The 144,179-nt window shown below is 43.6% G+C and overlaps 5 protein-coding genes and 1 non-coding gene across 7 annotated transcripts; 2 read left to right on the top strand and 4 right to left on the bottom strand.

Moving 5' to 3' along the window:
* The first annotated feature begins 9,250 nt into the window (after positions 1–9,250).
* RGS16 (regulator of G protein signaling 16) lies at positions 9,251–14,870 on the top strand. Of its 2 annotated transcripts, none has more exons than XM_043924201.1 (5): positions 9,251–9,399; positions 10,294–10,404; positions 11,169–11,230; positions 11,522–11,688; positions 12,992–14,870. In XM_043924201.1, the coding sequence occupies exons 1-5, from the start codon at positions 9,356–9,358 to the stop codon at positions 13,220–13,222; spliced, it is 615 nt and encodes a 204-aa protein (XP_043780136.1). In that variant the 5' UTR covers positions 9,251–9,355; the 3' UTR covers positions 13,223–14,870. The 2 variants fall into 2 exon arrangements, with proteins under 2 accessions (XP_043780136.1, XP_043780135.1); XM_043924200.1 differs by having other exon boundaries at positions 11,166–11,230.
* Positions 14,871–24,802: 9,932 nt separating this feature from the next.
* Positions 24,803–42,105, top strand: RNASEL (ribonuclease L). The gene is made up of 7 exons (XM_043923947.1): positions 24,803–24,922; positions 27,465–29,126; positions 35,979–36,064; positions 37,485–37,690; positions 38,602–38,734; positions 40,848–41,017; positions 41,679–42,105. Exons 2-7 carry the CDS (start codon positions 27,653–27,655, stop codon positions 41,857–41,859), a joined length of 2,250 nt encoding a protein of 749 aa, XP_043779882.1. The 5' UTR covers positions 24,803–24,922; positions 27,465–27,652; the 3' UTR covers positions 41,860–42,105.
* Positions 42,106–56,447: 14,342 nt separating this feature from the next.
* Positions 56,448–106,082, bottom strand: RGSL1 (regulator of G protein signaling like 1). The gene is made up of 21 exons (XM_043923899.1): positions 106,070–106,082; positions 102,604–102,686; positions 98,160–98,234; positions 96,597–96,726; positions 93,485–93,646; positions 91,455–92,422; positions 88,656–88,718; positions 88,008–88,230; positions 84,219–84,326; positions 78,310–78,415; positions 74,626–74,819; positions 72,346–72,463; positions 71,813–71,927; positions 69,258–69,384; positions 67,436–67,607; positions 64,374–64,512; positions 64,008–64,132; positions 61,059–61,168; positions 59,107–59,199; positions 57,989–58,055; positions 56,448–56,874 (listed from the first exon to the last, which is right to left on the bottom strand). Exons 1-21 carry the CDS (start codon positions 106,080–106,082, stop codon positions 56,838–56,840), a joined length of 3,228 nt encoding a protein of 1,075 aa, XP_043779834.1. The 3' UTR covers positions 56,448–56,837.
* A 4,010-nt stretch (positions 106,083–110,092) lies between these two features.
* LOC122708097 (protein SET-like) lies at positions 110,093–111,924 on the bottom strand. The gene has a single exon (XM_043924208.1). It carries the CDS (start codon positions 111,794–111,796, stop codon positions 111,221–111,223), a length of 576 nt encoding a protein of 191 aa, XP_043780143.1. The 5' UTR covers positions 111,797–111,924; the 3' UTR covers positions 110,093–111,220.
* Positions 111,925–116,506: 4,582 nt separating this feature from the next.
* LOC122707535 (transmembrane epididymal protein 1-like) lies at positions 116,507–117,328 on the bottom strand. The gene has a single exon (XM_043923071.1). It carries the CDS (start codon positions 117,326–117,328, stop codon positions 116,555–116,557), a length of 774 nt encoding a protein of 257 aa, XP_043779006.1. The 3' UTR covers positions 116,507–116,554.
* Positions 117,329–134,567: 17,239 nt separating this feature from the next.
* LOC122708339 lies at positions 134,568–134,674 on the bottom strand. The gene has a single exon (XR_006345126.1). It is a non-coding gene; the product is annotated as a U6 spliceosomal RNA (small nuclear RNA).
* Positions 134,675–144,179: the final 9,505 nt, after the last annotated feature.

Here is a 144,179-nt window from a genome sequence, read left to right as displayed (position 1 = left end):
CTTTGTCCAGGAGATTCTCCAGGCAAGAATACTGGAGTGAGCTGCCATGACCTCCTCCAAGGGATCTTCCTGACCCAGGGATCGAATGTGCGTCTGTCTCCTGCATTGACAGGCGGGTTCTTTACCACTAGCAGGACCTGGGAAGCCCTGGGGTCAGATGACCTGGTATCAAATCATGGCTCTGCCCTCTTGTCCTTTCTTCAGTTAGCCTCTCCATGCCTCGGTTGCCCCATCTGTAAAACAACAACAGCAAGCGTACCTTCTGCATAGGTTAGCATGGGGATGGGATGAGAAGAGCCACAAATGTGGGGCACAGAGAACACGCGCTTCACGTTAGTGACTGTCATCACCATTGCTGCAGCCGGGGGCTTCGGGAAGCTTGGGGCTTCGGCTCCAGCAGATTCTCCTGTGGCCCACACTGAAACAACCCAGCCAGCAGGCGAGTGGAAGGGGAGTGGCTCTCCAGGGCTCGGTCACACAGCTCCGCGCGTGTCTCCCCAGCTCAGATGTGGCCGGCCCATTAGGCAGAGCTCATTTCTTTCTCTGCCAAACATCACGCACCCCTCCCGCTGCGCTCTTCCCTCAGTCCACCTGGGCCTGTTTCTAGGACATCTGCTGTGTCAGGGGCTGACGGCCGGGGAGCTTGTGGAAGGACCACCTGTTCCCACGGCTGCCCCCTCCCTCCCCTCCCACCCTGCCGCTGCCGGCCCCAGCCTCCAGCGGCTCACACAGCCCGCCACGTTCCTCCCTTTGTGCATGCGGGCCGCAGGCACAGTGTAAGAGGCACGTTTCCTCCCAGCTTGTTACGGTGCTCACAGCAAGTGTTGATGCTTTGTCAAGCCTCCCACTTGGCTACAAGATTGTTTTTCCTCTGAGCTCCTGTATCAGCCCTCCCCTCCCTGCCCCAGCCCACCCCCACTCTCCCTTTGGAAATGGGGGTTCAGGGACAGTGACTCAAAGGAAGGCAGGTTCCCTGACTCCCAGGAGATGGCAACCCCCCGCTGTAGCTCTGACCTGACATCTCTGCACGTGCGTGAGATGGTCACACGCTGGGGCTTGCTATGTGAGTGGTCCTCGTGTGTGTCTGTGGCCTGCATGCTCTGCTTCGTGGCTCAGTCATTGCGACCCCATGGACTGTAGCCCACCAGGCTCCTCTGTCCACGGGGATTCTCCAGGCAAGAATGGAGTCAGTTGCCATGCCCTTTCTCCAGGGGAGCGTCCCAACCCAGGGATCAAACCCGGTCTCCTGCATGGGCAGGCAGATTCTTTACCACTGAGCCACCAGGAAAGACCCCTGGGTCATGGAGGGCTCTGCAAATGGCACGGCCCTTCCTTCAACACAAGGTCAGGTGTTAGCTGGCTGCAACCCCCTGAAATCTGTTCTTCCTACCAAACCCAGCACCTCCCTAGCACCTGCCTCTCTGGAACACCTAGGAGCAGGGGAAGGGGATGGAGTGTGCGGTGGCTTTCCTCACTGAAGACCTTAAGAGGGATGGCATGACATGGCATGTCTCCATGTGTTTGGAGCCCTGTTTCCCGCTCAAGCTGGGCTCTGGAATCACTGATGTCGGCCAGACATTCCCCGACTTTGGGCTGGTTTCCCCGCACTAGGGGATTCTACAAGCCCCAGAATGGGTCACGTTTGGGAGGCGCATAATAATAAATGTCATTGTGTAAGCCAGCCTGTCTGCAACCCATTTCCAGAAAGTCCTCTGGCTGAAGTTCAGCCAAGAATGCTTGTGATCCCAACAGCCTGGGGAGGCTGGGTTGACAGTGGATCTCTGAGACATCCTCCGAATCCAGTGGGACGCATTCCTCCCTTCCCCATCCAGCATTTCATGACTATACTTATATTAGGCCAGACACTGCGCTAAGCACAAGTTCAAGGTTCCAGGCCACCCTGAGGTAGTGTCTGAGGTGAGCACCCATGTCTCAAAGGCAGCTTTCCGACCGAGGAGGGCACGCACAGTGTCCCTAGAACCAGGGAGGGCCCGGTGTGCTGAACTTTCCTGAGAGATGAGGGTGGGTGGGCTGGCAGTTAAGCTGCTACTTGTAGAGGTTTCTGTCTATGGGAGTCTTTCAGTCCTCTGTCCGTACACACACACACACACACACACACACACACACAGCCCCCTGCTGCAGCTCTGACCTGACATCTCTGCACGTGCATGAGATGGTCACATGCCGGGGCTTGCTATGTGAGCAGTCCTTGTGTATCGTCTGTGGCCTGTGTGCTCTGCTTAGTCGCTCAGTCATGTCTGATTCTGCAACCCCATGGACTGTAGCCCGCCAGGCTCCTCTGTCCATGGGGATTCTCCAGGCAAGAATACCAGAGTCGGTTGCTATGCCCTCCTCCAGGGGATCTTCCCTGGAGGGAAGACACACACAGACACGATTTGAGAGTAAAACAGTGTTTCACGTAGGCTGTTTGCAGAGTCTTCCCAGACAGCAGGGCACCTTCTTCTTGCCCAGAACATTACCTACTAGCAGTGGTGGTCATTCTGGATGGAGGATACAATAGAGGGAGCCAGTCGGTCAGGACCCCCCTCTCCTCCCCAACCAGGCGTCTGTTAGATTCCCTCAGTGCTTGTTTCCTGCCTGGAGTGATGCTCAAGCCAGCGGGCAGTACCTGCCTCACATCCCAGGTCTGGAATCCAAGTCTTCACTCCTCAGCTCAGAAAAGAACAGGGAATTGGAACTATAAACCTCCCTTTTCAGCCATTTGGAAATCCCAGGCCTCACTTTTTTCCACCCTCAAATCTTTTATTATTTAGATAATACTACTCTAATGGCAGAAAGTGAAGAAGAACTAAAGAACCACTTGATGAGAGTGAAAGAAGAGAGTGAAAAGCTGGTTTGAAACTCAACATTCAAAAAACTAAGATCATGGCATCTGCTCCCATCACTTCATGCCAAATAGATGGAGAAAAAATGGAAATAGTGACGGATTTTATTTTCTTGGGCTCCAAAATCAGTGCAGATGGTGACTGCAGCCATGAAATTAAAAGATGCTTGATCCTTGGAGTTAAAGCTATGGCCAACCTAGACAGCATATTAAAAAGCAGAGACATCATTTTGCCCACAAAGGTCTGTGTAGCCAAAGCTATGGTTTTTCCAGTAGTCATGTACAGATGTGAGAGTTGGACTATAAAGAAGGCTGAGCACTGAAGAATTGATGCTTTCAAACTGTGGTTCTGGAGGGGACTCTTGAGAGTCCTTTGGACTGCAAGGAGAGCAAAGCAGTCAATTCTGAGGGATATCAACCCTGAATATTCATTGGAAGGACTGATGCTAAAGCTGAAGCTCCAATCCTTTGGCCACCTGATGTGAATATTGGAAAAGACCCTGTCGGGATTGGGAATACATGTAAATCCATGGCTGATTCATATCAATGTATGACAAAACCCACTGGAAAAAAAATAATAAAAAAAAAAAAGAAAGAAAAGACCCTGATGCTGGGAAAGATTGAGGGCAAAAGTAGACGGAAAAAGATTGAAGGCAAAAGGGAATGGCAGAGAATAGATGGTGAGGTAGCATCACTGACTCAGTGGACATGAAATTGAGCAAATTCCGGGAGATGGTGGAGGACAGAGGAGCCTGCCGTCCACGGGGTTGCAAAGAGTTGCAAAGAGAATTAGAGACTAAACAGCAACAACAACAAATCTTCTATTCTAAGTGGTTTCTTAGGGCCTTGGAAAATTATCAAGTGAGAACAATCCAGATTTTGATAAAACTTTGTTTCTAAGATTCAGTGAGTGGAAGTGAGATGCTCTCAGAAAAAATGACACTTGTGACAAAAGTGCAAAGGGGAAGAGTGAGAAAGAGGAAGACAGAAACCCAGGGTGCTTAAGGAACTCTCCTGTTTTGGAACTGGTAGTAGTAGGGTCAGGTGGGGCTCATTTATGGCCACTGATTTATTTGGTACTTTAGGGAAAGCATCAACATGCAAGCATAGGCACCACAGGGAGGGGTCTAGAACAGCACACTGCAGGGGGACCCTGGGCACTGGGAGAGTTCAGGATTCAGAAACAGTCTGGTAGAAGTGTGGGGTAAAGCAAATCATCACAGCCAGGCAGGCAGGCCCATCTGAGTGCAGCACACCACACAACGGCAAGCGCAGGGCCTGTGAAGGGCCCCGGGCCGCATGCAACCACCCAGAAAGCATCTACCAGGGGCTCCATCTACCAGCAGAAGGGCGAAGAGGAACAAAGGCCTCCCAGGGCCCCACAGAGCCCAAAGGCTTTCAGAACTGGAGATCTGCCTCCCTTGAAAGCCGCTCCTGGGTTCTTTCCAAGGTAGGAGCCAGGGTCCTCATGAGCAAAGAGGGTTGGGGAGGCATCGCTGGGAAGGGAGGCGGGGCAAAGCAGCTGAAATGAGTTTTCCTGAAAAGAAAATAAAAGCCCAGAGGTTAGCTGAGGGACTTTAGCAGAGAAAGGGCCCTCGGCAGTCACACATGAGAATCGCACACACAAGGGACAGAAGAAGCAGACAAGTCCAGGGCCAGTGATGACACACAGTTGAGGGCAAAAAAAAAAAAAAGTGGGAAGTGTGAATGGTGGGAGGGATGGGGAGCAAGGAAGAGGGGTAGGAGGAGGATACAGGAGAGAAAACTACGGAAGACAGATGACGTAGGGTAACGTTCTTCCCAAGCCTCTGCTTCATTCATCTCACAGTGATGAATTCTGAGCTCTAGAAAACATCACACACAGACGGGATGGTGTATGCTAGGAACTCAGGCTCTGGACTTGAGCTGAGATCAAAACCCAGTTTGACCACTTGCTAGCTGTGTGATGGTGGGCAAGTGACTTAACGCACCTCTGCCAGGGTTTACTCAAATGTAAAATGAGGACAAAGATAGGACCTGCCTCAGGGGGGAATTATGAGAACTGAAAGAATCCGGGGGAAAGAAAACACACAGAACAGAGCCTGGCACACAGGTAGTGTTCAACAAGTGTTAGCTCCTATGACCTTTGTTGAAACAGAAGCTAGCCAGCCAACATTCAAAGAATACACACGAAACCGGGCATGCTGCCAGGGGCTGGAGCTAAAAAGAGGACCAAGACCATGATCCCTGCCCTCCAGGAGCTCACAGAGCAAACACACTGGGAATCAATTCTGAGTTCAGGGCAACATAGGGAGGAGCAAGTTCCAGAGATGAGAGAGCACTTGAGCCTGGCCTCAAAAATAACAAACTCTAGTGAACACAAGTCCTGTGGCTGTAGGACTCAGACTAGTGTTTGCCTCTATTGTGGGGTGGGGTGGGAAGTTGGCTGGAAGAGGCGTGAAGGTTTCTAGGATGATGGAAGTATTCCATAGCTTGATTGGCTCTTAGGTAAAATGCCATCCGGCAAGCTGGCAAGGTGTATGATGGCTATGTGGGTGTCTACATTCATCAAAACTCATTGAGCTGAACACTTAAGATCTGTGCATTTACTATATGCTAGCTGTATCTCAACCTATGTAAATTAGTTTACTGAAAATAAATTTTAAAGTGAGAACTGGCCTCAGTCATTAAAAGGAATGACATAGTATCGTTGGCGGCAACATGGATGGACCTAGACAGTGTCATCCTGAGTGAAGTAAGTTAAAGGAGAAATATCGTATGGCATCCCTTATATGTGGAATCTGAAACAAGAAATGATACAAATGAACTTACAAATAAGAAGGAGACTCACGGACTCGGAAGAGGAACTTATGGTTGCCAGGGGGAAGGGATAGTTAGGGAGTTTGGGAAGGTCAGGTACACACTGCTGCATTTAAAATGGATAACCAACAAGGACCTACTGTATAGCACATGGAACTCTGCTGTGTTACATGCCAGCCTGGATGGGTGTGTGTGGGGGTGGTGGTGGTTGGGGTAGAATGGATCCATGTACATGTATGGCTGAGTCCCTTTGCTGTTCACCTGAAATTATCATTAATTAATTATCATTAATGTGATATCATTAATCGGCTATACCCCAATACAAAGTGAAAAGTTTGGGGGAAAAAAAAGAGTAAAATGAGTAGAACTGGGATTGGAGGGTCCTTCAGAAATCAAGAAAGTGTTTTCATTTCCTCTAACCACTTCCAGTAGACAAAGGTCCTGTCTAGACCTCAGTCTCCATGGAAAGAATGGCCAGGGAGAGCTGAAAGAGATGGACTGCCATTTGGCTGGGGCCTTGTGGATGTTGAATCCTGACCCCAGATGACCCAGGTGCAGAGCTGTGTCTGCACAGTCTCCATTAAAGAGAGCGCATCTGCTCTGGGCTCACGGGGCAAAAATGAGGTCAGGTTCTGTCAAAGCCAGTGCGATTCACAGGCAAGCTCAACTTGCTGGATTGACAGCAACTGTTTAGTCATTACTGAAATTGCAGACATGAACCGACCTACCTGCTGGGAAGAGAATTTCGGATAAACCGTGAACTTCAAAAACTTTCTGCCTGGAAACTGAAGGGGTAACCATGGCAACCGAGGCAGGTCGAGCTAGAAGAGGGCTCTTCATCTTGAGCAGGGAGCTTTGTGCTCCTGGATTCGCCCATCTGTGCACCATACATCAATCCCTTTGTCTCTTTCGCTTTCTTTGCTGAATGAAAAAGTACTAGCTCAGGAATCTGGAGACTGGGCCCAGGGTTCAGCTGTTTTCAGCTCCAGTGCCCTTAACTAAGTGCCTCAACCACTGCCGTTTTGCTGTTTGCAGAATGGACACTTAAAAGCTCCTTTGGACTATTCACGGGGATACAGAAAGAACAGGAGGGTTTGAGGAGGTTTTCTGCCTAACCACTATTCTTGTTGTCATGTGACCATATCCAGGCTGATTCCAACGTGGCACCACTGAGGGTAAGACCAAGGGTTCAATCCACCCATAAATTCGCCTTTATTGCTTGGAGAAAAGGTATCCCAGACCCCACCCATGTCCGCATTTGGCAGCTGTGTGATAAAAGTGTGCACTGGGGCAGGGGGTGGCACCAGGTGAAAAAATAGCCATCATCCCAGTTAATGCGTCATCGTGTGGACCAAGGACCGTGCTGAGCAGCAGACGTTCAAAAAGGCCTCCTTCCATGGCCTCCTGTCATGCCTTGCCCATCGCGCTGCCCCACACCAGACCGGCCCCGGACTTGTGAGCAAGGCAGAACAAGAGCCAAGGTGGGCGAGACCGGGTGCAGGTGGATCCGGCACCTAGGATGGCACTGCTGCCTCGAACCCTGTGAACCAACCCTCTAATGGGCTGGGGCGCTGGGGAAGGCTCAGCTCTGGCTTCAGAGTACATCAGCCTTTGACTTCCTGGGTCAGCTCCCGCAGGCGCTGCCTTAAAAAAGGAACCTGCTCTGACAGAAGATCCCCCATGCGGTTCTGATTTGGGCATCATTTCCTGTAGTGATGCCTCAACGACTGTTTCACAGCCTTCCTCCCCTCTTCCCCTCTGTGGTTTTTCCCTTTCCCTCCCTGACCAGCTTTTCTGGGCCTTCTCACTGGGTTTTGTCAGGGGAGATCTCTTCTGTGTCCTCTTTTCCGACCCTTTACTTCCAGACCTCACTGAGAAATAGCAACTCTCAAATGCCCCTCGTGAAATAAACACCTAAACTCCCAGAGTCACAAAAAACGTGCTATTGAGCCTTATCCTTTTTGTCTAGCAACCCTTGTATCCCTAACAAGTAAGTCTGAGAGTGAAGGCTGACTGAGTGCTGACTGAGAGTTGAGCGCCGTCCCAAGCACCTTCTGGGTGTGGTCACGGGTGCTGCATCTCCCAGATTTTCTTCTGGGACCAGACCCCCATCCCCCAGGGTGCTGGCTGTTACAGGCTCACAGCAGTCTCTCTCAGTTGCTGCCTTGACAGAGGGAATTGCCTGGTTTAAAATGAGGTCGTCCAATGAAGCGGTGACATGGGGTGTAAAGGCCCGCCCCTTGCTTCAGTGGGGGAATGCTCAGAAGGGCCATCCCACTCCAGAGCATCCCCTGGGGCCCACTTGGCATTTGCTTCCTCCTTCTGCCCAGCCCTGTTTCCCTCCCACCTTCTTAGTTCCCAGAACTCTCCCCAGCGAGTCTCTGCCTCAGAGGAACCGAGTTTCCTGTTTCTTGGGGAATTCAAACTAAGAATTAAATGTATTTAGTCCTCACAACAACTTTATGAAATAAGTGCATCATTTATTCTAGAGACAAGGAAACAGAGGCATGGAATGGTTAAGAAGCTCGCCTAAGGTCTCCCATCAGTAAATGGAGGAGCCCAGATTTGAAACCGAAAAATCTAGATCTTACACTCAGGTGCAGCCTCTTTTGCATTGCATTGCAGGTGGATTCTTTACCACTGAGCCACCAGGGAAGCCCTCACGTGCAGCCTCTTAATAGCAATCCCAAGGGGAAGCATCAAGACGTGGGAAAACTGGGGAGAGAGGCAGGGCATTTATTACCTGTATCTCAGAGATGAAGATGCTGAACTAGCTAACAACTGCTTAAAGGCAGGATCATTCATTAGTTACCGAAGTGTTGGGATTTGGAGAGGAGCAGTGGAAAAAGTATGGTAAATTCATATCTGAATTCTTGCAGAACACTCACTGTGTGACTTTGATCAAGTTATTCAACCTGAGTCTTAGTAACAAGTACATAGTAGATGCCCACCTCTCCCCCAAACACACACACTCTTTGTCTGCTCTTGCTAACTCTGATCTTGGGCAAGTCTCTTTAACGTTCTGACTCAAGTTTTTTCCATCCATAGAATGAGGTGATGATGACAACGGGCTTACTTGGTTGACCCGAGGCCATCTGGGTAAGAACACAGTAAATGGAAGTTATCAGTATAACCATGATGCTGTGCTGTCGGGCTTGCACCGTGTGCTGGGGTCCTTAGGGCCGAACAGGCTCAGGCTTGAGCTGTGATGGACCCCAGGTGTACCTCCCCTCTCCACCACCCCCACGCAAATTCTCCTGGCATCGCTGAGTTGGTTTCCTGCTTTTACTAGCTGCCGGCGGTTTTTTTTTTTTCTTACTAAACGGTGCGCGCATCTCATCTCCGTGAGACTTCTCTGCCGCTTCACCCTCCCCACGCCGGCGTCCGCTCGGAGGAGGGGGCAGCCCCGTGAGCACCCCCGCGGGGCGAAGGTTGCACCGGGCGAGGGCAAATCCTGGGCCGGGCGCCCCGCCCCGTCGCGCTCCAGGCCCCGCCTCCGCCTTCGCCCGCGCTCAGTACCGCTCTCCGATTGGTCGGCGGCGCGCAGCCTCTCCGCCCCCTACAAGGGAATAAAAGCCGCTGGCTCCGCGCATCCCGTTTAGTAAACCCAGACAGGCGCTGGTCGCCCTTTCTCTGTGTATTCGTGTTCTGCGGTGCCCACTGGAGCCCGCTACCATCGTCCCCAAGACGTGCTGCCCTGCATCCGTAGCCATGTGTCGGACCCTGGCCGCCTTCCCCACCTCCTGCCTGGAGAGGTAAGAGCAGTTTGTCCAGATGCTTGGGGGAGGAAGAAGTCCCACCAACCTTAGGGAGTGAAGCGGCAGGCTTGCAGACCTGGGTGGTCTGGAGAACGGGATGAAAGTGACTTGAGAGGCAGAGGTCAACTTGGTTCCACGTTCTCAGATGCCTCTCTTAGAGTCTCAGGGAAGGATGGGTGATGGGAACCGAGAAGGCAAAGCCAAGGGAAGCAGGGGGACCACTGTTTAAACACTGCTATTCCCCATCATTCCTCTGACAAGTGGCAGTCCTACCCAGGTGACCTGCTGCAGGAAGACCGCTGTGGCATCGCCCGGCAAAACTGAGTCTTCCCCAGTTTCTTAAGCACTTGGTTTTCATTCTAAATTATAGATCTAGGGGCATGGCTTCCTCTGATCCTGGAAGTACAGGGAACTGTTTCTCAGGCCCTCAGCGAGGGACGTCCCCACTTCCCAGGGAGCTACACACCCACTCCAGTCCTTGCTGGAGCCAGTGGCTGGGAAGGAAAAAGTAAAGATGAAGGCAGAAATCAGCTTCCACACAGCTCCGAAAATATTTGTGACAAGCCTAGAGAGTACTGAATTGCCTTGTGCTAAATCAACAGGCACAAAAAGTATGACTTAAGTGGGGAAAAAGCCCATGTGTGCTATCCTGCAAACCCGCAAACTGTAAGACAACCAAGTCACGGCTCAAATGTTGCTTTCATTGTTTCTGGGCTCATGATGCTGATGAGAGAGGTGAAGTGTAGGCCCTGGGAACAGCTATGGGTTCCCAGGAACCCTCAGGCTTGGAATTTGAGTGGCACAAGCCTGTGCTCTTCTGGGACTTCATGAATCTCTCTGCCCTGGCTGAGCAAGGGGAGAATCCTCATGCACTCATGCTTTGCCTTCCAGAGCCAAAGAATTCAGGACACGGCTGGGGATCTTTCTTCACAAGTCAGAACTGGGCTCCGATACCGGGAGTGTTGGCAAGTTCGAGTGGGGCAGTAAACAGAGCAAAGAGGGGTAAGTCCTGCTGACCAGCCCAGAGCCCCTAGAGGGAAGGAGCCAGATTTAGGAAGGGAGTCCTGAGAAGGAAAATACTAGGAGAAATTAGGACAGACCATCATGGGCCTTGGTGACCTCTTCCTAGAGACTGTAATGAAACTTTTTGCTGGTCTGCTATGGCTGTCTGGCTCATGGGTGGCTGGGTGGATGGCTCCAGCCTTCTAAGTCCACCAAAGAATGAAGATACCCAGGGTTGGAATGTCTAGTTACCAGATTCTCCCGTCTGGAGATGCCATTGCATGTGTGACCAGGGCAAGGGCAGGGCCCAAGGCCACTGGACCCTGCTTCTCCTTGCATGCAGTTTCCCGGGAAGCCCGGTTATATTGACTGTGGCAGGTGCTGCGCTGGGCTCTGGGGTGGTGGGTAGGCATAATCTCTATTCAGGAGACCCTTATTTCCTTGAGAAAGTGTACAAAACAAACTGAGAGTTAGGGGAATCGGAGGAATTTTGGACAGCAAAAACACAGTCTTAGATATTTACTGAGGGCCGGAAGGTCCCTGCTTTGGTTTCTGGTTACTAGATTGTCCACTAGAAAACACAACCATTTCCCTAAACCTCAGCAAAAAGTTGGGGAGTTTGAGGAGTCAGCTCTGATAATTTTACTGAGCAATCCTCCGTGTGAATTATACAACTTCAGAGTTCTAGGCTAGGATTTATACTATGTATTAGTTTGTTGTTTTTTAAATTAAAATCTTGCCCCCCGCCCCCCTTTTTTTAGCAGAAACTTCTCAGAAGATGTGCTGGGATGGAAAGAGTCATTTGACTTGCTGCTGAGCAGTAAAAGTGAGTTGTGTCTGTTGTGTCTGTCTGTGGATGGCACACGGGGCACATGGGTACCCATGTGCCGCAGAGCCAGCCTGAGGATGCTGAGAACGTGGGCAAAATAATAGTAGTAGTAATAATAATCCCCTAGTGTGTCAGTCTCTATCCAGAATACAAAGGCAGGTCCTTGTTTGAGAAAATTACATCCCAAAAATAGAGCCATTAACTACAATTGCTGTCTTTTCTTCTTTTATTCCCGGCTGGCTGTCTCCACTGTCTGACCTGCCTCTTCCTCTCTCCCTGCAACCCCAGATGGAGTGGCCGCCTTCCACGCCTTCCTGAAGACAGAGTTCAGCGAGGAGAACCTGGAGTTCTGGCTGGCCTGTGAGGAGTTCAAGAAGCTCCGGTCCGCTACCAAGCTGGCCTCCCGGGCTCACCGGATCTTTGAGGAGTTCATCTGCAGTGAAGCCCCCAAAGAGGTCAGAGCCATGACCCATTCCAGGGATCGTGCAGACTCTGCCTGCTCCTTCCCCGCTGAGAGTTGGGGATGGTCAGGGGCCAGTAAGGGACGGGCTGAGTTTAGAAGTGGAGTGGCCTTATCTGACACAGGAGGCTGGAGATCAAAAAAGACAGGCTCCAGGCCACCCCTGGGTACCGTTACCCTCAGAGTCATCAATGGGACTGGAGGGGTTGGCAAGGGTTTTGGCTTCTGTCCACACCCACTTTTGTAAACTAAGCCCTTTTTAGAGACTCAGAATACTTAACACAACTGTGGAGACAGGTCATCATAGGATAACCTGACTCAGTCCCCCAGCTGACCTGCCTCACTCACTCAGGTCTGTGGTTGGTGACCGTTTCAACCTTCCCTCTGGCCTCCACCGTGTTTGATAAGGAATATGACGCCACCTTGTGGAGAGAGAGTAGTAATGGCTTGCTTTTGTATCTGTATTTTCTGAGCATTTTTATTTCACTCATCAAGATATGTTGGGCACCAGTTACATGCAAGGCACATTTATAGTCATTGAGAATATGACAGTGAACACAAAGCCTCTACCCCAGTGAGAGAAGATGACAATAACCAATTAAATAAATATTGCCAGGGGGGTGATCTGTGCTCTGATAAGAAGAAAGCAGGCTATGAGAGAGTATCAGGGTACAGGGTCGGAGGATGTGACACGGGAAACAGGAAATGCAATGACCAGAGAGTGCCTTTGTGATCACAGGCCAGCACGTGGGCCCACGTGGAGCGGGAAGTGAGGGGGAGAGAGTGGGAGGTGATGTCACACAGGTGGCAGGCGGCCAGGGGCTGGCCCAGGTAGCCTTGCGGGCTCAGCACCCATGTCGGCCTTTTCTCGGAGCGATGGGGAACAACAGAACTGCTGGCAGACTGACTTGTGTTTTATAAGGTTCTCTTTGCCGCTAGGTGGAGAACAGACCCTGGGGTTCAGGGGAGGAGAGAGACCAGATAGCAGGTGCTGGCACTAGCCTAGGAGAGAGGTGGTGATGACTTGAACCTGGGTTGTCACAGAGAAACAGGTGAAAAGAGGGTGGCTCTGTACCCATTCTTAACATCTCCTGGGTGGTTCTGAGAGAGTGGAGGGTAGAAGTGAGGACAGGCCCAGAGCTGAAAAGCCCATGGTCGACTCAGCAGACCCCCAGTTCCTGGTTCCGAATCCAGTGCTCCTTCCATTGCCCCCCCTGCCAGGCCTGCCAGCCCCCTCACCTTGCCATCCCTGGCCCTGACCCCCCAACTCAACCACATGCTTGTCCTCCTTCCCACAGGTGAACATAGACCACGAGACCAGGGAGCTGACTAGGACGAATCTGCAGGCTGCCACTGCTGCGTGTTTCGACGTGGCTCAGGGGAAGACGCGAACCCTGATGGAGAAGGACTCCTACCGGCGCTTCCTGAAGTCCCCCGCTTACCGGGACCTGGCCACCCAAGCCACCCACGGCATGGCCGCCTCTGCCTCCCCGTCCAGCGGCAGCCCAGCTGAGCCCTCGCACACCTGAGCCTCAGGGCCTGGAAGGAGCCAGCCGGGCAGAGAGACTGAGTCACCCACCCCCGAGGTGCTGTCCCGGTGGGGGAGGCAGGTTCTGCAGAGCAAGAGAGGACAGCGAAGGAAAAAGCTGACCTGGTGACACCCTCACCTCCAGATCCTTGGGACTGAATTCCATGCATGAGAGGGTCACCCCCCCTCTAGGACCTGTGGACCAGGGCTGAAGATGAGGGTTGTGTGGGGCTCTCGAGGGGGTAAGAATGATGGTGCAAGAGTCATCATTGGCTCTGGCCATTCTCAGCAGGACAAGGGATATTCCCAGGGGGCTTTGCGAAGTGCATGGATAAAGGGGAACTTGAAAATGAGGGAGAGAAAGACAACCAGGTTAGCCAGTTTTGCCTGTCGAATGGTTGACCTGTTTTCCTAATTCCCAGACTGTCCTGGGCATGAAGGGAGCCATGGATGTGGAGTCTTCCCATCCTGTCCTTCTCATCTGCCTCTGGGCAGAGGGGGAGTCCTCTTGCTTGCACTTCTCAACACTTCTGTGTCCAGCCTGGCAGTCTTGTCGAGGCTAGAGAACCAATGTGATGCTTGCCCTGAATGAGATATTTACCTCAAACACTGGCTTTCAAGCCCCTCTCCAAATCAGTGGAGAGCCCTGAAAACAGGCCATCTTGCTCATGCGAAATGAACCTTGGTGCTCTTGGTGGGCTCTTGCGGAGGCCCCTGACTCCGTCTATGCCGCTGGGTCCACCTGTGAGCAGGACCTGCTGAGAGCCTCTTGCTGGGATGTGCCCCCTCTTAGCTGCCCGGAGGAAGGCGTGGGGCCTCTTGGTGAGCGGCTAGTCCAGCCCTTATGCTGGGCAGGGTGGAACAAGGGAGAAAGGGCTCCTGGGAAACAAACCTCATGGCAGTTCCAGAAAGTCCGGTTTAAATCAAGCTAATATTTTATTTTTGTGAGGATGAGAACAGGGAAAAAGAGATTCCCCAGGATGGAAGGGGAACCTTGTGTTTCTTTGCTGTGGATTGCGGGGGGTGTACTCACTGGGGTGTCAGTGAGAAATGAGGCAGGGACCTTGATGAACTTGGACGGCCCGTAGAAGCTGGGAATGAAACTGGGGTGGAGACAGGCTGATGTCAAGAGCAGGACTAGGGAAAATCAGAACCTGCTTGTCACCCCAGGGCATCACCAAACACCCTGGTGGGACTTCTGCCCCTGCAGGGCTGGGGAGGTGAATTAACCAGGCAGCCCCCTCTTGCCCCCAGGGAAATCCACACTGTTCTCTCTGCACTAGGAGCTCCTCCAGGAGAAAAGTATTTAAGCCTAACATATTGTTGGTTTTGTGACAGTGGTCACGGCACATTATTTTTTATTGCTGTTATTGTGTTGTTGCTATTGTTATTTATTGCCATTTTTGTGTCTGCCTCTTCTGGAGAATCCACAGGAGCTGGTAGCCTGGCTGTCTCCCTCTTTCCAGCGGACGATACCTCTTGAAGTGCTGGGAACCTCTTAGCGCCTGTCAGGAACTCATGGCCATTTAAATATTTATTTATTGTTGACAACGGGAGCTGGTTTCCTAGATGTGAACGATGTACTTATTCAACCCCCGTTTTCCTATTTGAGCATGTTATTTTATTGTGAAATAAAGATAAAACCCAGACAGGAGATTCTGTCTGCATGGGCCGTGTGGTCAGGGGAAGAGGGAAGGGAAGTGCTCGGGGCGGGGGGTGCCTTGTGGGAGAGCTGGTCTCCGGAGATGTCACAGGGCACATGGGGAAGCTTGCGGGTGTATGGGCGGAGGCGCACGTCCAAGGCCTGTTTGCCTGGTGACTGGTTCTAACGGTGGCCACCAGGATGGTAACTTCCCTTCAGCTGGTGACGGCCCAGTTCATGTCAAGCCGTTGTGTCCTATTGGCAGTGAGCCTGGCCTGGGACCTGGGACCCTTTGCTGCAAGGCTGCAATGCTTGCACCTGGATACACGTCTCCTGCAGCAGCAAAATACAAAGGAACTGTGGGACTCAAAAGAACTGCGTGCATGCGCAGCTGGGGCAAATTCTGGACCCAAAGATACAAAGAGACCAAAAAACACAACTGCCACTTTTGAGCAGCCTAGAGCAAAAATAGGGTACTGCGCAAGGGCCCTGCCACACCACCACCTAAGGGGGGGACAGAACACCTAGGCAGCCCCTCCTGCCTAACCCCTGAACAACACTCCCACCCTCACCTCATAAAGGAACCAGCTCCCTGCTCCTCAGGGAGCGAGCAAGCAAGGGAACCTGCTGTTTGCTCTCGCTCCCCGCTGCTGCAGCAGGGGCCCCAGTTGAGCCGTGTCTGAATTTCTTGTCTGGCCTCCAGTCAATTTCTATTGATTGAGGAAGGCCAAGAACCCTGGCTGGTAACAGGTGGACCCGGCTCAGCTGTCATTTCAGAGCCCATCTCCTCTGTCCATCTGACCCAGCATGAGCCATTCCCGGTTCTCGGAACATCAAGGGGTGGTTTCCCCTGGCCAAGTAGCCACACATTGTCAGTTGGGGGCTGGAGACTTCTGTGATATCTTCACCTTTGCCCATTTCCGATTTGCATTAGTTTACTTTTGGGCTTCCCTCATGGCTCAGTTGGTAAAGAATCCACCCGCAATGCGGGAGACCTGGGCTCAATCCCTGGGTTGGGAAGATCCCCCGGAGAAGGGAAAGGCTCTGCACTCCAGTATTCTGGCCTGGAGAATTCCATGGATTATATAGTCCATGGGGTCACAAAGAATTGGACACGACTGAGTGACTTTCACTTCACTATGAATTCAAGGAATTAGCATTCCTTATAATTTCATAGACATCTCTGAGATGAACTTTGGGAAGCCACTTGATGCTTGGGACTGCTCCATTCCCAGGGAAGAGAATGAGCAGTTTGTGCTGGGCTAGAAAGAACTTGGCGTTAGGCTTGCAAGGATCAAATCTGCTCTTCCTTTGCCAGTCACCTCCTTGTTCTCCACAAATTCTTCTCTAAGTTGAATTACCTGTTTATATACAAATCTAGGCCTTATATTGACTTATTTTCCCCTCATTGTTAGTCTGTGGAGAAGGCAATGGCAATCTACTCCAGTAATCTTGCCTGGAAAATCCCATGGATGGAGGAGCCTGATAGGTTCCAGTCCAAGAGGTCGCTAAGAGTCGGACATGACTGAGTGACTTCACTTTCACTTTTCACTTTCATGCATTGGAGAAGGAAATGGCAACCCACTCCAGTATTCTTGCCTGGAGAATCCCAGGGATGGGGGAGCCTGGTGGGCTGCCGTCTATGGGGTGGCACAGAGTCGGACACGACTGACGTGACTTAGCAGCAGCAGCATTGTTAGTCTGAGTAAAGTGACCGGACTTCAGGCACATTAATTAGAAAAGCCCATGGACTCACATTCGAAGCCCAGATCTAAGGGGCAGTTGTGTGTGTGATGCCAGGAGGGATTCTGAGGTTAAAGGCCGGGAAGGAAGATGGGAACAAACACCAGGGCAGGCCCTGATCTCGTTTAGTCCAACGACAGCTCTGTGAGGTAGGTGTGATAACCCTATGATACAGACAGGGAAACTGAAGCTCCCAGGGGTGGGGCCTGGGGGAACATGCCCAGGGAAGCTGGTTTGAGAGTGGGGCAGAGGTGAGATCTGAATACAATTACACCAATAGGGGGTGGGGAGTCCAGTCTGTGAGAGATGGTCAAGGGATATGATGCATGAGAGAAGAAAAAAGATGGTACCCAGAGAGTCAGGAATCTTGTCCTCATTACTTTCCTTCCACCTTTTTGCCTTTTTGCGACCTTTTTGCGACCCCATAGACGGCAGCCCTTCAGGTTCCCCCGTCTCCGGGATTCTCCAGGCAAGAACACTGGAGTGGGTTGCCATTTCCTTCTCCAATGCATGAGAGTGAAAAGTGAAACATGCATTTATTGCATCTAGTGCATCCTGCATGGCTGGCAGAAAACCAAAAATAGCTGTACCATCAACTGCAGGCAGCCTCAGTTAATGGTGGATGGTGATTCTGGGTAAGTTCAGACAAGGGCACAAATGTGTATTTTCTGAAGCAGTATAGGCTTCCCAGGTGGCTCAGTGGTAAAGCATCTGCCTACCAATGCAGGAGACTTGGGTTGAGATCCTGGGTTGGGAAGATCCCATGGAGGAGGAAATGGAAACCCGCTCTAGTATTCTTGCCTGGGAAATCCCATGGACAGTGGAGATTTGTGGGCTCCCATGCATGGGGTTGCAGAGAGTCAGACACGAGTGAAATGACCGAGCATGCATGTATGGGGGCCAGTAGGAAATGATGGGTGTGGTTGGCAAATGGTAGAGAAATGAACGGGGGAGGGGGTGGGTGGGATGGACTTCCAGGGACGGAGGTGGGTACTGGCAGGTTCTTCATCCAGTAAGTCCATCCTCAAGGCTTGTTGCCCTCTCCTAGCCCTTCTTCACATCCTGGGTGGTCTTGAAGCCCATGGTGTAGCCTCAAGGTGGTAGATTCTCATTAGAGATAAAGAAGACTCTTGGCTGACCTTGGAGACCAATGGCTCTTGGTCTTTCAGGTGTCAGGCTCAGAGCAAACACAGGACCCCTATTGTATTGGTTCTCAGAGTGTTTAAGAGATTTCCTGAAAAACTTGCAGCCAGCAAGACGTCTCCAGCATCTTTAAACTCACCAACTCAGTTCCTCCCCACAGCACTTCAGGCTTTGGCTTAGCACCCAGAGCCCTTCTTGAGTGGGCCGCCTATGCTTCTCTGGCCTCTGCTCCCTCACCTGCCCCTTGAAAACAATCGTTCACGGTTCCCACACTCACCCTACTGTTCAAGCCTCCTTGCTTCTGCCTCCTGGCCCACCTCCCTGCTGTGTCGCCTACTCTCATCACAGCAACCCACGGCCTCCTTCATCAGCCTAGGGGAGCAACTTTCAAAAGCTGGCCCAAGGGTCTTTCTGGGGCGCTGTCCCTGAGCCTTTGGGTCTGATCACGGATGCCTGTGCTTCACCTGTCCCCGCTTTGCCAGTCTTTAGCCATAAAGCAGTGATCAGAGCACTCCGTGCCTGCATTCAAGCCCTTCAGTGGCTCTCCTTTGACCCTGAGAGAGTCCAGATCTTAGGACGACATGCAAGGCTCACTCTGACCCGACACAAGTCCCTCTTATGACTTCCCCCCTGCCCAGGCGGCCCTTACCCACCTGCTGTTTTTCTCTGCTTGGAATGTCTTTTTCCTTTTATTTGTTTTTAAAAATTAGGGCTTGGGAGCTGTGGAGGAGAATGCCCTCCTCAAAAAGCCTCTTGAAAATCTAGCAAAACCATCATCTTCTTAAGTGAAGCCTTCCCAGACATCCATTTCCCGGAATCTCTCTGACACTTCCACAATTCTAGGACAGCCTTGCCAACTAAAACAACAACAACAACAACAAAACTCATAACCTGAAAGTTGAGAGTTGTGTTTATTTGGTGGGGATTTTTAGGACTTCAAGCCCAGGAGGCAGCATCTCAGGTAGCCCTTGAGAAACTGCTCTGGGGGTGGGGGTGGGAGTGAGGGTGTGGTGGGGGGAATGGGAAGGAGGGGAGGTGGAGGAGAGGGGGGTGGGGAGGGGAGTCAGGTTATATAGAAGTTTGTAACAAAGGAGGCAGATAGTCTGAACACTGAAGATTATTGTTAATTAAGCAAAATCAGCTATCTCAAATTAAGGAATTTAGGGCTCTTCTATGTATTGGAAGATGCAAGAGTCAGGGCTCACTGAACTCATTCCTTTCATATGCATCTCTGCTATCTGGGGCCTGTATCCTATTTTTTTTTTAAATTTTGTTGCATCCTTAGTCACTGTAGGGAGTGGTGGGAGCTGACAGCTGCTGGATTGCAAGCACTGTTCTCCCTTTTGGGGGCCCTCGGGGCTCAGAAATTCACATTTGGAGGGTAGAATCTCAAACCGATGGCTGTGACATCCTTGTTTATAGATGTGGCAGGAGATATTCCTTTTCACACCCTCTTCTTACCTTGACTACTTCATGTAAGACATGACACTGTCACTTACCTCTTCACAGCTCTTTTCTTTCACTAAACCACTCTCTTCAAGATTGGGAGCCATATTATTTGATACAATGGGACAGAACAGACCATGGCAGAGTGCAACCCAGCCTGTAGAGTTGGAATGTTGGAGGAGAAACTGGTTCATTCATTGTATGACCTGGGGGAGTTATTAAACCTCTCCAAAGGCCTAGGTCTCTCATCTGTAAATGAGGACAACCCTGCACTCTTCATAGAGCATGGAATGAAAAAGTATTTGGCACAACATTGATGTCTCATGAATATAAACTGTAATTATTATCTGATTCCAGGTACTCAGCATGGTCAATAACTATTTATTGACTTTTTGAAAAGAATGTTAGAGTCACAATTCAAAGCCAGGATTCCAAGCCTACTTTTCTAATACTGTATTTTATTTGATGTGAAGGGCATTTCAGAATTCCAGGAGAGGGAATCAAGTGTTGAGCCATTAATCCAGATAGTATTCACTTAAAGCCAGGTTGGCTGATGCTATTTCCAAATCAGTCTGTTGTTTCTTGTGACTGTGGAGGCCTGGCCCATCCCTCAGCAGGCTCACCCTCTGCTGCCTCATTCCTCACCCTCTGCTGCCTCCCTGTGGCTATGTCAAGTCAGACTATACAAACTTTTTCCTTGGAATTGCCTGTTGTTCAGTCGCTAAGTCATGTCTGACTCTTTGCAACCTCATGGACTGTAGCACACTAGGCTCCTCTGTCCTCCACTATCTCCTAGAGTTTTCTCAGTTTCATGACCACTGAGTCAGTGATGCTACCTAACCATTGTATCCTCTACCATCGCTTTCTTCTGTTGTCTTCAATCTTTCCCAGAATCAGGGTCTTTTCCAATGAGTTGGTTCTTCGCATCAGATGGCCAAAATATTGGAGCTTCAGCATTAGCAATAGTCCTTCCAATGAATATTCAGGGTTGATTTCCTTTAGGATTGACTGGTTTGATCTCCTTGCTGTCCAAGGGACTCTCAAGAGTCTTCTCCAGCACCACAATTTGAAAGCATCAGTTCTTTGGCACTCAGCCTTCTTTACGGTCCAACTCCTACATCCATAGATGACTTACTGGAAAAACCATAGTTTCAACTATATGGTCCTTTGTCGCCAAAGTGATGTCTCTACTTTTTAATACCCTGTCTAGGTTTGTCATAGCTTTTCTTCCAAGAAGCAAGCATTTTTAATTTCACGGCGCAGTCCCCATCCTCAGTGATTTTGGAGCCCAAGAAAGTAAAATCTGTCACTGCTTCCACTTTTTCTTCTTCCATTTGCCATGAAGTGATGGGACCAGATGCCAGGATCTTAGTTTTCTGAATGTTGAGTTTCAAGCTAACTTTTTCACTCTCCTCTTTCACCCTCATCAAAAGACTCCCTAGTTCTTCTTCACTTCCTGCCATTAGAGTCGTATCATCTGTGTGTCTGAGGTTGTTGATATTTCTCCCAGCAATCTTGATTCCAGCTTGTGATTCATCCGGCCTGGCATTTTCCATGATGTACTCTGCATATAAGTTAAATAAGCAGGGTGGCAACATATAGCCTTGTTGTACTACTTTTCTAATTTTGAGCCACTCAGTTGTTCCATGACCAGTTCTAACTTTTGCTTCTTGACCTGCATTCAGGTTTCTCAGAAGACAGGTGAGATGGTCTGGTATTCCCATTTCTTTAAGAATTTTCTACAGTTTCTTGTGATCCACACAATCAAAGGCTTTAACATTGTCAAAAGGGCAGAAGTAGATATTTTTCTGGAACTCTCTAGCTTTCTCCTTAATCTAATGAATATTGGCAGTTTGATCTCTGGATCCTCGGCCTTTTCTAAACCCAGTTTGAACATATGGAAGTTCTTAATTCATGTACTGCTGAAGCCTAGCTTGAAAGATTCTGAGCATAACCATGCTAATGTGTGAAATAAGTGCAATTGTGTGGTAGTTTGAACACTCTGTGTTATTGCCCTTCTTTGGGACTGACTTTTTCCAGTCCTGTGGCCACTGCTGAGTTTTCCAAATTTTTGGCATATTGAGTGCAGCACTTTCACAGCATCATGTTTTAGGATTTGAAATAGCTCAGCTGGAATTCTGTCACCTCCACTATCTTTGTTTATAGTAATGCTTCTTAAGGCACACTTAACATTATACTCCAGGATGTCTGGCTCTAGGTGAGTGACCACACCATTGAGGTTATCTGAAGAAATCTCTAGTCTTTCCAACACTACTGTCTTCCTCTATTTCTTTGCACTATTCATTTAAGAAGGCCTTCTTATCTATCCTTGCTATTCTCTGGAACTCTTTATTCAGTTGGGTATATCTTTTCCTTTCTCCCTTGCTTTTTGCTTCTCTTATTTCCTCAGCTATTTGTAAGGCCTCCTCAGACAACCATTTGGCCTTCTTGCATTTCTTTTCCTTTTGGGATAGTTTTGGTCACTGCCTCCTATACAGTGTTACAAACCTCCATGCATAGTTCTTCAGACACTGTCTAGCAGATCTAATCCTGTTTATTACTTCCACTGTATAATCATAAGGGGTTTGATTTGGGTCATACCTGAATGACCTAGCAGTTTCCCCTACTTTTTTTCAATTTAAGCCTGAATTTTGCAATAAGGAGCTGATCATCTAAGCCACAGTCAGCTCCAGGTCTTGTTTTTGCTGACTGTATAGAGCTTCTCCATCTTTGGCTGTAAAGAACATAATCAATCTGATTTTGGTATTGATCATCAGTTGATGAGCATGTGTAGAGTCATCTCTCATGTTGTTGGAAGAGGGTTTTTGCTGTGACCAGTGTGTTCTCTTGGCAAAACTCTGTCAGCCTTTTCCCTGCTTCATTTTGTACTCCAAGGCCAAATTAGCCAGTTATTCTGGATATCTCTTGACTTCCTGCTTTTGCATTTTGATCCTCCATGATGAAAAGGTGGAGAAGGCAATGGCAACCCACTCCAGTACTCTTGCCTGGAAAATCCCATGGACAGAGGAGCCTGGTAGGCTGCAGTACATGGGGTCGCTAAAAGTCGGACACGACTGAGCAACTTCACTTTCACTTTTCACTTTCATGCATTGGAGAAGGAAATGGCAACCCATTCCAGTGTTCTTGCCTGGAGAATCCCAGGGACAGGGGAGCCTGGTGGGCTGCTGTCTATAGGGTCACACAGAGTCGGACACGACCAAAGCGACTTAGCAGCAGCAGCATGATGAAAAGGACATCTTTTTTTTAATGTTAGTTCTAGAAGGTGTCATAGGTCTTCATAAAACTGGCCAACTTCAGCTTCTTCAGCATTAGTGGTTGGGGCAAAAACTTGGACGACTGTGATATTGAATGGTTTGCCTTGGAAATGAATGAAAATCATACTGTCATTTTTGAGACTGTGCCTAAGTACTGCATTTCAGACTCTTTTGTTGATGATGAGGGCTACTTCATTTCTTCTAAGGGACTGCCTAATTTTCCTCTTATTTGACTCTTTCCTTTGGAATTATATCCAAGAGATATAACCTTTAGTTTTGTTTATTAATGCAGTTTAATAATGTTGTGCAACATTAATTGAATTGAAAATTATTACCATAATTGTTAAGATAGCTCAGTAGGTATAGGGGTTACAGTAAGATTTCTTTCATCAACAGGGCTGAACTTAACTTTAAAAAATGAAGCTCTTGGTGTGGATGTGGAGAAAAGGGAACCCTTGGGCTCAGTTCACGAGATTGTAAATTGTAAATTTCTCAAGATAGAAAACAGTATGGAGCCTCTTCAGAAAATAAAAAATGGAACTGTCATATGAGCTACTAATTCCCCTTCTTTTCTTCTTATTGTAGCTATATGGGATAATGGGTGTTAACTAAACCTATTGTGGTAATTACTTCATAGTATATGTGAATCAATACATCATGCTGTATGACTTTAATTTCTAGAATGACTTATGTCAGCTATTTCTCAGTAAAACTAGAGGGAATTCCCTGGCAGGTAGGACTTGGCGCTTTCACTGCCGGGACCTGGGTTTGATTCCTGGGCCACGTGGCATGGACCAAAAAATCAAAATAAAAAAGAAAAATAAAACTAGAAAAAAAATTTTAATGGACGCTCTTGGGTAACAAGAACAAGGTGTTCAGGGCATATTAAGTGCTGATCACAAGGTAATTCACTGTTACTGAACCTTTTAAATTGGCCCAGCTGTTCAAATTACTTTCTGAGGAGAAGAAAGATTTAAAACTTAAATAATTGAGGAATGATCCTAAGGGTAAGGAATGTAATGTAGTTAGGTGCTAGATAATGGAGTTTCAGTTTTCATTATTTAGAAAATATCTCTCTTGACTTATACTCCCTATTCTGGTGTTTTCAACCTTCCTCATTCTACTTATTATTCTCTGTAGGATTTCTCCATAAAGTGTTTTATTTATAATTTACTTATTTTGTTTATTTTCTGGCTTCTCCCACAAGAATGAGGGTAGGCATCTTTCTCTGTGCTGTTCGTTGAGGTAGCTCAAATCTCTAGAACAACTGAATTCACTTAATCACTTTGTGCCTCATTTTCTCCATCTGCTTGACCCCATTGTAGGGGTCAAAATAGCATCTATCTCAGGACTTAAGTGACTGAACAACAACAAAAATGTGTATTTTTTATTGGCTCAGAATAGTTCCTACAGCATACTAAAGGGCTACATAAATGCTTGCTACTACCATCATTATTATTAGCTCAGATAGCAAAAGCAGCGTGTGCAGAGACATGGAGGTGGGAAGCAGTATGATGTGATGGGGGACTGGATGGTGGTAGTGATGATGCACATAAGGAACTGGGATGGTCAGGGTCATGATATCATGACCTGAAATCATGTTACATGTTGCATTTCTCAATGATTAATGGTCTATTTCTCCCTACTAAGATGTAAGCTCCAGGAAGACCCCCACGAGGCATTTGTGTGATGAATCACTGTATCCCAACATCATTCAACCACCTGCCTGAGGTCACCCAGCAGAACAGCCACAGCTCTGGACTGCCAGCCTGATGCCGTTTCCAGAGCGCCCAGGCGAGTGAGGGAGCTTGGGCTTTGGGCTCACCTAGCTTTCCTGAGCCTCGGTTTCATCAGCAGCAGGATTGTTAGGGGTTGACTGGGTGCATATCTTGTGAAGCAGTGAACAAACTGCCGGGCACCCAGTCAGTGCTCAATAAATGTTTATTTACTGTTAATTTCCCTTAAGAAGATAAGGGATTTGGAACAACGTGGTCGGGATGGAACTGGATGCTGTGACCTGAACGGCCGCAGGCCTGGCGGCAGGATGCATGCGGCCTCCCTGCCCCCTCCCGGCCCCGGGCTCCTTGGTCCATGGGATTCTCCAGGCAGGGATACTGGGGTGAGTTGCCATTTCTACCTCCGGGGATCTTCCCGACCCAGCGATCGAACCCAGGGCTCCTGCATTGCAGGCGGATTCTTTACTGTTTGAGCCCCCGGGGAAGCCCAAAGATGCTACTAGCTCAGGCCACCGCTGCCCAGTGTGGGCGTGGTCAGCTCAGGCCTTCGCGGCCGAGTGTGGGCGTGGCCAACGTTCCCGCCTCTTCCTGCCACTCTCCGGGTTCCGCCCCGCGGGCTCAGTCCCCAGGAGGGCCTGCTTTCTTGCTGGCAGCAGTATTTGACGGTTAGATGCCGCCAGAGGAATGACTGAGGAGGAGGCATCTGCGTTTAGAAGGTAGGACACGCAGAGGGAGGAGAGCTGGGAAAGCCTGAGAAGGTGTTTTCTTTGAAGGATTCCTCGGGCTTCTGGGGACTGGAGGTGAAGTGGGTGTGGAACTTGGGGACAGGAAGGAGCACGCGGAGCCAGCCGGCCAGTCCCGGGGGATCCTGTGCACCTGAGTCCTTCTGAGATTTCCAGGGTTCTGTCATAATCCACACATTATTTCTTCAAGGCATCTCTGTTTATCAGGCTCCTCTGGTCCTGTGGGGAAAATGAAACTGAAAGCAGGACTCTCCTTTTGCAGGGCTTTTGTTGAGCTGTTTTTATTTTCTGCTCTGATGTTTTACTCGGGTATCTTTTATTATTGTTATTATTATTATTCCCTGGAACAGGAAATGGCAACCCAGTACCCTTGCCTGGAAAATTCCACAGACAGAGAAGCCTGGTGGGCTACAGGCGTGGAGTCTTACTACTATCTTTTTTTTTTTTGCATTTCCTCATAAGTTAGTCCAAGGTGTGGTGTTCTTAAATGATTGTATTACTTTGAAGCTAGCAGCTGAAGGAAGTGCCTGGAATAAATAAGGAAGCAGAGAGGAAAAGAAGTTTGAAGAAACCCTGAATCCTCCAGGTTTCTTTGAGCTTCTTTCTTTCCTTGATCTTTTCCAGCCCACCTCACACTCATTGTCACTAAAGTTGTTTACATAAACATTTGATCCAAAGAGTTCATTGCTGGGTGACTGTGCTTCCGCTGCATGTTTGGTTAGCTCTCTGAGGGTAGAGGCTTTGAGACTGTCAGGCAGGTGGGACTGCTGAAAAATAGTTGCTTTGTGATTTTTGTAGCAGAAGCAGTTATAAACATTCAGGTAAGTTTGCTGCCCTCTGCCCTCTGAATTGTATCTAAATGGCTCAGATCTGATGGAGGGCAGTTGGACTAAATTGACATCTCCTAGGTTCCCTATTTGTGTAGCATGTAAAGCACTGGGTGGGAAGAACGGGATGTGTTAAGGTTTTTTTATTTCTTTTCATAAAGTGATGTAATTAGCTCTACCATTTACTGAAGGCCTAATATTTCCCCCTCTCCCTCCTTCACTGCACTTTATATGGGGGGCTGTATTTATTGTTGTCCCCATTTGAGGGAACAGAAAATTCAGACTCAATAATCCAAGGTCACACAATTAGGAAGAGTCTAGAGTTACACAACGAGGGGCCAAACTTAGATCTTGCAGAGGTGGGAGTTCAAGTTCTTTCCCCTACTCCAGGAGTCCCCAGCCTCTGGGATCTAATGCCAGATGACTTGAGTTGGAGCTGATGTAATAAAAATAGTGCACAATAAATGTAATGCTCTTGAATCATCTCCAAACCCACCCCTTCCCCACCCCCAGTCCATGGAAAAATTGTCTTCCACGAAACCGGTCCCTGGTGCCAAAAAGGTTGGGGACTGCTGCTTACTCTACACTACTTTGAATAGGAGTGCACACTTTTGCACTTGCAAAGAGCCAGGAATGGACTGAGCATGCTCAACCAGAAATGCAGATTGGCGAAAAACACGTATTTTCTTATTAAATAAGGGTTCTGATTTTTTTAAAGAGGTCATTTATTTCTAGTAAGAGTGTGTTTATATGGCATTGGAAAAAAATGTATTAATATAGGTTGAGAATCCTAAAAACAATCATAGCCTTTGACTGGTCATTCAGTTCTTTGAAATTAATCGTAAGAAATCCATTATAGTATTATAAGGTCTCTCATAAGAAAACAAGATAAAACAAGCTAAATTTGCTGCAACATTATTTAGAATTGTGAAAAAAAAATCTAATTTTGAAACTCTGGTTTAAAAGTTACTTTAAAAATCTGCTCAGTATTAGGGAACTGAAACACCTCTCTAATGGTCTATTGCAGATATTAAAATATTTTAAAATACTTTGTAATAACACAGGACATTATTTATAGTAAGGTATTAAATGAAAGGAAGCCAAATACAAAGTTACAGATCATGAGCCCAACTATTTTTAAAAATAATTTATAGACTATACTAAAATATTAACTATTCCTGTTTCTAAGCAGAGGGAGAATAGAATAATACTTTTCTTGTTTAAAATTTACACATATTTACGTTGTTGTTGCTGTCCAGTTGCTAAGTTGCGGCTGACTCTGTGCCACCCTGGACTGCACACACCAGGCTCCTCTGTTCTTCACTGTCTCCCGGAGCTTGCTCAAATTCACGTCCGTTGAGTTGGTGATGCTGTCTAACCATCTCAGCCTCTGTTGCCCCCTTCTCCTCCTGCCCTCGTTCTTTTCCAACATCAGGGTCTTCTCCAATGAGTCAACTTTTCACATCAGGTTGCCAAAGTATTGGAGCTTCAGCTTCAGCATCATTTCTTCCAATGAATATTCAGGCTTGCACCCCATGAACAGTATGAAAAGATATATATTTATAATATTCTCTAATAAAAAATTCTATGATAGATGTATTTTGAAAACATTGCTAGTGAAATTAATTTCTCTAATTCAAATGTTTTCTCACTCTCATAACACTACAAATTACCTCTCTCATCTTCAGGTGAAAAGTCAGAAGACCCCAAGAGTATTGGTGCCTCCTCATACTGATGGTCTGTAGCCAGACAATTCCTATTTCCCCTGACAGGAGTTTCTAACAGTTCCAAGTCTCTTTGATCAAATCCCAAGGAGATAAGTTTTCATTTTCTCAAAGAGAAGGCAAGAAAGTTGTAACCAGTGGTGTATACCATCATGGAGACTGAGAGCCATAACAACCCTCAGGAAAGACCCACACCCTCTAGTAATGGGAGGGCTTCAAGGGAAGACAATCATTTGTTGATTAAAGCTGTGAAAGATGAAAAGGTTGAGTTGGTCCAGCAATTGCTAGAAAGAGGGGCTGATGTCAATTTCCAGGACGAATGGGGCTGGTCACCTCTGCATAATGCAGTGCAAGTTGGCAGGGAGGACATTGTGGATCTTCTGCTTAGTCATGGTGCTGACCCTTGTCTGCGGAAGAAGAATGGGGCCACTCCCTTCATCATTGCTGGGATTGTCGGAGACGTGAAGTTGCTCAAACTATTACTTCCCAAAGTAGCAGATGTCAATGAGTGCGATGTTAATGGCTTCACAGCTTTCATGGAAGCTGCTGTGTATGGCCAAGTCGAAGCCTTAAGGTTCCTGTATTACAACGGAGCAGAGGTGAATTTGCACAGAAAGACAGTGGAGGATCAAGAGAGGATTAAGAAAGGAGGGGCCACTGCCCTCATGGATGCTGCTGAAGGAGGGCATGTAGAGGTTGTGGAGATCCTCCTTCACGAGATGGGGGCAGATGTCAATGCCCGGGACAATAGGGGCAGAAATGCTTTGGTCTGTGCTCTTCTGAACTCTGATGTTGAGAAGGTGAAAGCCATTACTCGCCTTCTGCTGGACTGTAAGGTTGATGTCAACGTGAGGGGGGAAGGAAGGAAGACGCCGCTGATCTTGGCAGTGGAAAAGAAGAGCCTGGATCTGGTGCAGATGCTTCTGGAACAAACAACTATAGAGATTAATGACACAGACAGTGAGGGTAAAACAGCACTGCTGCTTGCTGTTGAACTCAACCTGAGGGAAATCGCCCAGTTGCTGTGTCTCAAAGGAGCCAGCACAAAATGCGGGGACCTTGTCACAATAGCAAAGCGCAATTATAACTCTGACCTTGCAAAGTTTCTTTGCCAGCATGGAGCTGTAGAAGACATTCGCCCTCCCGATAAAGCCTGGAAGCCTCAGAGCTCACGTTGGGGGGAGGCCCTGAAACATCTCCGCAGGATATCCCGCCCTATGATAGGCAAACTCAAGATCTTTATTGATAAAGATTATAAAATCGCTGACACTTCTGAAGGGGGCATCTACCTGGGGTTCTATGAGGAACAAGAGGTAGCCGTGAAGCGGTTCTCTGAAGGCAGCACACGGGGACAAAATGAAGTCTCTTGTTTGCAGAGCAACCGAGCCAACAGTCACGTGGTGACATTCTATGGCAGTGAGAGGGATGGGGGCTGTCTGTATGTGTGCCTCGCCCTATGTGAGCACACGCTGGAGAAGCACTTGGCCGACCGCAGAGGAGAGGCTATGCAAAACAAGGAAGATGAATTTGCCCGAAACATCCTCTCATCTCTGTTTGAAGCTGTTGAGGAACTACACCTGTCTGGATACACTCATCAGGATCTGCAACCACAGAACATCTTAATAGGTGAGTCCCCAGTCTTCTCTTAGAAATGTAGGGTCTTTATTTATCAGAGGAAAAGATTTTCATGGCAGAATAGGAAAGAACTAGAGTCAGTGTGGATTGTTCAATTTGAGGATGAATGTAGGAAATCCGTAGTTACAGTGCAGTTCCTCCTGCTACCAGGTAGAACCTGTATTATTCCATGTGGAGGTGAAGGAAGCTCACGGAATACCAGGCTAACCTTATGCTGCCCTTGGCAAATACAAATATGAATGTAGGTTTTGGATGGAGCCAACTCCAAGAAGTTTGAATTCTTAGAGTAGTCTGTAAGTAAGAGAATCTAGAAAGTGTGTTCCTTCAGACAAGGTGGCAGTTAACGGTGAATGTTGTGTGTGTGCTCAGTTACCGTGAAACTTAACGGCAAAACTGAGGTCAAACTTGGGATCCAGGATAAGATGTGAGACAAGTGAAACACACTGCAAGCAGGCTGAACAAATCAGTGTGTACTCTTGTAAACCAAAACCATACGTTAAAGCAACATTCAAGGAAACAGGCAGAGCTGAGTGTAAAGTCCCAGGGAGCAAGGTAGTGCAGTAGTAAGAGTCTCAGCTTGGACTTCCCTGGTGGTCCAGTGGTTGAGAATCTGCCTGCTAATGCAGGGGGCACAGATTTGATCCCTGGTCCAGGAAGATTCCACATGTCACCAGGCAACTAAGCCCATGTGCCACAACTACTGAAGCCCTTATTCTAGAGCCCATACTCCACAGCAGGAGAAGTCACTGAAATGAGAAGCCCATGAAGCAAAACTAGAGAGTAACTGCTGCTGTCCACAGCTCGAGAAAGCCCTCTTGCAGCAATGAAGACCCAGTGCAGCCAAACATAAATAATAATTTAGAAAGATCCTCAGCTTCAGCCAGGTTTAGGGAACCTTGCAACCTAGTCCCAGCACTTTGTAGTTTTGTAACCTCAAGGAAGTTGCTTAATTCTGTGAGTGTTGGTTTCCTCACTTGGGACTAATAATACCTCTTTCAAAAGGTTGTTATGAAGTCTTAAGTGCTCTGTGTCATATGGACAAGTCACCTGTACATTGTACGTGCCCAACAAAGGCCAGGTACTTGTCTAGAGGGCTAAAGCAGATGTGGATACCTAACCTACAGATATGCACTGAGTTTAAACATGGTGTGAGGGACCAGGGCAAAAAGAAGGTGTGGGCATTTAGAGGCAGAGAGCAGTATATAAGGTGCTGGAAGAGAGACACAGGTACACATAAGATCTGGCTTTAGTTTGAGGACAGGTACTCATGGCACTCCTTCTTGGTTTCAAGCAATGTTGCTGGGGAGACGGACAAGGGCCAGAAGTGTGTACAACTCTACCTGGTAAGAAAGAGTCTTTGCGGTTCATTCAGGGGTGGGGACCTTCCCAATTCTACCTGCCCATCTTGATGCGAAAGGGTCACACATCACATTTTAAAGAAAAATAATTTCTGAATACCTATTCTTTGAAATTTCTAGTACCGCTTCTTCCATTCCTAAGCTTGAACAATAAAGAATTGATTATATCTATGCATCAAGGTGGTGAACCTAGCACATACTGCAGACTCTTCCCTGTATTAAATTCTTCAAATGATGGGAAAACATTTTTAAGTGAATTTGTAATTAAAATTAACATTAAAAAAAGAATTCTCAGAGGACAAAATCTTTGAGGAATCACGGAGAGACTAAACATAGATAGGATGGGATTGAAGAATGGCACAGGAGCCCAGGACAAATGCAGAATGCCACAGAAAAACATTACTCATGAAAGTGGGAAGAGTACAGAAAAGCACCACTCAAAAGCGATGGAAACCAGAAACAGGAGAGAACCAAGGACCAGAGAGCAGGCAAGATTGCTACCTCAGTAGAAATTAGGAAGATCAAACCCTGGACTTGCCCTCTCCCCTAGGGACCAAGCATCTATGACAGGCCTTTCTGTCTGCAGACAGGGAGACTGCTTGAGACATTGAGTCACTGATGATTTTAAGAGAAAGACTCAAATGTGTTCCTTTATATGGCTGAGAAATATTCCATTATATATATGTACCACAACTTCTTTATCTATTCATCTGTCGGTGGACATTAGGCTGCTTCCATGTCCAAGCTATTGTAAATAGTGCTGTGATGAACTTTGGGCTGCATGTGTCTTTTTCAGTTATGGCTTCCTCAGGGTATGTGTCCAGTAGTGGGATTATTGGGCTATATGGTAGTTTTATTCCTAGTTTTTAAAGGAATTTCCATACTGTTCTCCATTGTGGCTGTATCAATTTACATTCCCACCAACAGTGCAAGAGGATTCCCTTTCCTCCACACACTCTTCAGCATTTATTGTTTGAAGTGGAGGGCGGGGGGTGGCAAGGAGAGTGTGGGACGAATTGAGAGAGTAGCACATAACATTACCGTGAATAAAATAGAGAGCTAATGGGAAGTTGCTCTATAACAGAGGGAGCTCAACACAGTGCGCTGTGACAAGCCAGAGGGGTGGATGGGTAAGATTCAAGAGCAAGGGATATAGCTATACTTATGACTGATTCACGTTGTTTTATGGCAGAAGCCAACACAATAGTGTAAAGCAATTATCTTCCAATTAAAAATAAATTTAAAAAAACTCAAAAGAATTCAGGAAAAAAAAAAGAGAGAGAGAGAAACAAAGAGCTGTTATCACACAGGATGTCTGCCAAAGCAACTATTAAGTGGCATGGCCCACTTACTCCAGAGCTTCACTGAAAAAAATGCAAAGCAGAAGCTCTGACAGTGCTCTCATCCCTCCTCTGTGTTGGGTGGCATTAACAGGATGCACAGGCTGTCAGGGAGTCTCAACTGTAATGTAAAACATACATCAAAAATCACCTAAGATATTTAGAGTTGCTGGTAGACTTCCCTGGTGGTTCAGTGGCTGGGACTCCCTGCTTCCACTGCAGGGGGCTGGGGTTCCATTCCTGGTTGGGGAACTAAAATCCCACATGCCACACAATGTGGCAAAAAAAAAAAAAGCTATAAGAATTGCTGATACTGAAAGGTTGTTGCTGAACCATGAAAGACGCCAGGATTCTTGACCTCCGGAGGAGAAGAATTCAATCCGGGGCCAGTGACGAGGCTGGATCGCTTAGAGCTTTTGTGTAATAAAGCTTTATTAAAGTATAAGAGATAGAGAAAGCTTCTGACATAGACATCAGAAGGGGGCAGAAGGAGTGCCCCCCCCCCCGCCCGCTAGTCTTTAGCCAGATGTTATATAGCTACTAGCATTCTGCTAATTAGAGAAAGGAAATGTCTCAAAACTCAGAGACTGGCACCAGGCCCCTCACCCACAACATGCATTTTCAGATAACATTGGCTCCAGGTGAGTCATCCTGGGTCATAAAACGATTGACATGAATCTTGAAGAAAGGCAGGTTTCCAAGTAAATATAGAGTTTCATTAAATGAGTAAAACATACTGGTTTGTCAAGTGGGTTCTGAGTCTTAGGCGAACCGACTTGAAGACAGAGTCTAGGGTAAATACATAGTTCATTAACATAGCTTAAGGCAAATATTTCCATAAGAAAAATGCATTGGTTAGCTCAAGGTTTGAGAAAAGTTAAGTTCAGAAATGCTGGGCTGGATGAAGCACAGCTGGAATCAAGATTGCCAGGAGATATATCAATAACCTCAGATATGCAGATGACACCACCCTTATGGTAGAAAGCAAAGAACTGAAGAGCCTCTGGATGAAAGTGAAAGAGGAGAGTGAGAAAGTTGGCTTAAAACTCAACATTCAGAAAACTAAGATCATGGCTTCTGGTCCCATCACTTCATAGCAAATAGATGGGAAAACAGTGGAAACACTGGCTGACTTTATTTTTTGGGCTCCAAAATCACTGCAGATGGTGACTGCAGCCATGAAATTAAAAGATACTTACTCCTTGGAAGAAAAGTTATGACCAACCTAGACAGCATATTAAAAAGCAGAGACATTACTTTGCCAACAAAGGTCCGTCTAGTCAAGGCTATGGTTTTTCCAGTAGTCATGTATGGATGTGAGAGTTTAACTATAAAGAAAGCTGAGCGCCGAAGAATTGATGCTTTTGAACTGTGGTGTTGGAGAAGACTCTTGAGAGTCCCTTGGACTGCAAGGAGATCCAACCAGTCCATCCTAAAGGAAATCAGTCCTGAATATTCATTAGGACTGATGCTGAAGCTGAAACTCCAATACTTTGGCCACCTGATGCAAAGAACTGACTCATTTGAAAAGACCCTGATGCTGGGAAAGATTGAAGGCAGGAGGAGAAGGGGACAACAGAGGATGAGATGGTTGGATGTCATCACTGACTCAGTGGACGTGGGTTTGGGTAGACTCCAGTAGTTGGTGATGGACAGGGAGGCCTGGCGTGCTGCAGTCCGTGGGGTCGCAAAGAGTTGGACACGACTGAGCGACTGAACTGAGCTGAACTGAACTGAAGTTCAGGTGGAGCTAGGTGTCGTCATGGCAACACAGAATTTTAAGAGAAACCTCTTTTTAAATTTGTATAGAGAAGGGGGAAAAGAAATCTTAACACTTGTAGTTTGTTTCCTCCTGCCACTTAAGAGACAGAAAAAATGTCTGACACTTGCAGCCTATTTCCTCCATTTGGAAACCCCTGGCCCTCCTGCCTGTTACCCTCTCAATACCATGAAAGAGAGGCATGAAACAGGAGAATTTACACCCAAAGAAACATAACTATAACCAAGTGTATAAATTTCCCATGGCTGTTGAAAGAAATTGTCACAAACTTGGTGCCTTAAAACAATAGGAGTTTAATTTCCCATGGTTCTGGAGGCCAGACGTGTGAAACCAGTTTCACTGGCACCAAGTCAGGTGTCAGCAGGGCCAAAGTCCCTCTTGATGTTGTATACAGAAACTAGGTGTAAGCTTTAAAATTTTTATAGCACTTTAACAATGTCTATTGAAACTAAAAATAAAAAGTTGGGCTCAGATGGTAAAGAAACTGCCTGTGATGCAGGAGAGCCGGGTTCAATCCCTGGATCAGGAAGATTCCCTTGGAGAAGGAAATGGCACCCCACTCCACTATTGTTGCCTGGAAAACTCCATGGACAGAGTAGCCTTGATGGGCTACAATCCATGGGATCACAAAGAGTCAGACTTGACTGAATGACTAACACTTTCACTTTTCATGGGGAAAAAAAAAATCAAATGTTAGAAGAGATGTGAAGTGTTCCGTTAAACACTTTCAAATTTCAGTAGCAGAAGACACAAAGTGGCTTAAATAAGTGAAGGGAATTATTGAAATAATTGAAAACAGTCTGTGATTTATGAAGTACACCCTATCTGCTCCTTCAGTCTCATTACAGGCTGTCTTGCCACCCCAGGCATTCTCCATGAATTCCTATCTGGAATTCTCTCTTCCCTTTCTTCCCAATTCCACTCACCTATCCAATTTCTACTCATCTTTTCTCTCTAGGCATCTCTTCCTTTTTTTTTTTTTTTTTTTTTGCCTCACCCCAAGGCTTGCGGGATCTTAGTTCCCTGACCAGGGATTGAACCCATGCCCCTTACACTGGAAGCTTGGGGTCCTAACCACTGGGTCTCCAGGAAATTCCCTAGGCATCTCTTCCTTAATGAAAACTTCTCCCCCTCTACGCAGCCATGTAGCTCTTCTCATGGTACACTTTTAGAGCATCCTGAACTTTTGACCAGCATTTTCAAAACTGCAATTAATGTTTAGCTATGTATTTATTCCTTTACTATCGGCCTCCTTGCCCAGAGACTCTAAACTCTGTAGAGCCAGGACTGTGTTCTCCTTCCTCACCATCATTTTTTCTCTTACTAAACATTTGTTAAACAATTTGATGGGTTCATTTTTGTTAGACTCTGGATTTCCCTACAATGCTGAGGTCCAGATTCATAATGAAAGGGCTCTGAGTAACAGTTGTACTGGCTGGTATCTGCGGTTACCCAGCCTTCCTTCTCAGATTCCTTTAAGCCACCTCTTTGAGGACAAATCATCTTTGACTTTGTTCCCCACCTCTCTTATCCCTCTTTCTGAGGACTCAGTGGCTTCCTTCAAAGGAGGAAGATGCTGAAGGGGAGAGGGAGGCATCGACTCATTAGAAGCACGTGGTTGACTCGTGGTCACAGATGACAATGTCAGAGTGGGCAGTGGCGAGTGGGCTTGATTTGGTGGAATGCTATGCTAAGGTGGTCTTGGATTTGGACCCTTCAGCTCTAGGGTCCAGTTGTTCTTCAGCTATAGGACGTAACCTTAACTCCTGCCAGCAGCTTCTTTACAAATCTGTGCTCTTTGACCCCAAGAATTGCATGAAGGGGGAGCTGGCTATACTTATCCTCCTACTTCCCCAACCCCTGGCTTGGGATGAATAAAATGTAAATCCTGCTCTTAGCAGATACCAGCAGGTCAAAGAACACAGTGCACATGACTGTTTTGAAAAGTAAATAAGGCAGATATGAGCTCATCATTGTCTTCCTCAGTGATGATGGATTGTACATTGATTGAGTTACAGATTTATGTAAATTAATTATAACATGGGGATTGAGGATTTTCTTTTTTAAAAATATATTTACATATTTTTAATTGAAGGATAATTGCTTTACAGTATTGTGTTGGTTTCTGCCAAATGTCAACATGAATCAGCCACAGTATACATATCCCTTCCCTCTTGAACCCCCCCTTCCACCTCCCACCCCTCTAGGTTGTTACGGAGCCCCAGTTTGAGTTCCCTGAACCATACAGCAAATTCCCATTGGCCATCTGTTTTACATATGGTCATGTAAGTTTCCATGTTACTCTCTCCATACATCCCCGCCAAGAATAAGCAATTTCAATGCCTCTCTACAAACTCTCCTTTAGATTCCAAGAATGCTGCTTGCCTGGCAGATTTTGATGAAAGCATCAAGGGGACTGGAGATCCACAGGAAATCAAGAGAGATCTAGAGGTAATTTCTAGAAACAGTTTACTTTTCCATCTCTCTACTTCCTTATTCGTTCATTATCTTACTTCCTGTGGCCAATTAAAGGATGTTCCTATTTCGCCTAGGAAAGAAAGAAGTTTCAAGGCATTTCCTCGGTATGCATGGCCCCCACTCCCTTGCAGACAACAGCATCTCTCTGGGTGGGTGTGGAACTGGTCCTTGCTGTGGCCGTTTCTGCATCTCTTTGGATGTCTCTCTAGCCTCACAGGCTAAATAGAAAATACATTGAGCATGCCACATTTCTTGAAGAATTACCTCCAGGAGATTTCTCCAGAATAATTCCACAATTCCTGTAGGAGGTATTTGATGCCTGAAGACAAAGTAAATGAGATTTCTTTTCCCACTCTATTCAAATGCATGTGCTAAACTCCTAGGAGGGTCAGATACTAAGGCCTTCTGAAGCACATGGGAACGACGGGATTGATCCCCAGCTCAAAAGAGACTATAGTTGGCCCCACGGGTTAAGATCCTAAATAACTGTTTCCCCAGAGAGGAGACAAACCAGGAGACATATAACCTCTGTAGACCACAGCTCCTGGATAGACTCTGACCCGTTAGGGCAGCCCGCCCCCTGGAGTTCTCCAGGGTGCTGAACTTCCAACCCAGTTGGTAAGAACTCTCCATCCATGCCTGGCCTTTCTGGCTCAGTGGCTCCAGATCTGAGCCCCTTCCCTGACTGGTGTCTTAGTGCAGAAGTTCCTGTGCTGGTCTCCTCCCTAGTCTTTCCTCCCTACTGTGTCCTGACTCCTGGGGTGTTCACTGTGTTCTTCTGGACCTGGTCTGGCTCTTTAATCTCCTGCCTGACACAGGCCCAACCCAAAGTCCCTGTTCCTAGCCAGACTCTGAGCAACCCCTGCCCCTTGTTTAAAACCTCTCCCTTTCCCTGGTTTATTTAAAAATTCTATCTGTACTTTGAGGTCTAGCTCAAATTCCTCTTCCTCTAAGCAGTCTGCTCTGACAGCTCTGGCCTGGGATTATCTTTTGCTCCTTATAAAACTAAACTACACTTTCTTGAAGAGTTCTCCATGCCCAGGCTCATGGCCAACCTGTGGGCTCCTTGAGATTCTACCCATTTTCCATTTGCTCATAGCCTGTGCCCCACCCTCCAAAGTTCCCCAAATAGAGTACTAATTCATAAGCACTTTTGACTTGATTTATGGGTTTCCCTGGTGGCTTAGATGGTAAAGAATATGCCTACAAGGCAGGAGACCTGGGTTTGATCCCTGGGTGGGGAAGATCCCCTGGAGAAGGGAATGGCAACCCACTCCAGTATTCTTTCCTGGAGAATCCCATGGACAGAGGAGCCTGGTGGGCTACAGTGCATGGGGTTGAAAAGAGTCAGACATGACTGAGTGACTTTCATTCACTCATGGCTTCTGTGCAGGCCCTGGGACTGCTGGTCCTGTATGTGGTAAACAAGGGAAACATTTCTTTTGAGATGCTGAAGAATCTAAGAACTGAAGAGTTGGTTGAGCGTTCTCCAGATAAGGAAACTCAGGACCTCATTCAGCATCTCTTAGTTCCTGGGGACAATGTGAAGGGCCATCTGAGTGGCCTGCTGGCTCATCCCTTCTTCTGGAGTTGGAAGAGGTAAGGAAAACAGTGTCTATTACAGGCCTCTAGGATGGAGATGGTGAGTGTATTAGTCAGGGCTTTTTATATTGGGTTGGCCAAAAAGTTCATTTGGATTTTTCCATAAGATGTTACTACAGAAGAACCCCAAAGAACTTTTCTTTCTTTTTTTTTCCCAAAGAACTTTTCAACCAACCTGATATATATACAAAATAAGGAAATGCCTCATGCAATACTGGGGCTGAGAAGTTCTACCATCTGCCCTCTTCAAGCTGGTGACCCAGGAAATTCAGTTGTATAATTTAGTCTGAATCCAAAGGCATGGGAACCAGGAGAGCTGAAGATGCAGATTCCAGTAAAGGTCTGAAGGCCTGAGAACTTGGAGAACAGAGGGCAGGAGTAGAACCATGTCCCAGCCAAAGTGATCAGCAGGGAGGTGGCACATTTCCCCTTTCATTCTGTTCAGGCTGCCCATAGATTGGATGATGCCCACTCACACTGGGAAGGGCTGTCTGCTTCACTGGTTCAAATGCTAATCTCCTCTGGAAACATCCCCACAGACATACCCAGAGTAATATTTAATCTGAGTGCTACCCGCGTGGTTGGTGAAATTAACAGATGAAATTAACCATCATGGTGAGGTGGGCAGGAGTCAGGCTGGGAATCAGCAGACACAGGCTTTTCTCTCAGCTTGGAATTTCCTGGGTGGGTGTCATTGGAGGAGTGACTTAACTTCTCTGGATCTGATTTTTTTCCATTGAAGAATAGAAAAATGATTCGGGCAAAAAGAGAGAGCGAGAGCTCTCCTATTGTGCAGATTGTTTAGAGACATGCTTTTACTACTCTTACAAATGCCAAAATCTAATAGTTTTCTCTCTCTGGGAAAAGTGGGAAGGGTGGAATGATCATGATCATTCTGTCATTCTCAGCCGCTACCGGACACTCCGGGATGTGGGAAATGAATCTGACATCAAAGTACAAAATACTGATGGCAAGATCCTCCAGCTTCTGCAACCTGAAACATCTGAACTTCCCACAAGTTTTTCCCAGTGGACAAATGAGGTATGAACAACTTCTATGGTCTGGGAGTTATTCCAGGAATAAGAACCTGTTACGTTGGTTTTCCTAACTTTTTTATACTATGAGCCTGGTTCAACCAAGGGGTAAGAGGGGTTTTCCTTGCCCTCCTCCCATCCCAGACCCCCTCAGCTCTTCTGGATCTCTGCTCCAGGCCAGGTCCTCCTGAGATACTCATCTAGGCTCCTCTTTAGAATGGACTTGTCACAGCCCAAAAGCCTTTTCCTCTTCTGTGACTCTTTCTCTCAAGCCTTATTTTCTGACTGAGGTCTGGCTAATAATTCTATTTCCATTGTGACAAGAGCAGCTGATTAAATGGAGTTTAGTCCAAGGGAGGCACTTCCACAGGGGCATTTCCATTCAGGGAGACTGGCTGCCTCTGATGCTGGTGAACAGCCCAGCATCGAGCATCCACACACCCACACCTACTTTCTGGATGAGAAAACAGAAAGACAAAAAACAATCATCTTTCAAATTCCTTCTCTTCTAGAGAAGGTCTACCCAACTTGAACTCAATATAGTGGAACATGGGCTTCCCAGGTGGAACTAATGGTAAAGAACCCACCTGCCAATGCAGGAGACACAAGGGACGTGGGTTTGATCCCTGGGTTGGGAAGATCCTCTGAAGGAAGGCACGGCAGCCTACTTCAGTATTCTTGCCTGGAGAATCCCATGGACAGAGGAGCCTGGCGGACTATAGTCCATAGGGTCGTACAGAGTCAGACATGGCTGAAGCAACTTAGTACACATGCACTTATAGTGGAGCATAGTAATTAATCACTCATTCAGTCTAATTGGCACTATCATAACTTTCACTATTATGAATTAGCAGACATCTGTCAAATACCAGTATGTGTTAGGACCATGCAAGGTCATGGATATACAAAGCAGAGTATGGCATCCAAGTGGGGCTGAGAGACCTACAGAAGGGATGGCTGTGGGATACATGCTGGGTACCCCTGAGATATAAGCAGAGCATTATGGGAAAATCCACAACTCTCAAGTCTTTGAGTGGGACCAACAGCTTCCATATCTTAGGCCTGAGGTAGGACTCTGCTTCTCCCATACCTCCTCGTTTCTGGGTCTCATTTTGCTTTCCTTCCCTTGTCTGCCTCTAGACCACACATCACACTCATAATTGTTGGCTTAACATCTGTCTTTCCTGCTACCCAGTAAGTTCTGTAAGGAACTGATAGTGCCACCCGGGCAGCCTTCTAGTCACCAGTTACTCTTTCTAAGGGGCCCTCTGGTTTCATGGTTGTTGCATCTTATTCTCTTACTCCAAACTATTTCTAAATATCAGAACTATCTACAAAGAGTGTGAGCACAAATAGATAGTCAGTGGGAATTTGCTGTATGATGCAGGGAGCTCAAACGAGGTGCTCTGTGACAACCTAGAGGGGTGGAGGTGGGAGGGAGGCTTAGGAGGGAGGGGACATATGTATATACTTATGGCTGATTCATGTTGCTATATGGCAGAAACTAACACAATATTATAAAGCAATCATCCTCCAATTAAAAATTAAAAAAATAAACGAAAAAAAAAGTGAGAGCACAAAGAAGAAGGCATTACTAATACGAGAGCAGCTGCCCCGGGACACCTAGGGACAAGGAGAAATATGTAACCTTTGGAAACATAACTACAAACAAAACAAAGAACAACCACACTCACTATGGCAATGGCTGCAAGGCCTGGTCTCAGTCAGGACAACCCTCTTTAAAGAGGAGATGTAATCAGGTATGAATTTGGAAAGGTGGCCACAAGGATAGCAGTACTGTATAGTATAATGGGCAAATTTCCTCATGTAGTAGCCAATGATTTCCTAAACCATGTTTTACTGTAGTTAATTTCTATGAAAACAATTCTCTTGGAAAATAGATACACAAATTTAAAGTTATTTATAGTTCCACATCCAAATACAACCACAATTAGCACTATGGTGTACAGTGTTTACTTCCATTCTTTTCTATTAATTTGCTTTATTAACTAGTCGTAATTTTGGCATTATATTCAAATTTGTATTCTGCCTTTTTGTATTAACATTCTATCAGGATTTATTTTGTGTTGTTACCACATTTTTGTGTAATTTTTCTTTAGGTTGATGAATCTGTGATGAAAAAAATGAATGCGTTTTATGAGAAAAGGAAACAGAACAAAACATATCAGAACAAAACGTATCAGAACAAAACGTATCAGAACACTGTAGGTGACCTGCTGAGGTTCATCCGGAATTTGGGAGAGCACATTGATGAACAAAAGAATACAAAGTAAGAACTGTTTTCGCTCTTATAGGTCATATATGAGATGAGAATAATTTAAAAATTCCGGTTCTGTTTACATCTGCTATTCGATGGAAAGAAGAAAACTTATTTTGATGAAGGGAAAGTCATTCCTCCCTTCTGTTTGGAAAGGCCCACCACAACGGTCTTATAGTCAGTGATGGACATTCCCATCAGGTTCTCATCTTCCTTTTCAGTTTTTGTTGAGCCTGCTTGAACAGAAGGCTAGCGACTCTTGTGAGAAGAAACACAGGGGACTGGGTGGCCGGGCAAAACGAATGTACATTATAAGTGTAGCCCCATGTTAATTCAGTTAGCTTTTGCTGCCAAAAACCTCAGTTGCAGAGTCACCCAAAATTTGCAGTTTTCAGGGCTCTTTTGGATTTCAGCATTGTAGATAAGAGATTGTAGAATTGTACTATGTCCATTTTATAGATAATAAAACTAAGGCGCAAAAAAACTCAAGTTGATGAAATTTACTGTTATTTGAACGTCAGGAGATTAATCTTGCTTTGTCAGATTCCAAAGTCTTTGTTTATTCTGCTATAGACACCAGGCGAGCAAAAAAAAATCTCCAGGGCCATATACTGTAAAAGGGAGGATGCAGAGTTTGGGGCAGGCATATCAAAATATTTCTGTTTCATTTCAGGATGAAATCAAAAATTGGAGAACCTTCCCAGTATTTTCAGGAGAAATTTCCTGATCTGGTCATGTATGTCTATAAGAAACTACAGAACACAGAATATGCAAAGCATTTTCCAAAAATCTCAACCCGAACAAAGCCGACGTGTGATGGAATTGGTGGTGGTGAGCAGGCTGGCCAGCCCTAGTTAGTGCCTTTTGAATTCAGAGAGGTACAATTTTGCTGTGCGAGTCACAACTCTCTGGGACTCTTGATTTTTTATTTTTATTTTTTGGCTGTGCCATGCAGCACATGGGATCTTGTTTGCCCCACCAGGGATTGAACCTGGGCCTTTTGACTAACCTCGTTGCTTGTGAGTGATGAATTGGGTAGCCGATGTGTCCGTTCCTGGTGCAGTGCTCAACATTCTCCATGTTTACAACAACAACAAAAAGTGTGTGCTCAAACTGCTTTGGTCCTTAGTGAAGCTTAGTGGCAGGAGCTGAGACAGCATCCTGCTAAGATGGCATCCTCTTGTCAATTGCACCAAAGGAGTGAGTTCCTTGACCCCTAATGCTTTATTTTTACATCAATTATCTCATGTAATTCTTCCAACAATCTTGCAAGATAGGATTAATGTCCCCATTTAGGAACTGAAGAGCCTGACAGACTCAGGGAGTTTGAACAACTTGACCCAGATTATACAGCCTGCACAGAGTGCCGTATAAATGGATGTGGTGTTATTGTTAACTCACTTGGTCACCTTAGAACTTCATGACTAGCTCAGAGCTCTTCTGCATGAGACCCAAAAAGAATAGGTCAAAGGGACTCTAGGTGGCTACATTCATTCCATTCATTCATTCATTAATATTTGTTGAGCACTAACTAATATGTCTAAGCACCAATTATATGAACTGCGCTCCTTCTAGAATCACTTGTGCTGGTTTCCTATGACCTAAGGCAGTATTTTTGAACTGTTGACAATCTTGCCCTTCAGAGGCCATTTGGCAGTTAAAAATGGCTGTCCGAGCAGAGGGTAGGGGGTGGTGCTGGCATTCTAGTAGATAGAGGTCAGGGATGCTGCTGAATGCTCTATGATATGCGCAGGATAGCACCCGCCAAACAGAATTATCTAGCCTAAAATATCAGTGGCTCTGAGGATGAGAAACTCTGCCTTAAGAGGCTGTGACACCTCTGAACTGGCTGGGAGCCCAGGACTGTGGAGTGTGTGGCCCACCTCACAAAGGAGTGACCAGAGTCTGATGTCTTGCTTTAGGATCTGTAATGAGACAGCGCCCAGGTCGCCTCCTCAGGAAGTGCTCTGAAGCCCCTCACTTTCCACACCGCCGTCTGAGTGTCCTGTCTGCTCCCTAGCACCACAGCCACCCCAGAGCATGCTTCTCTCCACCCAGAGCATGGCTCTTCCTCCCTGGAATCTGAGCTGCTTAGGGCCCATGATATATTGATGTGTGTCATTAGAGTTTAGCAAAATGTCTGCCAATGTCTGGCAATGATCAATAATTATTCATTGAAAAATGAACAATCCATCTTCATAGATGAGTAATATTTGTAGATGACATTTTGATGGTGTTTTATAATTTATAAATTACACCTGCATATTTTATCTTTTAGTTTTATAAATAATCCTGTAAGGTACGCATTATGATCCTCGTTTCGCAGATGAGGAAACTAAGGTTAGAGATGCGTTGATTTACTCTAATGCATAGGAAGTGTCACTGTCTCGATCTGAAAAGATTTTCTGGCTTGAAGTCTGATTTCTTTCCATTTATCCTCACTGTGGTGGTGAAGATGTAGCTTTGTAGTGAGAGGAGCTGGGGAAGAACATGTCTCTTAGGTTCTTTTTAAAAAAGGAGGTGGGGACTTCCCTGGTGGTCCAGTAGTTAAGAATTTGCCTACCAATGCTGGGAACAGGGGTTTGATCCCTGGGCCAGGAGGATTCCACAAGCCGAGGGGCAACTAAGCCCCTCATTGTTGTGTGCAACAACGGCTGAGCCTGTGCTCCAAAGCCCATGCCATAACTAGAGGAAGCCCGCATGCAGCAATGAAGATCCAGCACAGCCATAAATAGATAAATAAACATTTACACATAAATAAATAAAAAGAAGGTGGTCTCCGTATAGCTCAGAGAACTCTACTCAGTGCTCTGTGGTGATCTAAATGGAAGGAAATCCAAGGAAGAGGGGATATATGTGTATACATATAGCTGACCTGCTTTGCTAAACTGTACACCAATAAAAATAAATAAAAAATGGAAAGGAGATGGTATCGACTTCCCTGGTTGTCCAGTGGTTAAAACTCTGCACTTCCAATGCAGGGGGCACAGGTTTGATCCCTGGTCAGGGAACTAAGGTCCTACATGCCTCATGGCACAGCCAATAGATAAATAAAAAATATTTAAAAGGAGGTGGTCTAAAACAGGTGTTATGGAATGAAATTAACAAGTGCTGGAAGAAACTTAAGACTTTTTTTTAAGGTTTCAGGAGCAGCAGTTTTAAAAGTAAGATTTGATTTTCTGATTTGTAGTGAGAACCTAGATATGACAATCAAATGTCCATTAGTAAAATTCAATAAAACTTTGAATTATCTGAATGTCTGATTTTCTGAATGACATTTCCACTTTAGAGAGTGGTGATATCTACAGTAGGAAATGCTCAGTGATTAACTCCTGGGTAAATTTTAAGAAAGGCATTCTGCCCTTTAGTAATGGGAAAAAGAACCTAATTTTAGCCCTCCATTAATCTGGGACACCCTGGATGTCCTTGTAGAAAAAGATCTGATCATTTTTCTCCCTGCTTTAATCCTCTAAGGGTTTCTGTGGATATGCTGCAAATATTTCTGATTCAGTTGCCATTATCACAAACATTTAATTGAGCTTGTAGTTCATGTTAGATACTGTGTTAGGCACTGTGATTCTGTGCATGGACTTGTCAAGCAGAGTGCCAGTTACACAGAGATGAGGGGAGCTTGCCTGCCTAGAATGCACTAAACAAGCAACATAAGAGAGAAAATTATGTTAAGAATAATCATTACCACCTCTTGAGCACTTACCGCTTTCTAGAGCCAGATAATTTTACATGTGACACCCCGAAACACACATGACATTGCCATAGATGCAATTATTCCCATTTTATAGAAGATGCAACTAATGCTCAGAAAGGATTGCGAAGTATGGGTAGTAAGTGGATGAGCCAAGGTGCAAACCCAGTTCTGCAAGTCCATAGAGTGTGGTTTTTCTGGACAGCCAAAGATGGCTTTTCATCATCCTTTTCATCATCTAATCCTCAGCTACAGGAGTTCAGGTAGGCTGGGTGGTCACTGTGAGGATGTGTCTCGGGGCTTTTCATCCATTCCTTCGTTAAGCCTAGGAGGTCAAAATTACCCATGACCTTCAGAGCAACCAAATCCAATGGTCCTTCTCTGTCTTCATCAAGCTTACACCACAGCTGATTCAGATAACTATTCTTTTGCCCATGCCCCTGTCTTCTTTAGCACCCTCAGGCTCACACTCACCTGCTCTTCCTCCCCACTGGTTGTTCCTCCACACTGTCCTTTGCCAGCTAGCTCCTCCTCTGCTCAAACGCTAACCACCGAGTGTCCCCAAATTAATCCTCAAGCAAGTCACTCTTTTCTCTTTCCCTGTAGTGTTCTTTTCAAGAGCCCTGACTAGTATCATCATAAACAGGCAGATATCCATGTTCTGAAATTTATCCACCTAATTGCCTACAAATTATCCATCTTTTGCTTTTTTCCCCCATGCCCCCACATCCAATCTATTAACAAGTTCAGTAGGTTCTCACACCAAAATAAATTCTAAATCTGTTCACAGCTATTTGTGTCTACTATGCTCTGACCATCATCATTTCTTGTGTGGACTGAAACGTGAGCCTTGAAATTGGCTACTGTGCTTTCGTCCTCATGCTCCAATAATCTTTTATCCACAAAGTCATCTTGAAAAAACATGGATCACATTGGGTCACTTCCCTGATGAAAATCCTTCAGTGACTTTCCATGGCAGTTAGGATAAAACCCAACTGTTGCCACCATATGCAGGGCCTTATGTGAGCTGGCGGCATCTATATTATTGTGCTCATTGCTTTGCTTTCTTACCTGGCAGGCTCAACTCCTCCTATACTGGCCTTATCTCTGTTCCTCAAGAATGCTGAGACCTTTGCCTCCTGGAGGTTGTGGCTCTTGTTTGCCCCTCTACCTGGATCTAGTTCCCTTTCATCATTTAATTCTCAGCTACAGTGTCTGTACTTTGATGGGCCTTCCCCTTATCCAAAGTTGTTCATAACTGTCATTATTTTTGAGGACACCATAGCACCATCTGAATGTTATCTGAGATTATCAAATTTTTTTCCATTAAAAAAACTTTCTTCTTCATGATGATGATAACATAAGCTCCGTGATAGCAGTACTGCTGTCATATTCACCATTATATTCCATCTCTGACACTTAGTACAGTGCCTGGAACAAATTAAATTTTGATATATTTTTACTGGATGGAGAAGTAAATGCTTCTATGAGTGTAATATGTCACCATTAAGTTAGAATTATCTCATTATAAGCCTTTCTTTAATATATAAACATCTAGAAGTTTGAGGTTTTTTTCTTGTTCATTGTGTTTGGCACTGAATAGGTGGTTTGGTAGAATTTGTTGTGTTTGGTTGATCCTGGAAGTCAAGAAACACCTGGAGTAACAGGCAAATTTGGCCTTGGAGTATGGAGTGAAGCAGGGCAAAGGTTAAGAGTTTTGTCACGAGAACGCACTGGTCATAGCAAACACCCTCTTCCAACAACACAAGAGAAGACTCTATACGTGGGCATCACCAGATGGTCAACACTGAAATCAGATTGATTATATTCTTTGCAGCCAAAGATGAAGAAGCTCTATACAGTCAGTAAAAACAAGACCAGGAGCTGACTGTGGCTTAGATCATGAACTCCTTACTGCCAAATTCAGACTTAAATTGAAGAAAGTAGGGAAAACCACTAGACCATTCACGCATGACCTAAATCAAATCCCTTATGACTATACAGTGGAAGTGAGAAATAGATTTAAGGGACTAGATCTGATAGACAGAGAGCCTGATGAACTATGGATGGAGGTTCATGACATTGTACAGGAGACAGGGATCAAGACCATCCCCATGGAAAAGAAATACAAAAAGGCAAAATGGTTGTATGAGGAGGCCTTACAAATTGCTGTGAAAAGAAGAGAAGTGAAAAGCAAAGGAGAAAAGGAAAGATATTCCCATTTGAATGCAGAATTCGAAAGAATAGCCAGGAGAGATAAGAAAGCCTTCCTCAGCGATCAATGCAAAGAAATAGAGGAAAACAACAGAATGGGAAAGACTAGAGATCTCTTCAAGAAAATTAGAGATACCAAGGGAACATTTCATTTAAAGATGGGTTCAATAAAGGACGGAGATGGTATGGACCTAACAGAAGCAGAAGATTTTAAGAAGAGGTGGCAAGAATACACAGAAGAATGGTAAAAAAAGATCTTCATGATGGTGTGATCACTCACCTAGAGCCAGACATCCTGGAATGTGAAGTCAAGTGGGCCTTAGAAAGCATCACTATGAACAAAGCTAGTGGAGGTGATGGAATTCCAGTTGAGCTATTTCAAATCCTGAAAGATGATGCTGTGAAAGTGCTGCACTCAATATGCCAGCAAATTTGGAAAACTCAACAGTGGCCACAGGACTGGAAAAGGTCACTTTTCATTCCAATCCCAAAGAAAGGCAATCCCAAGGAATTCTCAAACTACCGCACAATTGCACTCATCTCACACGCTAGTAAAGTAATGCTCAAAATTCTCCAAGCCAGGCTTCAGCAATATGTGAACTGTGAACTTCCAGATGTTCAAGCTGGTTTTAGAAAAGGCAGAGGAACCAGAAATCAAATTGCCAATATCTGCTGTATCATCAAAAAAGCAAGAGAGTTCCAGAAAAACATCTATTTCTGCTTGATTGACTATGCCAAAGCCTTTGACTGTGTGGATCACAATAAACTGTGGAAAATTCTGAAAGAGATGGGAATACCAGACTACCTGACCTGCCTCTTGAGAAATCTGTATGCAGGTCAGGAAGCAACACTTAGAACTGGACATGGAACAACAGACTGGTTCCAAATAGGAAAAGGAAGTACGTCAAGGCTGTATATTGTCACCCTGCTTATTTAACTTATATGCAGAGTACATCATGAGAAATGCTGGGCTGGATGAAGCACAAGCTTGAATCAAGATTGCTAGGAGAAATAACAATAACCTCAGATATGAAGATGACACCACTCTTATGGCAGAAAGTGAAGAAGAACTAAAAAGCCTTTTGATGAAAGTGAAAAAGGAGAGTGAAAAAGTTGGCTTAAAACTCAACATTCAGAAAACTAAGATCATGGCATCAAGCCCTATCACTTCATGGCAAATAGATGGGGAAACAGTGGAAACAGTGGCTGACTTTATTTTTCTGAGCTCCAAAATCACTGCAGATAGTGATTGCAGCCATGAAATTAAAAGACACTTACTCCTTGGAAGGAAAGTTATGACCAACCTAGATAGCCTATTAAAAAGCAGAGACATTACTTTGTCAACAAAGGTCCATCTGGTCAAAGCTATGGTTTTTCCAGTGGTCATGTATGGATGTGAGAGCTGGACTGTGAAGAAAGTTGAGTGCTGAAAAATTGATGCTTTTGAACTGTGGTGTTGGAGAAGACTCTTGAGAGTCCCTTGGACTGCAAGGAGATCCAACCAGTCTATTCTAAAGGAGATCAGTCCTGGGTGTTCATTGGAAGGACTGATGCTGAAGCTGAAACTCCAATACTTTGGCCACCTCATGCGAAGAGTTGACTCGTTGGAAAAGACCCTGATGCTGGGAGGGATTGGCGGCAGGAGGAGAAGGGGATGACAGAGGATGAGATGTCTGGATGGCATCACCGACTTGATGGACATAAGTTTGAGTAAACTCCGGGAGTTGGTGATGGACACAGGGAGGCCTGGTGTGCTGCGATTCATGGGGTCGCAAAGAGTTGGACACGACTGAGCGACTGAACTGAACTCTGCCCCCAAAGGGCTCTGTCGTGTTAATATGGGTCTCTCAATGAATGCTGAGGCCCGAAAAGTATACAATTGAAAGGTGTGACAGCAGGTGTCATGTGGGAGGTAGGGAAGCAGATTAGGGTGCTTTCTGGTGTCTCTCAAATGTTTCAAGACATTTGCCTATAAGAGAAGCAGATGTCAGGTCCCTCACTTCCCCTGGCCTGTGGAATAACCAAGCAGTAGTAGAGTCAGGCTTCTGGACTCTCAGTCTGTCATCCCTCCCAGCCCAGCTTCCTCTGAAATTTGTTTGCAGATGAAACTTTCTTTGGTGTTAACTTGCACACACTTAAGGCAACAACTCTACCCCACGTGCTGTATTCAGGTGGCTTTTATGCCTGTTTCCCTGGAGCCTGGTGTGGTCTCTGACATGTTATAGGTGCATAGCAGATGCTTCTTAAATTCACTATAATTGATTTTTGAAGGGTCACTTCTGCAGCCTGGGAAACTGGTAAATCATGGGGCTCACTCCAAGGGCAGCTTCTTCTCATTGCCGACTTGCCTCCACTTTAGGACAGTGGGGTTTCAAGATGCTTTGGATAAAGTGCAGCAGAACCTCCCTCCAGAGGAAATGTTAGGAAATCCAACTTTCCCTTTGGGCTCTCAGGGTTGCCAACACAGCCAGCACAGTGCCTGACATATAGTAGGCACCTAATATCAGTTGCTGCTATTGTTAATCACCTAGCTCATGACAGGCTTGCAGCAAATCTGTTATGCTCCTTCTCTCTTCTCCTATTGCAGGAAATAGAAATATCAAGGGGAAAAAGTGTCACAATGTCTCATTTCTTCCACAGTGTTTTTCACTGGAGTCATGATTTAATTGCTTTATGGACTGTTTGCTTAGCTTAAGAAAGGCTGATAACAAATAGAGGGAAGTAAATGGAATAAAACAGGGGGATTGGATTTTCAGAGGCTCTAGAAAAACATTAACAGGATTAGATGTTAATCATACTTATTTTTATTGTTTTTAAAGATTAGTGTGTGCCTATCACTATGTTTATCCCTAAAAGAGGCCTGTGAAAGCTTAACAAAAGAATCCTAAAGTGATTTCTTGTCTCCAAGAGGGATGCACTCCAGCAGGGAGAACTATCAATCCAGAGACTTTCATTCTCTTTCTCTCCTGAAAATTCTCTCCTCTTCTGGAGTATTAGGTGGGATTCTGTTTTTGTGATTTTGTAAAATTGAGCTAATCAAGTAGGATTTTACTTAGTAACTCTTTTAATAAAGCCCAAATGAAAGCGACTGAAGTATGATAGCTTTGTGTTTCTTTCATGATAAAGCCTCAGTGGCCACAAGTTCAGGAAGTAGGTGATTATGCCCCATGAGTCAAGGCGAGAACAGTGTTTTGCCATCTTCAGTGATTAAAGAACAAGAAACACTACAGTGAACAAACCAAGATCTCTGTGCTCACAGAGAATTAGAGAGGTGGAAGACAGAATTAAGCGTTAATATAGGTATAGAGGGATTTCCCTGGTGGTCCAGTGGTTAAGACTCTGAACTCTATACAGGGTTCGATCCCTGGTTAGGGAACTAGATCTTGCGTGTTACAACTAAGATTCAGCATGGTCAAATAAATAAACAATAAAATACAAAAAATGATATGGCACACTAAAAGGTGATAATGATCGGGAATGAAAGTATGGTAGATTAAGAGGTTGGAAATTAGGGAGAATAAGTGAAATTAAAATAGGGTGACCAGAAGAAAAAGCCCTCTGTGCTCATTCTCATTATTATCTTCTTCTCTTCTTTGGGCTTCCTGGTGACTCAACTGCAATGAATCTGCCTGCAATGTGGGAGACCCTGGTTCGATCCCTGGGTTGGGAAGATCTGCTGGAGAAGGGATAGGCTACCCACTCAAGTATTTTTGGGCTTCCCAGGCAGTTCAGCTGGTAAAGAATCCACCTGCAATGTGGGAGACCTGGGTTTGATTCCTGGGTTGGGAAAATCCCCTGGAGAAGGGAACGGCTACCCACTCCAGTATTCTGGCCTGGGGAATTCCATGGACTACAGTCCATGGGGTCGCAAAGAGTTGGAGACAACTGAGTGACTTTCACTCACTCACTTTTCTTCTCTAGCAATAAACTATATATAGCACATATCATTAGTTCTTGAAACTAGCTCTGTTAGAATCATCTGGGGCCCATCCTAGACTAATTAAGTCAGAACCTTGGTGGGGCCCAGGCTTAACCTTTTCAAAAAAAGAAATCTGGAAACTTCAGGTTTCTTTCTGATCCAACGCATAAGGAGCTTAGAAATCATCACTCTGTTCTCACGGTAAGTAAAAACTTGACCTGAAAAATCAACTCCTCTTCTGTCTGTCAGAGAAATGAAGTCACAGGACAAATGACTACTCCCCAAGCGAGAGAGGTGAATGCAGAGAATCCTAACTTCCAGAGCAGAAACCCACCTCGGCGAGAACCAGTAACAGAATAGGAAAACCTAAGTTGTCAGTTCAGTTTAGTTCAGTCGCTCAGTTGTGTCTGACTCTTTGCGACCCCATGGACCGCAGCACACCAGGCCTCCCTGTCCATCACCAACTCCTGGAGTTTACCCAAACTCATGTCCATTGAGTCGGTGATGCCATCCAACCATCATCCTCTGTCGTCCCCTTCTCCTCCTGCCCTCAATCTTTCCCAGCATCAGGGTCTTTTCCAATGAGTCAGTTTTTCCTATAAGGTGGCCAAAGTGTTGGAGTTTCAGCTTCAGCATCAGTCCTTCCAATGAACACCCAGGACTGATCTCCTTTAGGATGGACTGGTTGGATCTCCTTGCAGTCCAAGGGACTTTCAAGAGTCTTCTCCAACACCACAGTTCAAAAGCATCAATTCTTCGGTGCTCAGCTTTCTTTGTAGTCCAACTCTCACATCCATACATGACTACTGGAAAAACCATAGCCTTGACTAGATGGACCTTGGTTGACAAAGTAATGTCTCTGCTTTTTAATATGTTGTCTATGTTGGTCATAACTTTTCTTCCAAGGAGTAAGCGTCTTTTAATTTCATGGCTGCAATCACCATCTGCAGTGATTTTGGAGCCCCCCAAAATAAAGTCAGCCACTGTTTCCCCATCTACTTGCCATGAAGTGATAGGGCTGGATGCCATGATCTTAGTTTTCTGAATGTTGAGCTTTAAGCCAACTTTTTTATTCTCCTCTTTCACTTTCATCCAGAGGCTCTTTGGGGTGGTGTCATCTGCATATCTGAGGTTATTGACATTTCTCTTGGCAATCTTGACTCCAGCTTGTGCTTCATCCAGCCCAGCATTTCTCATGAAGTACTCTGTATGTAAGTTAAATAAGCAGGGTAACTAATGAATTTCTGGAGGCTCAGTGTGGACAAGTCTGAGAGATGGAAACTCCAGAGGGACTCTGCTGTTAAAGGGGTGGTAAAGGCTCACACCTCCATGGACCATGTATATTATTGGAGGAAGTCCTTTTAGAATTTTCTCAGGATTTAGCTCTTGAACTATACCACTCCTGGTCAATCACTTTCTTCATGTTCTGAGAAGTTAGGGGAAAAGGTGGAAAGAGGGAACCAGCAACTAATGTCCCCACCCCCAACTTGGTGCCTGGTCCCTGTGGTGTGCACTTGGCCTGCAAGACTTCAGGTTAGTCTCCACACAACACTATGAGGGTAGACATTTCACAGAGAAGGGTGTTGGGAATTCAGGGAGGTTGAGTAATTTGCTGATGATCACAGAGTTACTAAGGAATGGAGAGAAAACCAGCCTGCCTCAGGGAAAAACTGGAACTCTGAAGGGAAGGCAGCAGGGCCTCCTGCTTGGACACTACTGGTCAGGGGAGGACCCAGGGGCCAGAGACTCTGGACGACAATGGCTGGCCCCTGGTTTTGATCCAGAATGGGGAGTAGTATTTCTACTAACCTCTTCAATTGGAAGTGACCTTAGGAGTCTTCTGGGAAGTAACATCCCTGTGCCCTTTAATAAGAATATGGGAGGCCCACGATTGTAAACATGGCCGTCTTCTATCCTGGTTAATGATATGTGGAGCTGGCTGAGGAGTAGGGGTGAGGACTGGCCCCCCGAGGTGCTGCACAGGAGAGAGCCTCTCTTCCGCAGTGACACCTGGGTCATTTGGAGGCACTCATGATGAGGGACTACTGCTACAGAAAGAGGCGCGATTTATATCACTTCTAGGCCCACAAAACTGAAAAACCTCCGGAAGGTGGAAGACAGATCTCTCCCAGGCTCTTTTGTTCTGTTTTCCTCTGTTTCTGTCAGCCTTTAGTCTGAATGGGTTATATGAGCTTCCTTTAAAAAACAGAAAGTTCTGAAAGCATCAAGCATTACTGGAATATGAAAATGTTTCATAAGGAAATTTGGATATTTCTAACACCATACACAAAAATAAACTCAAAATGGATTAAAGATCTAAATGTAAGACCAGAAACTATAAAACTCCTGGAGGAGAACATAGGCAAAACCCTCTCCAACATAAATCACAGCAGGATCCTCTATGACCCACCTCCCAGAATATTGGAAATAAAAGCAAAAATACACAAATGGGACCTAATGAAACTTAAAAGCTTTTTCACAACAAAGGAAACTATAAGCAAGGTGAAAAGACAGCCTTCAGAATGGGAGAAAATAATAGCAAATGAAGCAACAAAGAATTAATCTCAAAAATATACAAGCAACTCCTGCAGCTCAATTCCAGAAAAATAAATGACCCAATCAAAAAATGGGCCAAAGAACTAAACAGACATTTCTCCAAAGAAGACATACAGATGGCTAACAAACACATGAAAAGATGCTCAACATCACTCATTATCAGAGAAATGCAAATCAAAACCGCAGTGAGATACCATTACTCGCCAGTCAGGATGGCTGCTATCCAAAAGTCTACAAGCAATAAATGCTGGAGAGGGTGTGGAGAAAAGGGAACCCTCTTACACTGTTGGTGCGAATGCAAACTAGTACAGCCACTATGGAGAACAGTGTGGAGATTCCTTAAAAAACTGGAAATAGAACTGCCATATGACCCAGCAATCCCACTTCTGGGCATACACACCGAGGAAACCAGATCTGAAAGAGACACGTGCATCCCAATGTTCATCGCAGCACTGTTTATAATAGCCAGGACATGGAAGCAACCTAGATGCCCATCAGCAGATGAATGGATAAGGAAGCTGTGGTACATATACACCATGGAATATTACTCAGCCATTAAAAAGAATTCATTTGAATCAGTTCTAATGAGATGGATGAAACTGGAGCCCATTATACAGAGTGAAGTAAGCCAGAAAGATAAAGACCAATACAATATACTAACACATACATATGGAATTTAGAAAGATGGTAACAATAACCCTACATACAAAACAGAAAAAGAGACACAGATGTACAGAACAGACTTTTGGACTCTGTGGGAGAAGGCGAGGGTGGGATATTTTGAGAGAACAGCATCAAAACATGTATACTATCAAGGGTGAAACAGATCACCAGCCCAGGTGGGATGCATGAGACAAGTGCTCGGGGCTGGTGCACTGGGAAGACCCAGAGGGATGGGGTGGGGAGGGTGGCGGGAGGGGGGATAGGGATGGGAAATACATGTAAATCCATGGCTGATTCATGTCAATGTATGGCAAAAACCACTGCAATATTATAAAGTAATTAGCCTCCAACTAATAAAAATAAATGGAAAAAAAAATAAAAGCATACATATATAAATATAAAAAAAAATACAAGGGACAAAAGTAGACCAGCTTCCTTACCTGTCTCTTCTGCCTCAGCCCTTTCCTTAGAGGTCCGTGGCCCCTGTAGGTCTATTGTGGGCACAAGTCTTCCTCCATTCTGATGACCCAGGACCCAAATGTAATTTCACAGGGAAAGAAATAGCTTAAAGCAAAAACTGCAGCTCACTGGGCTGTGGACCAAGCTGGCCCCGAGCCAGGTTTTGCTTAACCTGCACACGTTATAAAAATTCTAGACATCTCGTTCTTTTTTTTCTTTTTCCTTCCTTCCCCTATTTCTCCCCCTCCTCCTTCTCTCCCTCTTTCACTTCCTCCTTCCTTTTCTTTTTCATTTTTTTTCACAAGTAAAGAACTCTGATAGCACTGGGTTGGCAGCTCGAGCTGATTGTCAATGTCCCCTTTGAGCTGTGTTATCCAGCTCATCACAGCCTCTGCCACCTTGTTATCTCCTGGGGGTTACTTTACCCTCTTACATGACCTACCTGCATCCTACAGGCGATTGACTTTGGGACATTTACCTACTTCTGGTGTTATCTCTAACACCAGATCGCTGAGGATCTGAAGTTTCTTATTCTCTCACTTCAGGGATCTCTGACGTGAGAGAATAAGAAACCGTGGGGAGCAATCAGTGAGACTCAATAAAAGTACAGTTTTTTCCTACTCAGAGCGGTCCTCCTAAGTGTCATGAGGCCTTTTAAATAACTTGTTTGTATATGCTTGCATACCTGTGCATGAATACACCTATGAGTGAGCGCGCAGAGAGAGAAAGAGAACTGAAAAACAAGTAAAGATCACAGTTTTGATGAGCCCACTGAACAACCTTTCTTTTCCTTCAGTGGGACCCACTTACTGCCAGCCTATGGGTCCAGCCTTGCCTCAGACCACTGCAAGGGTAGGCAGGCAATGGCCCTGAGTAGGTGTCTTATTAGATCCTCATCCATCACCTTGTTGCTGGCCTGACATCTTCTCTGGTTCCACATTCTGATTCCTGTCCTTTTGGATCAAGTTCATTCCTGGCACCTCAGTTCCAGTAACAGGGCTCTTCTCCAACATTTTCCTGGCATCTTGCCTTAGTTTCTTGCCTGAGTTTTGGGAACTGGAATTCTGTCTCATGCCCTCTGCTGCTTCTGTTCACTGATGTCCTTTTCTGGAGCCCTGGCCCTGTTGGGGGAGGAGGCCTTCCTCCCTTCCTCTGGGTCCCCTTATGTTGAATGCTTGCTCTGCTGAACTTTGTCCCAGTGCCCAAGAGGCTTCCCACTCCTTGCCTATATCCAGACCTGCCCTAGTCATATTTGCCTACAGTATTCCTGGATCTGTCATAGTCACAGCCCCACCCAGATGACTGGGTGAGCATGAGCCCTGCTGTCCTCACATTTCAACACTTATCATCTTGAGAAAAGTCTAGGGAATAAAGGTCATCAGCATAGCAGGATACTTTGTTTGGAAATTAGACCAGATTCTTCCAATAAGCTTTCTAGTTTTTCGTTGTCCTGCAACCCATGGAATACATGAGCCATGTGGAGGGCTTATTTAGGATATTCTGACCCATTTTGCTCCCAATTGTCTGCAAAGGACAGAAAATGGGCCTGGCCACTCTGATGACAGTAATTTGGCTTATAGGCTAGACATTTCCCTGAGTCTCTTTATCAATTAATTTGGCAAATGGACAGAATTCCAGGGAAGGACTCTTCCTTTGGTGTGGAAAGTTGGGCAGATGGTCACCATGCAATAACTGGCCAGGGAAGTGGTGTGTTCTGGTCCAGGCTCTGCCACTTACTACTTAGTGATCTTGAGAAATTCATTAACCTTCTCTGTGTGCCAGTTCTTCATCTATTTAAAAATAAATGATCTCAGACATGGTCACTCACAGGGTTGTGAGGATCTGCTGAGATAACAGGGGTGTGAGTCATTGTCCGAATGGGAGGATCCTAGCAACAAAAATCCAATCTGATAAAACAGTACCTTGCTTCCTAGAGTGTTTAATGCCATCTGCACATAGGTCTCCTGGGATTCTTCAACCACCTTGCATCAAGGATTTGCTCAAGGCCATGCGGCTGCAGAGTGCAACAGGTGTCCAGACCCTGAGGGTAGGTGTTCTGTTGCACAGCCACCATGGAAAGACTGTCTCTGACTCCAGGACAGGATAGGGTGGGGGGCAGAGGTGCTTCTGTCCGTGCTCTCCACTCCCATCTTAGCCACTGCAGTCTGGTCCCGCCACGTCCGGGCCGCTCCCCCACTGATCTTTCAGGGGGCAGATGGTGTCAGGGCATTTCATTTCTGACCAGAAAAGGTTCTGTCAGTGGGAGGAGGCTTCTGAGAGATCATGTGCCTCTGTTGGGGGTCTGACTTGATTACTGGTTACTTCTTCTCCTTTTTGGTGCTGGGTAATTTTGGCCTGAAGGAAGAGAGAAGAGCGGCCAGTTATCACAATGGCATTGAGGTAACTAGCACTGTACTCTCTGCTGGTTGGTTGCTGTCCTCCCCTTTAAGTGTGGCGATGGCCAAAACTGAAACCCTTTTACCCCCCACATTCTTATCCTCATCTTCCTCTTAAAGAACTTGTAACTCTGAAGCAACACATTGCCTTTCTGTGCAAAGAGCCCCCAAGTCTCTGGCTTGTCTTCCAGGTACCAGCACCAGCAAATGATACTTGGGCAACTCCAAGCCCCTGTTGGACTTACAGTAGGTCTGAGAAGGTGGGATGACTGGTGAGAAGCCAGGCCTGCCATTCATAGAGCCTACTATCTATAACCTTGACCTTCCAGTAGCTCTTTGGCACTGTTTCCATGATGCCCCTAGGGATTCTCCTATAGCCCTAACTTACCATCAGTCCTGCTCTGATGCTTGTACAGATGTGAATTAGGCTGAATCAGATTTTGACAGTCTCAAATCCTTTCCATCCTTATTGCAATATCTGGCCATGCAGAAGAATAGCTCTTCTTTCCTGTCTTATACATTATACTCTGGAGGACTGGAGTATTAGTGTGCTATGTTGGTTCAGTCAAGTCCGACTCTTTGCGACCCTATGGACTGTAGCCCGCCAGGCTCCTCTGTCCATGGGATTTCTTCAGGCAAGAATACTGGAGTGGGTTACCATGCCCTCCTCCATGGGATCTTCCCGACCCAGGGATCGAACTCGTCTCTTACATCTCCTGCATGACAGGCGAGTGCTTTACCCACTAGCGCCACCTGGGAAGCCCCCGGAGTATTAGGGCAGCCAGCAACAAAAGATCTGGGACACTTCCCCCAACAATAGCATTCTACCTGGAGGTGCGTCAGGGGCTCCAATTTCTTAAAAGTGTCCGTTTTGATGGAGGTGGACAACAACCCATAGAGAAACCCTTCCCTCACTAGCCTGACTATAAGCCTCTTGAGCAGCTCAGCTTTTCGGTTCTGTATGCCAAGGGGTGTCGGGATGTGGAGCTAGGTTTCTCCCCCCTCTCCCATCATCTACTTGGACAAAGCAACTTCTCCTGGACCAAAGAAGAGGACTTCCGGCTCATGCCTACCCTGGGACAGGACACAGCTGGATGGCAGAGATCGCATGTCTTGACTGAGTAAAGATGCTAGATGAAGCTAAAGACAAATACAGGAAAAATACATCAGCACTAATGGCACAGGCACTCATCGGAGAGTCATTTCAGGACAGCCTCCAGGGAAGGAGTCAGGAAAGGGAGGGGGAAGCAGTGGTGCTCTAGGGACATTTAGGAGCCTCATTTCCAGGCTGCAATATATATATTTTTTGTCTTAGGAGACATTTCATTTGGATGCAGAGGTCATGATGCCAACCTCATAGACCCAAGGAAGTAAAATAAGGAGATTAATCTGCCAGATGAGCACTAGAATCACAAGACTTTAGGGCTGTTTGGATTTTATAGATCATGGCAATGTTCTGTAGCTGCCTCCCTCATTAAGCAACAAGGGGACATAAACGAACAAGCAGGTAGGGCAAGCTGGCATCTCATGCCTTCAGGAAGCAGAGAAGCAGTATCTCCCGACCTGGAAACAAATGCTGACAACTGGGATAGACAGGAAAGGCTGGTTGGGAGAGACCATGTAGACCACAGAGACAGGTTTACTGCTTGGGGGTGGAACTGACTCGAGGCTGAAGATGGGGAAGAAAAAAAGGATATAACAAGGACCCCAAAATGTGAAGCTAGAGCCAGAGAGTTTATTACAGGGTAAGATCAGTAGCAGGAGCCTCTGGAAAGTAGAAGGTGTGGGGCGGAGGTCCTGTTTCAGTCAGCAGGTACTCTCAGTGGGAGGAAAATGTTCCCATTGGGATGTTACAATTGTCTCTTAATAAAGATCACACACCACGCCTGGAAATGGTTGAGAGCCAGGAGAGAGACAGAGAAGCTTAAGGCATTCCCCTTCAAGGGTCTATACCAGGAGCCATCATCAGGAAGATATAATTATTCAAATGAGAGCTGTGCATGGAGCCCTGGAAGGGTGGTCAGGAGACCTGGTTCTCACCCTCCATCCCTTGTGAGTGGCAGTCACTTCACATTTTGGGGGTCTCAGTCTCTTCCTGGTCAGTAAGGAGACTTGGCTGAGTTGGCCTTCCCGTCACCCTCTAATTGAACAGTGCACTTTTGATATCAGTGGACTTCCACCTCCAACTCACAGTTTTGGATTGGACTTCCTAGCGCATCCCGAGGTTGAGGCTGCAACCACTCAATACCTCTGCACAAGGTGAACCTTAGGACGGCTTGGTCTCCTGGGGAAGGAAGAAGGGGCACAGTACAGTGATGCCCAACAGAGTAAGTGTGTGTAAGTCAGCAAGAAAGGCCCTGTTTACATTCTTCAGATGATAGGATGTGAGCGATAGGACACTGCCTGCACCCACACCTCTGCAGCTGAGATCAGGGGCGTGAGGCTGAGACAGGGGAAGAAGAGGGTCCAGGGCACTCCAGGCTGAGAACCCAAGCGGCCTGCCCCTCGCCAGGCACCCTGCTGCCCTCTTCAGACATCAGAAAAGATCTGGGCATTTGCCTCCTGGGAACTCAGCAGGAGGAAGGGAGCCACCCCCAAGGGACACTTTCTGGCCCTTCTGAGTGAGCAGCATTTGCCCTTCCTGCCTGCCCTGCTCCCTCTCCTTTTCCTGTTACTGCCCCTCTCCTCCCCCACCCCACCGGCATCCCAAATAAGCCCTTGCACCCCCAGCGACATTCTGCCCCACATCCTAAATAGATTGCTGATTTCCGTCTGCTGGTGTGACACTTCCGTCTGCTGAGACAAGGATGACGAGCAATATTCACTGGCCCTTGGGGTGACTGCAGCGGGAGAGGTAGGTGATGCGTTTCGGACTGAGGTGAGGACACTCTCAGAGGGGCAGGACACTACACCAGCCGGCCTTGCTTCCCTCCCCATTTGGGGGTCAGCCAGAGATGGACTGGGGTCTCAAGGACCCTTGTTTGCACCCCAGGAAGCAGGTGGGGTGCTTGTTTGTGGGGATTGGAATAGGGGCAGGGGTGGGTGTCCGGGGAAGTGGACGTGAGAATGGGACGGGTTTGAGCTGAAACGACAGAATGCTCAGCTCCTGTTGTCTCAGGACAGTTAGCTGCCATTTTTAAGTTTCTTGTCCTGTCTCCGTGTTTTGTCCCGATGCTGGTACAGTTCACAGACCTGTTATCTTTGTTCCCTGAAATTTCTACTGCAGAGACATCCAGCCTTACTCTCGCCAGGCACTTCCCTGTGAACCCGCCTCCCTCTCTTTAAAATTCCCTTTTTTGCTCAAGTACTGATCACACAGCAGGTATCTGGGAAGAGGCTGACTTTAACTGCTCTGCATTAAGAAAACATACATATGTATATATTTATTGATTAATATATGTTAATAATAACTGTATAAGCCTCTCATAATCACACTACCCAGAGATAATTCTATTGATTCTTTATTTCTAAGTTCTTTCCTGTGTTTCATAAAAATTACATAAATACATATTTATATATACTTACCATGCTAAAATCATACTCTCCCTCCACTTCCTAATTTTCTCACTTAAAACTATAAAATAGATGCGCTTCCCCGGTGGCTCAGACAGTAAAAGATCTGCCAGCAATGTGGGAGACCCAGGTTTGATCCCTGGGTCAGGAAGATCCCCTAGGAGGGCATGGCAGTCCACTGGAGAATCCTAGAGAATCCCATGGATAGAGGAGCAAGGTGGGCTACAGTCCACGGGGTCAAAAAGCATCGGACACAACTGAGTGACTAACACTTTTGCTCTTTCAAACGGTAGGGTTGGATGGAGATAGTTGGAGCAGGAACTTTCATCCATGGTAGTGAAGTAGCTTACCACCTCCGTTACTGACCACGGAGTCTGAGACCTATGTTCCCAGAGGCACCCCGGGAGGTACTGCCAGGGAGCAGTGTGTGGGTGGGGTACCCTTTTGCTAGCACTGAGAGCCACAGATAAAATAAGGTGTTTATGCTTCTCTGAGGGTCAAGTTAATAAGATGGCCACCTCCCAGCAAACGCCCTCTGTGAAGTCTTACAGCTGGTCCTTCCAGGCTTTGCTCTCCTTTTGTGAGTCTCATCTGCTAGAGAATGGGGCTGTGGGTCATGGTGAAGCTTACCTCCACTCCAAGGAGGGTACTTGCACACATGTTTGGGAGAAATTATTGTGTCCTTGAACTTCTTTCCCATGTACTGGAAGTAAGAGTGGATTGCCTTCCAGGCACAGAACCTGTGAGAAAAATGGCTTCGGGTCACAGAGACAAAACCACCCACTGAAAGGGCTGGACCACTGAGCACAGAGGAAGTGGGTGGGGACCAGTCCTCACAGAGACGGGGTGGTGTCATACAGAGAGGAGGAGAGCCCTGGGCCTCAGAGTGCTGCCTGTCAGAGGCCCTACTGAGGCCGCCTCTTTGTCCAGGCCCGGCTCCAGTGAATGCCTGGCCTGGGCGCGATGTGAGGACTTTCTTCTGGAATCCCAGTGAATGGAGTCTGTAAAGAATGTGCAGCACTGAGGCCTGGGTGGGGCTAACTGCTGGGATGCTGACTTCAGCCTTAGACTGGGGGGGTGAAATCACTATCTATAACCCTACCTGGAACAGAGTGTCTGACTGGCCTCCTCCAGGGGCCTGATTCTTAGTTTCCAACCTGTCCCTTAACTGGGGGCTGTGATCCCCTCAGCTCATTCCCTAGAGCCCTTTCCCTGGAGTAGACCCTGGTTCCTCACGCAGACTCACTGCAACCTGGGAACTCTCGCTCCTGAGAAACCCTGGAACACTCCCCACCCCTTCCTCCCAGGCCTCTAACCCTTTGCTCTCTGTCAGCCTGCCCTTGGATGGAGACCTCTTAGAGGTTGGTCTTGGTGTCTTGACCTCCACCCTTCCTCCTCCTCCCAGAAGGGTACTCTATTCATTCAGAGTTGGCTTTTCCCATTCCACTTACTGAACTGGGTGTCCCTGTCATCATGAACCACCCACTATGCCACAAATGCATTTTTTATGGTGCTTAAGAGACCAAGCGACCTGGTTTCTAGTCCTGGTTTTACTACTACTTACCAGGTGATCCTGGGTGAGTCCCTTAATCACTCTGAACCTCAGTTTCCTCATCTATAAAATAGTGACAGAAAGACTTTGCCCCACCCACCTCACAGTGTTGATGAGAGGCTATCTGAGGTAATGTGCATGAACACAGTTTGCACAACATGAAACTCTTTGTAAGTGCATAGGAAAGGAAGTAAAGAACCGGCTCCATGAGGATTAGGGATTCAAAGCCTGGCTGAAGCACCTCTATACTTTCTCAATAGGTCTGAGGAAGAGCTGAGCACTGACTCCAACCAGGAACAGCATGTATTTCTCAGGGGCTTCTAAACGTCTGGAAAGATTCAGGATGAGTTTCCATTGAGTCCTGGTTTGGAGAACTAGAATCAAGTCCAGATTTAAGTGCTAGATAAAAATTGGTGTTCAAAAGGCTGACCTGGGGGCTTCCCTGTTGGTCTAATGGTTAAGACTCTGTGCTTTTGCTGCAAGGGGCATGGCTTCGATCTCTGGTTGGGGAACGATGATTCTGCATGCCACGTGGTGTGGTCACACACACAAAATAATAATAATAAAAAATAAAACAAAAGGCTAAACTGATTATCTTGATCTTACATTTTTGTATTTTTTAAATTCTACATTAAATAATTTATTATCTTGGTGATTTTAAAGTAAAGGCTAATGATGGGTAAACAACCTGTGGTTTAGTTGCTGAGTCATGTCCGACTCTTATGACCCCATGGACTATAGCCTGCCAGGCTCCTCTGTCCATGGGATTCTCCAGACAAGAATATTGAAGTGGAGCCATTCCCTTCTCCAGGGGATCTTCCTGACCCAGGGATTGAACCCAGGTCTCCTGCATTGCAGGCAGATTCTTTACTGACTGAGCTACGAGAGAAGTGTAAGCAACCTTTACACTTCTATTTTAACAAACAACATTTTTTTTTTTTTTTTTTTGTAGGAGAGGGAAACCCTTAAGAGTCAGAATCACATAATAGTCTAAATGTCAAATCAGCCTGGTCTGGGAACATTTCAGCCAGCTGTCCTCTGGTCACTATCCCCTAGGGTACTGCCAGTCACTATGTCGATGGCATGAGCTGGAGCTGGAGTAGATAACTGGAGTTAATGGCTGGGAGACTGTGACGACCTGGGTTAGTCTCTCAGCCCAAACCATGACAAGTAGGTTCTGAAACAAGTGGGCCTCATGTATCTGCCATGCAGCCATTTGGTTAGTTTAATGTTTATATTTTGACCTTCACAGCTTCCTCACCATGTTTTCATTTTGAGTTAAAGGCCACATTTGCTACTTTAATCTTGAGAGATATGGCATGCAAATCTGATTGTCTATCTCCTTTGAAAATGGAAATATCTAATAGCCGTGCCCCTAGTGATAATTATGGGATTTGAGCCTAACAGAGCAACGGTTTTCTGGTTATTGCCTCCATGAGGCTCCTTAAGCACAAATACAATTTTGTTAGTCTTGACAGAATTTCCCCCCAAGTAGTTGCAGTCCACTCTCATCCTTGGGGCTTTCCCAGGTGGGGATAATGGTAAAGAACCTGCTTGCCAATGCAGGAGATATAAGAAATGCAGGTTCGCACCCTGGGTTGGGAAGATCCCTTGGAGGAGGAAATGGCAACCCACTCCAGTATTCTTGCCTGGAGAATTCCCATGGACAGAGGAGCCTGGTGGGCTGCAGTCCATGGGGTGGCAAAGAGTCAGACATGACTAAAGCAACTAAGCCCACATGTACCATCATCTTTAGGCGAGGAACTGAAACCTAAGAAAACCTAACACCTCTTCCAAGCAAGCCCAGAAGAGAGGGGGAGCCAGTTACCCACCCCTGCATGGCCTTCCACCCTCTGATTCAGTGTTCAGTGTGAGGGATAGAGTGGGTGAGCAGGATAAGGATATACCACTGTAGCTCCCATGAAAGTAGAAAGTAAAACAGAGGCCTCGAGGAAGACAGAAAAGTCTCTCAAAAGTCAAACGTGTTTTTCTGACCTCATGGTCCTCAGATGAAGGGAGATAATTACCTTTTCCAGAAGTACATAATGATGGGGAAGAGAGACATGATAGCCCCGTGGAAGATGCTCCTATCCAGGTGGCCGTCTGAAATGGCAGCAAGGATTGTGTCCTTCTGGGCATCAGAGATGTTCACCTACCCGCAGAGTAGGAACCTGTCATTGGCAGAGGTTCCAGGGAAGGCAGGAAACCTCTTTTGGACCTCAGGACTTTTATGACCATCCCCTCCCCAAAGGCAGAAGTTTTTAATGGGACTGCTAGGTAAAGGTTATCGGGTTGACCCAGACTTAGGAGGTGCCTTATGAAAGCTTTCAGGATTCTTGTAGTGGGAAATGCTTCTTGGCAAAAGGCCAGAGAGGAGTCGGGGTCCTCCTTACTCTCAGCCTTGGAGGGACATCTGCATGCAGGTACAGCTTTAGGATGATACTAATTTTGGACTTCATTAGGGCCACATCATTTTCGTTGTATGCCCGGTTGACTTGTAGCACACGAGCTGAACTCACCAAATCATTAAATCTAAAAAGAAGTAGTAAAGAGGAAATTAGCAAGGAGAAAATGCAAGATTAAACAGTGTTTCTGGCCCAGATCTATTTCTGTCCTAAAAGCATAAGAGCTAGTCCTGGGCCAGGTCATTCATTCAATCATAATTCATCCATTGGCAAATGTTGAGCACCTACCACATGTCACAGGTTATGCCAAGTGCTTCTTCAAGTATATTTCTTCACTGCAAACTCCCTTATTTATCCCATCCTCCCTTCTTTACCCATCCTGGACCTTTCATCAGTTTTGCCTGTAATTATTTCAAGAGCTAAGTCTTATCTTCCTCTTTTTTCCCCTCCTGTGCTGACCCTCTCACAATTACCACCACTCTCTGAAGCAACATATTCCTTTTCTTAAATGTTTTTATTATAGTAAAATATGCAGGACATAAGATTTCCAGTTTAATCATTTCTAAGTGTTGGGGTCAGTGACATTAAGTACATCCATATAAACTGTGAAGTCATCACCATCATCTGACTCCAGAACTTTTTTCATCTTCCTAAACTAAAACTCCATACACAATAAGCACTAACTCCCATTTCGCCTTTCCTCCAGTCCCTGGCAGCAACTACTTTTTGTCTTCTAGCAGCATATTCTTTTACTAACCAAAATATCTGTCAGTTATACCTTAAGTACACAGCATACTTCTCTCAGGCCATTTTAAATCTTAACTGTTTAAAATCTTCCTAAGAGTAGAGTACCATGGGCCTCCCATTATAAGCCTATTCTGCATGTCCATTCATATACTTGATCAGTGGACAGTTAATAAGGTTTTACTCTGTGCAGGTGCAGTTCCAGGAGCAGGGATTCAGCAGTGAACACAGTAAACAATATCCTGCTTTCCAGGAGCTCATAATCAGTGAGAGGAAGAAGACAGATTTAAGTAAACAGATGAATAATTCAATATGCAGTAGAATGCTAAGGAGACAACAAAAGGGGATGAGTGACAGGAAACGGGGTAGGCACTGAACTTGTACAGTGAAAAAGAAAAAGATGAGGGCAGGGGCTTCTTCCCGCCAAGAGGGCAGCGGTGCAAGGGCTCTGAGGCAGGCACCATCCTGGGAGGGCACTGGGAGGACAGAGCAGAGACCCTCCTTGCTAGAGCATGGGGCAAGTGGCAGGTAGCATGTGGTAAGCTCCAAGATACAGGCAGGCTCTGTTCATCAAGGCTCTTTAGGCAGTGAGAGGATGTCTGGACTTCATCGCAGTGGGAATGGGAAGCTGCTGGCACGTTTTAAACAGGAGAGTGATATAATTGGTCCACACTGAGAAAAGGCTGCTCTGGCTGCTGTGTGGACAAGTTTGTAGAGGGCAAGTGAGAAAGCAGAGACGATGGTGGCAGGACTTGGAGCACCAGGGAGGGCTGTTCACGGTGGTATTATTTTTCTGCCCCTCAGTCGCCTCCCCCTTGAACACTTAGGAAAAAACCTCACTAACCGCTACTCATCCTTCAAAGTTCAGCTTAGGTGACCTGTCTCCCAAGAAACCACTCCTAAGCACTCAGTTGTCTAAATGTACTTCCTGGGCTTGACTTGACAACTATCATCCTACTTCTTAACTTCCATTTGTGTTTTTTTGTCTGCCATCCCATTAGTTGGTGGGGTCTTAGAGAACAGAGAACATGCCTTAGCAGGTTTTTTTTGTTTTTTTTTTAATATTTGCAACGTTAAATTCAGTGCTTAAGAAATAATAAACAATCAATAAATATATATGGAACTGAGCCAAACTCTTCCTTGGGGTACCAGTGGAAGATCTCTTAACCAAACACCCTTAACTGGTGTGCTGAGTTACCAGGTAGGTGCCCTGCACGTCTAAAGAACACATTGCCTGATACCAATAGCACACCCACCATGTACATTGCTGGGACCGTTTCATGAACTCTCTCACTTTTCTGTAACTAACTGAGGCAAATAGTTACAGAGAGTTATTCATATCTCTTCCCAAATATTTTTGCCTGTTGTTACTTTAATTTGTAATTTATGAAAATTGACAAACTATGAACATAAAAAGAAAAGGAATTTGTTGTTTTTGTGAAAATAAATTTGAATGCTTTGGGATGTTCCAAGAAAGGCAAGTTTCTATTTAAAAAATTGCTATTGGGACTTCCCTGAGGCCTAATGGCTAAGACTCCCCACTTCCAAGGCAGTGGATGAGGGTTCAATCCCTGGTGGGGGAACTAAGATCCCACATGATAACATAAGTTTTAAAAACTGTATTTAAAAATGGCTAATGAGATCAGCTAGACTCCAATTTTTAAAAATTAAAAATTACTACTGAGTTAGATAGGTGTGGAAGGCAATTTTAAATGTTGAAAAAACAAGTATAAAAATCCAGAAGGATTAAATTGCTTTGCAGTAACTATAGTTTCTCCCTCCACTACAGAAGAGAAAAATTAGAAATAGTAGATTGCATTTTGGGTATGGTTTACACAAGAAAAATATGTAGAGCTCCAATTAGTGGAATGGTTTTGGCTTTACTTCAAGTTTTACAGGTAAATTTACATGAATATGTTTTAACTTAAAAATTTATCTGCTTCATGTCATACATTCACACACACACATTTTATAATACCTTGCTTTAACGAAAGAACTATTGGTCCAGTTATGCAACATAAGTGGACATCTATCATATTAACAAATAATAGGGAAAAAGTGCTCCACTTCCTGGGTATAAATAAGTGCATTTCAACACCGGGAACTGCAGAATATGGAGGAGCTTTTAAGATCGAGAGGAAAGAATGGTGGGCGTGGATTCAGGGACCTTACGCAGTGGGATTTTCAGGTGGAGGCTGCTGCCTGGCAGAGCTGAAGTTCCTGTGTCACTTCCAGGCCACTGCAGTCTTTGCTGGGAGGAACTAAGTGTGGAAAGCTGTGAGGGGAAGGAGAAATAGGAAACTTACTTTTCCATTTCAGAAAAGAAATAGAAATCATTGACGGCATAGTTGATTATGATAATCCTGTGACCAAATACTCGGCGCTTTATAAGGACCATGTCTTCATTTTCAAGATCTATGCTCCGGGCACTGGGATGTGGTATTGGGCGTCCTGATATGTGTGGGGCTGTGGAGAAATCTGAGAGAGGGGGAGAGGGACAGAGAGAGAGAGAGGAGTTAACATTTATCAATGGGATCATTCACCACAATTCTATAAAAACAGCAATACTGACTAAACCTTTTATGTGTGCATGCTGTGTGCTGTTGCCTCAGTCGTGTCTGACTCTTTGCAACCCTCTGGACTGTAGCCCTCTAGGTTCCTCTGGGCCTGGGGTTCTCCAGGCTGGAGTGGGTTGCCAGGCCCTCCTCCAGGGGATCTTCCCCATCCAAGGATCAAACCCATGTCTCTTACATCTCCTGCATTGGCAGGTGGGTTCTTTACCACTAATGCCACCTGAGAAGCCTCTACCCTTTTATAGCACTTACTATTGCCAAGAATAGTTCTTAGAGGCTTTACATGTATTAACTCATTTAATTCTTACAACAACACAATTATTATTCCCATTTTACAGATGAGGCACAAAGTCACTTATGCAGGATCCTCCAGTTAAAAAGTGGCAGATTCAAATCTAGGCAATCTGGCTCTATTATCTGTGACTCCCATTTTCTGTCTTGCCCTAAAAATGGGAAGCCATAAGGGCTGATCATATGCTGCAAATTCATTACTGTATCTCCAGCACCTGGAAAAGTGCTGGCCATATTGTGGATTCTCAAAAAGTGCACTGAATGAACAAATGAACTAATGAATGAGGTAGTTGAATAAATCTACACAAACAACATGAGGAAGTAGTTTTATAACATGTGAGAATTCAAAGTTCTTGAGACTGATCATTACCTTTCTTTCCTGGCTTCTGAAGCAGAATGCACTGGGCTCACATCCTCACTATGTGGAACTAGGCTTGCCTTCATACCCAGGACCTGGAGTTCTTGCTAGACCCTAGGCTAATGCAAGCATTGAAAGCAAACAGGACCCTGCAGGGCCTTCCCAGGGACAGACACCCCCACCTCCACCCCCCAAGTCCCCTGCCTCTTGTTTGTAGAAAAGCTTTAGCCTCCTGGGCCTTCTCTGAGTTCCAAAGAACAAATTGAATCAGAGAAGTGAGAAAATGCAGCAGCAACTAAGGAAAAGAGTCAAGCAAGACAAAATAATAATAGTTATCCGTAGTTTATCCAACCAAGGACCTTCGGTTCCTCTTCAAAGGCTATAGATGATAATCTATATGAGCTATATCCTTGAGTTATTTTATGAACACTAAAACCCCAATCAGGTGAAAGAAGTTAATTGCATGCTGACTACCAGCATGTAGATCCCAGACCAATTTGAACCAGAAGGTTGATGAGGTTGACCCCCAGTTATCTCACCACCAACCAGTCAGAAGAATGTCAATGAGCTAATCAGGTACCCTGCAACCCTCTGCCTCATCTTGCCTTTAAAAATCCTTCCCTAAGAGGCAACACGAGTTCGGGTCTTTTGAGCATGAGCTGCCCGTGCTCCTTGCTTGCTTGGCTCTGTGTTGGATGCCTTGCAAAAAATGCTATACCTTTCTTCACCACAACTCAGTGTTGGAAGACTGGCTGTACTGCAGGTAAGTGAGTGAACCCAGCTGTGGTTCTGCAATAGCATGACATAAAGCAACGAGCTCTGTAGCTTCTTACCTGGGTTAACCCTTGTAGCTTGTATCAACCCTTGTATCAACAGGGAAGAGGAATAAATAGAGAAGTGACTTACTTTCCTTGCTGTATACTTCCTGGTGAAGATAGTCTTCAAGTTCCTGGCGCTTATGGGGATGAGACATAAATCTGCGGTAATTACAAAAGCTCTTGATAAAGCTGATCATCTTCAGCCAACCTCTCTTCTGGGGAAAGAGAAAGGAGCGCCACATATGCATTAGCACAGCCTGCTGTTCACTGAGTCCACTATGTGCCAGAAACTTGACATTCATTACATTGAATCCTCACAACACCTCCTTTAAAAAGCGTTAAGTTTTAGCTTCAATTTAAAAGTAAGGAAACTCAGGTCAAAGAACTTATATAACCTTCCCCAGAATAAGCAAGAATCACCCAGGCATGGTTGAGGCCACTGACAATGTTCTTTCTACCATCGTCTTCCTACAGTGAAGATTTGAGATGCCATGAATGGGAAAGGGCATGTGAGAGCTAAAAACAGAAAGAGACAGAGGACAGAGATAAGCATGACTCACAGGAAGGGGAGTAATAGCTCAAGCAGATTTTGAAATGATGAAGAAATAAGGAAATGAGTAAATCATTTCTAAGCATTATAAAAGAAAAATATAACTACACGTGCACACACTCATACACTCCCTCTCCACCAACACATAGGGACACATTAAAAATGCATGTTACATTTCTTCACCTGTTTCTTAATAGATTCCCAGGGACAGTTCTCTAGTTTATTTGCCCCTTGATAAGCTGATGTTTACAGCCAGAAAGAATCTTGATCAACTAGTTCAGTTGTCTCATTTCATAGAGAGGAAACCTCAATGTAAGCTTGGCTTTAGAGAGCCAGTGAATGAATGAATTTTAGTCACTAATTTGTGTCCACCTCTTTTATGACCCCATGGACTGTAGCCTGCCAGGCTCCTCTGTCCATAGGATTTCCCCAGCAAGAATACTGGAGTGGGTTGCCATTTCCTTCTCCAGGGTACCTTCCTGGAGATCCCTCCAGGGATCAAACCCGCCGTCTCCTGTAGGCGGATTCTTTAATGCTGAGCCACCTGGGAAGCCCATAGAGAGTCAGTGGCAAAGCATATAAACTACTGGATTTAGTGTCAGAAGTTTTGAGTCTGGAGCCTATCTTCACCTTAATTGGGTAATTTGGGTCAACTTTCTAAATGTATGTCTCAATGTCTCCATGTGTAAGAAAGAAACAATAGCCTTCAGGGTTATGGTGAAGGTTAGTCATATGTACATCAATCACTATGCGCAGTGCTCGGCACAAAGCAGGCACTAAGGACATGCTGAATCCTTTTTTACACCTTCTTAACTAACAGCAACTGAAAGACCTGAAATTAAAACTCAGCATCCTGGTGTTGGATGCAGTATTCTTTCCACTCTCCCAAATGATCATTCATGGTACCCTGACATAGAGTTGAGTTGATCCACATATGGAGGAAATAAAAAGGAGAAAGAAGGGAGCAGCATGTTATCATACCTGGGGTTCTGCATCAGTGGGCATAGGCATTATTTTTTCACTATTCTAATATAATTGTTATTTTACCCAGTGGGTATATAATTTGATATAGTTGTGATTATAATACATATATGATTTGGAGTTCTGTTGGGTTAAAAAATTTCTTTGTCACATCTTTTTTTTTTTTTAAATTGAATGAAAATTTCTTTAAACTGTACTCTACAATTTTCAAAAACTTCACACATATGATTTCATATAGTCCCATAATAACTCTTCCTTCCTGACCCTTATCTTGTCCCTCCCTACTTTTCTCTCCTCACTGGTAACCATAATTTCTTCCTTATATTTGTGAGTGGCATAGGCATTCTTTTCAGAGATTCTTTGGCATGATCTTTAGTGTCAGATAGAGTTGGGTGCAAATCTTTCTGATGACCAGTTCTACAACATGCTGATCAAGTGATTATTTAAGAGGAGTATGTATTTTTTTCTCAAACCCTATGAAGAGACTTTCCTGAATCATATTCCTGTCTCCTCTTTCTTTCCTTCTTCTGTCCTCCCATGGAAGAAAGAATGAGTTTGGTAGTTGATGAGCTTGGCAGCAGGAAAAGGGCAGGCTTTGTTCTTTAGCCTCCTGAGTTCTCTCTGGGAGCTGCTGGTCTGCAGACACCTGTGTTCAGGCCTGCCTTTTGTCATACAGTAGGGAGCTCACCCGGCTAAGTGGGGGTCTCACTGTTCCTCTTTGTTAGTGACTGGACATATAAGTAAGTAAGGGAATCGAGAGGATTATTTAACCCACTTGACTTCACAGCCAATCCATGCCCTCCAAATCAGCTTTCAGTAGTTAAAAACAAACAAACTGACATGTTGATCTCCATATGACCAGCCTCTGTGCCTGTCATTCAACTGGTTCTAATCACAAATAGTGAAGACAGGGGTTTCTTGAAATTCCATCTGTAACAATTGCTCTGAGCCTCAAATTCTTCCGTTGTAAATGGGGATTTGAAAACCTATCCCAAAGAGTAGCTGCTTTGGTGAATAAATAAGCAAACACTGAAACTCTTCTGTGTGGTTGGCAATGCCTAGGCAGTGGTTTCCTGGTCCCCAGTCTTGTCTTTGCTAGCTTCCCCACTGACCTGGGATTCCTGCAGGTAAACTGCTGTCCTTGAGGGCTTCTTGGGTGAAGCTAGTGGTATTTCAACTTCCTTCTCCAAAGGAAGAGGTGGAAACAGTTCTTGGTAATCTTTAAACCTGCCAGCAGGAGACCAGGAATATTAAGGAAGGCAAAAACATGGTACATAAAAGGTAACAGTCCAGGCAAACCTCTCTCAGCTTTTGGAGGAAGGGGAATTTGGTGAATGGTGAGATATTAAAAAATACTTCTGTAACCATTCCAATCCTTTGCTCATGTCAGTCTGTTCTTCCTGACCAATACTGTAGTGTTCCTTGCTCAGGTAGCTGAACAGAAATGTGTGTGTGTGTGTGTGTGTGTGTGTGTGTGTGTGTGTGTGTGCAGGTAGGCAGGTAAGAGGGTTCAGAGCAAGTTCCGCTTTTATTTTGTAGGGATGCTCTGGCAGTGAACCGTGAGAGTAGACTCTGAGACTAATGTGACTTTCAGAAGTCAATGAGCAGCTTCAGAGAATCACTGCCTTCACCCAGCAACACTCACCACTTTTCTTCCAGAGATTTCATGACATAGCCCTGGACCATTAACAACGTTGTTGTGCTGACATGATGCATGAGAGAGACTTCCTTGATAATAGGGGCATTACACTGCAGCATTTGTTCTAAAAAATGCAAGAGAGAAGAAAAGTCATCATTTTCTTATGTACCATTTCTGAGGTGGCTAGGATTTTTCTCATCCAAGAGCCTCATGGTTCCTTGTTCTCAATCTGGCCAGATTCAGCTCTCCACAATCTGGCTGAAAATCTCAAAAGTACATTTGGAATGCTATGTGTGCACGTATTTGTAGAGCAAATACTTCCTGGTTTAGTCCATTCCAAATTTCAAAGATAAGTGCATAAGGGGAAAGCAGTGTTTAAAGGACTCCATTTCTGCAGCTAGTTTGAAGTTTTCAGTTAAGGAAGAGAATAGAGGAATAAAGGATTAAAGTTAAGTGGCTGAGGCAGATGGGAAATCCAAGATTACCAATAAATATTCTAAGGGCAGTATGATTCTCCAGGTGTTCAAAGACTACTGTGTTCATTAAAAAGATTTAAAAGCTTATTAAGGACAGGATCTGCATATTCTCCTTTCTCTTCTAGCTCATTCAAAATGATGCACAAAACCTAATATCTTGTGACTCAATAAATAAATATTACTTACAAGTAAAGACCTGCCCCTTTTACTGCTTTTTCTGCTTTCAAAATTTATAACTTTATCTTGGTTTAACACAAGCACCACACACACACAAGCCTATCTGTTCATCTGTGCCAAAACAGGAGGCTTCTTCATTGCTTTGTAAGATTTGTTTACCTCCAGGATAGGATCATGCTCACCCCCTTTTGTTTTCCTCTAGAATTATAGGTCAGTACTTTACTTGCAGTTTCTGCTTCTGGACAAGATGAATTTACATGGATCAGATTTACCCTCCTGCCTTAGGCAAGAAAACAAGACAAAACTTACACAACAAAGATTTTCAGGGAGACAGTTCTTCTCAGCACCTTTCAGTACTCTTTACATCCCATGGATGGTGGACACTCTAGCTTTGCATCCTGCTAACACATGATTTTGGATCTAACGCCAGTCTACTTGATGTGAAGGATCAAATGACTGGAGTTTGAATTCAAGTTTTACTAACTGGACAAGTTAGTTAACTTCTCCATGTTTTACTTTCCTCATTAGAAAAATGGAGTTATTTATCCCTACCTTCTAAGTTATTTGTACCTATCTCTTAAGGATTAAATTAAATCCTACTTTCAGGGTTGAGAGGATATATTTCACATACAAGCACAAGTGTCATCTTTTATTTGTGGTATTATATTTTGGATTTATTATTGTATTATTATTTTAGTTTTTCAATAGCAAATTTCCTATTTAGAAAAACTAAATACTAACACATGTTAAGAATTTAAATAAAACTCCTGCTTCAAGCACATTCTGATTTTAACCCACTATCCATTCTGTCTTATCAATATTATACTTCAGAATGGTTACATATAAAAGAACAACAATGCATGTAGTTTTTTGGGCCTATGTGCCTTTCTTTCAGTTTTATCTTTAAGAAAAAGAATGATAGATTTGATTTGTTTTTTCTTTTTTGAAACACTGCATGTTATCACTTATATGTGGAATCTAAAAAATAAAGAAATGAATATAACAGAACATAAACAGACTCAAAGATATAGAGGATAAGCTAGTGGTTATCAGTGGGAAGAGGGGAGGGAGGTGGCACAAGATAGGAGGAGGGGATGAAGAGATATGACCTGTGTATGAGATAAATAAGATATAAGGATATGTTGTTGGATAAGGAAATGGCAACCCACTCCAATAATCTTGCCTGGAAAAACTGCATGGACAGAGGAGCCTGGTGGGCTAGTGTTCATGGGGTTGCATGAGTCGGACATGATTTTGTGACTTCACCACCACCACCAAGGATGTATTGTATAGCACAGGGAATATAATCTTATATTAACTTTATATAATATAATATATAATATTATATAATACAATATAGTAATTTATAATAACTTTAAGTGGATTATACTCTATAAAAATACTGAATCACTATGCTTTATATCTGGGATGAATATAATGGAAATTAACTATACTTCAATTTTTAAAAGTGCATTTATTATTATTCTCTGCTTTCACGGTCTTCGGCTTTGTCTCAATACTGCCCCATGTGGCCGCTGCTCTGTTCTGCTTTCTCAGGGAGAGAGCAGTCTCTTCCCCAAACTTAAGATTCTAAAGGGTAAAGGAAACAATTTCAGGAGAGGAGAATGCATACCAGGAGAGTTTTTGCCGTGGAAGAAAGTCTTGATTATGTTTTCAAAGAGAGACTTATAAATCTTTTCATTTGTCTCAACACTGATCTTCTGTATGGCTACCAGGAACTGCAATGGGGTTTCAGCCCCCCGTTCTCTGAGGAACTCCCTGAAGAACTCCAAGTGCTGTGTGTTTAGGAGGACTTCTGTCAAGTTTCTGGAAAACAAGAAAGCATCATTGGCAGAGAGAAAGAGATGGTGACCCTGGATTCTGCTCCAATTAGGGAATGGGGAAGGGTCTCTCCCAGACTTCAGGGCTTTGAACTGTAATTGAAGAGCAGAGTGGATAAACTGGTTACTCTGCTTATTTATGGAGATGAACTTAATGTACCCATCCTAAGCTTGGTCTAATCATTTGACAACCCCAATGGAAGAAGAGAAGGAGTATTTTAAAGGGGGCTTTTTGTTGTTGTTGTTGTTCAAGGAAAACTTCTTCCATTATGGATTCACTGGCAGTCATTTCAGCAAGACAGACCATGAGTGACCAGCAGTTGTTATAGATCAGTATTTCTAAATTTCCACTGCTGATTTCTTCTTTCACTGTTTCTTGAGTACAGGTGTTGCCCTAATGTTTCAATTCTCTTGACTCTTGCCTTATGATTTTCTTCTGCTAGGTAATCTCTACATCCTCTGTGGTTTCAGTTTTCACTGATATGAGGAAGTGATTTCAACTTTCAGTGTTACTGTGAAGCTATATCTCTAGTTTCTGTGAACTCCACAATTTCAGCTGCCCATTGAACCTTATCTTTATGTCATTTGTCATTGGTAGAACCTCTCCATACAAATTCACGAGTTGTCCAACTTGTTCTTCTCCTATTACGTACTTGTCTTATTAAGAATGATGCTAGCTACAGGTTTTTTTCTTTTTAATTTATTTATTTATCTGAAGGATGATTGCTTTACAATATTGGTTTGATTTCTCTCATTCATCAACATGAAGTAGCCATGCATTAGGCTCCTCTGTGTATGGGATTCTCCCAGCAAGAACACTGGAGTAGTTGCCATTTCCTTCTCCAGGGGATCTTACGAAACCAGGGATCAACCCTGAGTATCCTGCAACTCCTGCCTTGGCAGGCAGATTTCTTTTACCAGTGAGCCATGTGGGAAGCCCAAGAATCAGCCACCCGTGTACACAGGACCTCTCCCTCTTGAACCTCCCTCACATTTCCCACCCTCTCCCACCCCTTCAGGTTGTTCCAGAGCCCCAGTTCGAGTTCCCTGAGTCAAGCAGCAAATTTCCACTGGCTGTCTATTTAATATATGGTAATGTATATGCTTTCACGCTACTCTCTCCATTCAGCTCACCCTCTCATAAATGTACTTTTTAAGGGTGAGATGATTCCCTTCTAAGTTTATTGAGAATTTTTATCATAAATGGATGCTAGATTTTATAAAATGCTTTTAATGCATCAATTGAGATACTTGTGTGAAGTTTTTTCCCTTATTTTATTAACATGATGCATTCTATTAATTTATTTTCAGATGCATTATTTCCATTCCTGGAATAAATCCCACTTGGTTATGGTATATAATCCTTTTAAAATGTGGTTGAATTTGGTTTGCTAATATTTTATTGAGGATTTTCACATCTAGGTTTTAGAGGGATATTGGTCTGTAGTTTTCTTATGATAATTTTGTTTGGCTTTGGGATCAGGATAATACTTGCTGGCCTCATAAACATATTAGAAGTGTTCCTTTTTCCTCTATTTCCTCAAAGAGTTTGTAGACTATTGGTAGCATTTATTCTTTAACTATTTCATAGCTTTCTCCAGTGAAGCCATCTGTCTAGACTTTTATCTGTGAGATTTTAAATTATTAATCCAATTTCTTCTCTTGTTATAGAGATTTACTCACATTTTCTATTTCTTGAGTCAGTTTCAGAAATTTGGGTATTTCTAGAAATTTTTCTATTTCATCTAATTGTCATTGTCATACTCCTTGCATTTTCTTACAAACAGGTTAGTTACTTTAGGGTCAGTGGTCCTCTCTTTTGGTCCAGGTTTTGAAAATCTGTGTCATCTCACTTTTTCCCTTTTGTCAGTATAGTTAATGGTTTATCAATTTTGTTAATCTTTACAAAAAACCTATTTGTGCTTGGATTTTCTCATTTTTCTTCTCTTCATATTATTGATTTCCACTCATGTATATTATTTACTTCCTTCTACTTCCCCTGAGTTTGGTCTGAATATATCATCCCACCACCTTTAGTCTCCATTGTTTTTTTATTGAAGTATGGCTGATTTATAATATTATATTAGTTTCAGATATATAATATAGTATTCACAGACTTGAAAATACTAAATTTTCAAATAGATTTGAAAATCTGTTAAAACACAGAATACACAGGGTGAAGGGACATAGAACATAATAGTAGAAAGCTAGATTGGGGGAATTCCTGGGTGGTCTAGTGGTTAGGATTCCACACTTTCACTGCCAAGGGTGCAGGTTCAATCCCTAGTCAGGGAATTAAGTTCCCACAAGCTGCATGGAGTGATCAAAAAAAGAAAGAAAGAAAGAAAAAAGAGAGAGAGAAGGAAAAGAAAAGACTTCTTTCATATTCAACTAAACTGGGAACTACATATTTCTGTAGACATAGTGGAGAGTGGTGAATAGTATAAACTGGAACAGCAAAAAGAATAAATGATTGAATTTCAGGGAATAATTCCAGTTCCTTAAAAAGGATAAATGATTGAACTTCAGGGAATAATTTTAGTTCCTTGAAGAGGAGGAAGCTCCATCTAGAGAATTTAGAAGAGACAGAGGACTTATAACCCTCAATGAACATTATCAGTAACTGAAAACATACTTCTGTAAGCTTTCTCTATACAAAATATTCTGCCAGTGACATTGACTAACAAATTTGTATGTGTTAATATATCTCTATCATCCATAAGATAACTTTTCATACAGCTAGTCATTAATAGATAATAATAAATTAAAAAATAAGTGCCTCAATGAATGGCACGGATAAGAAAATTATCGTCAAGTGAGAAGGTGGAAAATACTTAAAAAAGTAAAAAGTAGTAAAAAATAGAACATGGTAAGTTCTTGTATTTTAAAGGTTTATTACTTCAGAAGAGGTGGAAGTCACAGCAGACATACAACTGGAGGACTTTATTTTGTAGAGACGGAACTTGTGCTAAGGTGAATGGAAAGAGAGAGTGGGCATTTCTGAAAGAAAAGATCACAGACTCTTTGTCTAGCACTGGGAACTTATCAGAGGCTGACTCTAAGACTGATCATAAAGGGGACAGACAAGAAGTAAGGAGCTAGTTAGGAGACTACTACAGCTGTATGCAATCCACAAAAACACAAACTGGCAAGGACATCCAAACAAAAATGTCTCTTGGGGTACTATTCATGGCAATGAAAAAGTAAAGATAATATACATGTTCATTAAAAATATATAGTTAAATAAACCATGCAATATCCATAGTATGGAAGAAGGTAAATCGATTTATATTGACATGAAAGGATATCCATGATAGTTTGTTAAGTTTTAAAAAGTTACTGTATAATATATATTGCATGGTGCAAATTTTAGAAAATAAATAGTGATTTAATATAAAGTATCCCTGTGCATGTACAGTATGATTAAGGAGAGCTTGTGCCTGGACATATCGTTGTGACCAGATCCTATGTCTTACCTGGGTCTCATTGAAGGCTTCCTCACATTAGCCCTTTTAAAGAATGACATTCTCCTTTTTGAGGGTAAAATCATCTTTGGTTCTCGGATAATTTCTACAGTAAAATCTAAAAATAAAATTACAAAAGTGTGGAACATCATATTATAAAGAACACTGAAGACAGTAAGAAAGAACAAAGAGTGAAGGACATTATCATACATTGAATGCGTGTAGAAAAACCAAAGTCCCCAATGACCAATGGCCTGAGATAGCAGCTGTTATGGGGACTTGCTCCCTAAAACTCCTCTTCATGGATCACAGTCTTGTCGTGGCAAAGGGGTTTATGTAACTCAATGAAGCTAAGAGCCATGCTGTGCAGGGCCACCCAAGATGGATGGGTCATAGAGAAGAGTTCTGACAAAACCTGGTCCCCTGGAAAAGGAAATGGTAACCCATTCCAGTATTCTTGACTGGACTAACCCATGAACAGTATAAAAAGGCAAAAAGATATGACACCGGAATATGAGCCCCCCAGGTTGGAAGGTGCCCAGTACACTACTGAAGAAGAGCAGAGGATAATTACTAATAGTTCCAGTAACAGTGAAGCAGCTGGGCCAATGTGGAAACAATGCTCAGCTGTGGACATGTCTGGTGGTAAAAAGCTGATGCTATAAAGAACAATACTGCATAGGAACCTGGAATGTTAGGTTCATGAATCAAGGTAAATAGGACATGGTCAAGCAGGAGATGGCAAGAGTGAACATCGACATCTTAGGTATCAGTGAACTAAAATTGATGGGAATGGGCAAATTTAATTCAGAAGATCATTATATCTACTACTGTGGGCAAGAATCCCTTAGAAGAAACAGAGTAGCCCTTATAGTCAACAAAAGAGTCTGAAATACAGTACTTGGGTGCAATCTCAAAAACAGAATGATCTTAGTTCATTTCCAAGGCAAACCATTCAACATCACAGTCATCCAAGTCTATGCTCTTACCATTGAAGCAAAAGCAGCTGAAGTTGACCAGTTCTATGAAGACCTACAAGACATTCCAGAACTAACACCAAAAAAGATGTAGTTTTCATCATAAGGGATTGGAATGCAAAAGTAGGAAATCAAGAAATACGCAGAATAACAGGTAAGTTTGGCCCTGAAGTACAAAATGAAGCAGGGCAAAGGCTAAGAAAATTTTGTCAAGAAAATAAGCTGGTCACAGCAAACATCCTTTTCCAACAATGCAAGAGATGACTTTACACATGGACATCACCTGATGGTCAATACAGTAATCAGATTATGTTCTTTGCAGCCAAAGATGGAGAAGCTCCATACAGTCAGCAAACACAAGACACAAGATCTGGAGCTGATGGTGGCTCATGAGTTCCTTAGTGTAAAATTAAGATTTAAATTGAAGAAAGTAGGGAAAACCATTCAGGTATGATCTAAATCAAATCCTTTGCGATTGTACGGTGGAGGTGACGAATAGATTCAAGGGATTAGATCTGATAGACAGAGTGCCTGAACAACTATGGACAGAGGTTTGTAACACTGTATAGGAGGCAGTGACCAAAACCATCCCAAAGAAAAAGACAGGCAAGAAGGCAAAATGATTGTCTGAGGAGGCCTTACAAATAGCTGAAAAAAAGAAGAGAGGTGAAAGGCAAAGGAGGAAGGGAAAGATAAACTCAACTGAATGCAGAATTCCAAAGAAGAGCAAGGAAATAAGAAAGATAAGCAAGATAAGAAAGCCTTCTTAAGTGAACAATGCAAAGAAATAGAGGAAAACAATAGAATGGGAAAGACTAGAGATCTCTTCAAGAAAATTGGAGATACCAAGGGAACATTTCATGTAAAGATGGGCACAATAAAGGAAAGAAATGGCAAGGACTAAACAGAAGCAGAAGATATTAAGAAGAGGTGGCAAGAATGCACAGAAGAATTGTACAAAATAGGTCTTAATTATCCAGATAACCATGATGGTGTGGTCACACCTAGAGCCAGACATCCTGGAGTGTGAAGTCAAGTGGGCCCTAGGAAACATACTACAAACAAATCTAGTGGAGGTGATGAAATTCCAGCTGAGCTATTTCAAATCCTAAAAAATGATGCTGTCAAAGTGCTGCACTAAGCACTATATATTAGCTACTAATACATATAACAACACATATAGATTATAAGTAAATGGATAGAGAAAAATATACTATGCTAACACTAATCAAAGGAAAGGAAGAGGACTTCCCTGGTAGTTCAGTGGTTAAGAATCTGCTTGCCAATGCAAGGGACACAGGTTCTATCCCTGGTTGGGGAAGATTCCACATGCAACTAAGCCCATGCAACATAACCACTGAGCCCGCACACTAGAGCTCATGCTTTGCGACAAGAGAAGTCAAGGCAATGAGAAGCCCACAGGCCACAACTAGACAGTAGCCCCCACTAGCCTCAAATAGAGAAAGCCCGCGTACAGCAATGAAGACCCAGCATAGACAAAAATAATTTTTTTAAAAAAGAAGAGTGTTAATTTTATACAGAACAGTCTTCAGAGAAAGGAGTGATATCAGAGATAAACAAAAAGTATTACACAATGATAAAGGGGTCAATTCTCTTAAGACAATGCAACAATTTTTAACATACATGTGCCTAATGGAGTATCAAACTATGTGAACAAAACAAGAGTTCTATGTGCGACAGAACTACAAGGAGGAAAATGTAAATCCACTTTCAAAGTTGGACACTTCAACACCCCTCTGTCACAGATGGAAAGATCCAGCAGGCACAATATCAATAAGGATCTAGTTGAAATCAACAACACCATCAATCAACTAGAGCAATCAACTAGATAGCTACAAACCACTTTATCAAACAGCAGTAGAATATACACTTGGCTGAAGCTCACATGAAACATTTACCAATGCTGAACACATTCTGGGCCATACACATACCTTAAAAAATTTAAATGAATAGAAACCATATATTTGCTGTCAGACCACAATGCAATTAAACTAAAACTCAATGACAGAAAGATAGCTGGAAAATCTCAAAACACATGGAGATTTAAAAACATACTTCTAATAACACATGGGTCAAAGAAGAAATTTTTAAAGTATTTTAAATTAAATAAAAATGAAAACACAACTTATCAAAATTTGGGAGATGAGCAAAAGTAGCAATTAGAGGAAAATTTATAGCATTTCATGCATATATAAAAATAGAAAGAAAGATCATCTAAATTAATCATCTAAGTTTCTACCTTAGGAAAGTGAAAAAAGAAGAGCAAATAAAATCCAAAGTAAGCAGAAGAAAAGAAATAAGAGAACTTAGAGCAGAATTCAATGAAATTGTAAGGAAATCAATAGAGAAAATCAATGAAGACAAAACATGTTTCTTTGAAAAGATCGATAATATCAATAAGTCTCTGGCTAGACTAAGAAAAACAGAGAGAGAACACAGATTACTTGTATCAGAAATGAAAGCAAGAATATCACTACAGATACCATAGACATAAAAAGGGTAAGAAAAGAATACTAAGAACAACTCCATGTCCCAATTTGAAAACATAGATGAAACGGATCAATTCCTTGAAAGGCACAATTTGCCAAAGTCATACAAAAAGAAATAGATGATCAGAATAAATATATATATAAATATAAATATATATATAAATATATATATATATATTTGAAATATGAAGATCTTTGTATTGTATCTCAAAGCCCATCAATAAACAACCACTAAGAAAGAGGCACTAAAGGACCAAGAAGACGGAGGGACTTAGCCAGTTGATATCAGCAAGTCTGATATCACAGTTCATCTGAAATCACTGTCTGTCACAGTCCATCCTAGCATTGGCACAATGAGCTCATGAACAGAGTAGGTAGGTGAAAGGGATGGAGGTTGTGTATGAACCCAGTAGCATGGGCCCCATACTCATTAAGGCTGATTTTAGCTACCAATGCTGCCAAATGTCAACTTGCCAGCAAGAGACAAACACTAAAACTCACATATTTCAACATCCTTCATGGAAAACCAGCTACCCACTTGGTGGCAATTTGGTGACATTGGATCTTTTTATTCTGGAAGGGGCAGCTGTATTGGACTGGAACTGACATGTATTCCTAACTGTGAGGTTTTAGTTAGCATTGATATTTGGGGGCTTACAAGTGTTTGATCCCCTGAATAGGATCCCCCATAACATTGCCTCTGATGAAGAGATATAGTAAAGGGGATTGGCAAAGGGCATACAATAGCTGGATCCACTAGTTTTGTCACCTATGAGAGCTGCTGGCCTGGTAGAGTAACAAAGCCATTTTTTGAAGGTTAGCTGTCATGCCAGCTTGGAGATGATACCTTTTGAAAACTGAGGCATCATCCTCCAGGAAAACCCGAAGACCATGATATGGTGCTGTGGCCCCCATTGAGTCGAATATTGAGTATGAGCATCAAGGGATGACAGTAGAAGAGATCCATTTACCGTTAGTATTGGTGACTTACTTAGGGAAATTTTTAATCCTTACAACTTTAGGTTCTGTGGATCTGGACCAGTGCTATCCAATAGAAATATAATGGGAGCCACATATATTATATAAATTTAAATTTTCCAGCAGTCAAATTTAAAAAACTAAAAGGAAAAGAGTGAAATTAATTTTAGTAATGTGCTTTATTTAACCTATTGGTACCAACTATATTTCAAGAGCTCAATGGCCACAATGGGACTAGTGGCTCCTGTATTGGACTGTGCCAACTTGGAGGTCCAGGATCCCAGAGTGGGAATGCTACTACTAGGGACGCAGTAGGAGCTCAATCACTTCAAGTTCCTTATGCCAGAAGGCTAGCAGGGAGGCAAAGGAGTCACTGCACTGGCAGGGCCATTGACTATAATCATCAGTCATCAGTTTTGTAGCAGGGGCTGTGCAGAATTCACTTCGCACTCTTGGTATTCCCTTGTCCAACTGTGATGATAAATCAACAGGTGAGCAGCCACAGCCTGAGAAGTCATGATGATCAAGGGCTCATGTCTCTTAGGGGTGGAAGTCTAGGTTATCTTGCCAAGTAAGTCCCCCGAGAGCAGCAGAACCACTAGCAGGACCACAGAAGGAATCTGTCATGAGCAGAAAAGCAAGGAGAAAAGGAGTATTTGTTGTGATCTCCAGACAAGCCGTAATAGCATGTGTCAGCATTTCTTATGTAAGTTCCCTAGGAAAAGAAGCCACAAGACTCCTGGAAGAACTGTTCCAAGATGGGGTAAAATTTCCTTACAAAGTAAGTGGACAATACTGAGTGCTCTGGTGCATGTCTTAGCTCATTTCTTTAGGAGCAAAGCACTCATTGTCCCAGCTGCCTGGAGTTATTGACTGCTGCCACAGGTGAGGTCCCTTCTGGAAGTGTCTTTGGCCAAAGGGCACTGCCTGACCCAAGATTATGTCCTCCCAAAGTCAGTCACATCCCATTTGAGTCAGTGAGGAGGTAAAAGTTTCTTGCCTCAGTGAGCGACAACTCTGAAGGGCTATCTTAGCTTTAGAGCTTCCTATAGGATCTGCTGATGTTTATCATAACTACCTTACAGTTCAGCATCTACCTCTGCCCAGTTCTGCTTTCCTCATCCCCAGATGGGTGTTATTTCTAAGAACATACTCCCCAACAAATCTCCTTCCACAAAACTATGACTCCAGAAATCTTGGCAGGAGACAAGTCTGCATTGTTGAAAACCTCAGAGTGATAACTAGGTAAGAAGGTAGGAATTAACAATTTCATCGTCATCTTCATTCATTTACAATTGCATCTGACTTTCATGATGCTCTTCTTTGGCTTTGTAGGAGGAAAGACAGACATGGTCATTCTCTGCTGACCATCCTTCTTTTGGTTTATGCCTCTTGAGGTTTCAATATTCTCTCTTACCTGGTTGTCTCATATCTATCCTTGAGTTTAAACACTTACCTATATGAGGTACTTTTTCACAATATATTTTGTAGTCATCACTGATCTTCTCTATGGCCACCTTTGGATACTTATAACAGAGTTCCTGAAAGGCCATTTTCTCTATGTCTGTCAAATAGTGAAAAACAAAAATGGAGTCTTATTGTCTACTCTGGTTTCAAAGATTCAGAATCACTTTTTTTTTTTTTGCAAGTATAGTCTTTAAAATGCTATTTAATTAGGACAATAGTGTTTTACTGGAATGTTTATATAGGAAATACAAGTTTCCTAGGCCAAATTAGAAGCAAGAAAATACTGCCTCTCCTGTCCTCTAGAATGGAGACTTTTGTCCTTCTTGGGGAGACCTGACCCATTGAAATTTTCTGCCTAAGGGTAACTGATATGACTTTGAAAGAGGCACTAAGTGTTAACATACATACTAGAAGTAATTCATCCAAATGAATATGGACCCCTTCAAACCCCATCTGGTATAGGGAGGAGCTGCAAATGCATTCAAACATTCTGTTATTGCACCAAAAATTTTGATGCAATTACCTTCAGAATTGACAACTCATATCTCTGAATACCACCAATAGTTGTGAATCATTGTCCTTTGAGAGTGAATTATTTTTTTCTAAAGGTAGCTATATATCATGTCTAGTCATGCATGGTGAATTGGGAGGGAATGACTTTCTGTATTCAAAATGAGATGGGACTGTAAGGCTGAGGCAGCAAGAGAAGTTTTAATGAGGTATTAGGCAATCCTAAAGGAAATCAGCCCTGAATATTCATTGGAAGGACAAATATTCATTGGAAGGATGAATATGAACTCATGCTGAAGTTGAAACTCCAATATTTTGGCCACCTGATGTGAAGAACTGACTCCCTTGGAAAAGACACTGATGCTGGGAAAGATTGAAGGTGGGAGGAGAAGGGGACAACAGAGGATGAGATGGTTGGATGGCATCACTGACTTGATGGACATGAGTTTGAGTCAGCTCCAGGAGATGGTGATGGACAGGGAAGTCTGGCATGCTGTAGTCCATGGGGTCACAAAGAGTTGGACACAACTGAGCAGCTTAACTGATACTGATAGGCAATGGCAGAATAGCAGCACTGTGCCTACCAAGGTCAAAACACTCATTTGTGTTATGAGCTCTGAGATTTGGGGTCAATTTCATCACCCACAGTTTCCCTGAAACTCTCCAGGGCAGTCCAGGACTTTTTCAGGTTATACTGGTGGAATCTAGAAGGAATATGGGGTGTGGCCCTCTGAATGTCAGTTGTCTTATGTCAACATTGTAATTGTCATCATTACCATCTCTCAGTCAGAAGACTCTGTAGTGGTAAAAGCAGTGGATTATTGCTGCTATCGATTCAGTTTTCTAGTCTTTCATCAATCCCTCCCTTGCTGAGAAACCTTGGGCAAGACTCTTACCTCAGCTCAGTTTCTCTACAAGCAATATGAGAGTATTCTAGCTCTGATGCTCAGAGACTTTATAGTATAGCCTGAGTGGAGGCATCAGCCTACTTGGGGAGCCAGGGCCCGGACTTGGACAAATGCATGGGAGGCCCTTCACTGGGGTAGATTTGCATTTCAAGAAAGCAATGGCGGAGGGTATGCTGAAGGGAGGGAGGGGGCATCTCCATGGAGGTGATTACCACTCTTCCTGACCCCTCCTGGCATTTCATGGTCATCAAGGGGAATGCCCCTTGCCCAGCATGTATAGGGTCAAATTTATCCGCCATCCTTTCACTTTTCTCTTGATTCCTGGGAAAGGATTTGGAATGTTTGGGATTTAGAGAAGGGGAAATCCTAAGGTAAACCAGATGTGGCCTGTTCATGCTAGCTTTTAATAACTCATGCCCGAGTATGTTCCAAAGGGCAAGCACCCAAAGCAACCTGCTTTGTACACAGAGTGCACATCAAAATTTTTAAAAGAGGTGAGGGTTACATTTTTTAGTGGAATCTAACAAGTACTACTTGTTGAGGACCTACTTGCTATGCAAATGCATTACCGCCTATCCTTTCAACAGTGCCATCATCCCCATTCTATAGATGAGGAGATGAGACTCAGGGAGATAGTGGCAGGCCAAGTAAGCTCACAGAGCAAAGGAGTGGTGGAAATGAATTTTCAAAGCTCTTGATTACTAATTTCAGGGCTGCAATCACCATCTGCAGTGATTTTGGAGCCCAAAGTCAGCCACTGTTTCCACTGTTTTCCCATCTATTTGCCATGAAGTGGGCTCCAAAATCACTGCAGATGGTGATCGCAGCCATGAAACTAAAAGACGCTTACTCCTTGGAAGGAAAGTTATGACCAACATAGACGGCATATTAAAAAGCAGAGACGTTACTTTGCCAACAAAGGTCCGTCTAGTCAAGGCGATGGTTTTTCTAGTAGTCATATATGGATGTGAGAGTTGGACTATAAAGAAAGCTGAGCGCCGAAGAATTGATGCTTTTGAACTGTGGTGTTGGAGAAGACTCTGAGAGTTCCTTGGACTGCAAGGAGATCCAACCAGTCCATCCTAAAGGAGATCAGTCCTGGGTGTTCATAGGAAGGACTGATGCTGAAGCTGAAACTCCAATACTTTGGCCACCTGATGTGAAAAGCTGACTCATTTGAAAAGACCCTGACGCTGGGAAAGATTGAGGGCAGGAGGAGAAGGGGATGACAGAGGATGAGATGGTTGGATGGCATCACCAACTCAATGGGCATGGGTTTGGGTAGATTCTGGCAGTTGGTGATGGACAGGCAGGCCTGGCGTGCTGCAGTTCATGGGTCGCAGACTCGGACACGACAGAGCGACTGAACTGATTACTAATTTGTATGTCATGACTCAATAGAATGTCAAAAAACAGTTATTACCAGCTTTTACAAAATGAAATGGAATAATATAGAGAGTATGAGAGTATATAATCTTATGTAATAAGGACAAGCATTGCTTTGTGAAAAAATTTTAATATATATTTATACACACACACATACTTATACAGGTATATATTTCCCAAAATGAAGTCAAAAGTACTTATCGTGCTTTGAAGTTTGAGAAACACTGCAGTACTCTGACTGCCTCAGCACTGATAATTAAAGCAGTTTGTTCAATTTGAACAATACTGGCTACTCTTACTATTGCCAAATGTTGTGTTAATAGCTTTCATGGATGGTCTTGGGTCATCTTCACAACAAGCCTATTATTCCCATTTTACAGTTGAGAGAAACGGGGCTTGAAGATAGGTTAAATACATTGTTCAGGTTCACACAGTCACTAGCAGAGCTAGGATATAACCCAGATCTGTGAGACAGCAGAGCCTTGTGTTCCTAACCACGGCTCTCCACTGCCTGAGTGGCTGATGTGTTATATTGGGGGAAGCAAGTGGCTGTTAAAAATATATCCACAGAAATGTCTTAGACCTGATTCTGGGGAGGTATGGCACATGTTTTTCAGAGGCATGAAATGGAGTAATCAGTATAACTGTGGTGATGTCTTGGTGGGCATGAGCCTGGTCAACTTGAGTTCTCTGGTTCCCTTTCAGAGCCAGTGGGGGCCTCTGCAGTCAGTCCGTCTGGATTCAGATCTTGACTCTGCCACTTACTGTGTGACCTTGGAAATGTAACTTGTCCTTTCTGTGCCTCAGTTACCCTGTACTTACCTCACATGTTATTTGGAAGATCAAATGAGGTCCTCTTTATCACCTTTGCATTGCATAGTGCTGACACATAGTAAATACTTAATGTTAAAATACTAATATTTCACAGCTGCTTGTATGTAAGGATAAAAAAAAATTATGGTGACTGACCTTACCTGCCAGAAACACTGGAGACTTCCTTTCTATCTGGAGGGACCCACCTTGCTTCAGGTTCTCAGTAGCTATCTTTTGCCATTGCATAGATTCCATTTCTTCCATGTTAGCCAAACCCTGGCTTAACTCCAGTGATTCCTCAAATCTCTTGTAAAGAAGAATGATCTCTTCTTTGCTTATAGATTCTTTTTTATGCCACCTGGTGCAGATGAGCCTGCTCTGAGTCTAAGAGAAGGAGATGGTGACAGACAGCATTTGCTGTAGGAACTAGGCCAGAAGCAAGATTTTTACAGCTTGGTCCTTCTTTGCCTCCCTGTCACATGGACTCTGATTACTTTCAGTTTGTTAAGAACTATTGTTCTTTTACAGATACACACACACACACACCATACATACCACACATCTTCAAATCAAACTTTCTCTATAAGTGAGAAACTCTACATGAATGTGACTTCTTCAAAGCCAGTTTATGCCCTTGAATCTTTTTCCTTCAGAGGTTTCTCTTTAGAACATCAGAGACCATCAACCCCAGTTGATAGAAAAATACTCAACATTTCATTGACTTTAGCAAAGGGCACTTCTGAAAGAGCAGTAACTCCCTTTTCTTCCCTCAACCTCATGATTCCTCCCCAACTCAAAGTCCCTCCTACTGTAAAAACGAGAAACCAGTAGTCCTCTTCATCCAGGAACTCAGTATACCAGGGGCTGAGGATCTGAAATCCAAATACAACATAAGCATTATGAGGAGAGGCTTGCTGCCTCTGTCCTGCTAGTACTCACATGGGAGAAGAGAAGGCCGCAGATTCTGGATTCTCTAACTTGGAGATATGGAATAGCAAACATTAGCCATGACCAACCAGGAAGTATTCCTTTGCCTCTCTGAATATGACAGCTTCCATCACAGCCTCTCTCTGAATCGCAGAGAACAGTGATTGGTATTTATTTAAGAAGAGGCTTCCCTAGTAGCTCAGACGGTAAAAAGTTTGCCTATAGTGCAGGAGACCAGGGTTCAATTCCTGGGTCAGAAAGATCCCCTGGAGAAGGGAATGGCAATCCACTCCAGTGTTCTTGCCTGGCGAATTCCATGGACAGAGGAGCCTGGCAGGCTACAGTCCATGGGGTTGCAAAGAGTCGGACACAACTGAGTGACTAACATGTTCACTTTCACTTTAAGAAGAGAAACAACAAATCCTTTACTGAAGGGCAATTATTTGACATCTACATACTTATTTGTTCCTTTGTAAAGTACTATCTCATTTAATTCTTAAAAGGGTCCTGGAAACCAACCACCTAGCCAAACGGTGATAAAACCAGGATTTAAAAGCTTTTTCCTATATTCCACATGGATTCTGTTTTCACTTAAGTGAATCAGAAGTTAGGAAACAGACATATATTAGCTGGCATGCTATCAGTATTCAACAAAAGGTAACTGGATAACTGGAGGATGGTTGAACAGATGGGTGAAAATGAGAGTTCTTATAGAAACAAGTATCTCAAACCAGAAAATATTGTCCTGAGCAAAGCCCAAAGTAAGGGTCATCTCCAGTTGGGATTAATTGATTCAACAAATGTCTGCTGAATGCACTATTGAGCACTCAGCACTATACTGCCAGTAGCTTTCTAGATGCTGGGAGACTAGTGACAAAACATAAAAACCTCTGCCCTCATAAGGAGAAGGAAAAGAAGCAAAATAAGTAAAAAAAAAAAATCTATCTATATAACACACACACATATAACATATACACATATTGTGTATTTATTTAAAATATAATACAAGTATATGTGTATATAACAGATTTACACTTTACACACAAATGCATACATGTGCATTATAAGGATTATACATGCATTATACACGCATACACACAAAGTGTGTGTACGTCTGTGTGGAAGGATACATATATGGATCCAGATCATGGTAAGTGCTAAGGAAAAAAGTAAAATGGGGATAGGGCTGAAGTTTTATGTAAAGTGGGCAAGTAAGGCCTCACTGAGATGACTTGAGCAAAAACCTGAGGGAGGCAGGGACTCAGTCGTACGGGGATCCACACATTACACACAGTAGGAGCAGCACGGCTGAGCTGGCCATGTGTCTGGCATGACCAAAGTGATGAGCATGGGGGCAGAGGAAGATGAAGCCAGAGAGGAGAGGCAGAGGACAGACAGTGTAGGCCTTGTTGGTTTTAGCAAGGACTTTGGCTTTTACTGGAGACAGCCATCTGTCTTCAATGTCCTCACTTTTATTTTCAGTTAAATCACACAATGTATGTTGTGGCCAGTGCAGAAATGGATCTGCTGAGGGTCAAGAGTAGATCCAGAGGCATCAGCTAGAAAGCCATTGCAATGATCCAGGTGAATTTGGACAGAGCTTGGATAAGAGTGGTTATAACAGGTGAGGGGAGGAATATCAGATTCTGTATATTTTTAGGGTTGGACCAACTGAATTCACCCATAGACTAGACATGAGTGTGAGACAAAGAGGTGAGTCATAAATGATATCAAAATTTTTAATCTTAGAAACTGTGATAGCCCAGCATCGTATAATAATATAAATACCTTTAATATCTTTGCAGCAGACCAAAGGCCAAGGGAGGGAGCTTTGCTGTGTGGATTTGCTGATGCAGGAAACAGCCTATATAAGCCTCCATCTAGTTCCAGATGCCTCCACAAAGTGTAGGGCAGGTAGGGAGGAGGGCTCTGGAACTTCTACTTGGGAACTGTGCAGACAACTTTGACTTTGTACCCCCTGGACAGATCTCATCCAACATTGCCCAGATGTGCAATCCTGGATAATTAAGGTGCATTGGAAATTGTGCTGGACTTAGAGCCAAGAACTCCTGGGTTCTAACCCTGGTTCCTCTACTAGTCCAGCACAACTTCCAATGCACCTTACTGGCCCTGTGGTTTCCCTACCCTTCTTTGTAAGCAGTCCCTTTTTATTGAGCTCTCTCCTCAATTTGGTTCAGTCACTTGTTTTCTGCCAAGATTTTGACAATAGTCAACCTATTACTTCCTGTGGGTGTCTAGGATAGCCCCATGCTTTTATCTAATGTTTTGGGATAAGAATAAATCCTCCCACTTGGCCATTTCCATGATGGCTAGGCTAGGAAAGGGAGACCCTGTATTTTGATTCATGACATTTAGCTCAGAGTTCTTAAAACATCCCTCAGTAGAAGAGTCTGAGGTTGGAAGACTCCATATCAGGGGGAATTGAGGGAGAAATAAAAGGTGGGTAGTGACTACTCTTCCACCTTTATCCTACTTTGGGATTCCGGCTACTTCTTGGGAATTTATATAACTTACTCATAAGAGATCAACCAACTCATCAATACATATTGTGTGGGTAGTTATATCATTAAGTTAGTCAGTATAGATGACCAGGTAGGATTTTTGGTCAGTCTTGACCTAATCTTCCAGATACCAACCCATTTCTGTGATGCATGGCCTACCTTGCAGATCTCCTTCTGGGTTCTGGGAATCCAGGGGTTCACATCCCCACAAGGAAGCATCTCCTTCAGGCCTTCAATGGTTTGGGATTTGAGCGGCAGGCGTGGACCAATCTGCTCATTCAGGTAGAGCTCACAGATCCTGTTGCCCAGCATGTGCCGAAAGATGGCTTTCCCAGTCTTCCTATTACTCATCAGGACACTGAGGAAATGGTGCAGGTCCTGCCAGAGGTCCAAGAGTTGGATCTCCACTTTCAAATTCAGCTTCTTCAGGTGGTCCCGGAAGGGACTCCCTGCACAGGTGTCCGCACACAGGGCCCAGTGGATGTACCCCAAGGAGAGGTTCTGCTTCACGGCCTTCTTGATGGTCACATGGGAGGAGTAATTGATGATGGGGGTGATAGTCCTCAGGTGGGTTGAGAATGCTGTCTCAAAGATGCCCTCCATGTGGAGGTGGCTCTTGGCCTTCTTCTTCACATTGGACTTCCTGGAATAGAGAACATCCTTTTCCAGGGAACTAATGATTCTGTCCTTTGAAGAGGCCTCTTTTAGGAAAGGCTTTTGTATAACCACCTTGTCTTGAGAACCCAGTTCCTGGGGGGACAGTATATTGGTATCTGGATTGGTATCCATTTCCAGAGACCACGAGCCACAGTCTATCAAGTGCCACATCTTCCTCTTGATCTTCCTGCTTGAGTACTGCTTCTGGGGTTGGTGGGCCTTCTTGATGTTCATATTCAGAGGGAGCCCTCCTTCATGGGTATAGCAGATACTGTACAGGCGAGTCTCATATTCCTGCATCAGAGCCTGGCATGATTCCTCCTTGGCCATGACTGTCTTGGCGTGGGTGTAAAAGTTGGGGAGCCAGTAGCTCTGGAGTTTGAACAGGGCCACTTTTTGCATGTGGCTCAGGATCTCCCTCCTGGTGGTTGACTGGTTGGGATGCCAGATGGACAGGTTCAAGAGGGCCTCTGGAAAGAATAAAGAGAGATAGAGGATGAAAATGATGTGGGGATAGTTAGGTTTATGAATTTTTCCAAACGTTTTTGTGTATAGCATTTCATTCATTCCTCATGCAACCCTAGACAGGTCAGAGATAAAGTGAACATGATTTTAGGGTTTGTTCAGCACACAATGACGCCTTATTACTCTGATCACCTTGCTTCTTCCCCAGAGAAATAACCCTTTTGTGAGATTCCTCAAGGTACTTTTTAGACTACTGAACATTATTTAAAGAAAAACAAGTGGTACCAGCAAATATGTTTAAGAACAAGAAATATGTACCTCTGAACGGAATTTCTCAAAGTTAGATATGACCAAAGGAAGGAGCTTGGACTGGATAATTTGGTAAAGTCCTGACTAGCCCTGATTTTAATATCATCAATTCCCAATTATCTATATAAATAGAGAGGAATGTGACTAACCCCAAACAGTGCAGCTTCTGGAGCACATCAGTTGTGTTTGGGTTAGGAATGCCTCCTCATTTAATAAATAAATACATTTGAATGAATTTGATGTTCTAGAGAAGGAGTTGGCAAACTTTTTTTCTATAAAGAGTTAAATAGTAAATATTTTAGGCTTTGTGAACCATTTATAGTCTCTGTTGTACAGTCTTAAGCTTTAAAAAATAAAAAAACAGTGTTAGCTCATAGGCCACATGTACTGCATTTGGCCTGTGGACTGTAGTTTGTTCTAGAGAATCCTAATAGAAAACAAAACAAAACAATAGAAAAACACAAAACAAGCCATGCAGGCTTAGAAAGTGCAGGAACTGTTCAATTACCTTGTCCCAATTCCCCTTCACTCTTTCCAGCTAACCTTCACTAACAAGCAACATCTCAGGAAGAGGCACATACCAGCTTAAGGACAACTGTCTCTCTCAACCATTCCCTGTTAAGGGTTGGGGTTCCCACTGGCATCCCTAATGGAGAGAGGAGTAGTCTGCAAGGAAAGAGACTGAGGAGTATCAGACATTGGATTGATTTTTTTCTTCTCCCAGGGATTTCACCTCAGATACGCTTTATGATTCTTACTGATGTTCATGTTGCAGAGAGTCAGCACCCGTGAGCTCTCCTGCAGATGGGTGGCCTTCAGCACAAAGAGGAGGGAAAGGTAGTGGTCTCTCACTTCCAGGTCCATCTCATCTATGCTCAGGATCTTCTCAACAAGAATCCAGAAATCCAGCAATTCTTCACCTATGGATCAGACAGGACCACCTATGGATCAGACAGCAGACTGAGCTGCACCCCAAGCTTGCCCCTTCAGTGGTTGCATCTGAGTTTGGCAGCTGACACCCCCCACCCAATCTCCACCCCCAGCCTGCTCTACTGCCTCCAACATCACCCTGAGCCACTCCTTTGGCTTAAGGGATCATTTCCAGAAACGTTCTAATGCAGGAGCTGATGGGAGACATAGAGAAAAGGGACTTAATGGGTAGGACTCTTTCATGATTTTTTTTGGGGGGGTGGTTTGTTAGAGAAACTGTCAGTTTAGGAAAAACCACATGAGAATAGATCATTAGACATTCAAGTTTTGTCCGAAAAATAAAGATCAGGGTAAAACGAACAATTCCTAGATCATGAACCCAGAGCAGCCTGCAGAAGGACCCTGGAGCCCAAAGGTGCCAAAGACTACATTCCCCGTGTTACAGCTTTGCCAGGGCTGAAGTCTGAAGGACCAACTGTAAGACAATCTGTCTAGTTCTTCCCTGCCTGACCCATGGAAATCCAGAATTTCACCTTTATACTAAGATTTGTTCCTGTGTCAAAGTTAATGATGCTGAACTGGAAGGTCAGCTAGTATTCACTGCCAGCCTCCTAGAACTCATCACCTACTGGACCCAGTAGGACAGAAAGCACTTTTGCTACAGGGATTTGTGTATATACTTGTCGCTTGTCTGTCTCCCCACTGTCATGTCAGCTTCGGGAAGCAGGGACTTAGGGCTCTTGTTCACCTTTGTATCCCCACCTGCAAGCACTGGGGCTGCCATACAGTGGTGCTCAATAAACACTGTTAAATGAATGAATGAATGAAAGGGACTCTGAGTGCTTTTGCCATAACCTACACAATAGACCCCAGTTTCCAAAGACTTCTACCCAAGCTGTATTATAAAACACCTTTTGCATTCACCATAGATACACAGAACTGTTAGTAGCAGCAGTAGAACTGCTCCAGGGTATCCCGGAAGCTGTTAAGAACTTGCAAAGGCCCCAGGAACAACTCTAAGAACCCACCTGCACTGCCCTTGAGGTAGGTATAGAAGCGCCACATCCCTCTGACCCCGCCAATGCATTTCTGGAGTAGCCACTGGTCTGCCTTTTGCCATCTCATCATCTTGGCTGCCAGGAAAAGTCCATGGTAAGAGACTGAGAATGAGTTCTTCCCCCAGCCCCTCTCTCAGAGTGGCACATGGCCAGACTCCCATTCGCTCATCGGGAGTGAGGAGAAATGGTGGCCAGTGAGATGAGCAGGGCTCTGACTACATGGTGCTTTTGAAGCCAGACCCAGGCCCTCTAGTGACACGTGTCACGTGACATGGGGCGGGGGAGGGGGGAACCTACAAGCATACATACAATCCACAGATCAAAATCACCCTCCAAACGAGGCCCCTGGCCTTCCATGGTCTCTACCTGACAGCAAGTTTTCCCATACGTATGTTGAAGGAGGGAGATGAGTATAATGGGCGATTTGTTACAACATTTTACTCAATGGGATTTCCCCAATTGTCACTTTCCCTAGTTTCCTTTGGCTAGTTGAGCTGAGTCAAGTTATCAATTCAACCTTAGGTGAAAATTTTATTCATTCATTCTTTCAACAAGCATTTATTATACGCCTACTAAATGCTGGGTACCATTCTAGGTGTTTGGGATACATCTGCAAACAGAACAAAAATCCCCACCCTCAATGAGCTTATATTCTAGCAAAGGAGACAGACAATAAATGATAAGCATAATAAATACATTTTCTAGTAAGGCTGAAGGTTATAAGCACTATAGGAAGAAATAAAGAAGGAAAGAAGGGTATAGGTAAAGCTGGGCAGGGGCTGGATGGGTGGGCACTGGGCTTCCAGGGTAGCTTTCATTGAGGAGGTAAGAAGTGCACAGAAATTTAAGGTGAAGGGCGGGGCACCAATGTGAATATATTAGAGGAGCAGCACCCCAGGCAGAGCCTTGAAATGCAAATGTGCCCAGCATGTTGAGGAACTGCAGAGGCCAAGGTGGTTGGAATGGAATGAACGATGGAGAAATAGGAAAAGATGAGATCAGAAAGGAAATGGGGCCAGGTCTCTAGGACCTGGAAAGGCATTTCAGGGGCTCTGGATTTCAGATTGAAATGGGAGCCATTGGTGGTGGTGGTGGTGGGAAGGGACAGTGAGCAGAGGAGTGACACGATCTAAAGGAAGTTTTAAAAGGCTCACCCTGCTGCTGGGAGAAGAGAACAAGGGCACGAGCAAGGAGACTGACTCAGAGATGATGTCAACAGCCAGGTGAGACAGGCAGAGGACGAACTTATGGTTGCCAGTGCGGAAGGATGGAGGGAAGGGATAGTTAGGGAGTTTGGGATGGACATGCACACACTGCTATATTTAAAATGGGTTGCCAACAAGGACCTAATATACAGTACATGGAACTCTGTTTAATGTTATGTGGCAACCTAGACGGGAGGAGAGCTTGGAGGGGAATGAATACATGTATATGTACGACTGAGGCCCTCTGCTGTCCACCTGAAACTATCACAACATTATTAATCGGCTATATCCCAATATAAAATAAAAAGTAAAAAAAAAAAAAACCAAAATACAGCCAGGTGAGAAATGATGGTGGCATAGGCCAGGTGATAGCAATGAAGGTGGTGAGCTACCTTTGATTCTGAGCGTATTATAGGCATTTTGGCCATCATTACTTCTCTCATTTCTAGCTGCAGTGAGGCAAATAGCCCAGCCGAACTAACTCCAGTTTCTTGCTCTTGGTACCACTTTTTCAGCCTAGGATATCACCTATTGCCACAATACAGGCTAAGCCACCGACACATCTAAGGCTGTAAAGGCAGCCAGTATTTGTACCTGTACTGTAGGACTGAGAGACGTAGGATGGTTTGCAACCTGGCTCCCCATGTTTCTATACACACATGCCCCCACATGCTTACCTCCTTCTGGGGACTTAATGAAACTGATGAACTCCTGACAGAGAATGTAATGGAAACATAAGTTGGCTTTACAGAAGAAAGGTAATCGATATTTTTCCAACCAGGTCAATAATCCTTTGTACTTTGCAATCTAGAGTCCAAACAAAATAGGAACAGAAAGGAGAAATGGAATTGAATTGCTAAGAAATGCAGCTTAGCAAGGAGCAATTAGATAACCTTACGCTTGTAATATTTGGCCCAGAGGTATGTTGATTAAAAACAGTATCTAAGAGGCTCTCAAAGGAGGGAATGGATTGGTAGGAAAGAAAAGACTTTTTCCTTCATCAAAAAAATCTTATTCCTGAGTGAGGTTAAGAAAAGACCTAAGTAAAAAACAAAAACAGAGCAATGACACAATCCTAAGCTTTGCTTGATAGAGGAGAAGCAGAAGAGATTTTGGTCTGTGGTGTCAAGTCCTAACGCTACCCAACTTGCCTCTTACAAGCACACTTCCTGCTTACAAGCACACTTACAACTTTTCACAAGCTCCCAACCCATATCAACTGCACAACATGTACAAAAACACACAAAGACTGACACATACCACGTAAGTAAGGGAGGAATACCCAAAGGATCAAATCCCTGGAGACGGGATAAGAAGATAAAAGTTTTAAGTGTTGGGACTCTCCTTGGGAAACCAAATACATGCATAGGAATCAGAGTGCAGTGTCTTCCTCAGCAATCCAGATCCCAGAGAAAAATAGAACTTTGCTGTGAGAATGGCTGAGTGCTTAGTGTGATTGTTCTGATCCCACCTGTCACAAAAAAGGGCATGAGGGAGGCACTGCTGAGTCCAAGGTCTACAGAGTAGAAAAGGAGAACAGGAAGGGGGAAGAAAGAAAGACAGTGGACAAGGACAAGGAAAAAACATATAAAAAGAAGAAAAGACTGGGGGCAAAGATATGCCCTGTGGTCAAGTAGACATTAGGAACTGTCAAGCGCCATCTTGACTCATTGGGAAGGTACCCTGGAGGAGGGAATGGCTACTCCCTCCAGTGTTCTTGTTTGGGAAATCCCAAGGACAGAGGAGTCTGGCAGGCTACAGTCCATGGGTTCGCAAAGAGTCAGACACGACTGAGTGACTAACGCTTACTTTACAATGCAAATAATTGCTATGGGCCTGTGGGCTGCACTTCCTTTCCCACACCCATGCAGGCATTGCCCATCAATTCCCAGACTCTTTCTGGCTTAGGTGTGGCCTGCAGAGTTCTTCTCAACACAGTGCTCCAAGCATCAACTACCCAACCATCACAGTGGACATGAAAGGTTAACTTCTTTTGCTAACCATGGACTAAAATACAGAGGAAAGAACTCAGCAGCAACTGCCTGCCTAAGCGATAAGAATGCAAAAAGGAGAAATGTCTACCTGGCTTGATTCTGTTTGTCCTACTCACCTGCTTTATAGTTTCTTCCATAGTCATCCTGTTATGAGCTCCTGTCCCTTCCCCTCTCCCAATCCACACTTCAAATCCATCTGCCTCTTCCCCCATCCCAAACCATCCACCATTCAAGAATCATGCTCACCAAGTCATGGGGTATTTCTGGCCACAAGCTCCATTGAGAATTTTCAACAGTGTAAAATGGTGTCTGGCCAAAGACCTGAAAAAGAAAGCTAAGAAACAGCCAAAGGGGTCTAGAGCATCTTTTCGTGAAAGTGTCACGGTCCATCTGTAGTCACAGGGGAAGAGAGGTTCCACTGCTTTCCTATTTCAAGGGACATTAATTCTTAAATTTATTCCAGTGAATTAACTTGCTTTGCACAAAACAGCAAAGAAAGATTAAATTACAAGATTCATTTATCTTTTGGCTCCATCCCGCCCCAACCTGGGAGTTATCTTGCCTGTATGCAAAGGCCAAAGCTCATGACTTTAAAAGGTGTTTACTTTGTGTATTGCATTATTCATTTCTCCAGAACCTAGAAAGTTAGAGCAAAGACTTAAAGCCTTTTCATAAAGAGAACTATCTTTGGATTTGCCTAACCTGTTGAACTGGAGAAAGCAGAGAGGACTGAGGAGGTGAGGAATAAGGGTACAAATTATTGATACTTAGGGGGGCATTAAGAATATCCAAAATCATATAGAAAATTCTAGGCTACTGTCCTCTTTTGTCACAGAGAAGGGACTGAGACTTAGGCAACCAGCTTTGAGATTAATGGGAAATGGCTTCTCTGTTTACAGGCATCTATGCTTCTAGAACTAACACCCAAAAAAGATGTCCTTTTCATTACAGGGGACTGGAATGCAAAAGTATGAAGTTAAGAAACACTTGGAGTAACAGGCAAATTTGGCCTTGGAGTATGGAATGAAGCAGCGCAAAGGCTAATAGAGTTTTGCCAAGTGAACGCACTGGTCATAGCAAACACCTTCTTGCAACAACACAAGAGAAGACTCTACACATGGACATCGCCAGATGGTCAACACTGAAATCAGATTGATTATATTCTTTGCAGCCAAAGATGAAGAAGCTCTATACAGTCAGCAAAAACAAGACCAGGAGCTGACTGTGGCTCAGATCATGAACTCCTTATTTCCAAATTCAGACTTAAACTGAAGAAAGTAGGGGAAACCAATAGACCATTCAGGTATGACACAAATCAAATCCCTTATGACTATGCAGTGGAAGTGAGAAATAGATTTAAGGGACTAGATCTGATAGACAGAGAGCCTGATGAACTATGGACTGAGGTTCGTGACATTGTACAGGAGACAGGGATCAAGACCATCCCCATGGAAAAGAAATGCAAAAAGGCAAAATGATTGTCTGAGGAGGCCTTACAAATAGCTGTGAAAAGAAGAGAAGCGAAAAGCAAAGGAGAAAAAGAAAGATATTCCCATTTGAATGCAGAGTTCCAAAGAATAGCCAGGAGAGATAAGAAAGCCTTCCTCAGTGATCAATGCAAAGAAATAGAGGAAAACAACAGAATGGGAAAGACTAGAGATCCCTTCAAGAAAATTAGAGATACCAAGGGAATATTTCACACAAAGATGGGCTCAATAAAGGACAGAAATGGTATGGACCTAAGAGAAGCAGAAGATATTAAGAAGAGGTGGCAAGAATACACAGAAGAACTGTACAAAAAAGATCTTCATGACCCAGATAATCACAATGGTGTGATCACTCACCTAGAGCCAGACATCCTGGAATGTGAAGTCAAGTGGGCCTTAGAAAGCATTACTATGAACCAAGCTAGTGGATGTGATGGAATTCCAGTTGAGCTATTTCAAATCCTGAAAGATGATGCTGTGAAAGTGCTGCATTCAATATGCCAGCAAATTTGGAAAACTCAGCAGTGGCCACAGGACTGGAAAAGGTCCATTTTCATTCCAATCCCTAAGAAAGGCAATCCCAAGGAATGCTCAAACTACTGCACAATTGCACTCATCTCACACACTAGTAAAGTAATGCTCAAAATTCTCCAAGCCAGGCTTCAGCAATACATGAACCGTGAACTTCCAGATGTTAAAACTGGTTTTAGAAAAGGCAGAGGAACCAGAGATCAAATTGCCAATATCCGCTGGATTATCAAAAAAGCAAGAGAGTTCCAGAAAAACATCTATTTCTGCTTGATTGACTACGCTCACAATAAACTGTGGAAAAGTCTGAAAGAGATGGGAATACCAGACCACCTGACCTTCCTCTTGAGAAATCTATATGCAGGTCAGGAAGCAACAGTTAGAACTGGACATGGAACAACAGACTGGTTCCAAATAGGAAAAGGAGTATGTCAAGGCTGTATATTGTCACCCTGCTTATTTAACTTATATGCAGAGTACATCATGAGAAACGCTGGGCTGGATAAAGCACAAGCTTGAATCAAGATTGCTAGGAGAAATATCAATAACCTCAGATATGCAGATGACACCACCCTTATGGGAGAAAGTAAAGAGGAACTAAAAAGCCTTTTGATGAAAGTGAAAGAGGAGAGTGAAAAAGTTGGCTTAAAGCTTAACATTCAGAAAACAGATCATGGCATCTGGTCCCATCACCTCATGGCAAATAGATGGGAAGACAGTGGAAACAGTGGCAGACTTTATTTTTTTGGGCTCCAAAATCACTGCAGATGGTGCTGTAGCCATGAAATTAAAAGACGCTTACTCCCTGGAAGGAAAGTTATGACCAACTTAGATAGCATATTAAAAAGCAGAGACATTACTTTGCCAACAAAGGTCCGTCTAGTCAAGGCTATGGTTTTTCCAGTGGTCATGTGTGGATGTGAGAGTTGGACTGTGAAGAAAGTTGAGAGCCGAAAAATTGATGCTTTTGAACTATGGTGTTGGAGAAGACTCTTAAGAGTCCCTTGGACTGCAAGGAGATCCAACCAGTCCATCCTAAAGGAGATCAGTCCTGGGTGTTCATTGGAAGGACTGATCCTGAAGCTGAAACTCCAGTACTCTGGCCACCTCATGCGAAGAGTTGACTCATTGGAAAAGACCCTGATGCTGGGAGGGATTGGGGGCAGGAGGAGAAGGGGACGACAGAGGATGAGATGGTTGGATGGCATCACCGACTCGATGGGCATGGGTTTGGGTAGACTCTGGGAGTTTGTGATGGACAGGGAGGCCTGGCGTGCTGCGATTCATGGGGTCGCAAGGAGTCGGACACGACTGAGCGACTGAACTGAACTGATGCTTCTATGTTTCTGTGTTTACAGGTATCTATCTTACCATGGTCATCAAAATGTCTCAAAGTAGTCCCAAAGCATATGTGATAAACTAGAGGCTAAAGCTCCAATTTCTGGCCGAACTCTTGGCGTATTACATTTCTAAGGCATCTTCTTCTCTTGCTACTCAGTCCTCCAGTCATTTCTTCTTGCTTCTTTATCCACCCTTCCCTCCCTATCTTCACCCTCAGCCAATCATCAAATACCTAGTTGTTTTTCAAGACTTTGTTTGTGTCACCTCTTCATTGGTCCCTTTCTGACTCTCCCAAGTAGGAATGGCCTGTTCTTCCAGTGAAACCACCTCCTAGAGATGTCAGTCATGTCACACGCAACCCTTTTTTGCACTCACCTTAAATACTGGTCTCTCACATTAGACTGGGAATTCCTTGAAGACACGATGGTATATAATTAATATCCATATCCCCAGTACTAAGCCTAGCATCTGGCACAAAGTGACCACCCAATAGGTATTTGTGCAATAATAGTGTTTCTTCCTAGTTGTATGAAATTTCAATGAGGTAGCATTCCATGGAAAAAGGCGCACTGAGATGAGCAGCTATTTATAAGGCACCAGCATTCAAATGATGTAACCAAATACTCAAACGAAAAAAAAAAATGCAGGATTGGTGTAGGTCTGGGTTTAAAAATATTTTGACGTATGAGGTTTGTTTTGGTTGCATAGATTAAGAAGCTATATAGATTTGCTTCCAGTTAACAACTCAGCAATTGCTATGTGTTAAACACCCAATGAGGGGAGTAGAGCAGAGTGAATAATCCATGGTTCTTGTCCTGGGGGAATTCACAATTTCACAGTCCAGTGGAGGAAACACACACATACAACACAAGAGAGTAGCAAAGTGTGGGCGAGATAAGTTCTGATTGGGAGATCTAGGAACTCCTTAAGGAGAGCAGGATTTAAGTAGCTATCTGAAAAATGATTAAGAGTTTGGTGGGTGAAAATTTGGAAACTAAGAACCCAGGCAGGGAGAGGCATGGAGGGAGAGAATGCCAGGTGAATACCCTCTGCAGGGTAGAGATAGATCACGGGAGCACTGGGTACCAGCAAAGGGTGTGATGAGAGATAACCATGGACAGGTAAGGAGGCTGGGGATTGGGATTTTATTATATCAGTAATGGGAACTCCTGGAGATTTTAGAGGATTTTCTGATTCACATTTATTTGCTCAAATTGAAATAGTTTTGATTTGATATGAAGTTTTTATTTATTTTTTAAAAAGGCACTCAGCTCAGTGATATTCACTATTTGGCTGTTGATGAAACATTTGGATTTAAGTCTGAGAATCCTTACCGGGAGAGAAAGAAATGTGTTGAAAAAATCGGCAAAGATTTCATCCTCTAGCAGAATTATAAGGTTTGTCGAACCAATTATCTCTATAAGGGAAGAAAAAAAAACTCATAAGCAGGATTGCATTTAGGATGAGAAAATGAAGCAAGTGAATGGGTCATTTCACAAGGGCAAATTTCCACATGATGATGGCCTTTAAGGTCATCCAACTCAATTTCCCCCCTTTCCAGAACCCTCCTCTGCAACCCTGCTTAAACACTCCCAGCTGTGGAAAGCTTGCCACCTTACAGGGCTGCCCATTCCATTTATGAAGAAATAAAATAGTTTTTTTCATTCTGTTCATGGGGTTCTCAAGGCAAGAATACTGAAGTGGTCTGCCATTCCCTTCTCCAGTGAAACTCCAATACTTTGGCCACCTGATGTGAAGAATTGACTGGAAAAGACCCTGAGTCTGGGAAAGATTGAAGGCAGGAGAAGGGGATGACAGAGGATGAGATGGTTGGATGGCATCACCGATTTGATGGACATGAGTATGAGCAAGCTCTGGGAGTTGGTGATGGACAGGGAAACCTGGAGTGTTGCAGTCCATGGGGTCACAGTCAGACATGACTGAGTGACTGAACTGAAATGAACTGAAAATAGTTTAGTAATATCTTTCCTATTGTGAACTGCCTTCCTTTATTTTCTTTCCATTTGTTGAAATTCTGCCCTCTGAAGCTTGACCAAATTCACCTAAGTTCTCTTTTAAAGGGCAATGCTCCATATTTATAAAGACATCACATTTTGCTTACCTCTGCCCACTCTGGCTAGTCACTAAGCATTTCTTCAGTACTTCCTTGTGTGGCCTTCTTTCCATTTGGCTCCCCTGTCATTGGCTGGAGAGGCACCCATAATTCAAGCATTTCACATTCTTCCCAGGGAAGAGCATAAGACAACTATTGCCCATCTTCTAAGTTATACTAGTGTGGCCAGAAATGAGGTTAGCTCTGGGCACTCTCACATTACACTATTCACTCCACCATCTTTAATTTATGCAGTCACTTTACAGAAACCAAGTCAAATTTCGACTAGTTGGTTTGGGCCCAACATGAAAACCCCAAAGAGCTTTTTTTTGGGAAAAATATTGGTTATATAACATATTTATTATTTCTCTCAAGCTTGATTATTGTGCTGCCCAAATTAATACAAGGAAAAAATGCTGACTGTCTCAAAGCCAAGCATAGAGACCACTGGTGGCCTCTCTAAGTTTACTCTAATTCACCGTCTATGCTTTTTAGTGTCTAATGTTAACTAGTGAATAGTAAATTAACTGTCCTATTAACGGCCCAGCATTTTTCTATCATACTTAAAATTTGTAATGAGAGACTTATAAAATGAGAAACCTAAATATTAGACACTAGACCTATCTCTCAGTCTAGCTATATGTCTGATGAGAAGAGTGTCACTCCACTAGGGTGAAGTTACAATAATATAAGAAAACTAAGCAATTCCCTTCATTGCTTTTCCTAATGATACTTTGGTGGTTATTCTTTTCTTTTTTTAAATTTTTTTATTATTTTTTTATATTTTATTTATTTTTTTATATTATTTTCTTGTAATAGAAAGAGAAACCCAGACAATCAAACACTATTATAGTAGAGCAGATGCCAATTTTTGCCCTCTGTTCCACAGATGTCTTTTTTGCTATCTAGTGTAAACTTTTATGTTTTTCTGTCTCTCTCTTCAGCCCTCTGCACATCTTTTTATAATTCCCTGATTTATTTAATCTATTCCACATAGATAACTTAAAAATCTATGTTCTCAGTCCAGACTTCTTTCTTTGACTCTAGGTTCAGTATTCAATGAACTATGGGATGTCTCCACATGACACCCATCAGGCACTTTCATCTCCACATTTTCAAAGCTGATCTGATAGTTTTTTTTCCCCAACCTGCTCCTTTTCCTGTATTCCCAGTCTCAGTTACTGGAACCACCATCCAACTGTCTGAACCAGAAACCTGAAAATCATCTTTGATTTCTCTTGCTCTCTGTTTTTCTCTCTCAATACTTCCACATGCAGTGGAGCAGCATGTGCTTTCTCCTTGTATGTATCTGTAGCATCTATTCTTGCATCTCCATCCATAAAAAGTCACTTTCTTATTTCAGGCCTCTATCATTTCTCATCTAGACTGTTGCATCAGTTTCTTCAAGTGTTCTTGCTATTTCTAATCACTGCCACCATATTATTGTTAAAACTCTTCAGCAATTCTTCATTGTCCTACAAGTTGAAGACTAAATTCCTTAGTACAGTATCTGAGGCTTCACCCAATCTGGTTTTTGTGTTCCTTCCAAGCCTCACCTGGGAGGCTCCACTCCATGTTACCTCCTGTTGACCTGCCAAGATACTGCTCTTTCCTGCACAAGCTAATGCACTCTCACATCCAACCTCTGTATCTTTGTTCCCACATTTCCATCCCCTGAAACATCCTCTCAACCCCAGGCTGCTTCGCAAATTGTTATCTATCAAGAAATGGTTTACATGTAATCTCCCTGGTGAACCAAGAACGGCAGAATGTACCACAATAGTAAAATTGATCACTACTCCCTGTCACCTCACATGGTCATGTACAACTTCCATCACAACAATCAACAAGTCATTGTTTTCACTCACTGATGCATGTATCTTCCTCACCAGACTGAGCTCTCCATGAGAGGAAAGACGTCTGTCTGTTCATTGTTTTTCCTCTAGACACTAACAGTGTTTGCAAAGTGTTCTGTAGTGTTGAGTGAATTGTTCTTTCAAGAGAAGATCTTCAATTTTTTGGACTTTTATTCACTTGTTTGTCATTCATAAAGCCTGGTATGGATTTGTTGAACAGACTATTGAGAGGATCTGACCGCAGGAAAGTGATGTTTGGAAGAAACTTCTCCATCGATTGTTTTTGCAGCCACACATACACTGATGGTGACAAGAGACTGGATTGTGACAGTGCTTGGCATTAACAATACAGTCTCCATGGGGTGTAGGAAAAAGGCTGTCCATATACTCCCCATCCCCATCCTATTTCTGCATTCCTGTTTCTCCATTCTTACCTGTTCTGCCTTCAAACTTCAGAATAATCTGAGGCTTTCAACATTCATCCTATACAATAGTGATGCTGATTTGGTAATAAATAAATTGTTGGATAACCCCAAACCTCATGCCAGCCTTCTCCCTGGAGGAGGTATGACACGCAATGGCTGATATGCATGTTAATTCTTCCCTCTTAGGTATTCCTCCTAGTTGCCTTGGTTGTGTTATCAATGGGACCCTATCTGATCCTCAAAGATCTGATGGCATGAGTTGGGGGAAGGGGAGGAGAGAGAAGAATAATACAGAGTCTACATGTGGTGTCCCTGACTGACTCATTCCTGTTAACACCGCGAAGGTGAGTGGTTTGCCTTACTTGGGGTGCTCAAAGCTGCTGAGACATCCCTCTCAGAGACTCACCAGCATTGCTCATATTGCCTTGATCTTCCTGCTACTGTGATTATTTAGGAGTGAAATCAGCCCCCAGTCAACAGAACCCTGCCCCTTATGAGTGCACAGTGACACCTCCTGCTAGGGGTTCCAGATTCTATACCTCTAGTATAGAACTCAATCTGAAGATAAATCTTATGTTAACTGAGCTCCTGAATTCCCTTAACTATACAGACTCTTTCTATGCCTAGGGTTTTAGTCCATACTATTTGGTGTGCATTGACAGTTTCCTTTTAATTATTGTCTAATTATAGATCCTGAGTTGAAGTTCTATCTCTTGAACTTGACTTCATTCTTTGAGGGAGTAGGAATCTGTTAACTTCTGATGTGTCTTTTGGATCTAATATCCTTCTAGAAATTTAACTGGTATTCAATGAATATTTAATGACTTGACTCTCAGATAAGCTGGAAAATTCAACCTAATATCCATGCTGTTTCCTACCCCTTCTCTTCTTTTCCAGATAGCTTCCTCTGGTTGGTTGTGGGTTTGAAAAGAGATTGAACAAACATTAGCTTTCATGTAGGAGAATTAGACTAGGTGTTTGTACTTTATTTTCATTCAATTCTTAGTCATGCAAAATAGGGATTATCTTCACTTCCTTTTCAATGCAAAATAGTAAATTAACACTGAGATTGGACTCTGCCTATTTGATTCAAGAGCTTGTGTTATTTCAAATATGCCAGTAAATCAAACCTTCCTTTCACATGAAAAACATACTTTAATGGGGTTAGAAATAACTCTCATGGACTTTCTCACAATAATGTATTTTTCTGTATAATTTCTTCCACTACTTCGTATGTATATCCTTATATGTTTAATTAGACTTTCCCACAAATGTTATAAAGTAAGATGTAAAGAATATCTGTATGGAAAGAGCTACTTAGAAAAAGGTATCCCGCATATCTAAGAAATTAACCGTAAGACTGAAACAAAGCTATTCAACATTTTCATCGAATCACAGCATACAAATGAACTGGAGATTTTCTGTGACCAGTTTTGACCAAGAATGTTCTATTCCTGACCAATTCCTCATTCGTTTAGGCCAATTACTCCAAGAAAACAGAGGTATGAAAGAGGCAATCTGGGAAAGAAGTTATAATTCTTTCATTTTAATTTTTCTCAGGATGGTATGTGTGTCTTTAGTCTCTCAGTTGTGTCCAACTCTTTGCGACCCCATGGACTGTAGCCCACCAGGCTCCTCTGTTCATGGGGATTCTCCAGGCAAGAATACTGGAGTGGGTTGCCACGCCCTCCTCCAGGGATCTTCCCAACACAGGGATCGAACCCAGGTCTCCTGAACTGCAGGCAGATTCTTTACCAACAGAGACACCAGGGAAACCCAAGGATGGTATAAATGGTATAATGTTTTTTCAATGGTAAACTGGGCCAGGCCTACTTCTGGGGTCATGAGCAACTCAAAGACAAGAGCAGAAAGTTTTTTGTCCACATGGAAAGAGTCTTAGAGATGAAGAACAGTAATAAATGAAGAGAAAATAGAAGTTTCTAACATATTCCCAACGTACCAAGGTCTAAAACATTTGTCACAAGTTGGCGAGTTGGAACTCAGCATAATTTTACTCACAGAGAATGACCTGTTGTAAGACAAGTGTTCAGAATATCTTAATGTGGAAATTAACTTTTGTTACTCATTTTTTATTGCCTTCAAATGGGTTTGAAGACTAAGCTCATGTTCACTTGAAGGAGAGGCAAATCATTTTGAGTAGTCCCAGCTTTGGGTCTGATTTGCCACATTTAGATCCCTCCACACACTGTCCTGGGATACACATAAACTAGCCCAAAGAGGATCTTGAACACCAAAGGGGTCAAGAATAAGTGCATTGATTAGGCTTTTGTGGAGTTTTGTTTTGGTCAGTCAGTCTCTGACCATTCTCCTTATTTGAGATGAAACATTGTGTGAGTCTTGGAGGGACTGTCTCCCATTATAAATGCCTGAGGGACCAGACAGCACTTTGGCTGTCCTGGCACCTAAGACTTGGACACCTTTCCTAGATTCAGCTATCAGATCCTCCAGCCAGAACTTTTCATTTTTAAGGGGTGACTCAAAGACTCAGGGGCAAGGAGAGATAACACATGGTGGTGCCTATGACAGCAAACGCTCACTGGTGATGGCGCCAGCAGTAGTGGAGATGGCCACAAAGGCTGGAAGAAGATGCTGTGGTTGCAGATTAGCTTTGATTTTGTTGGAGCAAAAACAGAAATGAGTGAATGGCCTTTGGCACATACCAACCAAACAGGCCTGCAAGAGTTAAACAATCTTGGTTATTCTTTAGCTGTTGCTGCTGATAAACACTTGTAACTAGACATGTCCTTCACAAAGCTTCACAAAGCTAATTACTCTCTGATTCCATATAGATTATACTCTGCACCTGGCATTCTTCTCCCCCTACACTCTCTTCTAGCATTCTGCATTTCAGAAAGAAGGTCAAGGGCCAATAACTTCAGGCCTAGTTGCTGAGTTGCCTGATGCTAGCTGTGGTCATTTTGAAACTTTGCAGGAGAAAAAAAATGCAAGACCTTCATAAGGATATAAAACCTTTCCCTATTCCTGAGAGATGGGGGCACAGTTATTGAGGTGCTAGCCTGTTGTGTTTCAGTTTTGCCTGGCAAAAATAATAAAGATACTCTTTTCTGTTTCCTCCAAATTCTGTCTCTGTATTTCTATTTGGCATCAGTGGACTGGGAGCCAAGATTTTGGCAACAATTTTAATGGGAGGTGCTGCTAACCACCAAAGATAAAGTATATGTTGATATCATAATAGTAACTATGGGGACTTATTTGGTGGTCCAGTGGCTAAGACTCTGCTCCCAGTATAGGGGCTCTAGTTTGATCCCTGATCAGGGGACTAGATCCCACACGCCACAACTAAGAGTTTGCACACCAAAACTAAAGATCCTGTATGTTGCAATGAAGATTGAAGATCCTGTGTGCCACACTAGAACCCAGCACAGTTGGCTGTGCCAAATAAATAAATAAAATAGTAGTAGCTATGGCATGTGGATATCAGAATGATCCACCCACAGGTTCTTGGTGATGGCTATTGATTATAGAGTCCTTTGGAAAAAAAATATGTGGCAACTTGCTCAAATTCTAGTTGAGAACATAAACTCCATGGTGGCAGGAATTTTTTTTATTGTTTTATTTAATGATGCATCCCAAACATCTAGAGCAGTTTCTTTCACATGGAAGTGCTCAAATATTTGAGTGAAAGAAATAATATGAATACGAACCAAAAATGAGCTGTCCTGTAGAATTCTAGACCCCTCATCCAATTTTCAATCCTGAGTTCAGACCTAGAAGCTCTTAAATAAAAGTATTTTGTCCTTTAGGAAGAACCTTGCATTATCTTTCCAAGTATTCACTGAGTCTCTTCCAAACTTTCATCAAAGAGATTACTGGAGTAAAGTAGATGCCCAGAGCTTTGGGAAATCATTGTTAAGCTGGATCTGATCCAACACACAACTGGGAAGTGTTAGAGCTGAGACGTGAACTCAGGTATAGTTTTTAAAAAACAATCTATTTTATATTTGCCTGATAATAATAACCATCTGGCAACTTGTAAAATATACAAAACTCTTGTGCCTCACCCAGGCTTTTCTACCAGAGCAGGGACCTGGTAATATATGTGTTTAATGAATACCTTGGGTGATTCTTATCATCACACAACTTGGGGAGACATCTGGCACCCTTTTACTTGGGGAATTCTAAGGTCTTGAAAGGGTCAGGAATCTAACTGCATGTAATTCATTGTTGGCTTTCAGTCCTTGCTATTACTGGGTGACAGCACTCTATTTGGTTGCTAGTAGCTCCAGTAGTCAGCCTCCTTGAGCTGCAGGGAAGACAGTAGGGCAGTGATTCGGAGTAGAGAGTGGCTTCACATAGCTTTATTGAAGACAAGTCTAAAAGCATAGTGTCTTAAGGAATGTGGGTATAGATCAGTGCTGAATAGGCCACTCTTTTTTGTGTGTGTGTGTGTGTACACATTTAGTTTTATTGTAACAAAGCAACTTGTACACTTTTAACGTTTAAAACTGAGCATCATCTTTCCTTTCCAGTGAAACAAAAAGAAAAATTTAAAAATAAACAGGAACAAAATTACAATAGAGAATGTCAATTGCAAATAAGATCCTACAGGTTCTGCTGATTCTCCCATCGAGTGGCAGGGCTCAAGTCATCATTAGGAGAGAATTTTATTTTAAAAGTGTCATCTTAAACTGCAAGGATGTCCGTTAAACATCACAATTAAACATGCCAAAGGAGAAGCCATGTTGTCAAAATGCCCACTTAACCCACCCAACATCTCAAACCCACCCTTTGCTGACCTTCTATAACCCCATTTTTTTAAGTTTTTTTTTTCTTTTTTTAAACAAGAGAAAGTAGACAGATACATGTTGGTAAATGCTAACTGTCCATATTCACATAGAGACACAGTGTAATCTCTGAGCCCAATATACAGAGAAAGGAGGAAAAAAGCTAGAATTCTATGCACTACTACACAGGGGCCTAGCACCCTCCAGCTTCCAGCAGAGCTAAGGGAGCAGAAGGTTTTTCTTTTTTTCCCACAGAGCATGGTGGTGTTGATTCCATAGTTTTTGTTGAGACAGGAAGGGATAAAAATGAATTTGAAACAGAAAGGGGTAGAGATTCTTTTCCCACTGAATTCTGCTCAAGATATTTCCCCCCTCCCCAAATAAGTTGTGTGAACCATGGTATAAAGGAGAAAAGAGACCTCAAAAACAGGGCGACTGAGCACAAGAGGAGGAAAAAAAAAAAAAAAAAAGACTGCAACTTGCTCCCAGGGACTGGAGAAAATTAAAAAAGGTTGGAATCCATCAGTGTTCCATTAGTCATCTTCTCCTTCATCTTCCTCTCCTTCCTCCCCCTCATCATCATCTTCATCTTCTTCACCTTCATCCTCATCCCCTTCTTCATCAATATCTTCCAATCCTTCCTCCTCTTCATCATCGTCGTCATCCTCTTCTCCCTCCCCTTCCTCATCATCCATGTCAGGAACCAAGTAGTACTGTAACGGATTTGGCCAAATATCATCTTTGATGACCTCTCCTAATTCATCTGCACCTGCATCAGAATGATCAGTAAATCAGGTGAAGAAGCTTTCTGGTTCCTCATGCTGTCTCTTCCTGCTGGCTTTATTCTGTGTTTGACTTGATCGTTTCGTCAAATCCTTTCCAGATTTCCATTTGATTTCAGTGGACTTTGAAGATGGGTCACCACTCTCATTCAGATGAAATTCTTTGGAGAGAATTTTATTTTCGAAGTAAGGGTTTTCATCAAAATAAAAATCTATTCTGTAACCTGATTTAATGTCTTCAAATTCTGTCACTTCAACTCTTGTCAAATAATGCAGCGCCTCTTCATCCTCCTCCCCAAGCAGTGCAGACACTTGTGGATGGTTAACAAATGTTGTTACCCAAAAATTGGGGATTTTGGCCATCAATTCTGACCTCTTCTGAAAAAATGGTTGGCGGAGTTTGTTATATTTCTGTTCTACTTTCAAAATCTCCTCACTGGCTTGTTCATTAAGTCTGTCTATTTCATTTTGTACTTCATCAATATGTTCAATTGCTTCTTGCTGTTCTTTTTCTGAGGTCTCGTCGGCCCCGTCGTGGTTGGAGTTGAGCTCCTTTTTACTGACTTTGGCCGCCGGCGCCGACATGGTGCTGCTCCACGGTCGGGGAGGGGGGGGGGGGAGCGGGGAGGGGGAGAGAAGGGAAGGCGAAGGCGGGGGCGGGGGCAGGCAGCGGCTTCCCCTCACGCCACACGCGCGGGCGCTCGCTCGGTCCGTAGGCCACTCTTTTAGGAGGAGAACTAAAAGAATTTCTTTTGCCCAGGTTCTTTGCCTTTCCAAAGAAGTGATAATCTAAGGAATAAATGTGATTATTAAACTATCAAGAGTTCACCCTGAATTCTCTTAAGATGAGTGGGCATGTATACCTGTTAAGCTAATTAATAAATGAGGTAACTGATGATTGAAGAAACATAGGCTACAACCATCTTGGAATACATAAAACATTAAGAAACACATGCAAACATACTTTAAAAAAAGGTGTGCTATTTTGTGAATGTTGTTTTTTACATAATAAAATGCTAAATTTTTGTTTTGTATTTATTTAAAAGTCTGACATTAAATTTACAAGAGCCTTTTAAAGTTCTTAGGAGAATTTTCTTTGTTAGGTTTGTAAATCTACCTGGTATTTAAATTTTTTTTGAAATCATATTTTCAACTCAAAATATGAAATGTCTAAGAAATTTTAGTTAACAAAATATGGAAGTGGTATCTGTTTAGGAAAATTTATCCAAAGTATGATTTTATTGAAAAATGAGGAACAAGTGAAAGCAATTTAAAGTAAAATTATATTTATAAGTAATTTTGTATGCCAAGTTTAAAAGTTTACTAATTAGTTTATTAAATATGTACCATAAAATATTGAATATTTATTATGACACAAGCAATACCAAACATTTTGTTCTTGTTGGCATCATGCTCCCTTGTAACACAGCCTATTAATAACTTTCTGCCTTTAACCTGAAAAGCAAATTATCAAGCTTTCCATAAAACAATTTGCAAGGTTCTTCCTTAACTACCTTTCTTAGGTGGGGCAGGAACTCAGTAGTTTTCTCTGGTACTATCGGGCCATGAAATTCCATCACTGGAACCGTACCACCAGGCTTATGAGTACAGGAATGTGCCACCTCAGCATGCCTGCCCTGAACTCCGCTAACAAACTCCTGCTTATCCCTCAAAACCCAGATCAGAACTAAACTGACATTTCATCCATGTTACACCTACACTAGATACTTTATTTAGACATTCAGTCAACTATTCATTGTATGCCTATTCTGTGATGAGCTAAACAAGCATTTTGATGATTTTTATAGAGTTGTTTAAAAAACAGTCATTTTAGCTCAAGCGTTTTGACACTGCTATGTTTTTGAGACACACACACACATATATATCTATATATTTATGTGTATATAGCTACCTGTATCTATATATGTCTATATAGATATTCATATGTCTATATATCCATCTACCTATGCATCTAGGTATATAGATCTATACACACATACCCTACATCTATGTTGAATCTGTGCTTATTCATGTCCACACATTTTAAGTTTAATAGGAAACAAACAGACCTTCATTATGCTTACTAGATGCTTGGAAAACACTCACTTATACATTTTTTTACCTTCTTCTTTACATCTCCCTCGTTTCTTTTAAATTGATGAGTGTGTTAGTCGCTCAGTCGTGTCCGACTCTTTGCGACCCCATGGACTGTAACCCGCCAGACTTCTCTGTTCATGGGGTTCTCCAGGCAAGAATACTGGAGTAGGTTGCCATTCTAGTACAAATGAAGAGCAGGTGTCCCGTTCCCAGCTCATGGAAAGATGGTTCCCTCTGGTGGACAATGGTAAAGATTACACCTTTCTCTTCAAAATTCTATTTGAGATTTTTATTTGTTTTTTCCAGATTTCTCTTCAGTTGATTTTGCATTCCACCGTGATTAGGGTTACTGTCAGAGTGCTCGTACCTACTGTGATATGAGGAATACAGAAAGTTTCTTATCACCTGAATAGCAGGCCTGCCCATTCCATTTTATCAGGCCTCAGTAATAATCCTTTGTGGTTTGAAGGCCCCTGCTAAATATTTATTATTTCACCTCAGAGATACATGTTGTTGAGACATAATAATATTTGAAGCATTAATTTACTATAAGAAACGAGCTCATCAGTATCTGACCTCAAAAGTACTCAGAAGAGAAACATCTGAGAAACTCAGAAGAGAGACATGAAAATGTGGTTTTGGTATCTCTCCACCTTTTATATTTATATAGATAAAATTTTTATATTTGTATAGAGAAAAATATCTTAACATATTAATATTTGGGATTTTCTTGTCTGCCCTTATATTTAACTTTTCTCCTAATTAGTGAAAGACATTGCTGCAAGATGAGGCAAAAAAAATAAATAATAATTTTTAGGTTAAAAAAATCCAAAATACACTTGCAATATGAAAAAAAGAGCAGGCCTAAGTGAAGTAGAAAATGGAGTTTTGCCAAATCACTAGGAAGGAGTGTAGATGAAAAGCAGACTCCCTACTAACCCCACCCCAAGGCACTGAAGGAGTATGAGCTAGGCCACGGGAAGGAGGAGCTGCAGGGCTGGACAAGGCCTGAAAAGATACCCAAGGTTGTGGGTGAGAAAGAAAGGGAAGGGGCCCAGAGGTGACAACCAAGAAGACGGTAGAACCTCTAGGGGAAAGTGCGGAGCTCCACAGTCACCAGGAGCAAGGAGAAGCACAAAACTGGACTAGTGCCTGGAGAATATTTTATTTCCACCTGGTGGGGGGGCTGGGAATCATGGCTCATCTCTCCTGTGGTGCAACATGGTTACCAGATCATCCCACGCGTGCAAGGTGTGAGCTTCTGATGGAGAGTTAGTCCCTACTTGCACAGTGGATGTTCAGCACATGCATACCAGCCCTCCCCCTCATCCTGAGACAGCGCTGAGCCCCCTGTAAATAACACTGAAAGTGCCCCCTTCTTTTGCAATTCTCAGAAGGCTCACAGCTCCTAAAACTAGAGGGCAGAAGCTTGTAACAGCCAGACAATTTACCCCTGCTACACCTTAACTTTTTTTTTAAGGCTTTATTGAATTTGTTACACTATTGTTTCTGGGTTTTTGGTTTTTTTTTTTTTTTTTTTTTTTTTTTGGTGGCAAGGCATGCGCGATTACTTTCCTCCCCAGGGATCCAACTGCATCCCCTGCACTGGAAGGTGAAGTTCTAACCACTGGGCTGCCAGGGAAGTCCTTACACCTTAACTTTTGAACAAGAAAATTAACAAGGAAGAATAAGGCAGAACCAAAGGAAAAAGGCTCCATCTAGTTTTCCTAGGAATTGGAAGCAAGGGGGAACTGGAAGGATAATGACTCTCTAGAATCCTTGCCCCAACCTCACTCCATCTAAGCAAAGATATTTTAATTGTGACCACGAATGAGGGAAGCTTAGATTCTCCATACTCTGGGGACGGGAGGGAGAGCTCTGAATGGGTGGGCTAAAGACATTCTTTTACAAGTTCCTAATAATTTAACTCTACTCCTCAGAATTCCATTCCCTTTGACATGCAGCTACTGGCATTATGTGACATGGTTAAATGTCTAGCTACCTTAAGCCAGCTTGTTAAGACTTTTGAGTTTTAGGTTAGCATCTATAAGCCTAGATCATACAATATTTGTGAGGATTAAAAAGAAAAGTGGGGGGCGGGGAGGGAAAGTGGGTAGAACAAACAAGCCATTGGATTTCATTTTATAGGAGATAACCCCAAAAGGAGTGGGTCCTGGTGAGTCTTACTTGGAAATCAGTTGAGGTGTGTACGGAGCAATGGGTTGATCTACCCAGGTAGAAGAATCCGGCAGACACTACACTGGGTGAGATGGGAGTGGAGAAATTCCGGAAGTAGGCCCTCCTGAGGCCTCACTACGTGCAGGCTTCTGCTCTGTTCTACTAGACCCTGCAGAGGAAACTGCCTTGATGGACTTTGGTGATGGTGGTGGTGGTTTAGTTGCTATGTCCAACTCTTGTGATCCCATAGACTACAGCCCTCCAGGCTCCTCTGTCCATGAGATTTCCCAGGCAAGGATACTGGAGTGGGTTGCCATTGGATGGTATCACAATGTATTTATGTCAAACTCATCAAAATGTATACATTATGTCCAATTTTTTTTTTTTTGGTATATTAAGTACATCTCAACAAAGCTTTAAAAAAAAGCATCTGACTTTCTGTTTGATAAACCATAAAGTAATCAAAAGAAAGGCCTCAATAACAGTTTTGTGAGTTCTAGATGGTCAAAATATCAGCTCAGATTTAGTATGAATATTGAAGCAATCGAGAAAGAGAAAGGATGAGGGGGTAGCTGAGGGGGTAGTTTTATGATAGGTAAATTATTATGTTGCACTGAAGACTGTAAATCTTTTTAATTACTAAATGCCAGTGGCCAGTGGTAGGTATTCTATGTAGTGGGTGAGGGATATTTATAAAAACCCAAAGGCAGGATAGAGTACATTTATTTTCACATTCTGTTGAGTTGCGGGGGGTAAGGAATACAGAGAGGAGCACAGCAAGCAGACGCTTTGGCTGAAGCTGAGGTGAGATGGGGGAAATACTCGGGGAGTTGAAGGTGTAGGTCACAGCAACAGGCCTCTTGGGCTTCATTTGCCTTTTCTCTGCTCACTGCTTAGCAAACAAGACTGAGAGAAGCCTAAAGAGGAGAGAGTCATACGCCCTTGGCCCTTCAGAAGGAAAGACACCTGGCCTTCCTCTCTGACAGCTTCTCTTCCCTCAACTTCTCCTCCAGATGTTCCGGAATGTGCAGATGACAGAAACCATTCCAGGCTCACCTTATTTGGGCATCAGCAAACGTAATGATACCACCAAAAGGAAAAGCCATAGATCCAGATCATCAGCATGGCAAGGGAAGCCACGTGCCAGCAGAAGAAGGTGGTAACAAATAGAATATCATTTTTGTCATCATCCATCCATTTGTAGCCAGAGATTGGTTTGAACAGCATAAAGCCTATCTGAATCAGCCAAGAGCCTGCAATCATATACAAAAGAGCCTTCATCAGCCAGAACCGCAGTGAGTTGGGAGCCCACAGCTCTGCGATCCCCACCAGCAGCAATAGGAACAAGACCTGGATGAACAGGATGTGACTCTGTAGCTCCACTCCTTCTGAGTCCTCCAAGTGAGACACCATCAGGGTCAGAATCAGAAACATGCTCAGCGCTTGGGCGCCTTGCTCCAGGGCAGGAGCCCTTTGGGGCAACACGTTCTGGCTCACCACGTCTACACATCCGCTCAGGAAGAAGGTCGCGTACAGAGTAAGATGCTGCCACTGTTTGTGGTACAAAAAGTCTCTCTGATGATATATCTTGCTGATAAGTACAAACTGCCCTTGAATGTTATGTAGTTCTTGGGCCACTAAAATAAAGCTGCTCAATATCTTCACCAGCCCCACATAGTGTATTTGCTGCAGCCTTGCCCATCTTCCTTGGCTCCAGGGACAACGTGGCGGGTACTGGACAGGGCAGTTGCATATCAAGGCCTTGGAGATGAGCCGTGCATGATAAAGTCCATAGAAGAAGATAGACAGTCCTGGGAACAGATGACCCTCGAAGCCTCCCATGAAACTGAAGGTAGGTCTGACCACAGGCAGAGACAAGAGGCTCAGGTGTGGTCACGTCAGGCTCTAGAGTCTGCAGTGAGCCTGTAGACTTTTTGAAGTCTACTTATATTCTCTATTCAGCTCATAGCATCCACATACAGAAGGAAAATGATCTTGGAAAAAACCCAATCTCACAGTGGGGTGGGTGTCATGGTTTCCGTTCTTGTCTTCTGCTCTGGTTCACTGATAGCTAATCAACCATTGCCAGATGAAGAAATAAACACATTATCCAGCACAATGCTTGGGCAACTTCCCTTCTCAGAGACTATGCTTCAGATTTCTCACTTCTACCTTCCTTCCTTCCTTCCCCAATTCACAGAATGTCAGGAAGTACTCAGAGAAAGCAGGGAGAACACACAATATAGGTAAACATCCTCATATATAAATCCATACAAATACTAGGAACAAATGCACTCTTCTGGGTATAAATAGTTAAGACTCACAAGTAAACATACACAGCCCAATTATTCTGATATTATTTGAGGATGACCAGAAAAATGCTCACTCCTGAGAATCTCTTCTGCTCATCTCCAGATAGACCTAAAAGTGCCACCACTTGAGGTTCCTTCCTTTGAGTTTCAGTGTTTTTTCAAATTATTTGGGCAAATAGCTTCTATGTAGAAGTTTTGTTGTCGTTGCTCAGTTGCTCAGTCATGTCCGACTCTTTACGACCCCATGGACTGCAGCACGCCAGGCTTCCCAGTCCTTCACCATCTCCCAGAACTTGCTCAAACTCATGTCCATTGAGTCGGTGATGCCATCCAACCATCTCATCCTCTGTTAACCCCTTCTCTCCCTGCCTTCAATCGTTCCCACCATCAGGGTCTTTTCTAATGATTTGGCTCTTTGCATTAGGTGGCCAAAGTATTGGAGCTTCAACTGCAGCATCAGTCCTTCCAAAGAATATTCAGGGTTGATCTCCTTTAAGATTGACTGGTTTGATCTCCTTGCTGTCCAAGGGACTCTCAAGAGTCTTCCCCAGTACCACAGTTCGAAGGCATCAGTTCTTCAGCACTCAGTATTTTTTATTGTCCAGCTCTCACATCTGTACATGACTACTGGAAAAACCATAGATTTGACTATATGGACCTTTGCAGGCTAAGTGATGTTTCTGCTTTTTAATACACCATCTAGGTTTGTCATTGCTTTTCTTCCAAGGAGCAAGTGCCTTTTAATTTCATGGCTGCACTTACCATCTGCAGTGATTTTGGAGCCCAAGAAAATAAAGTCTGTCACTGTTTCCATTGTTTCCCCATCTATTTGCCATGAAGTGATGGGACTGGATGCCATGATCATAGTTTTTTGAAGGTTGAGTTTTAAGCCAGCCTTTTCACTCTCCTTTTTCACTTTCGTCAAGAGGCTCTTCAGTTCCTCTTCACTTTCCGCCATAAGAGTGGTGTCATCTATGTATCTGAGGTTAATATTTTTTCTCCCTGCATGCTTGATTCCAGCCTGTGCTTCATCCAACCTGGCAGTTCACATAATGCATACAACTAAATAAGCAGGGTGGCAATATACAGCTTTAACATACTCCTTTTGACATACTCCTTTCCCAATTTTGACCCAGTCTGTTATTTCATGTCTGGTTCTAACTGTTGCTTCTAGACCTGCATAGAGGTTTCACAGGAGGCTGGTAAGGTGGTCTTGTATTCCCATCTCTTTAAGAATTTTCCACAATTTGTTGTGATCTACACAGTCAAAAGCTTTAGTGTAGTCAATGAAGCAGATGTTTTCCTGGAATTCTCTAGCTTTTTCTATGATCCAACTGATGTTTGCAATTTGATCTCTGGTTCCTCTGCCTCTTCTAAATCCAGCTTGTTGTATATCTGGAAATTCTCAGTTCACACACTGTTGAAGCCTAGCTTGATGGATTTTGAGCATCACTTTGCTAGCATGTGAAATGAGTTAAATTGTGCAGTAGTTTGAGCATTCCTTGGTATTGCCCTTCTTTGTGATTGGAAAGAAAACTGACCTTTTCCAGTCCTGTGGCCACTGCTGAGTTTTCCAAATTTGCTGGCATATTGAGTGCAGCACTTAACTATGCAGAGGTACTGATTTGAAGTCTCTTGGGATTCTTGCAAAAAGCATTTCAGTAAAAATTCCTAGGTAATTTTCTTTTTCAAAATAATTTTTATTCATTTATTTGTTTTTGGCTATGCTGGGTTTTTGTTGCCATGCAGGCTTTTTTCTTTTTTTTGGTAACACGGACACAATTTAATGATTTTAATTTTTTTGTTTTTTGTTTTTTTACAAGTCAGGTGCCATAAACATTCAAATAATCCATCTTTTAGAAAGTACGTTTACAGCATCAAAAGAATTAAGATGAAATATAAATCTTTCTACTTACAATTTTTATACAGGTTAACCAAATCACAAATACCACAAATAAATGTTAAGTTGTAACAATATAATGAGTAAACATTCAGATTCTTAATAAAATCTTCCTTTAACATTTGTTTTTAACAATACCAAGAAGACACCAACAGTACAGAGCAGATAGGAAGCAGGTTTGGACCTTTCTTGGATGCTCCATGCGGAGAAAGCGCAGGGAAGGCCATGCGCTCCAGTGGAGCCCGTGCAGGCCTAGGCCAGCCCTGGGTTTCCCGTCTCTGACCCGCAACGCCGTGCGGCCGCTGTGCGGGAGGCCCTGGGTTCCTCTGCTGGACACACCTCTCGTCTGCGCTAAGAGGGTCACACTTCAAATACCAGCACAATTTTAAAGCACGATCGCTTTAAAACGTATAAGCAGAAGGACCATGCAGGCTTTTTTCTGGGTGGAGAGAGCAGGGACTACTCTCTAGTTGCAGTGCGCACACTTCTCATTGAAATGACTTGTGGAGCCAGGCTCTAGAGCATGCAGGCTTCAATGGTGCAGCACATTGCTCAGTAGCTGAGACGCCTGTGCTCCTGGAGTGCATGGGCTTAGTTGCTCCACGGCATCTTCCCAGACCAGGGATCAAACCCATGTCTCCTGCACTGGCAGCTGGATTCTTTCCACTGAGCCACCAGGGAAGCCCAGGTAATTTTCTCATGCATACTAAATTTTGAGAATCACTGAATAAAATATAAGTACTTATAACAAAGAAGATCCTATTAAGTTAGTAACCTTCATGTGAATTAATCATCAAATATTTTTTCTCATAGGGAATCCTCCTACACTGTCGGTGGGAATGTAAATTGGCACAGCCACTATGGAGATTTCTTAAAAAACTACAAATAGAGCTACCATTAAGACCCTGCAATTCCTCTCGTGGGCATATATCCGGAGAAAAACATGATCCGAAAGCATACATGCACCCCAGTGTTCATTGGAACGTTGTTTACAATAGCCAAGACATGGAAGCAACCGAAATGTCCATCGACAGAGGAATGGATAAAGAAGATGTGGTACATATATACAATGGAATATTATTCAGCCATTAAAAAGAATGAAGTAATGACATTTGCAGCAACACGGATGGACCTATAAAGAGTGTCATACGGAATGAAGTAAGACAGACAGAGGAGAAATATCATGTGAGATCCTTTAAATGTGGAATCTATAAAGAAATGACAGAAATGAATTTACTTACAGAACAGAAAGAGACTCAGACTTAGAAGATGACTTGTGGTTGCCAAGGGGAAGGGGTAGGGAGATTGGTATGGTCATGTAACACACTGCTATATTTAAAATGGATAACCAACAAGGACCTATTGTGTAGCACATGCAACTCTGGTCAATGTTATGTGGCAGCCTGGATGTAAGAGATATTTGGGGGGAAATGAATACATGTGTATTTATGGCTGAGCCCCTTCACTGTTCACCTGAAACTATCAGAGCATTGATAATTGGCTATGTGTGCATGCCAAGTCACTTCAGTCACATCCGATTCTTGTCAACCTGATGGACTGTAGCCCATCAGGCTCCTCTGTCCATGGGAGTCTCCAAGCAAGAATACTGGAGTGGATTGCCATGCCCTCCTCCAGGGGATCTTCCCAACCCAGGGATTGAACCCATGTCTCTTATGTCTCCTGCACTGGCAGATGGGTTCTTTACCACTAGTGCCACCTGAGAAAGTGAAAGTGAAGTTGCTCAGTCTTGTCTGACTCTTTGCGACCTTGTGGTCTGGAGCCTGCTAAGCTCCTCCGTCCATGGGGTTCTCCAGGCAAGAATACTGGAGTGGGTTACCATTTCCTTCTCCAGAGGATCTTCCTGACTCAGGGATTGAACCCAGGTCTCCCGCAGGGGAGGCAGACGCTTTAACCTCTGAGCCACCAGGGAAGCCCACCTGAGAAGACCATGTTAATTGGCTATACCCTGATACAAAATAAAAAGTTCACAAAACACATTGTCTCTCATGAAATAGCATTCATTTAGAGTGGTGATGGTCATATTATCCTTCATAACAGTCAATCAAATACAAGGAATGTCTCAAATTAATGACATTTTATATTGATCCTGTAGATTTCCATATTGGTTTATTTATCTTTTGTTGCTACTATGAATAGATCTTCCATTTTATTTTTACTGATGTAAGAAACTATAATATTATATTGATCTTTATATTAATCATTTTGTTGCATTTACATACTGTTCTTACTAGTTTCCAAATGCTCTTATGTCATCATATCTATAAATAATGAAAAAATTATGTCCTTTTGGATATATTTTTGTATTTTCTAAATGCCTTTCCTAATTGAGTTGGCATGGTATAAATCTATTGCTGTTTTGTTTATGAAAGCTTCCCTCTTCTGAGAAGTGTCCCCCTCAAACCATCTCGGTTAAGTGGGAGCTGTCATCTATTAATAGATTCTGCTTTCCTAGTAACAGATCAGTCAAGGAATGGGCACTTGGTCCAGGGGACACGGGTTTGATCCCTAGTCTATGAAGATTCCATATGCCTTGGGGCCAACTAGGCCCATGGCCCACAACTACCAAGTCCACAAGCCACAATTGCTGAACTGCAACTATTGAAGCCTTTCTTGGTTTTAAGAGTGATAAATGTCCCTTCAAAGTGGTGGTATCAATTTTCATTCAACCCAAATTAATCAACAAGTTCTCTAGATTCTCCTTCCTAAGTAACTTTTCCGGTCTGTTCCTTCTAGTCCAAACCTACCCACCACATTTGTTCAGGGATCACCAACCCTGTATTGTTGCAGTATCTCTTGAGCAGGTTCCAATCCTCATCAATTTCTATCTACATTGCAACCATAGTGAGGCTTGGGGAATAAAGACCAAATCATACACTGGTTACTTTGAATTCTCTAGTGGCATCCCATGACTTGTGGATAAAATCCATGCCCTTAGAATGGGCTTCAAGGCCCCTCAAGTTTTGCCTTGGCCTCATTTCCAGTCTCTTCTCACATGTACCATTGTCTCCAGGCATATCAGAAGATTTCAGTTCAGTCTAGAATGGACTTCCTATTACATATTTTTTCTCTACCTGAGAAACTCTGCCTTTCCTTCAAGATTCAACTCAAACACTGCCTCCTCTCAGCTGGGAAGGACACCACTCATGCAACGTCATCTCGTCACCCATTTCACCAGTCCTTACTTCCTGGGAAGTCTCTGAAGCCAGAAACCATGTCCTGTTTTGTCTCTTTATTTTTTTTTAATTTTTATTATTCATTTACTTATCTTTGGTTGTGCTGGGTCTTCACTCTTACACACATGCTTTCTCTAGTTGTGGCAAGTGGGGGCTACTCTCTCGTTGTGGTGCGGGGGCTTCTCACTGCAGTGGCTTCGTTATGCACAGCACGGGCTCGAGGTGTGCAGACTTCAGCAGTTTCAGCTCACAAGCTCAGAAGTTGCAGTGCACAGACGTGTGTGTCTGAGTTGCCCCTCAGAAAGTGGGATCTTCCTAGGCCAGGAAGAGTCCCCTGCATTGGCAGGTGGATTCTTTAACCACTGGACCACCTGGGAAGTCCTGTTTTGTCTCTTTAGAATCTAGCTCTATGCCTAAAGATACTCAATGGTTGTTTGATGGATAAATGAATACATGAATAAATTATCACATAAACACATGGTCTCTATCATAAAATGCTTATAATTTAGTTATAAAGACAGAATGGATACATACAAATGATACATACTAGGTCACTAATGCTAAGAGTGAAATACCAAATGAGTGAACAAATGACCAGAGTATGCAATTAGAAGAGAGAGCTCACTCCAGCTGTAGAAGTCAGGGCAAATGGGATCATTCCCAATGAAGGACTAGAGAGACTGACTTTTGTGAGCTCCACTTGTCCTTAATTAAACACAGAAGAGGGAGAATGAAGGGACGTGGATGACATGGCATAATTATAACTTCTCAGAGATACAGACTCCTTTTGTACAAACCAATGTTTTTCAACCATTTTCTTTTTTTTGTCCTCCCTAAGAAAGCTTTTCAACATATGTTCCCTTATAATCTCTTCATGAAAATTTAATACCTAGATATACTGTCTATATTTTTATGTCCATGGCCCTTTGGAAAGCCACAAACCATTGTAACATATAAAACCACACATTTGTAATTCCTCTGGGGTGGCAGTGCATTCTCTGTGGGCACATGGTGTAAACCAAGGGCGGAGTATGACCCAGCAAAGAATCTGTGCTCCATACTCTGATGCAGTACAGAGCTCACCTTCAAAAAATGTTTATCTTCAAAAAATGTTTTCTTTCAACAGTAGGCAGTAAGGGCTCCTTAGTGAGAGGTAGACGAGATGGCCTCAAAGATGCTTCCAAATTCCGGCTGTCAGAACCTAGAGATCTCTGGGGGAATGCCCTGGTATTTAATTAGAAAACTAATTTAATTAGTAAACTAAACCCATTAGGAAACTCATGTTCTATTAGAGTGATGTGAGTGAAAATTGCTTTCCTCTTATTCCTCTCTAGTCAATAACAGGGTGACAACTGTAAGAGAGAAGGAAGTGTCATCAAAAAGCATATCTCTGGTTTGGAGGTTTTTGGCCAAAAATAGATGAAATGCAAATCAGGAGATTCAGTTTGTCCAAGTGTGGTAGAAACCATGAGCTCCCCTCTGTTAAGCCAGACATAGCACTGATGGGGCACCCACCAATGATGAGGAAAAAGCAGGTGCAAGACTCACTCACTGACGCTCTGTGACCCCACAAGCAAAGGCCTCCGCAAAACACTCCTGGAACTACTGTGGACGCTTGGCTACTTGATGGTTTGCCCCAGGGACAGAATCTAATGGGCATAGGTCTCAACAATAGAGCATGCATCTTGCTACACATCAGAATCACTAAAGAAGAACTTTATTGAAATGTAGAGTACTAAGCTTTTTAAAAACATATAAAGAGTATTCAGGGCCTTCCCTAGTGGCTCAGAGGTAAAGAATCTGCCTGCCAATGTAGGAGAAACATGAGTTCGATCCCTGATCTGGGAAGATACCATATTCCAGCGAGCAACTAAGCCCGTGTGCCACAGCTATTGAACCTGTACTCTAAGAGCCCAGGAGCCACAATTACTGAAGCCCTCATGCTCTAGAGCCCATGCGCTGCAACGAGAAGCCACTGCAATGAGAAGCTGTGCACCACAACTAGAGAACAGCCTCTGCTTGCCGCAACTAGATAAAAGCCCACACACCCACAAAGACCCAGCACAGTCAAAAACAAATAAAGAAGTTTTTAAAATGCAGGGTACGCAGACTGACTCTACTGAATAGTCTCTTAAGTTGGGGTCCAGGAATCCACACCTTTAGTCACACACCCTCTCCTGACACTGGTGATCCCAGTGCAGGCTATCTTTCCCCTGATGCTTGGAAACTGTTGCCCGAGATTAGAAAACACCACTCTGGTTATCAGGTCACACCTGGAAACTATCTTCCTGCCCTCAACTGACCTACAGATTCCCACAGGAGTGTGGGTAACACCTTTATAAAGCATAATCCAAAAGTAACTTACCAAGAAAGGCTGGCATATAGGAGAGAAAGGGAGGACAGGGGAGGAAGGTGGCTAGGAGGGGGATGGGCTGGGGAGGGAGAGGGGAGGGAGGGTGGAGGAGAGAAAGGGAGATGGAGAAGGTGAGGGAGAACACAGAGAACTCTGCAGAAAGAAGACAAAAAAGGTGAACACAGCCCAGCCCCTGAGAGTGAGAGGTGATGAAAGGGGGAAACAAGGGAGCTAGAAGGCTGTGCTTTCTCTCTCTAGGTAGGAGAGAAGAAAGAAGCCCTCCTTGTCCAGCCTCAGGAGACAGTATCCATTGGTAATTAAGAAAATGGATGTATGAGACCTACTTTGGCTAATTGTTGGGCAGATGTTTTAAAACAAGGTATTTATCTTCTCTAAGACTTATTCTCCTCATGAGTAAATGTGGAATTGTAATTGTGAGGATTCCATGAATTAGTGCATTTTAAAGCAAGTTACAAACGTAAGGTACTTTAGGCTGTTAATCTCAGAACTGGATGAGACCGCAGGGTCTATTTCCTCCGAGTCCCTTTTTTCTTAGAGGAAGAAATTGAAGCCCAGAGAGAAGTGACCCACAGGATGTCACATGGTGACTGGTGAGTGGGTAACAGTATATGCTGAGATACTCAGTCACAAGCTTTCAAGAAGTTCAAAAGAACCCCCAGTCCAGCACCAGGCAAAAGGGGCAGGAAGCGGGGGAAGACTCCCAGTCAGCCCCCTCCACTGACGGCTCCGAGGCCTCAGGATAGCCAAGTACTCTGGGTGGTCCACAAGCTGGATCTTGTTCTGCCCCACCCTGCCCAACCCCTCAGCCATCTCGTTAAGAGGAAAGGCCAAGTGAGGCATCCTCAGAATTGGGGGACAGTGAGAGCCAGCATCAAATGAGCAGAAGCAGCCCATCCCCACACACGTCCACCATTAAAATGTTCACTTGAATGCACCCTCAAGACTGAAATGCAGCTGGAAAAGGTTCTAATGAGATCAGGCTGGGCTTCCTAGTAGAAGGATGTGTTGGCTGAAGTTGGCTGGAGTGGCTAGTCAATATGGACTCCAGGAACTCAGATGCTTAGAAGCAGGAATGTATCTGTCTTTATCCAGTGCTAACCAAGGAGAAAGATTGGATTGGGGAGGAAATCTGTACTATACTAAAGAAGTGAAATCTTTTTGGAGAAGGGACAATTTATCAAGCCTTTCCTTTACCTGCTTTATTTTCTCCATGAGTACATTTAGTTATCTGTGTCCTGAGTCAATGTTCTGAACTAACTTATCCCTTGCTACGGTGATCTCAGGTGAGGAGCAGGGTCGGGGTAGAGCGTGGATGGGTGGGGGGGGGGCATGGGTGTCACATAGGCAGGCACAAGTAATTCAGTCCCTGGAAAGACATATCCTTTAATGTTAATGAATACACTTGGCCTTCTGGTTTGTAAATGTCCATTAGTCTTTCAGAACCTAAACAGACTGATAAAAGTGAACTTCTGGATCTGTAAAGCTGAGGTGTTGGTCCCACTCAGGATTTATCCTGCCTTCCTGTAAGCCCCAAGCTCTGCCACAGCCTACTTTCCACCATCTCAGCTAAACAATACTCTAATCCTGCCCAGATCACATACTTACACTTAAGGGAAACACACCAGAAATGCCAATGCCTTAACCCATTTCATTTCAACAAATGTGTATTAACCAGCTATAATCAGCCAGACACTATACCAAAAGCTAGTATTACAAAGATAAGTAAGACAGCACCTGCCTTCAAGGGACTCAGAGGCAGTACCTCGTCACTCCAAGTGTAAGTCACAGACCACCAGTGTCAGCATCACTGTGGAGCTTGTTAGGAATGCAGACTCCCAGGCCCTAAGCCACACTTACTGAACCTGAATCTGTATTTTGCCAGGATCTCCAGGTAATTTGTATGCATATAAAGTTTGAGAAGTACAGATCTGGTAGAAAAGATCCAACTAAAGCTATCTTGAATTAAACTTTGTGGAGGTGAAATAAGCCAAGTATGGTGGGAATAGCAAGAAGGGTCTGGTTAATTCTGAGGGAGGAGTAGCCATTTGCACTGAAACTGAACTGGCCGACAACTTGGGGCTGGGAGCAACTGACAGTAGGTAGGGGCATTCATTCATTCATGGAACAGGACATGAGTAAAGCTGTGAATGTGTGCGGTGTGTGGGATGCGGGTGGGGGTGGAGGTGAGGGAGAGGCTAGGCTACGTACAGAGTCAGATCAGGACAGACTGGAACAAAGGTCTTTCAGGAGCTCCTAAATCATGGATGGTGGCCCAGCCCATATGTGCTGTGTTCTTTGCACGGCCCTTGGCACCAGCCTTCCACACTAGGATCCGACCAGTGTGTGGACAGGGACAAGCTTCTTCCCAATTCCTGGCTCTCGGTGACCCCTGGAGGATGAGGGACTGGTGTTTGCAGACAGACAGCAAAGGATGCCGAGTCTCAGATCTCATGCCAGGCCACCTGGCCGCTGGCAATGACTCTGCAGAATGACCTTGGTAGGAAGTGGATGCACAGATTCCCACGGATTCCCACAGATCCCTGGCAGCCCAAACAGCCTCTGGGGAGAAGGCTTCTCCCTTATTCAGCTTGTAAGAGAAGCTGACTCTGGAGAAAGTTGAGAAACTAATGACATACAATGGAAGGGGATTGAGGCAGAGTCTGGGGGCTGCGTTCCTGTCCTGACCCAGCCTCTAGCTGTGTGACCATAAGGAAGTCTCTGGGTCTCAGTCATAAAATGAAGAAGATGGGTCAGGTGATTCCTAGGTCCTTTCCAGCCCTGACAGCCTGTGATTCTGGAGACTTCTAGTTTTAGAAAGGTCTGCCATGTCCCCCTTTTTTTCAAATTACTTAGATTCTTTAGGAATTTACTGCCCAGTAGCAAAATAAAACATCCTGGAAAAAAATTAAAAAAAAAAAAGACATCTTGGGAACAGGATCTCCGCCCAACTAACAAGAGCACCTGGATTATATTGTCTATCAGGGTTATATTTAGAGGACTAGATACATAGATAGATTATAAAACAGACATGAGACATCTACCATGTGCTGTGTTTGGCAACTGAACACCAAAAATACAGTCTTTGATTCCGGCCAAAATGTCGTCATATATATTTGGAGAAATATGACACATATTAGTAAAGAAGGAAGTAGTATATAATTCCATAATAAAGTGTTCTGTCAGTGATCATTGTTAATATTTCACAGTGCTAAACATTTTATAGGAAATACCACATTTACCCCACTCAAACCTATGAGGTAATAAATCATTTAACACGTTTTTGCCTGTAAATAATAGAAAACCCTGCTGATGCTGGCTTAAGCATTAAGAAATTTACTCTCTCACTGAACGAGAAACCCAGAGGTAGTGTAGCTTCAGAGCTGATTAATATGATGACTGAATGAAATCATCAAGGGTCCAGTTTACTTCTAGTTTTCTTCTCTGCCATTCTCTTTGGCCTTGTGCTCAGATTAGCAACCGTCGTGGCTTCAAGATGCTGCCACACTTAGAGACACCAAATAGAATGTCCAGTGGCAGGAGAAGACAGCTCTATTTTGTATATAAAATATTCCTTTATGATGGAATTGTTTACCAGAAGAACTAGAGCAGGCTTCCCCTCCTATCTCTCTGCCCAGACTTGAATTTCATTCCACCCCTAAACCCACCAGCAGCAAGGGAATCACCACTGGGCTCAGACTACTGTACTCCACTTCACTCCTTGCCCATGGCTGGTAAGCAGGCCTGCCTCTCTCTGAGAGGGAGGAGGGAACTAGTGAAGAAAAGGGAGAGGGGAGTGTTCTATAGGAAGAATAGAGAGGCAAGTGGTTTTTAAGGCAAAAAAATTACTTTTTACAGTTTCAGAAATGGAAATTTCAAGAATTAAGTAACTTGTTCAAGGTCATACAACTTGTGAGTAGCAGAGCTGGGATTCAGAACAGAGCCCGCACCCTGACACATTCCAAATCAGGTCAAAGTCACCTGTCTTCTGCAGCCTCCCCTGCCTTCCTGACCTCAGCCTCCAGGCAGTTACTCACTCTGGAGTCAGAGGCTTCTTGCCCTCTCAAGGGTGCAATGCACAGATGCTATTACTCTCCAGGCCTCCTCCAGGGCCAGGATTCATCCATCGTTTTATTTCTCTTTTTCCCCCCTTTCCCCAGGCTTAGTTACTTTTAAAATAAACCTCCATCTACTCTCCTCATTTTCCTTCTCAGTATAAAACATACCTCTTTTCTTTTGCCTCTTCCTCAACCTTACCACTGCCCAGAACTCAGTCCTAATACCAGGAAATATTTAGAATAACCCAAGGCTCAGACTTTGGACCCTGACAAGCCAAAGTTTCAATTCTGGCTCTGCCATGTACTAGCCATGTGATTTCAGGCTAATGACTGAACCTCTCTATGCCTCAGTCTCCTTACCCATAAAATGAGGATAATTACCACACAAGGTTATAGTAAGACTTGAATGAGACAAAGTTTAGCATTGCCTTCAATAAATGGGAGTTATTAGCAGCTCGTCAGGCTCCACTGTCCATGGAATTCTCCAGGCAAGAATACTGGAGTGGGTAGCCATTCCTTTCTCCAGGGGACCTTCCCAACCAAGGGATTGAACCTAGGTCTCCCACATTGCAGGCAGATTCTTTACTGTTTGAGCCACCAGGAAACCCTATTTTTCTTATTTAGTACAATAAAAATGAAAATTCATGTTACCATAGTTTGTGGAGCTTTCTCCACATTATCTGGCTTGATCCTCACAACGGCCATTCTAGGGGGAGGATGCTCCCTCCCTGTGATGCTGAGGAGACTGTCTGAGAGAGGTGAAGAGCTTTGTTTCGTTTAGATGCTTCTAGTACATTCTACGGTCCGTCCTTGGGGTGCTAGTCCCTCACTATGTGTGTCAGCTCACCCTCCTTGTTGTGGATTATCTGTTATGGGCTGGAATGTGACTGTTTCCCACTCCTAAACTCATATGTTGGAGTCCTAACCTCCAATGCCTCAGAATGTGACCTGATTTGAAAATAGGTATATTGCAGATGTAACTGTATGAGTGAAGATGAGACCAGAAGGAAGTAGGATGACCTAATACTAATGGGACTGGTGTCCTTACAAAAAGAAGAAATTTGGAGCACGTCCCTGGTGGTCCAGTGGTTAAGAAGACGCCTTGCAATGCAGGGGGATGAGGGTTCGATCTCTGACTGGGGAACTAAGATCCCACATGCTGCAGAGCAGCTAAGCCTGCAAGCTGACCGAGCCCACATGCCACAATTAGACAGTCTGTGTGCTGCAACAAAGATCCTACGTGCCACAATCAAACACAGCCAAATAAATAAATACAATTAAAAAAAATAAAGAGGAAATTTGGATACACACACACACACACACACACACACACAGGGAGAATACCATGTAAAATGAGGGCAGAAATTGGGGTGATGTTTCTACACCACGAGGAACACCAAGGATTTTCAGTAAACCACCAGAAGCCTCGGAAGGAACCAACTCTGCTGACACCTTTATGCAGAAATCTGTGTTTCAGTTCCCCCTCATCCATACTTTTGGCATGAACATCCTAGCTGGTAGGGTATCTCTGTGGGTTCATTCCCGTTGCCTGCCCCAGGGTTAACTCATGAGCCTGGCATCTAGCTCTGTGTTACAGTTTATATTTTATCACCTGGGGATTTGGGGCTTCTTTAGAGCTTGCATAACAATTGATAATCTTCTGTACCATTTTTCCAGATCCCTCATAGATGCATTAATATACAATATTTGTTTCAGGAAACTCAACTCAATGCTCTGTAGTGACCTAAATAGGAAGGAAATTTTAAAAAGAGGTGATATATACATACATATATATATATATATATATATACATATATATATATGATTTCCTTTGCTGTACAGCTGAAAATAACACAACATTGTAAAGTAACTATACTCCAAGAAAAATGAAAAAATAATAATCTTGTTTGCTACTTCTTATTTATTTTATCCAGCATTGTTGTTGTTTAGTCACTAAGTCCTGTCTGACTCTTTGTAACTCTACAGAGTGTAGCCCGCCAGGCTCCTCTGTCCATGGGACTTTCCAGGCGAGAATACTGGAGTGGGTTGCCATTTTCTTCTCCAGGGGATCTTCCCAGTCCAGGAACAGAACCTGGGTCTCCTGCATTGCAGGTAGATTCTTTAGCATCTGAGCCACCAGAAGCCTAAAATAGAGGTGGGATATGGGATTAAATCAGTCTGTTATGTTGCCAAAAAATGGAAGTCCTTGGAGTAGATATAAAGAGAAGCTCATTTTCTAATTCATTTATGCAAACAAATTATTTTTTAGTGACAATGAAACCTAAGCTTATTTGTCATCAAATTGTCCAGGAAACAAATTAAATTGGGTGTTTGTTTTCAGTTTTTAAAATAATTTTAGACATTAATATCAATAAAATGTGTTGAAACATCTCTGGTACCTTAAATAAGGTGTGGTGAATATAGTTTGATTTGTTATTTTTAATGGCTCAGTTAGTTGTCTAGTTGTGCCATCATACCGTCAGGGACATCTTAAGGCAGGGAGTGGGATACACAGGGGGTGCTGTGACTATTCACACTTCAGCTCAAGCTGTTAGTGTCATTTCAGTTTTGTTCGGCTTGTCAAGAGTTTGTTTGTTTGTTTGTTTTCCTTAGGCTACCAGCTAGTTCTTATCTGCTGTCAATATGTCAATTTTCCCTTCAATTAATATGCTGTTTTTAATCTATGACCTAGTCAATGAATTAGGGAGATACACTTATTCAGTTCAGTTCAGTTGCTCAGTCGTGTCTGATTCTTTGCGACCCCATGGACCGCAGCACGCCAGGCCTCCCTGTCCATCACCAACTCCTGGAGTTTACTCAAACCCATGTCCATTGAGTTGGTGATGCCATCCAGCCTTCTCATCCTCTGTTGACCCCTTCTCCTCCTGCCCCCAATCCGTCCCAGCATCAGGGTCTTTTCTAATGAGTCAACTCTTTGCATGAGGTGGCCAAAGTATTGGAGTTTCGGCTTCAGCATCAGTCCTTCCAATGAACACCCAGGACTGATCTCCTTTAGGATGGACTGGTTGAGTCTCCTTGCAGTCCAAGGGACTCTCAAGAGTCTTCTTCAACACCATAGTTCAAAAGCGTCAATTCTTCGGCACTCAGCTTTCTTCACAGTCCAAATCTCACATCCACACATGACCACTGGAAAAACCATAGCCTTGACCAGACAGACCTTTGTGGGCAAAGTAATGTCTCTGCTTTTTAATATGCTATCTAGGTTGGTCATAACTTTCCTTCCAAGGAGTAAGTGTCTTTTAATTTCATGGTTGCAGTCACCATCTGCAGTGATTTTGGAGCCCAAAAAAATAAAGTCTGACACTGTTTCCACTGTCTCCCCATCTATTTCCCATGAAGTGATGGGACCAGATGCCATGATCTTAGTTTTCTGAATGTTGAGCTTTAAGCCAACTTTTTCACTCTCTTCTTTCACTTTCATCAAGAGGCTTTTTAGTTCTTCACTCTCTGCCATAAGGGTGGTGTCATCTGCATATCTGAGGTTATTGATATTTCTCCCAGCAATCTTGATTCCAGCTTGTGCTTTTTCCAGCCCAGTGTTTCTCATGATGTACTCTGCATATATGTTAAATAAGCAGGGTGACAATATACAGCCTTGACGTACTCCTTTTCCTATTTGGAACCAGTCTATTGTTCCATGTCCAGCTCTTTTTTTTTTTCATTTATTTTTATTAGTTGGAGGCTAATTACTTTACAATATTGTAGTGGTTTTTGCCATACATTGACATGAATCAGCCATGGATTTACATGTGTTCCCCATCCCGATCCCCCCTCCCACCTACCTCCCCATTCCATCCCTCTGGGTCTTCCCAGTGCACCAGCCCTGAGCAGTTGTCTCATGCATCCAAGCTGGGCTGGTGATCAGTTTCACCCTTGATAGTATACTGGTTTCAATGCTATTCTCTCAGAACATCCCACCCTTGCCTTCTCCCACAGAGTCCAAAAGTCTGTTCTGTACATCTATGTCTCTTTTTCTGTTTTGCATATAGGGTTATCGTTACCATCTTTTTAAAATCCATATATATGCGTTAGTATACTGTATTGGTCTTTATCTTTCTGGCTTACTTCACTCTGTATAACGGGCTCCAGTTTCATCCATCTCATTAGAACTGATTCAAATGAATTCTTTTTAATGGCTGAGTAATATTCCATTGTGTATATGTACCACAGCTTTCTTATCCATTCGTCTGCTGATGGGCATGTAGGTTGCTTCCATGTCCTGGCTATTATAAACAGTGCTGCGATGAACATTGGGGTGCATGTGTCTCTTTCAGATCTGGTTTCCTCGGTGTATATGCCCAGAAGTGGGATTGCTGGGTCATATGGCAGTTCTATTTCCAGTTTTTTAAGGAATCTCCACACTGTTCTCCATAGCGGCTGTACTAGTTTGCATTCCCACCAACAGTGTAAGAGGGTTCCCTTTCCTCCACACCCTCTCTAGCATTTATTGCTTGTAGACTTTTGAATAGCAGCCATCCTGACTGGTGTGTAATGGTACCTCATTGTGGTTTTGATTTGCATTTCTCTGATAATGAGTGATGTTGAGCATCTTTTCATGTGTTTGTTAGCCATCTGTATGTCTTCTTTGGAGAAATGTCTGTTTAGTTCTTTGGCCCATTTTTTGATTGGGTCATTTATTTTTCTGGAGTTGAGCTGCAGGAGTTGCTTGTATATTTTTGAGATTAATCCTTTGTCTGTTGCTTCATTTGCTATTATTTTCTCCCATTCTGAAGGCTGTCTTTTCACCTTGTATATAGTTTCCTTTGTTGTGAAAAAGCTTTTAAGTTTAATTAGGTCCCATTTGTTTATTTTTGCTTTTATTTCCAATATTCTGGGAGGTGGGTCATAGAGGATCCTGCTGTGATTTATGTCGGAGGGTGTTTTGCCTATGTTCTCCTCTAGGAGTTTTATAGTTTCTGGTCTTACATTTAGATCTTTAATCCATTTTGAGTTTATTTTTGTGTATGGTGTTAGAAAGTGTTCTAGCTTCATTCTTTTACAAGTGGTTGACCAGTTTTCCCAGCACCACTTGTTCAAGAGGTTGTCTTTTTTCCATTGTATATCCTTGCCTCCTTTGTCAAAGATAAGGTGTCCATAGGTTCGTGGATTTATCTCTGGGCTTTCTATTCTGTTCCATTGATCTATATTTCTGTCTTTGTGCCAGTACCATACTGTCTTGATGACTGTGGCTTTGTAGTAGAGCCTGAAGTCAGGCAGGTTGTCTTAAAAATATGGAATGCTTCATGAATTTGCGTGTCATTCTTGCACAGGGGCCATGCTAATCTTCTCTGTATCGTTCCAATTTTAGTATATGTGCTGCCGAAGTGAGCACCATGTCCAGTTCTTACTAACATTGCATAATGAAAGATCGAATTGGTGCTGAGTGAGGTTTCTAGATACCTCTCAGCAAGGCTGAGGTTCACTACTGGAACTTTAGAAGGTTGATTCCAGTTAAAGTATGTGTATGTGTGTGTGTGTTTAATATTTATTTATTTGGCTGCACCGGGTCTTAGTTGCAGCATGTAGGATCTTCAATCTTTATTGCAGTATGCAAACACTTAGTTGCGGCATGTGGGATCTAATTCCCTGACCAGGGGTTGAACCCAGGTCCCCTGCACTGGAAGTGCAGAGGCTTAGTCACTGGACCACCAGGGAAGCCCCAGCTAAAGTTTTTAAGAGTGCTCTTTTCTCTTGCACCTTCTCTATGTTCTGGATACTTGAGGTTTTCTATTTATAATCTTCCAAAAGTAAGTGAAGTGTAACTATGGATATTATTCTCAGAGATTCCTCTCTTCAACACTTAACTCCATGCATAAAAATATGGATTTGAATGCTCTTTCATTTTTCTTTCTGTGTGCCCTCCCTCTCCCAGCTAATACTGCTCTGTCCTCCTCTCTAAGCATGCATGCAAGCAGCATATTGTTATGAAATAAAATTGGCTTCACAAAACAGTGATGAAATAAAATTAAAAAATAAAATTGGATCCCCCAGTCAAATTCTTAATTTTTCTTATGACATAACCTTGGAAAGTAATATAGCTGCTCTGAATCTCAATCATCTAATTAAAAAGAGTGATAATTCTTCTAAGTTGTGAAAACTGAAGTGGTAACGCTTGTGAAAGCATTTTCTAAAAATATTGTCATTAACCAGTGTAATCTTCTCACATATCCTTGTTGCTAACAATTATTGAGAACTATTCTGCGATAGACACTGAGTTAGGCTTTATAGTTTTTTTCTCATTTTGTTGTTGTTCAGTCGCTCAGTCATGTCCAACTCTTTGCAATCCCATGAACTGGAGCACGTCAGGCTTCCCTGCCCTTTACCATCTCCTGGAGCTTGCTCAAACTCATGTCCATTGAGTCAGTGATGCCATCCAACCATCTCATTCTCTGTCGTCCTCTTCTCCTCCTGCCCTCAACCTTTCCTAGCATCAAGGTCTTTTCCAGTGTGTTGGCTCTTTGCATCAGGTGGCCAAAGTATTGGAGCTTCAGCTTCAGCATCAGTCCCTCCAATGAATATTCAGATTGAATTCCTCTAGGATTGACTGGTTGGATCTCCTTGCAGTCCAAGGGACTCTCAAGGGTTTTCTTCAACACAATAGTTCAAAAGCATCAATTCTTCAGTGCTAAGCCTTCCTTATGGTCCAACTCTTACATCCCATATATGACTACTGGAAAAACCATGGCTTTGACATATATGGACCTTTTTCTCATTAATCATCACAAAAAACCCCCTAATTTGTGCTAACAATAATGCTAATTTTATCCTCATGAGGATGAGAAAACTGATGCTTAGAAGGGCTAAGTATTTGACCCAAGTTCATGCAGGTGATAAGTATTAGAGTGTTTAAGCTCAGGCAGAAGATTCCAGGCCCTAGTTCTGAGTCTCCATACAATGGCAGAATTCAGACATTTTGCTGGTGGCATCAGGGAAGGAGGGAGGAGAGCAGGCTAGGGAAGTCCCCTCAGATCACATCCCCATGCATGGCTGTCTCTCCACCATTCTCTCTTCAGGCACAGAAGCAGTCCTGGCCCCGCATTCCCACAGCCAGCTTTCAGAGTGCCACTTCAAGAATAAGTCAAACTCCCTTCCAGGTAGAGAGGACAAACCCACCTCCCCATTGGCCATGTTGAATTTTTATGGATCCCTGTATGCAGCTGCCACTGCAACTTTCCCATGGTGCAGTGGGTCGAGCAAGGCCCTAACACCCATGGAGACACATCTGGTTGTTTCCATCACCCCAGCCAGCAGGTGATGATCTAATAGAAAGCTAGATTTCTACAGACTTCTATATAGCTCCAAGCTGCTGTCAGAGCCCAACATCACTGGTTTATAAACACTTTTTTGGCCTGCTCTTTCCTTCTAGCTATGCACTTGACAAATCTCTCTATGTGAAAAGCCCCAGGATCAAAAGAGGATATTGAGTTATAATCTAATAATCTAACAATCTAAAGAATTCAGCAATGACTGCAATCTCCTGTGAGAGCTTTCCTTACAACTTGGACCATGTGAAAAAATAGGATTACTGAAGAAGGGACTATAATCTGAAGCTAAGTGGGGTTTAAGTAGATAGAGCTGTCACCTTCTGGCCAAATAGTATTGCTGCTCTCTCTCATGGTTCTCCATTACTCTATCATTAATTGACTCCTCAGAACTGGATGGCATTTAAACATTAACTAATGGCACTAATAAACCTTCTATGCAACACACTCTGTGGATAGCAGATCCTTACAATAAGCATCCTCCCTATTTGACAAATAAAGTAATTAAGGTTCAGGGACTTGTCAGAGGTCACACAGGCAGGAGGTGGAAGACCAGGATTTAAACCCGGGTTGTGTTGGGACCATAGCCTGGTACTTGTTCCTGGGCCACACTGCCTCTTAGACTGACCCTCATCACTCATTCTCTGGCTTACTGGACTGTGTCAATCTTGCCTGATCAGAATCTCAATACTACACGTGATAAGATGAATAACCCTACTTCTAAAATACCAGCTGGGTTGCAGTTTTCTCACCCTGATTCACGGAGATGAAGAGGCATTGTTAAGGCATCGAGGCTCCTGTCTGAGAAACCAGAGCCTGCTGCTAACAACCAGCTGACTGCAGCGCCTGGCTTTCTGCAGAAACAGTCTGTTTTAACACCAGCATCAGATGTACTGATTCGGAAAAATTCCTTCTCCCCACCCCCCTTAGATTCCTGGTGAGTTTCTATTTCCCATTAATCTGTATTCCCAGAATGGACCTAACTCGGGGGAAAAACCAAAGGTTGGATTCACACAAAAATATGTGCTTTTCATTAGATTGTCAACAGCACAAGTTGTAACCTGCCCAACTTCAACACTTGGAATAGAAGCATAACACATAGTCTGAGAAACACAATTAATGCTATACTCCCACTATGTCCCTGACTGCTCAAGATCTCTGGCTCCCTACTGATTCATCAGACCCAAAATAAATGCTACAGTCTGGCATCCAAAGTCTTCTGTTATCTGTCTCCAGGTCTCTCTAGTCAAACCTGGCTATTCCTCCAAAGCTCCCTAGCTTGGCAGGCAGTCCCCTCCCCTGTCCAAGTCTTCCCCTCTGGGTGCCTTGGCTCATGCCTGAAATGCCTTCTCACCTCTATCCTCCCCTCTAACTCCATCATTTCTTTTAAGACTCACAAGGCTCCAGGAAGCCTTTCCTGACCAGCCTCTATGTCTGCATTTCTTTTCATTAGCTCTTATTCAGTAAACTATTACTGAGTCCAAGCTCACTCTGCTCACTACACAACAGGCCAATAAGTCTACAGACAAGGTGTTGAGGCAAGGAATATGACTTTATTTGGAAAGCTGGCAGATGAGAAGGTGGTGGACTAATGTCTCAAAATAACCATCTTGTTGGGATCTAGATGCCAGGTTCTTTTATAGAACAGGGAGAGGGAGGTGAGGAAGTAAAATAAAAAAAAAAAAAGCCATTAACCTTACAAATATCTTCTAGAATGGCCAGTCTCGAGGAGGGAATGTGTTAATTTCTCCCTTCCTATAGCCCCTTCCACAGGTGTACAGGGTTCTGAACAAGGGCATTTTAGTTTAACAATTAAGTAGAGGGGCAGTGTTCCCCAAAGCAGGACATTATGTATGATTATAATAACAAAAGCAATGAGAAGCAAAGATTAAAGTCAAAGAAACAGATTCAACATATAGTCAAAATTGGCTCTTCTCTGTAACAAACCAGCAAATACCGAGCACCTCCATTAAGTCATCATGCCCTTCTTTGCCCAGCATTTTTTAAAGTCTTTTCCGTGTGCCAGACACTGGGATGCGTATGTTGCAAATCATCCTCTTGCTGTGCTCTGCTTTATAGGAAACCTCCTCAAAGATGTTGTTTATACTCGTGTCTCAATTCCTGTCCTCTCATGCTCTTTTGAACTAACTTCAAACAGATTCTTGCCCCCACCTGTCCACTGAAATTGTTCTTTTTAAGGTCACTAATGATTTCTATGCTGCTAAATCCAATGGTCACTTTTCAGGCCTCTTCTTTGTTGACCTTTCAACAGGATTTGATACAAGCATCTGACTCTATCATGTCCTCTTATAAAGAGTAAGTTTTACTTATGAGAAGTTAGATAATATTCCAAAAAAATATCTATTTCATCCTCTTTGACTTTATGAAATAAAGGCTGAATACACACACACACACTTACAATTACTATAATTGTTTTAGCTGCAACTGTAATCTGATATAAGGATGGCTACGCTAGTAAAGTAAGGCTCAAACTTCTCCAAGCCAGGCTTCAGCAATACGTGAACTGAGAAGTTCCAGATGTTCAAGTTGGTTTTAGAAAAGGCAGAGGAACCAGAGATCAAATTGCCAATATCCTCTGGATCATCGAAAAAGCAAGAGAGTTACAGAAAAACATCTATTTCTGCTTTATTGACTATGCCAAAGCCTTCGACTGTGTGGATCACAATAAACTGTGGAAAATTCTGAAAGAGACGGGAATACCAGACCACCTGACCTGCCTCTTGAGAAACCTATATGCAGGTCAGGAAGCAACAGTTAGAACTGGACATGGAACAACAGACTGGTTCCAAATAGGAAAAGGAGTACGCCAAGGCTGTATATTGTCACCCTGCTTATTTAACTTATATGCAGAGTACATCATAAGAAATGCTAGGCTGGAAGAAGCACAAGCTGGAATCAAGATTGCCAGGAGAAATATCAATAACCTCAGATATGCAGATGACACCACCCTTATGGCAGAGAGTGAAGAGGAACTGAAAAGCCTCTTGATGAAAGTGAAAGAAGAGAGTGAAAAAGTTGGCTTAAAGCTCAACATTCAGAAAACTAAGATCATGGCATCTGGTCCCATCACCTCATGGCAAATAGATGGGGAGACAGTGGAAACAGTGTCAGACTTTATTTTTTGGGGCTCCAAAATCACTGCAGATGGTGACTGCAGCCATGAAACTAAAAGATGCTTGCTCCTTGGAGGGAAAGTTATGACCAACCTAGACAGCATATTAAAAAGCAGAGACATTACTTTGCCAACAAAGGTCCATCTAGTCAAGGCTATGGTTTTTCCAGTGGTCATGTATGGATGTGAGAGTTGGACTGTGAAGAAAGCTGAGTGCTGAAAAACTGATGCTTTTGAACTGTGGTGTTGGAGAAGACTCTTGAGAGTCCCTTGGACTGCAAGGAGACTCAACCAGTCCATCCTAAAGGAGATCAGTCCTGGGTGTTCATTGGAAGGACTGATGCTGAAGCTGAAACTCCAATACTTTGGCCACCTCATGCAAAGAGTTGACTCATTGGAAAAGACCCTGATGCTGGGAGGGATTGGGGGCAGGAGGAGAAGGGGACGACAGAGGATGAGATGGCTGGTTGGCATCACTGACTCGATGGGCATGAGTTTGAGTAAACTCTGGGAGTTGGTGATGGACAGGGAGGCCTGGTGTGCTGCGATTCATGGGGTTGCAAAGAGTCAGATACAACTGAGCGACTGAACTGAACTGAACTGAACTCAAATAATGGGTCTTACTGCTAACAATGTATTTTTTCCCCAAATAGTAACTTTTGATAAAATTTTGCACAAAGTACCATGTTCCTTTGATTTAAATGATTAAATATTAAGTGTATATTGTTATACTAAAAAGAACATTTTGTAAAGCAGAAATAGAGTCTCAGTTCAGTTCTGCCGCTCAGTCATGTCCGACTCTTTGGGACCCCATGAATCGCAGCACACCAGGCCTAGTTTCAAATAATTCAAATAATTATAATTTTTCACTAAAGTGAATGCCTGACAAGACAGTAACAGTTGTGTGGGACCTGAGATCATTCTCTTTGTGTGATATTGGTCCACACACATCAGGATATCGAATATTGATTCTGCTTATGAAAAGCCAGTAGCACCCCCAATCATTTTAAAAAACCAAAAGTGCCGCATAAGATTTCCATAATCCTCCTTTGGGAGTGACACCAAGTGGGAGAATTCTCTGTGGTCTTCTGCATGTCTGAACTGCTCATGAATAGAGATGTGGACTGTCTTTTCAAGGACACTGGTGTAGCAAACAGCTTTGGAACATACAGATAGGGTCTGTCTCAGAACAGGATAGGCACGCTTATTGCTTATTACAAAAGCTTCAGGCTTCCTCAGCCTGGGGTTGTTTTTCTGTCATGCAAACCGCTGTGTGTGTGCAGGTCCCTCTGGACCTCTCCACATTGCCTTAGGGAACTGAGATTCAGGGAACAGGGCAGGAAAAGACGGGTACTCTGTCTACTGCTATTACTGAGAGTAATAAGGTCTTGTCTGTGACCCCAGGAACTCATGTCTTCTGTCAGCATCCATTAGGCTGTGGTAAGCTGACATTAAAACTCAGATCCTTCACAGTTCCTCAGAATCACTTCACTGAAAATCAGTAGAATTATATGCTAGCTCCCATTTCTGTAATCTAGTCCTGACTTCTCCCTGAGCTCCCGATACTTATAACCAACTGCCATCAATACTTGATTGGAGTAGGAAATGGCAACCCACTCCAGTATTCTTCCCTGGAGAATTCCATGGACAGAGGAGCCTGGAGGGCTGAAGTCCATGGGGTTGCAAAGAGTAGGACATGACTGAGCATGATATCAAAAATCAACATCCAACAAGCATCTCAAATTTAAAGTGTCCCCAAATAAACTCCTTGTCTTTCCCCCAAATCCTTTTTCCCGAAGCCTTTGTACCACAATAGAATGCAAATTCATCTTTCCAGTTACTCAGGCTAAAAAATTTTGGTACTGGCTTTTTTTTCTTTTAAATGCTTTTCTTTCTGTTATACTACACATCTAATCAATCTCTTAATCTCTTGACACTACCTTCAAATATTATACAAACTCTGACCACTTCTCACCATCTTCACCTCTCTCATCCTGGTCCACACCACTATCAATTTCCACCTGGATAACTATTATCTTCTTAACTGGTCCCTTCCCCAGCACAGACATTACTTTGCCAACAAAGGTCCATCTAGTCAAAGCTATGGTTATTCCAGTAGTCATGAATGGATGTGAGAGTTGGGCTATAAAGTAAGCTGAGTGCCGAAGAATTGATGCTTTTAAACTGTGGTGTTGGAGAAGACTCTTGACAGTCCCTTGGACTGCAAGGAGATTCAACCAGTCCATCCTAAAGGGAATCAGTCCTGAATATTCATTGGAAGGACTGATGTTGAAGCTGAAGCTCCAATACTTTGGCCACCTGATGTGAAGAGCTGACACATTTGAAAAGACCCTGAGGCTGGGAAAGATTGAAGGCGGCAGGAGAAGGGGACGACAGAGGATGAGATGGTTGGATAGCATCACTGACTCAATGGACATGAGTTTGAGTAAACTCTGGGAGTTGGTGATGGACAGGGAGGCCTGGTGTGCTGCAGTCCATGGGGTCACAAAGAGTCGGACACGACTGAGCAGCTGAACTGAACCAGATATCTGAAGGACTCACTAGCTCACATCACTTCTTTTACATCTCTGCTCAAATGTCACCATTATCACATAGGTCTTCACTGATGACCCTAATTAAAACAACAACCTCTCACAAGCCTGGTGAATCCTATTCCCTTTCTCTGCTTTATTACTCTCTCTAGACTTTACCACTGTCCAATATATACATACATTGTTTATCTTTTATTATCTCCTCCCATTAAAATGTAATTATGTGTTGAATGAGTGAATGAATGTAATCTTCACAACACACCTCTATAATTGCAGAAGTAAAATTTGAAATAGTTGCTAGAACTGAACTGCTCATACTATGTGTGGAGGGAGAGGATAAAATGCCATGAAACAACTAACAAATAAAACCTGAAACCAGGAAGCCTCGGGGTAGATCCTAGTTATATTGTCAACTAGCCCTGTACTACTGGGTAAGAGAATAACATTGACCAACAGTTATTTCATTTGTTAAATAAGTACATTCCCTGCCTATCCTATGGGTTGTAGTGATTGTCAAACTTAGTAAGATATCCCCCAAAACTCTGCAAACTGTAAAGAATTTGTTTTTTGGTTTTTACCTTTAAAATATATCACATTTTTCATTTATTCCCATTGACACAGTTACAGCCTTAATGATCTTGATCTCCAAGCATTCCTGTCCTTTCTTGTACACCTGTCTTGTCTCAAGCAGTTCTGTCTGTATTAAATGCCTTTGCTACACCTGTGCCACTTGCCCTGGCTCAGATCCTCTACTACAAAATCTCCAGATCCTACGAGAATCTCCTTCCCATTTCCCTACATGACACTGGAATATCACTGTCCGGCTTTTCAGGGTGTGCGTGTTATTAAAAGTGTCACTGTTCCCTAGCAGCTCCCAGGTTGCAGGTATTGGGCCAATTCACCTTTGCAACTCCCACAGTTCCTAACACAGCATGGTGCTAGCACAGCCTCTCGTTGGCTGAGTGAGCTCAACATGTCAGTGAGCAAGCTAGAAGGAATTTATGCTTTCTCACTGATATCCTCTACAAAGAAATCCCCACTTTCCAATCTCTCACCAATCTTAAACTTCTTACATGGGCTACAGCTGGGTGATGGGCCAAAGGCAGCAGTGTGACTCCAAATCTTCCCTTTGAAAGTGTTGCATAGAGGTTCCTGCACCTCCCCTTGGAAGGACAATGGGATTTCCCAACATGGTTGTATAATTGGCCTTTGAAGTCTCTATTGAAGCTTACAGAGACAAAGGTGTGAGCTACAGTTAAGATCTTATTTCAAGTGTTTGTTAAATTGAATACCAAAAATGGAAAATGATATGACAGAGCTCCAAATGAGGTCTATTACTCTTGAGACAAGTCCAGATGACCAACTCTGCAAGGAACACAACGGCTGATGGATTCTTAAGCTCCTTTCTGGAAAAGCGTTTAACAAGAAGACTGGGGAAACAGTGAAGATAATGTCTTTGAAAGAAGTGATGATGTAGATGTGACGATACACTTGGAAAAGATACTCATGATATCCTGGAGTTTGTAACAAGATGGGAACAGTTCTAACCAGGACACAAGGGTTCATTGATGGAGGGAGGAAACTGCCTCTGCTGGGGACTGCCTGTGGCAATCCTACACCTCCTTATTTAAAATCAGTATACACCTGCAGATCCCTCCCTTTTTTGCCCTCAAATTCCATGTCCCAGTAGAAATTCCTGGGAATCTGCTTTTCACCAGCTTAGGGCCTGGAATGAAGGGGAGAAACAGAAACAGGCACGAGGGACACAAATTACCATTATTCAAGCATATACAATGATTTACACACTTGCCTGTTACAAGCCATTTAATCTATTTTTTTAAAAATATATTTATTGACTTATTTAGCTACACTGGGACTTAGTTGCAGCAT

Source organism: Cervus elaphus, chromosome 14, assembly GCF_910594005.1.
Source record: "Cervus elaphus chromosome 14, mCerEla1.1, whole genome shotgun sequence".
NCBI lineage: Eukaryota > Metazoa > Chordata > Mammalia > Artiodactyla > Cervidae > Cervus > Cervus elaphus.
Note: the sequence above shows the minus strand (reverse complement) of the source record. Positions and strands in the feature narration are given on the sequence as shown.

Excerpts from the sequence above, each read along its gene's own strand:
- LOC122707535 (XM_043923071.1), bottom strand. The coding sequence starts at position 117,328 with ATGGGAGGCTTCGAGGGTCATCTGTTCCCAGGACTGTCTATCTTCTTC.
- RGSL1 (XM_043923899.1), bottom strand. Across the intron at positions 84,327-88,007 it reads GTCTCCAGTGTTTCTGGCAG|ACATAGAGAAAATGGCCTTT; the intron begins GTAAGGTCAGTC and ends ACTATTTGACAG. Across the intron at positions 78,416-84,218 it reads TGAAAAAGTACCTCATATAG|ATTTTACTGTAGAAATTATC; the intron begins GTAAGTGTTTAA and ends TTTTATTTTTAG.
- RNASEL (XM_043923947.1), top strand. The coding sequence starts at position 27,653 with ATGGAGACTGAGAGCCATAACAACCCTCAGGAAAGACCCACACCCTCT. Across the intron at positions 36,065-37,484 it reads AAATCAAGAGAGATCTAGAG|GCCCTGGGACTGCTGGTCCT; the intron begins GTAATTTCTAGA and ends GCTTCTGTGCAG. Across the intron at positions 41,018-41,678 it reads GATGAACAAAAGAATACAAA|GATGAAATCAAAAATTGGAG; the intron begins GTAAGAACTGTT and ends GTTTCATTTCAG.
- RGS16 (XM_043924200.1), top strand. The coding sequence starts at position 9,356 with ATGTGTCGGACCCTGGCCGCCTTCCCCACCTCCTGCCTGGAGAG. Across the intron at positions 11,231-11,521 it reads CTTGCTGCTGAGCAGTAAAA|ATGGAGTGGCCGCCTTCCAC; the intron begins GTGAGTTGTGTC and ends CTGCAACCCCAG. Across the intron at positions 11,689-12,991 it reads GCAGTGAAGCCCCCAAAGAG|GTGAACATAGACCACGAGAC; the intron begins GTCAGAGCCATG and ends TCCTTCCCACAG.
- LOC122708097 (XM_043924208.1), bottom strand. The coding sequence starts at position 111,796 with ATGTCGGCGCCGGCGGCCAAAGTCAGTAAAAAGGAGCTCAACTCCAAC.